General features: G+C 47.3%; 4 protein-coding genes and 2 long non-coding RNA genes across 22 annotated transcripts; 5 read left to right on the top strand and 1 right to left on the bottom strand.

Moving 5' to 3' along the window:
• The first annotated feature begins 9,056 nt into the window (after positions 1–9,056).
• SLC16A3 (solute carrier family 16 member 3) lies at positions 9,057–24,159 on the top strand. The gene is made up of 5 exons (XM_086762270.1): positions 9,057–9,171; positions 16,754–16,997; positions 17,484–17,627; positions 18,021–18,788; positions 20,079–24,159. Exons 2-5 carry the CDS (start codon positions 16,775–16,777, stop codon positions 20,360–20,362), a joined length of 1,419 nt encoding a protein of 472 aa, XP_086618396.1. The 5' UTR covers positions 9,057–9,171; positions 16,754–16,774; the 3' UTR covers positions 20,363–24,159.
• A 5,288-nt stretch (positions 24,160–29,447) lies between these two features.
• On the bottom strand, positions 29,448–49,819 carry CSNK1D (casein kinase 1 delta). Of its 7 annotated transcripts, none has more exons than XM_086762013.1 (11): positions 49,529–49,819; positions 43,962–44,072; positions 42,874–43,022; positions 42,152–42,380; positions 41,609–41,779; positions 39,965–40,113; positions 39,217–39,388; positions 38,705–38,844; positions 34,100–34,129; positions 33,499–33,565; positions 29,448–31,695 (listed from the first exon to the last, which is right to left on the bottom strand). In XM_086762013.1, exons 1-10 carry the CDS (start codon positions 49,602–49,604, stop codon positions 33,533–33,535), a joined length of 1,260 nt encoding a protein of 419 aa, XP_086618139.1. In that variant the 5' UTR covers positions 49,605–49,819; the 3' UTR covers positions 29,448–31,695; positions 33,499–33,532. The 7 variants fall into 7 exon arrangements, with proteins under 7 accessions (XP_086618139.1, XP_086618142.1, XP_086618144.1 ...); XM_086762014.1 differs by lacking the exon at positions 29,448–31,695 and adding an exon at positions 32,631–33,190; XM_086762016.1 differs by lacking the exon at positions 34,100–34,129.
• Positions 49,820–54,290: 4,471 nt separating this feature from the next.
• Positions 54,291–66,762, top strand: LOC147598400 (uncharacterized). Its single transcript, XM_086762625.1, has 15 exons — positions 54,291–54,325; positions 54,746–54,782; positions 56,379–56,478; positions 56,613–56,680; positions 56,718–56,902; positions 57,714–57,755; positions 59,098–59,289; positions 59,403–59,431; positions 59,546–59,647; positions 60,793–60,852; positions 60,976–61,918; positions 63,431–63,498; positions 63,595–63,875; positions 63,988–64,088; positions 66,528–66,762. The coding sequence occupies exons 1-11, from the start codon at positions 54,291–54,293 to the stop codon at positions 61,035–61,037; spliced, it is 912 nt and encodes a 303-aa protein (XP_086618751.1). The 3' UTR covers positions 61,038–61,918; positions 63,431–63,498; positions 63,595–63,875; positions 63,988–64,088; positions 66,528–66,762.
• Positions 66,763–67,712: 950 nt separating this feature from the next.
• LOC147598399 (uncharacterized) lies at positions 67,713–73,327 on the top strand. Of its 3 annotated transcripts, XR_015260527.1 has the most exons (5): positions 67,713–67,795; positions 68,496–68,674; positions 69,596–69,828; positions 71,686–72,982; positions 73,088–73,327. It is a non-coding gene; the product is annotated as an uncharacterized LOC147598399 (long non-coding RNA). The 3 variants fall into 3 exon arrangements; XR_015260529.1 differs by lacking the exons at positions 68,496–68,674; positions 69,596–69,828; XR_015260528.1 differs by lacking the exons at positions 67,713–67,795; positions 68,496–68,674; positions 69,596–69,828 and adding an exon at positions 71,516–71,592.
• A 562-nt stretch (positions 73,328–73,889) lies between these two features.
• Positions 73,890–78,785, top strand: LOC147598398 (uncharacterized). Of its 9 annotated transcripts, XM_086762069.1 has the most exons (14): positions 73,890–73,981; positions 75,116–75,180; positions 75,938–75,982; positions 76,090–76,135; positions 76,221–76,269; positions 76,347–76,427; positions 76,550–76,654; positions 77,816–77,880; positions 77,969–78,020; positions 78,116–78,178; positions 78,269–78,324; positions 78,412–78,456; positions 78,538–78,612; positions 78,695–78,785. In XM_086762069.1, the coding sequence occupies exons 1-6, from the start codon at positions 73,949–73,951 to the stop codon at positions 76,424–76,426; spliced, it is 318 nt and encodes a 105-aa protein (XP_086618195.1). In that variant the 5' UTR covers positions 73,890–73,948; the 3' UTR covers position 76,427; positions 76,550–76,654; positions 77,816–77,880; positions 77,969–78,020; positions 78,116–78,178; positions 78,269–78,324; positions 78,412–78,456; positions 78,538–78,612; positions 78,695–78,785. The 9 variants fall into 9 exon arrangements, 7 of the variants coding, with proteins under 7 accessions (XP_086618195.1, XP_086618199.1, XP_086618196.1 ...); XR_015260525.1 differs by lacking the exon at positions 78,695–78,785 and having other exon boundaries at positions 75,938–75,999; positions 78,538–78,624; XM_086762073.1 differs by lacking the exon at positions 78,695–78,785 and having other exon boundaries at positions 77,816–77,858; positions 78,538–78,624.
• Positions 78,786–79,247: 462 nt separating this feature from the next.
• LOC147598397 (uncharacterized) lies at positions 79,248–82,530 on the top strand. Its single transcript, XR_015260553.1, has 3 exons — positions 79,248–79,999; positions 80,268–80,502; positions 82,310–82,530. It is a non-coding gene; the product is annotated as an uncharacterized LOC147598397 (long non-coding RNA).
• The last annotated feature ends 39,366 nt before the right edge of the window (positions 82,531–121,896 follow it).

The raw sequence follows: 121,896 nt of genomic DNA, 5'->3' as shown, positions 1-121,896 counted from the left end.
TGGTTGGTGAAGATTTTGCAACTGTTACTACTAAAGTGGTACTTCAACAACAAGAAGTTAGATGCCATATTTGAAGTAGTCACTTTTCAACCAAATAAGGAGAACAAAGTGATGTTGAAGAACATCTCAGAGTAATACTAGAGAACCTTCAGACTTCCATACAACCCCTACTTGTCAAAGAGGTGTAAAGCTTTAAAATCTTGTTCAAAGTATAAAGAAGCTGCACTTGCTTCTTTCTTCCTTTCTATCCTTATAACATATCCTTATTGCACCAAGAATAACATGTGCATAACAGACCAGCAGAGCTAATAAACTGGGATTGCTTCTCTTCCTTTTGAAACTACAGAAAATATGATGAAAAAGAAAATGCTACAGTCAGTATCAATTAGATATCTCTAGCCACAACTGTCTTAATTGATGAAGCAGTAACAGACAGAATCAAGACCACCTGATTACTAGCACAGCTGTTTTGCTATGTGCTGCAAGTCATGATGTGACAAACAATCAGCATAGGCCACAGCTACACTGTTGTGCCACACCATTGTTGAAAATAAAAAAATAATAATAAAAAAGGAAATCCTGTCAACATATCCACACAGTTCCAAGAAAGAAAAAAAAAAAAAAGACAATTGGTGATACAAGATAGCATGACTAAAACAGCAAATACATATTTGCATTATACAATCTGATCAGAACAGATAAAATATAGCAGAAGCTGGGGGATAGGATAAGGACCATTAACATCCAAGAGAAAACAGGGATATTAGGTACTGAGCAGAGACACATCTCTGGCAAAGTATGGAGTGGGCTATGCTGCAGGGTACCTGATATCCTGATGTCGGCTCTCCCACTATGCAGGACAGACAGAAGAGTATGTGGCATACGAGACCGCATAAGTAAAAGACAAGGAACAGTGGGAAGAAACAATTGCCCCTGGGACTGAGAAATAGGTACATATTCTAGAGAACATCCAGGAACATAAATAGGGAGCAATAAACCATGAAGAACACTGACACTGAGTCCCTAGAGCAAATATCCTCAGGGACAGTAGGAAGAGACAGCCACGTGGATGGAAGAAGGGAATGCTACTGGCAAGCCAGAGATCAAGTATCCCACAGGACTAGAGGTTTGTACAACTTGAATGCAAAGACGTAGAGAAAGACACAATCAAGCAGGAGTGAAAGAAAACACCGTCAGTGGAACAACCAGCAGGCATGAAGCGAATCCCAGGAGGAGGGGTGAGAAGTCCCATGGAGGGCCCAGACAGCCAGGTGCTTCGAGGCAGAAGAGCAGGCAGACTGCTGAGGCCAAGTCTCTTAGAGCAAGGCAACAGAGAGGAGCACATAACGCTTGGGATTCAGACGCAGCACACAGAGGACACTTAGCAGCAGGAAGAGTGCAGAAAGACAGTGGGTCCCCAGAGAGAGAAAAGGGCGCAAGATGCGCTGCATCTGGAGCTCTGAAGGACAAGCTGCGGCACAACGGGATGCTATGCGGCCGCTGTGCCTTCTGACGACGCCCGCGGAGTTGTCCAGCCGCAGCTCAGGTTCCTCCCGGCACGAATCTGCCCGTCCTTCCGCCCAGAGCTGTAGGCCGCGCCTCACAGGAACCGCGGCGCGCAACGCTCAGCCGACAGGCGGGCCTGTCTCCATGGGAACCGCGGCCCCTGCCGCCCGCCCCACCGTTCGCCCCAGGCGGGCCTCGCGGCGGGCACCGCTCGTGCCCAATCAGCGCTCTGCCGGCCAGCGCTCCGCCCCCAGGCACGTGTTCACCCTCCCCGGGCCCGCGCCCCGCCCAGCCCCAGCGCCGGGGCTCTCGGCTTGCAGCTGCTTCCTGCTCCGGCCCTAGCTCTGTGCGGGAGCGCTCGTTCGCCTCACTGCCCCTCTTCTTGCTCAGCAGAGCAGCGCTTCCCGGTTCCTCTCGCCGTACTCACTTCCAGGCATCTGGTATCATATTCTCGTATCTTCCCCATTTCATCCTTGCCGTTAACATACAGCGGCCCCTCCTTTGCATTGTGTGAGCATGTGCACCCTCCTTTGTAGCCCCGATCTCTTTTAGTAACACTCCCTCTTCCAAAACACAACTAACTTTTATTTCATACTCTCAAATCTCATTTTCTAGTTCTCCTGTCTTGCTATACATTTTGTTTACCAGACTGTTTAGTAGTAAACAATTTCTCCCTAGTGCAGATCAGGAAGGAGAGTCTCGGTCCCAGCTGTTAGGAATGGGAGCAAACACGGAACCAACTTCCTATTCTCTCCTAACTCCCACTGCATCATGTGAAAAACTTTAAAAAAGCCTGTAAAACAAACTTAGGCTAACAGCAACCTGAGGTCATGCAGCACAGATAAATAAGTTCTGCTAGCAAGGCATTTAATTATTTTAAAATATATCTATTAACTAAACCACAGTACATTGTCTACGTGAGACTGAGGAAGATGTAACACGTGAACTGGACGTAAAGTATGATTTTCCCTTAGTCACTCTAGATGACTTGCTTGTCTGGAAGTCATGAGACAAACTTCCTGTAATGCTCTCTCACTTTTTCATGTTTCTGGATTATATAAAGGGTTTTGCCAGATGAGAGACCTTTCAAAAACCCAAATGTTGCATGAATTATATCTGAAGTAGACTAAGTTAACGAAAATAAAATATTATCAGTAGTTCTTATATATCTTTCCTTAGGTCATCAGAAGAGAACTGTATTTCCTAACCCCAAGTGATCTAAAGAAAGAAGAGGCTTACTTCCATCAGTAACCATCACTGCAAATCAGAAGCAGAACTAATAATTTGACTTTTGAAATAAATCAAGTTTTATTTAGCTACATGAAGCATATCTACATATAATTTCAGAATACTACAATTACTAAAGGGATCCAGTTCACTTGTTTATACTAATTTCCTCTGGTTTAAAATAAAACAGTGAAATCTGGCCTCAAATGATTTTCCAAATCTGAGTACACAAAAATTATAGTGCAAGTCCCAGCATAATTTATACTCTCCAGTGGGCCTCTCAAAAGCACTCATCAGCATCAATACATCGTAGGTGAATATCTAAATACATATACCATGCTGACCAGTGACACATTCCTTTTCCTTACGTCTCACCCCAGAGTTGCCTAACCTATCAACCTTGTTATCTTCTGCAACCCTTCCTCGCCCTGCCCCCTGCTTTCAAATTAGTCATCATTTTAGAATCATAGAATCATAGAATGGTTAGGGTTGGAAGGGACCTTCAAAGGTCATCTAGTCCAACCCCCCTGCAAGGAACAGGGACATCCCTGACTAGATCAGGTTGCTCAGAGCCTCATCCAGCCTGGCCTTGAATGTTTCCAGGGATGGGGCACCCACCACCTTTCTGGGCAACCTGTTCCAGTGTTCTATAACTCTCATCGTAAAAAATTTTTTCCTAATTTCCAATCTAAATCTACCCCCCTCTATTTTAAAACCATTGCCCCTCGTCCTATTGCAACAGGCTCTACTGAACAGCCTCTCCCCATCTTTCTTGTAGGCCCCCTTGAGGTACTGGAAGACCACTATCAGGTCTCCCCGGAGCCTCCTCTTCTCCAGGCTGAACAGCCCCAACTCTCTCAGCCTGTCCTCATAAGAGAGGTGCTCCAGCCCTCTTATCATCTTCGTGGCCCTCCTCTGGACCTTCTCCAACTGGTCCATGTCCTTCTTGTGTTGGGGGCTCCAGAACTGGACACAGTGCTGCAGGTGGGGTCTCACCAGGGCAGAGTAGAGGGGGAGAATCACCTCCCTCGACCTGCTGGCCACGCTCCTCTTGATGCAGCCCAGGATGCGGCTGGCTTTCTGGGCCGCAAGGGCGCATTGCTGGCTCATGTTGAGCTTCTCATCCACCAGCACTCCCAAGTCCTTCTCCTCAGGGCTGCTCTCTCTCTCTTCTCCAAGGTACCTTCAGACAGTCCCTACTCATATAGTTAAATGCATGTCAGTTCCCCAAATGACTAACTGAAAGCTTCTAGCAATTTAATAGTGCCCAAAATGGGTAAATTTTAATCTTAACAATGAGTCAAAAAGATTACAGTCTACATAACATGGATTTGGGGATCAATGTAGAAACCTGTATACACCTAAAATAAATGCAGAAAATGTCCTGGTTTCATAGATGGAAATGAAGGGAAACGTTTTTCCCTTTTAGCAAAAATGAACAGGAATTTAGAAGAGAGAGAAAGATTATCTGTTCTTATCAAACACTAGTGAGTTCAGTAAGATTTAGGCTAAAGGTAGATTTCAGCCACCTTTAGAACCACCTTCAGAGTCACAATTTCTGAATGCAAGTCTTTGTCACCATCAGTGTACTGTGAAATAGCAACACTTACAACTAGCTTCACAAAGAAAGAAAACGGACCACCCTCTGAAAATGCTGCATTTTAGAAAGGAAAAGCAGAGTATATGCTAGCTACAATAGACTACTAGGCTCAAAAGGACTTTTAAGTTCTCAGTCCAAAGACTGTGTCTAATTCATCATGGCCCAACTCCGTAACAAGACAAGACCCAGGATCACACAAACTATCCTGCCACCATCATTCTTATTTCTATGGAAAAGTAGTTTCAAGACACAAGCCACACAAGAGCCATGGCACACACCAAAGATGCTTGCCTAGACAATCGGAGGAACTGATTTATGAGAAATATCATGCAGGGACTCAGTAAGTGAGTATGGACGTAGTCTACCTTGATGAAACATAAAAATTAAAATGTGATTCAGAAAGTCTTTCTTTCAGATGCAGCTTTCCTTCAGATGAATAAACTTATTTCCACAGAACCCTGAGGTTCTACCCTGTATATTTGGTATACAGTATACAAACAATAAATATAAAAAATTCAGAACTAACATTTCAAAGATGATCTTCTAAATAAAAGGGGCCTACTTTACAGCTTGAAAAGGACTCCAGAGGAATTTTTGATCTCCTCTGAAACCTGGGTGCTGATTTGAATTCCAGTTTAATCCAGGCTAGAATAATTTGATTTCCATGCCTATCTTTCCCGTGTCTATTTGTACAACAACTGTGGGTTCCTATTTTTGAAGGCTATATACATATCTATATATATATATATCTTTGTAGGTACAGTTCACGTTCCTCAATTGCATCTTGAGAGTTATATAAAAACCCCCTATTTTCATACTTGCTTTAGAAACAAACTAAAACTTACTGAAACCTCAAATCTGAATATTACTGGCCTTTCTGCAATAAAGACCTTACAAGGGCTCTTTGTACAACACGATCTGCTACATTTACCTTTTGAATCAAAGGCAGAGGTGTATGCATTGAAGGGTGCACAGTTAGCCCTGTATAAACCATTTGCAATGTTCAGTATTACTGTAAATGCTCTTAAAAAGACTTCAATGAAAATCTATAACTAATACAACAGACTCCATTCAAATTCAAATAAGAAAATATAGCCTTAAAACCCAAAATATCTGTAAAAGCTTAATAAGAATGAATGTTTACAGGCACTTTTAAGGTAATATTTCAGACTCACCTACAAACTGCAGGAACAGCTGGAATTTGTAACAGGAAGCAGCAACCACCCAAAACTGTTACTATACTCAGAAGCATGTCTACAGTTCAGGAGGTGCTACGCAAGACATTTGCCATCAGAAACCCTAAGTTCCAGTGCAATGAAGCTTTGTCCTAATGTCAGCTACTGTCTTCCTATTTATACTCCGTAACAACAATATTCCAGTCACTTCAGCCTTTTTGGAAGCCTGATCAGGTATACATTTCCATCATTCTCTGACTGTCTTTACTGATGCGAATGGCAAACAGTTATTGGATTCACTAAATCACTCTGGTTTTAATGGAAACAATCTAGTAATCTCATGAAGCTCAAGACAGAAAAATGTAAAGTCCTGCATCTGGTGAGGAATAACCCCATGCACCTATACAGCCTGGGGGCCAGCCAGTTGGAAAGCTGAGGGTTCTGCTGGACAATGAATTGACCATGAGCCAGCAATGATAGAACCATAGAATAGTTGGGGTTGGAAGGGACCTTTAAAGGTCAATGAGTCCAATTCCCCTGCAATGGATATCTCCAACCAGATCAGGTTGCTCAGAGCCCTGTCCAACCTGGACCTGAACATTTACAGGGATGGGGCACCCACCACCTCTCTGGGCAACCTGATCCAGTGTTTCACCACCCTCATTGTAAAAAATTTCTTCCTTCTATCTAGACTAAATCTACCTCTCTCTAGTTTAAAACCATTATCCCTTGTTCTATTATAACAGGTCCTTCTAAGAAGTTTCTCCCCATCTTTCCTAAAAGCCCCCTTCAGGTACTGAAAGGTCCTTCTGCTATAAGTATCGTGCCCTTCTATTCAGTACTCAGACTATCATTAGCCTTCCTTGCTGCAAAGGCATGAAATAAAAAATAACAGAGAGAGTCAAATGAAATATGTAAATAAAGAACACACCGGGATCCTTATTTGTTTGAAAACTAGTAAGGAATTATGAAGTGAAGGACTTTTTAGTGGAAGGTTGATGGAATCTAGCATCTATTAAGTATAACTCAATGATGTTATAGTTTCCTATTAAGAATCCCTTTTAGCAAGAAACTAAACGGAGACTTTGACAGTCTACTCTGGACAAAGAATTTGTCTATTTAACAATTCCTCATGAGTTCAACAACTCTTTGAGAATATCTGTAATAAATGGCACACTTCTAGATCAACAATACTAAGATGCAGAATTTTTTAAAAATGTAGTTAGGACAGTAAATAAGAATTTTTCAAAGCTCTTTTCATAGTTAGACACCTTAAGTCACTGTGTTCTGAGTTATCTTTACTGCACTTTAATATTCCCTCTACTCATAAGTATACTGCAGTGTATCTAATGCTTAAACACATGCAACATAACTCCACCCAACAGATAGGGGTTTTGTGCCTTCATCTCAGTTCCAAGTGTTTATGAGGTTATCCAGACTCTGTGCAGGCTCCCGCAAGCAAAGCAACCCTGTGTTCTGCTCACTTACACTACTGCCTTGTTGAATACTGAATCAAATTTAATGATCTGGGTGCTGATGTTGGGAGGGTGTCATTTACCCTGGCACGTCATCCTCTACAAACACATCTCTTTCAGAAAATGCATTCTTCAAAAACAATAGGAGCTGTCAGCTACAAAAGTGAGACCACAGACCACTGGCCAGTTTTCTCAGTAGCTAGTGTATGCCTACGGATGTTCCCTTCTGAAAAACAGACCGACTGCAGTGACACTCTTCTGTCTCTAGAAAAAAAAATTACTGGCTGTATGCTATCTACCCAAAACAACCACCCCGTCTTGCTCATCTTTGCACATTATTGCAATGAATCCCTAAGCGGGTACAAATGGGTATGTCCTGGTTCTGGCCAGGATAGAGTTAATATTTACCTGAGCTGGGTGGAGAACTGAAGCTGGTAGCCCCTATGGCTGGGATAGTTAACTAATTAGCAGCAGAACTGAATCAAAAGACAAAGCAAACATAATGTGCAGGGAAAAGAAAAACTACGGTGTCAAGAGTTTCAGATTCTCCCTCTGTATTACCTGATTTCAGCGAGTAGCTTCTAAAATATTGGAAGTTACTTATCTGTGCAACACCATGGCTCTCACAAGACAATACTGTATCCTACCTATCCTCTTCCAGTTAGAACCCTACTCCTGTGTATCTCCATACAGGCAGAAGGAATCATAGAATCGTTTAGGTTGGAAAAGACCTTTAAGATTGACTCCAACCATAAACCTAACATTTCCAAGTCCACCACTAAACCATATCTGTAAGTGCCACATCTACACCTCTTTTAAATATCTCCAGGGATGGTGACTCTGCCACCTCATTGGGCAGCCTGTTCCAATGCTTGACAGCCCTTTCAGGGAAGAATTTTTTCCTAATATCCAACCTAAACTTCCCATGACACAATTTGAAACAATTTCCTCTCACCCTATCCCTTGCTACTTGGGAGAAGAGACCTACACCCACCTCACTACAATCTCCTTTTTGGGAATTGTAGGATGTGATGTGGTCTCCCCTCAGCCTCCTTTTCTCCAGACTAAACGACTCCAGTTCCCTCAGCTGCTCCTCAGAAGTCTTGTGGTCTAGACCCTTCACCAACTTTGCTGCTCTTCTTTGGATGCACACCAGCACCTGAATGTCTTTCTTGTAGTGAGGGGCCCAAAACTGAACACAGTATTTGAGGTGTGGCCTTCACCAGTGCCAAGCACAGGCGCACGGTCACTCCCCTATACACTGGATTGTGTGCTGTAAGCACACAAGGGGGTGGAGCACCTACTCCTGAATTTCCTAAGTCCTGAGTAGTATAACAAGTGCTACTTTACGTACTGCACTTTAGAAGCCCATCACAACTTGCAGGGATGCTAAATAATAGCAATATCAACATATACTCAGTTTTATAATTCAACATTTGTATGAACAGCAGTAGAGCCACAGCCGACCAGTGCAGAAAGCTCACTCTATCTGGCTGTAAAAGGAAAGACATCTCAAGAAGGCATTTTTGCAGGCACTGCTGCCTTGGTAAAGCATGAGAAGGGAAGCCTGTAAGTTATCTGCAGAATGTACAATATCACAATCAAAACGACTAGGAAGAAGGAAGAAAAAAGCAAGGAAGCTCATAAAAGTCTTTCTTAGGTAAGGAGACAACGTGTGATCACTCCCTGGAAAACAGAAACGGCAGCACAGAACAAACCTCAACTACAGCAGCCAATTTCTCAGGTCCTGCTCCTCTCTGCAGCCGGGGCGGCATTCCACGCGGGCAGGATCCAGCTAGCGTGGCCCTCTGTGGAAGCAACGGAAAGCTCGTGTTGGTGCCTTGTGCGCTAGCCTGCACGGCCCTGGGCGCCCACGGGGCTCCGTTTCGGGCGGGCCGGACGCCGCCGCCCCTCCCGCGCCAGGGGAGCCAGACTGCACGCGGCCGGCCTGTCACTGCGCGGGCGAACCTGTAGCGGCGGGAAGGAGTCACGTGGCGGCGCTAGGCCCCGGGTGCCCCCGCTCTGGCGTGGGAGGGGCGAGCAGCCGCCGACCTACCGCGCCGAAGCGCTCCGCAGCTGGCGGGACGCGGGCGGGCTGCGGCCGGTCTGTCCGGGCGCACGGAGAAATCGGGCAGCGGTCCGGCGCGAGCACGGGCATCCTCACGCTGAGGCGCGGGACGTTACTCAGGTACCGAGGCGGAGCCGTCGTGCGTGATGCTGCGGAGAGCTTGGCTGGCGCCCGGGGGCGAACGCTTTGGGGAGCGCGGAGGGGTCCGGAGCCGAGTGAGCCGAGTCCGGAGCGCGAGGCAGGCCGAGGGCGCATCTGCTGCGTGGGGCTGCCCGCGCTGGCGGAAGCGCTCGAGCGCAACCGAAGCTTTGTGCGAGTGTGGCGCGGGCGTCGCGGCTTCAGCCCTCGCCCGGAGGCTCTGCCGGGCGTCGGTGGGGCGGTGGGCACGGCGCGGACTGTCCTCACTCCCCTGGGCGCCACCTCACGTGGGACGGCGGGATGCCCCCCCGCCGGCTGCCTTTCCCCCCCGCGGACGAGGCCGAGCAGGCACATTTTTTCCTCGGGAAACCCACGCTGCGCTACGAGTCGGCCAGCGCCCCCGCCGCCGTCGGCCTGACAGCGCTGTCCGGGCTCTGAGCGGTGCTGGCGACCGAGCCCCCCGCCGGCTGCTGCGAGAGCGCGCTGCCCTCAGCTTCCCCCTTTGAGGCCGGGTCCCGCCTAGGCGCGCGGTGCTGCCGGCCCCAGCGCACGTACAGCGCGGCACCGGTGGCTCGTGAGGCACCCGCGAGCTCGGGCTTTGTTCCCGCCGTCGCTGGTTTCAGACCGGTATCGGGCGACGAGGGTCTCCGCGTCCAGCCCCGCCTCCGCGATCCCTTCGCTGCTGCTCACCTTTCTTTTCAGTGCCGAGCCCCGGGGGGGTGAAATCCGGTGTTCCCTCTGTCGCCGCGGTGGCAGTTCAGATCCACCAAAGAGAGCGACGCGCAGTCTGAGGGAGCGTCCCCTCATTAGGACATCGCCGCAGCCCCGGGAGTGAGCGCCGTTACTCGGTGCTGCGAGCGTTCTGAGAACGGTCAGGCGCCCGGACGCGGAGTCGCGCAGCCGCCTCTCCAGGCAGAGTGAGCATCTGCGCCGGCGGCGGCGACCCGAGCGCGCCGCGGAAGCCGTCTCGGCTCCAGGCGGTGCGGGCTCCGTTCCCGCCCCGGAGCGCCGCGCGGGCAGCCGTGGCCGTTCCCGTTGGCGGCGCCGCGACCGCCACCATTGTTCTCCCGACCCTGCTCCCCCCCCCCCCACCGCGGCGGGCCGCTGCAGCCCCTCGCATCTGCTGGGAAGGAGCCCTTTGGTGCCGCGGCTCGTAATCCCTTTGAATGGGTCTTCGGCTTGTCTTATTCTAAACGGTTCTGTGGAGAAAGGAAAAGGCGCGCAAAGGTGAGGTTGAATTGTGGCAATACTACTTCACTCGCGCAGACCGTTGGCACCAGCTGTGGAAATGCACTCTTGGTCAGGGGGTTTGCATGCTTTTGGGGTAAAGCCGTTGGAAACCCATTTAGTTTAGGATGTCAGAGTGAAGTAATGTATGGTTTTGCAATGCTTATTTCAGAGGGAGCAGTAGTTTGTTAAGGCGTGGCAGTCGGCAGTTTAAAAATGTAAACCAGAATCCATTAGTACAATACACCTGTTGTGGCTCAGTTGGACGAATAATTCAAGGTAAATTGTAAAAATACTTAAGATGAGTTTTTAAATTGTGACTGAAGTGGGAATTTACGCATCTCGAGGCATGACACCATGTTATGCAGCTGCACGCTGATCAAAGTGATTGTGTAAAATTACACCTTTTAGCCAGGTTATCTTTTCCCACTATATTCAGCTACGTGTGCTAACCTAGCTTGAGATACAGTGCACGTGCATGCAAGCGCTTTATGTATCAGGATAGTTCCATGGTATTCTGCAAAAATAAGCAGTATGTCCAGCTGGTGACAGGACTGGACCCTTAGTTAGTATTTATCTAGCATTGTCACTTTTGGTTTTATACTAGACAAATAAGGACATTTCTCTGCTGTAAACAATTGGCAAGAATTTCTATTTTTCTAAAGCTCCACAACATTGCAAAGCCACCATAGCTGCAGGGCTGAAATTAATTTTCATGATACATGAAGAATGAATGGTAAGTATTTAAGTAAAGTTGGGATTCTGCAACTTCTGCCTTTGAAAGCATACGGAAAGTAGCCGGATAATTGAAGTCCAACTGAAGGCATGTTTGTCACTTTTTCTGTGCACACGGAATGGGCATATGCTGTCTGGTCTTACGATGCCACTATGATGCTGGCATTAATGCACATATGGTAATGGATGTGGTGTAAAAAACCCCATAGTCTTTAGAAAAATAAGTTCACTTCTCCCAAAACTGAGCATTTGATATAGAGACAATAACTGGTGAGGCTGGCAAGGCTATTGTTATAGAGGTAGTAGATTTGTTTCAAAGGTGGTATCTGAGAAGATTGAACTGTTAGTTCCTGTTGTATTTGTAATTAAAATATTAAGAAAAGAAAAGCCACATCTTCTTTAAATGTGGAGTTAGTATGCAGATCTGTGGCTTATTCTTTTGCTTATATCCCAGTGTAAGTTAGGGGTACTTGTTGGTAACATGCTTATTAAGGAAAAAAACAAAAACAAAAACCAAAACGATAATATAATCAGATTTTCCCAGATCATGTAAAGAACAGGGTTCTAACATTTTCATTATATATATATATATTTTGTTTTTTTAAAAAGCACAACTTTCCCTGTAGAGCACTCTACTCAGACAATAGAATCTACACAAGTTAGTAGTATTTGCTACACGTAAAATTGCAGTGTGAATTTACTGTGTCATTGCAGTCTGCTAGTGACTTGTGATGTACGTTACTTACTGTCCTGTAGCAGTGAATACTAAAATGGTTTGAGGCTAAGTGGGGACTGAAGATTGATTAATAGTAAGTGTTGGTATGGAACATCAGATACAGCTACTGACAGCACAGAATTACTCTATGCTTTATGCTAGGAGTTTTGAGAGAGAGATGAGAAAATGGTGAAAGTTGGCAAACCCTTAAGAAAGGCAGATGCAGCAGAACTGTGAAACTGTCTCTTATAAAACAGAGGAGGCCAAAATGGGAGAGTGGAAGTCACTGTGGGGCCTTGCGGGGAGGACAGGAGGTCATGTCAGGCAGCGGTAAATAGAGTAATGATTTTGCAGGGAACAGAAGCTTGCATCAGTCTTTGGAAATGAATGTATGATTTAATTGTCTGATATTTAAGCAGGTAAGCCACAAGAAATGCACTACTGTGTCATACCAGAGGCCCATCAAAATGGCTGGTATGACGTACCTAAGAATGAGTTGTAATAAATAAAATTCAAATTGAAGATACATGCCTTAGCGCTTTAGAGCATCAGGAAAGAGTCAAAGTCATGCTGCATAGGCAGATGTCAGTGATGTCAATGCAGAGGGTAGTTGTGTTATATGTAGAAGGCTATCACCAGAGTTTGGAGGATATTAAAATTATTTTTGCAGGGGTAATTTCCTGCAAAATTTCAGTACAGTTGGTTAGTCTTAGGATTCTTCACTCAAAACCAAGGATAACATAAATCTTTTGTTTTGTCTGCTTAGATAGATCAGCCTACATACTCACAGATGTCCTTCCTGCCCATACCTGCTGGCCATAAAGTACTGCTACGTGGCCAGTAAGGGTATTGGCTAAACACCAATATTAGATTCTTGCCATTTCTAGCTGCTCCTTTTTGTAGTACAAATGTTCTCCTTTTATATACACTGCATCAACACACCAAACACACCACCCACAATCACCTAATATTTCCTCTTAACTGATCCTGTATTGATTTCCATGGCAACAGGAGGATCATCTCAGGAGCATGAAACCCTACAGATTTAACTACATCTGCTCCCTTTGCTCTACACATTACCAAAGCAACAGCCCATTTCTGATAGGAGGAGTCTAGAATAAATACAGACAATACTGTCATGTCTGTTGTGGAGATACTGAAACTGAGCTTCAGCCAGTTAAATGTAATCCTTTGCCTCTAAACAGGGCTGAGCTAGCAAAAGCAGAAAGCAAAGTGAACTGTTGCAATAGTTATGCCGTAGCCTCCTGTCTTAGCGGCCTTTGGCAGTATCGAAGTACTGAAGCAAAATTACAAGTAACAATTTTGCCTGTGCAAATGAACCGTGAGCCCACCTCTTCTCATGCTAACTCTAGTCTGCACTTTCACACGGGAACCTCCCCGCTACTTCCTTATTAGGTCTTAAGGAGGTGAATAGAATCTAGCCTAGTAGGGCACACCGCAACAGGAAGGAGGAAACAAGATGAAGTGCATCTTTTGCTGTGTTTACAGAGACAGGCTTCGCTGAGTTCCGGTTAACGTTTTGTTTTTTAAATTTTGATGTGTTAGAATGAACTAGTGATGGACTAAACCAGACGAACAAGATTGATGTATGCATGTGCATATGTAGACCAGTTTTAAAAGGATGGCATTTGAAGGTCTGTTATGTTGGTTTATGATGATTTTTAGCCAAATGTGGTAATAGACGTGACATAAAGAAGAAAAATAAATGGATGTAATTGTTTCCCCATAGGCTTATTTTATGAAATGCTGGGAGCAGGCCAGGTTCCCCCACATCTGCAAGTCTAGCTCTTTCTTCATCACAGAACATAAAACCATTGTAGAGACCGTTGCTCTTAGGGCATACAAAGCTGGTAAATCCCGTAGGCCAGGTGGGACCAAATACGTCTCTTGCAGGTTGACCTGCTGTGCTGGGCAAGGAAGAGCGAACGAAAGGCCAGGGAGGAGGGTGCTTCCACCTCTTCTGGGCTCCGCGAAGTGCGTGCCGCAGTTGCGAGCGCTGCGCGGCAGCGCGGCCTTAGCCCCGCCCGCGCCGGGCGGAGAAACCGGGCTGCGCGGGGCGGGCGCGCCGCTTGCGGGAAGCGCGGCTTCTGCTGCAATTACGGTAGGCGCCCCGCCCGCCCGCCCGCCCAGTCACGTCCTGCACGTCTCGGTGCGGCGGCCGCCGGCGCGCGCGCTCTGCTGAGGTGGCCCGCGCCGCTGCACGTCACAGTGGCGGGGTCACGCCGGGCCGCAGCGAGCGGGCCCTGCCCCGGGCCATGGCCGCCGGGCCCCGGCCCGCGGAGCGCGGCGATCTGGCGTGGCTCGTGGGTCGGCAGCGGCTCCGTGCAGCCTCTGACCGGACGCTCGCAGCTCAGCGGCAGGCGGCGTGGCGGGTGGCCCGGCCTTCCTCCAGGCCGCGTTTGCAGGGGGCTCGGGGCGCCGGCTGCCGAGTTAACTTCCTGCCTTCCCTGGAGAACCTCGGTGAAGCTTGGACAGTTCTTTTCTGGAAGGAACAAGCGTGCTGCCAAGTACCTTTTAACGGCCATTCGTGTCAGAAGCCACCTGCCACCCGAGGTGGCCTGGATGTAGTTTACTGTCAGGGTCCAGCACCGTGGGTCTGCAGAGAGTGCCCTTACCACATCTGTGCTATAGACTCGGTAAGAGACCGCCCCGCCTGTCTGCAGGAAGAAGCACAGAGGTGAATGCCATGAGCCGTGTCTTCCCAGGGCTGAATACTTGTATCCAGCACTGTGTAAGCAGTCTGGAGAAACTGCCAATTGGTATTTTTCAACAAAACACACGTATTATTACTGACTTTGGGTTCCCACTGGACAGTTAATACAAAAGAACACACAACCCCTCCCTCAACATTTTTAACATTCACTCCAAATGAAATGTTCTGTCTGACAATTTGGAAGTAGTGGGAGTGATGATTCCTCCTGCTCCCTGGATTCCTTCAGTTTTACGTGTTTTTCCTGTTCTTTATACACTTGAGCTGAGATACTTGAATTAGCATTTTCCCTGTTAATAATATTACAGAGCTACCAGTGCCATGAAGAATTACACTTTGCGCATCTACTCTATGCTGTCTGGTTATTGCTTTAAAAAAATTAACAATTCTTTTTTTAAGAATTGCTTTATACCTTGTATCCTACAGAAGTTACTGTGTAAAACAGTTTTGAAGGGTGGACAGATCCCAGTGGCAGGGAGTTGGCAAAGATGCATCTTAAGCCTTAAATTTAGTGACCCAAAGTCTGGTGCAGAAATTGCCCAGTCTAACAAGCTATACATTTTGACATACCCTTATAGCAATCAGCAATCTGTAGTAGCAGGCACTTAGATGCCTAGTTTTACTGAGGTATTCTGTTTCACTTCTTGTTTAACCATTTTAGGTTCTAGTTGTATGGACATCAGACAAATTGTTTTCTATTTGATTTCCAGAAAACAAGAGGTGAAGCCAGTAGTATGAGGCTTACTGTCATTGCACAGCCCAGGGTAATAAAACACCTATAGTCATTGCCAGGTTTATTTCTGCATCGTGTATATAAAGTTTTTTCAAGTGGGACTGCTGATCTAAATGCCATAGCAAGTACGTTCATACAGGCCCTATTAACAATCGTGCATTTGGTGCTCAGTTGTCTAGACAAGTCTGCATCAACTAGACTGCTGTGCCATATATAGTCTGTTTCTGAAATGGAGCTGTAAGAACTACATAATTCCCAATGCACAACAATCACTATGATGATTAACATCATCTCTGATGTGCTTGTACTCTTTTAGGTACTATTGTAGAGAAACATTGACCCAATAAGAGTAATCAATTGCATTTTAAAGAAATGGCCATTTTTTGTACATGTAAGATTTAATGTATAACTTGTTTGAAGCTCACTTCAACATTTTCAAGACTTCTGCAATACATAAACCATACAAAAACCTAATTGCTGTGATGCAATAGCTCCCTACACTCTTCACATACAGGGACACTTCATCTGCCTTTTTAGTGTCTTTTTTTCCCCTTCCATCTCTCTCTCTATTTGCAGCATTACTGTCTACATAACATTCTCATAAGAAAAGATTTTTTTTTAGATGCAAAGGCACTTGTGGCTGCATATGGAAGATGTGAAAGAGTAATCAAATAAAATATTAAAAGATTTACCAATAATGTAATAACAACAATACAATGGAAAGTGTTTGCTTCAGGCAGACAGTGATACTGAGCACCGCTGCAGGTACTAACTCCCATCATCCACAAAAGCTGTCTGTGCAGATTTTCACTGCAGTTCAGCTTAGGTACTTGATGCATGAAAACTGATAGCTCATCAGAAGCTCAAAGGGATCTGTCAAGATATTGGTGCATCAGGGATGTACTGCTGTCCTCAGTAGTGAGCCTGGGTGATTTTTCCACTGTTGCACAGAATACTTGTGATGCACCAGGATTTTGCATACAGATCTCCTAAGTGAATAGTCCACGAACATCATATAACAAGGTCTTGTAATAAAAATCCCACAGACTTTAATGCAGTAGTTATTATGTATTTCTGAAAGTCAAATACTCTTGAACTGCTGTAGAGGCTTCAGTTTTTCTATGAAACAGTGATTTGGTTGAAATGCGGTTTTGACTTTGAGAGAACTCTGAGAAGAAGTTCATCTAAAACTCCACTGTGTGCATCTCATTTTTATGTATTTTTTGCAAGCTTTGTTAAGGACTAAACCCGAACAATGAATAGTTAAAATTGCACTGCATCTTCAAGATTTGTATTTAAAACAGTCCTATATCTTACTTGTAACTTTAAGTGTAGTGCAATAACTGCCTATTTTGGTTAAGATTATTTTGGTTAAATAATTGTCCCAATGTCTGTAGACTGTAATTGCTTTTTGTTTTTTTAGGGAACACTCTTGAGCTTCGTCATGGGAGCTGTAGTAGCTGATGATGGTCCATCTGGTGTTAAAGCCCCTGATGGAGGCTGGGGCTGGGCCGTCCTTTTTGGCTGTTTTATCATCACAGGATTCTCCTATGCCTTTCCTAAGGCAGTTAGTGTCTTCTTTAAAGAACTTATCCGGGAATTTGGTGTTGGATATAGTGACACTGCATGGATTTCCTCAATTCTGTTGGCCATGCTTTATGGAACAGGTAGGTAGTTCTCCTTTTTGAAACAGTATTGCATCATACAATGACGTCTGCAAATCATACAGCTATTTACAGCATGAATCATGATTGCATATTATTACTTGTGTGCAAGTAAGGCAGTTCAAAGAAGAATTTATATTAATCACATAAATCCAGAAGTTATAAAAGCACATTCAGCTTGCATATAAAATTAAACCTCTGCAAGTCAGTAGCTACTAAAGACAATTTTAAAAAATTGCATGGCACTCTGAAGACCAAAAAAACCTAAATATTTGACTATAGAGGAAAGAACACTCTTCCAGATTGGCATGACAGTATGAAGAAAGTACAGAAATAATCATTTAGTTTGGAAAAGACCTTCAAGATCATTGACTCCAATCGTAAACCTAACATTACCAAGTTCACCAAAGAAGAAATGCAAACTGAAATAAAATCAATTGCAAAAAAAATGGTTTATTTTAGCAACTGTAACTTGCTCTTCTTGCCTAGGTCCACTCTGTAGTGTATGTGTCAATCGCTTTGGCTGTCGCCCCGTCATGCTGGTGGGTGGCCTTTTTGCCTCAGTGGGGATGGTCATAGCCTCCTTCTGCACAAGCATCGTTCAGATCTATCTAACTGCAGGTGTGATTACTGGTAAGCAGTGTGCATGGCTGAAAATTAATTAGCTAATGTCTTAGCTTTAGGTTGAAGTTTTATATAAGTGCCATATCTAAATATCAGGATCATCCAAATGGGCTTTTATAAAGATGCCAGATAAATGTGGAATTAAACCATCATTTATTTTTTAATGAATGTTAAATTTTCTGCTGTGTTTAACAGCCACTGCTGTAATCAGTGAATTGCAGCCATAGAGTATAAGAATATTATGGTGGTGGAATGCTTTTAAAAATGCTATCTTCAAATTCTTTTGTCCATTTGAAATAAAACTATTTTCTCTTAAGTCATGAATGAGAAAAACTGCAATCAGAAATTTTTTAATAGTGATATTGTAGGCCAGTATTAATTTCTATGTACCCTCTGTTACAGGTTTGGGTCTGGCACTAAACTTTCAGCCTTCACTCATCATGTTAAATCGTTACTTTGACAAACGCCGACCCTTAGCCAATGGCCTGTCTGCTGCTGGGAGTCCAGTGTTTCTTTGTGCTCTCTCACCGTTGGGGCAGATACTACAACATGAGTACGGTTGGAGAGGAGGATTCCTTATACTGGGTGGGATGCTGCTCAACTGCTGTGTATGCGGAGCACTGATGAGACCTTTGGAGCCACCCAAAAAGTCTGAAGCTACCAAAGAACCAGCTGAGAAGAAAGTGAAGAAAAAACTTCTGGATTTCAGTGTATTTAAAGATGGTGGTTTTGTAATCTACACGCTAGCAGCATCTATCATGGTGCTTGGCCTCTTTGTTCCCCCAGTTTTCGTTGTGAGTTATGCCAAGGATTTAGGGTATCAAGACACCAAAGCAGCTTTTCTTCTGACTATTCTGGGATTCATTGATATCTTTGCTCGGCCTATTTGTGGAATGGTAGCTGGTCTAAAATGGGTTCGACCACGCTGTGTCTACCTCTTCAGCTTTGCTATGATTTTCAATGGCTTTACAGATCTCATGGGCTCTATGTCTGTTGATTATGGTGGCCTGGTGGTCTTTTGCATTTTCTTTGGCATTTCTTATGGAATGGTAGGTGCTCTTCAGTTTGAAGTTCTCATGGCTATTGTTGGAACTCAGAAGTTTTCCAGTGCTATCGGTTTAGTGCTGCTGGCAGAAGCTATGGCTGTTCTAATTGGTCCACCATCAGCGGGTAGGTATTCCATTTAGTTCAGAATTAAAAATAATTTGCATTGTATTCATTTATACAAATTGTATGACAAGGGAGCAGAGAAAAAGACAACATGAGTCACTTGAGAAGTGTTGCACATGCTTCGATGACTTTCTGCAGTTACAATTTGAGGCAGTCCAAGACAAGGTGGGATGAATCTTTTCCTTCTTGGATCTATTTTAGGATTGGTTGCATTGTGATCTGGAGATGCTGCTCTATCTCCACTGAAAGCCTACACTGGACCTCTTATTAGTAGATGGCTAATATTGTATGAGATAAGTTTTACACACAAAGTGAGTAACTTTTGTGAAGTTCAGCCCTCTTTGGAGTTTGGACTCAGAATATGAAACCTGCCAATTTTCTTTGGAAAATACTAGGATAGATGCTCTATACCCATGGTTGATTTGGAGGAGGAAAGAAAATGCCAGAAGGAGGAGGAAAAAAAAAATCTTACAAGGAGGACTATAAAACTGGACTTTTCTACTGGAAGGTAGACTGCTTCTGTTGCATGTCTCACAACCCAAGAATAAGGGGACATTACAAAATATTCAAATTCATTAATTTGCATTCAGAATTGTAAATGAAATAGTAATCAAAGAACATAAATTTTACAGATCCTGAACTGAAAAAAAACGCACCTAAACCCCACCACTTCACTGCCATAAAATGTTTACTGCTTATAGCAGACACCTAAAAGTTGTGACTACACAACTTCCTCTGATCTTCAGGTTTGGAGAGGCACTTCCTTCACATCCTCCGTCCTGTTCTTCCACCTCCACCAAGTCCTGTGAAAATTTAACTTGACTAAAGCATTAGTAGCAGTCAGTTACTCCAGACTGACTATTAAAGAAGATTTGCATTTTAAGCAGACAATGCACTGCCCGTGTAGGAAAGGAAATCAGATTGAGAGCGAGAGGAAGCTGATGATACAGATCTCGGCCATAGATACACACATATTGTGATCTGAAATACGTGGCACTTGTCTCTTACATATGAAGGCTAGGCTGGTTGTATTCCACTTGAATTGCACGACTGTGTGTGTGCAGGAGAGTATGTGTTTCGGGATGTGACGTAATGTCAGTGAATGTTAAAGTGAATTGAAGTAATTTAAAAATGTTTTATTATAAGCTTGTTAAAGGCTATTTCAAAAAACTTGCTTAGATAGTCGTAGTAATTCTAGACAGCAATGATTTAAATGTTTTTAAAAAGCATAAAAAAAATTATTGCAAGATAATAACTTTTGTTCATTACCTGGAATGTTGTCTTTTTCAGGAAAACTCTTGGATGCAACAGGGAGGTACATGTTTGTTTTTATTATTGCTGGAATTGAAGTTACCACCTCAGCACTCGTATTGGCCCTGGGAAATTTCTTCTGCATTAAGAAAAATTCAGAAGAACCACATACAAAAGAAGCAGCAGAAAGAGAGGAATTAAACAAATCTGAAGACAAAACTCCTGAAGATGCCAAGGTGGACTCTATTGAAGTGGAGCAGTTTCTGAAAGATGAGCCTGAAAAAAATGGCGAAGTTGTAACTAACCCAGAAACGTGTGTGTGAGCATGATAGGAAACCGACAAAGCATTTAGAAAAGCAAGACTTTCAACACTATTTATTTTAGAAATAGAACTAGTTTAGGGCTGGGCCATCTGCATTATTAACTGGAGGTCAGTCAGCTCATCCGGTGTCTCTGGAAGCGGATTAGCTAGACAACCTTTTATTGGAAAATTAGCTTTATCAGTAAAAGGTGAAGCATTGTGGTTATAATTTTTATGTAAACTAAAAAGCTTTTATAAACACAAGTAGAATCTTGCTATGCATCACCAGAAACTGCTCACTTGGAAGAGATATAGGAAGAATATATTTTAAGAAAAGTGGAATTATATGTATGTTTTCAGACAGTATTGGTGAAATCGCTGTGTTGTGTGGCTAAATATAATTTCCCTTTCTGTGTTCTTTGTGAAGGGGAAAGAGGTTTAGATGGAGAAAAATCTCAGGAACTTAAAGGTCTCCATTCAGTTTTTGAATTTCTTACTTTTTTAGATTTTTAAATTGGCTCAGCCCTAATTTAATTTTGATAGCATCTGTTACTTTGACTTACGTAAATGTATTTCTGAGTTTTGTCTAAACTTGTAATCTTTGTAATTATACTCTGGAAATACTGTACATGGAAAGGCATATTACAGATACTGTCCTCAGCAGATCACACAAGTGGTATGCCGAGGTAGTACTAAAAGAAAATAAAATGAGCAGAATCAATCCTGACAGACTGTAAGCAAACAAAGGTAGCCTACGTTTACATACATGGTTTTCAATACAGTTTCCCTGCAGCACTGAAAAATATTACCAGTAACATGACAAGACAGATAACTAGGTTTAGTATAATCTTCTGAAAGAGCATCCATTTTGTATATAAAAGAAACAGTGTAAGTTTCCAGGTGACCTGTAAATTGGAATGGGAAGAAACTGGACTATATTGAAAAACGTTAGCCATCTTTAAAATGCAATGTTAGCAGCATACGAAGGTCTTAACTCTTTTTTTTTTTTTTTCATTTATCCCACTTTTCTATGCTTTTTCTTTATCTATGGAAGTTCAAGGTGCCATTCTTGCAGGCTGAGGAAACATGATAGAACCATTGATCATATTTATGACAGCAATGCATAAGGACCAATCAAGAATGGAGTTGGCTCTGCTGCTCATTGCACAGAGCAGGGAGTATCTGGTCAGTCTTTAGATCTCCTCTGACATTGGTATGAGGGAAGGAGCAGAAACAGAAACAGATCAGACAAGGCAGTGACAGCACGTTGGAAGAAACACAGAAAGGGAAAAGATTCATTGTGAGGACGCTGAATAGAAAAGGAAGGTAAAGGAAAGCATTCTAGATGTATTTTTTTTTCACCCAATCACATTCAAGAAGTGTAATCTTTTAGACAAAATCATGGTACTGCAACTCACCTTTCAGACATGTTTATAAAAAGCTCTTAAGGCTTTGTGACTGCAGTAACAATCTTCAAAACGGACTCATTGTAACAGATTCAGTTTTCTTGTTGGAATATTCGCTTTCGGGTGCCAAAACTGTTCCATTTAATAACTGAAAGCTAACTAAAAGACCCTAATCCCTTAAAACTCTGTATCCCTTTTAAAAATAACATATCAGTTGTTCCATAGTCAACCATTTTAACAGACACATACAGTAAATCCAAGAAAGTGCCAAAGCCATGAACCATTCCCTAATGGAACTATTTCAGATACCAGCTTCCATTCTGGTAATTTTTTCCAAATGGTTTTTGCATTGTTAGGACAATCTTGCTCAGAAATTGAACAGTTGGCATCAGACTGGTCTTTGATTTTAAAAAGAAATGGATGCTGCACTGAATAAACTGTTTATTTTTGCATATAGTGCATTACTTTAAAACCTTTTATTAATTTAGTGGCAGGAATTGGACTTGCATGTCCTAGTTACAAGAACTTAGTCACCGAACTTAGCTCCAGTTTGCTAAAGACTAAATTAGTACTAGGAACATAACACTGCTAGCTGCAGAAGGCCACCACATGAAAGGGCAAGAGGAAAATGGAATCCACAGATCAGTTTATGATAACCCTGGAGGCTGCTTCAGATGATGCGTGAAGGCCTGATATAGCTTTCAGATCGGAGTTACCTGCTCTGTTTCAAAAAGCAAAAACTAGAAATCTTCCCAAAGGTGAATTCGGATTCTCAAATAGCCATTTTTGTCTTAGTGTAGATTTTGATCACCAGATTTCTTTGCTAGATAATGCTACACTGTTACCAAGGAACTAAATGGTTATTCCTTTGACCTCAGGTTTTGGCACAATTTTAAGTTTCTGTACCTTCTGCAAATTGTCTAGACTGTAACATCTCAAAAATTTGGATTTATCATACTGACTTTCCAAACAATAATTCATTGTGCATACATAACACCTTTATGGTTAAGCTAGAAACAATAAGTGTTACGTTACAATTTTATGTGATTGCAGCAGAAGAGGAAGTTAAGAGAAACACATTTCAACAAGACACCATAAATGTCTAAAGTAAATCTAGTGTTCACAGAAAGTGCCTCATTGGCCTATACAAGTTCTTTTCCTCAACTCAAAGATTAACGACTCTGAGTAGGACTGCCAGTGCTCTTGTGCTATTTTCAGCACAGACCTACCAATGGATTGCAGTAGTTGTGAGAGCAGGAGCTGCTTATTGCGTGAGAGAGGTCTTTTTATTGACTGTGAGAAGTGAGGGTTGGAATTTAATTTGCTAAGCAGTTTCAAAGAGACTATAAAATCTTTTCCCATTTTCATTATTTAAAAGAAGCATCAATACAGAGATGAGAAACTCCTAATGCAGATCTCTCAGCAACATCAAAACTGGCAGGCTTGAGAGTACTTCTGAGTTCTGGAGCCAGTTAAGCTCCCTGCTTCCATTCTGTGCCATTCAGGGGTGACATTCCTCCCAGGTGTGCGCTAGCCCTCCAGTCCTCTTTCCGTTCAGCTGCCTTTATTTCCTTGGAAAGAGACTGGCTATACTAATGGGAAGGAAACCTCCACGCATGCCAGATCCGTAGCCTGGACAACTGTGGGCCAGTAGGCTAGGCTGTGCTGAGGCATGTACCCAACTACTCCTATGGACATGGCCTCAAAGGCCTCTACATTGAGCTCCTGTTTTATAGACCTCCCTCCTTCCCACCCCAAGATGTTAAATAAAAAAGCAAGCGGTGAGTCCTTAGGTTTCCAGTGCTGTCTTAGAACAGCAGCTAGGAACTGTTACATATAGAAGGAGAAGATTGTATTGGACCCCCTTCTCTTGGCAGGACTAGACTGGCTCCTTAATAATTTAACTCTGCTTATTGTAAATTCATAAGGAATTGCTTTTAAACCCCTCAAGGTATTTTGGTACAGTATTTCTATAATCTCAATACCACTGGATCTCCGTAAGAGCAGTTTGTGAGATATGCTCTTTCATATATTTTGAGGATGTGCGTGGTCAGAGTCCTAAAGCATTGCTAAAGATGCCCACACTAGCTGCCCAGGAACACAAGCAGAACAGTTCCATGCAACATCTCTGTGGATGAACTTTTGTTCAACCTTCACCTGGTTAAAATCTTGTGATTTGAAAAAAGAAAAGGAAAGAAAACGGGAAAGGCAAGGGAAAGCAAGTAATTATACAACTGAATTGCCAAGCATCCCAAATACAACATTGTAATTTGCTCTTGCATCATATGCTATTGGAACAAATGTAATTTCTTTAGACACATAGTTCATTAATCTATTTTAAAAGTCTGTGAGGGAAACAATCGAAAAACTCAAGTGCAAAAAATCAAAGTATAATACAATAAAACAATTGAAAGATAGCTTTCATAGATTATTTCTCTGAAACTAATGAATGGTCTTTTAGTGTACAGGCTAGCGTAATTTTAAAAGCTTTTTAGATCTTTATTTTAAAAGCTTTTTAGATCTTTGTACATTCTATAAATTGGGTACTTTAAGACTTATGGTTAAAATATTGTTTGTTTGATCATGTAATGAATCTTAGGCCCTTAATTTCCTAATGCAAGGAGAGGGTGTGTATATAAATGCCTGTAACACACAGAGAACATATACAGAGGTGTGCATATATATACATTTATATATGTATGTATCAATCTATATATATCAAACATGCAAAATTCCCAGTAGAGCAGAATAGAGACAGTTTGCCTGTTTACTAGACAATGAGCAATGCAGAGTTAAAACTATTTTATTCTTCCCTCTACACAAAGATAAGTTTGCTTTTTAAAAATTTCTAAATAAATCATCTTGTGGTTACTTGGAGCCCAGAAGATCTCAGTGCACCAAAATCTTAAAGTGATGCAGCTGTTTAAAATCACATCTCAAGACTTTTAAAGCAAGTCTTCAGCAGTACATGCTGCTAAAGCAGCTAGTTCACTGAAGTTGAGACGTGAGATGGTATGAAGGCATGATGTGAAGGACTGGAGAGATCTTGTGCTTGATAGTATTAAATCCCATCCAAACAAACGTGTGTTAGACAATGTAACATCATTCTCTAAACCAAAATGAAAACATTCTTCTAACCGAGCAATCAAACTTGGAATCATAGAATGGTGAGGGCTGGAAGGGACCTTTGAAGGTCATCTAGTCCAACCCCCCTGCAAGGAGCAGGGACATCTCCAACCAGATCAGGTCGCTCAGAGCCCTGTCCAACCTGGTCTTGAACTTTTCCAGGGATGGGGCATCTACCCCTTCTCTGGGCAACCTGGGCCAGGGTTCCACCACCCTCATTGTAAAAAATTTTTTCCTAATAGCTAATCTGAATCTATCTGCCTCTATTTTGAAACCAAACCTGTCACAACAGGCCCTACTGAACAGTCTCTCCCCATCTTTCCTGTAGCCCCCTTTAGGTACTGGAAGGACACTATAAGTCTCCCCAGAGCCTCCTCTTCTCCAGGCTGAACAACCCCAACTCTCTCAGTCTGTCCTCACAGGAGAGGTGCTCCAGGCCTCTGATCATCAACCTCAAAATGAAAATAAAAAACAGAGTCTCGTATGCACCTTTGTTATGTCCCAAAGAAAAGCTTCATTTTGCTAGGCAATAATAAACAGAGGGCTTTCAGGAGAACGCAAACTCTTACAAGTTACAGTGGTGAGTACTGAGTTATGGATGTGCGTCTGTCTCTCTGCCAAACTTGTCTTTAGGATTATGGGAGTACACTTCAGTTTTGTGCAAGTGAGATGACTTTATGTTTCTTGTTAATGCACTTTAATGTAATGTGTACATTTATACTTAATTTTTTTTTTTATGTTTTTCTAGTAAACTGTTGCAAATGCAGTGAATAAATATTTATTTGGTTGTCAAAAACTGTGGGTGTGAGAAAATAAGCTTCAAAAAAAGAGCACCCAGATTTGGCAACTGGGCTTCATTTGCACATGCTCAAATAGCTACACAGAAGCAGAGTGCATATAGAGACAAAAATAAGAGGTGACAGGCAGCCAGAATTTAATATGGGCAAAAGGGCTGCTTTTGCCATGACTCATAGTTTGGCCAGTTCCAAAATGGGAATAGGCTCTGGCTGTTAATCATTCTGAAGACTATTTTATAACATCAGCTAATTTAAAACATCTATTAATTGTGTGGTGTTCAGTGTAGAAATGATTGTTCTTGTCCTCTGAAGAGTGCTCCAGATTTTGTTTGCAGGTGAAGTTTTATGAGCTGCTATGACTTAGAAAGCCTTAAATATTTTGAGTATTGACCTGCCAGGAAGCTGTCTGTATTGTCAAGTGATGCTCTTTAAAACTTGAAAGCTCCTAAGAAAACATAGTTTAACAGTACATTTATGGTGGGGTTTTTCTGGATCCTATGGTACCCCAGCTAAGACTGGCTCCTCAAGGTGTAATCTCAGTGCTACATTCAAGTGAAACAAAATTAGCATCTCTTCAATGTAACAAGAGCTACTTTTTGCTATATAGAAGCTATCAAGAATGCTCACACCTATTTGTGCATAATTCTAAGTATCTCTGCTGAGAATTTTTTGAGAAATCTAACATCAGCTGCAAAAGTTTCTCTGTATATTTACACTGAAAAGATCATAGGTTTAGTTTACATAAAACTCCATGTTTGAATAAACATATGATTGCCTTTTTTTAAGCTAGTTTAGTTAAATTGGTAAGACTTAAGGTGTAATCAGATGCTTTGCTACCATGCTGGCCAGATCAAGCCATATGCTGCTACAGGAATGAATGTTACTAGGTGGAGTGAAATGACAGAATTTATTATTATGCAGTCAGCACATCCTTGTGACAGAAAAATCAAATAATTAAACTTTGTCTCTGCTGCTCTTTTAATCTGAAAGAAAGGAGTCAGACCATTTGCTGTGGAGGAAAATGGGCCTGACATGAGTTGCACAGCTGTTGTTCCTTGCTGCCAGACCTGTTGAAGGAAGGTGACCCACCAAGATTTGAAGGGTAAACAACTGTGACAATAGCAGAGGCACTTCACAGGAAAAGCAATAACTCTGGAATATATTATTTTAGCAGCCTTTTCAACACTTCTGGAATAGAGCTCATAGAATCATTTCCTCATCTTTGTGCCAGGAGGAAAAAGGCGCATCTACTGCAGAAGTCAGGGCTCTTGCTAGTATCTTGCTAGTCACGCCATCTGTATGATAAGCAGTCCTGCATTTGTCTGAGAAAGTATGGAAAGTTAGAGGCAGACAGAGTAAAAAGCTACTTACTTCTGGTTACACGCTGTTTGTTCCTTGACTGATCTTAGTATCTGCTTCATCATCTCAGCAACATTCCAACTGGCAACTTTCCTCACTATCCCTAGATGAATGCTTCAGAGCAGTAAAAAATTAGGATAGCTCTTGCTCTTCTGACTCTTCATCTACTACTGTTTCAGCAGTGTAAAGCCCACTGGAAAACTCTGGATCCAATGAAGAAGCATATCTAGATTTTAATATTGAAAATTCTTAGATAGCAAAAGACTTTTCAGTCTTGCTGAAAAATGTGGCATAAGAACCAGTAGTTGCAATGTCAGATAAACTTAAAATACAATGTCTTAGCAGTAAGAGCAAAGAAACATTTGCTGTTTTGGGTGTTTTAAGAAAAAAATCTGCGCGTGACCTCAAAATACTGTTGAGTCACTGGTTTATCCTTTCCTTAAGGATTATGGGAAATAGGAGAAGCTCTGCATTGCCTTTCTGCCTGTAACACTTACAGTCCTCAGCTTGGTTCAGAGCTGCAATTAAAACTAAATGTTTTGTCTTTATGAGATCAGGACTAGACATTTTCTTCCTAGTGCATAAGGTACCAGATGAATTCCTGTTTTGTTCTACATCCCACCCCAAGTATCCTGGATTGGTCACAGCAAAGACATGGTAGACTAGGGCTTAATGCTTTAGGATGATACACACAATTTCCTATTTTCCCACATTACCATTTGCCCATGACACTTATATTTCTCAGACCTAGATCTTCTATATGCATTGAATAAAAAATTTTCCCAAAATGAGATTAACAAAAAACACTACCTTTTTTTTTTTGTACACTGCATATTTTTATAGATTCTGTATATACAGAGCTCATATATTTTTTCATTGTCCCTCTGCCTGCAGCATGCAATGGTTTCATCAAAAGAACTGAAGCATACTAGTCTTGATAAGATTAAGCAGGAAAAAAACACCAATGTCTGAGAAAAAGTCATAAAGTATTCCTCCTGTGCAAATAATTGCTGATAAAGTTAGCAGGATTTTGCTGTGAAACAGATTCTTACCAAAAGTCAGGCCTCTGAGCACTCTTCTGGTACAAAACTACTGAACACTGCAAACAGTCCATACAATTCAGGCCCATACAGTATTTTAAATCTAGACATATACATGTAATGCCAATAACTGTCACCTGAATGAACCAGTGGGAAGTGTACTGTTCTTAATAATGAAGTTCTGCATTCTTTAACAGAAAAACCTTTTTATTATTTACCTGTCTCATCTAGTGGATGTGACAAATCCTACTTTGCTGTAGGATTAAGTTCATGGTGGATTACACTTCCTCACAACTGGATTAAATCTAGACTTCTGACCAGATGGCTCAGCACTAGTAAACCAGCAGCCTTGTTTGTTTTCACTTAGTATTTTGCACACATGAAGTGCTGCTTTTGTAAGGCAAAAGTTAAACAACAAAATAAATACCTTTTAATTTTATTCTTTTACAAAGAGAAAATAAATATTCTTGAAACTAACACATATGCTCTAGCCAATGATCTGCTTAAAAAACCCCTGTAAATTCATGGCAAATATTCTTGTCAGGAAATTCAATATTTTAAAGTTCTACCTTTGACAGATTTTATGGAGGAGTTGCCACTCACAGGTCTATTTTGAGTACTTTCATGAAGTTAACATGCAATGTATGGACTCCTTAAATGATTTTACTTAATGTCTCTCTTATTAAAGCATATTATTTATTTTCAATTGTTTTCAAAGTACTTGTACCACAAAGAATTTAGGGACGCTGTAACCGTCACAATTACATAAAAGAGCAGCACAGGTGGTATTTTCCACATAACAGCATATAGTCAGTTCTAAATTAAAACTGTGAAAATAAATTAAATATCCTTCCAACTTTTAAAGGCCTGCTAATCAGAAACACAGAGCATTCTTGAAGGAGCATTTGCTCTCAGATTATGAATAGACTTTTGAGAACTACATAGCAAAAGCCAGGACTTTTATTATACATACCATTGTGGGTAGAGCTCTGTATTTTTCTTGCTTTTATCCTAGCTCCCATAACTGATCAAGTCTCAATAGCAATTCTCTTCCCATACAATGTATGTATCAATACAATGTATTACTTGGTAAGAGAAAGCGTTGTAAGGAAGACTTCTGGAAAAGAAGCAGTATCCAAACAAAAACAGTTACCTTTGAAGAGACAAAAGATATGCTTTCTGTGAGCAAAGCAATGAATGCCTTCTCCTTCCTGTATAACCTAACCGCTGTATTCTGACCATGACTACAAAAATCCTTCAGTGAAAGTTCTAGTACCACGTCTTCAAATGTTTGCAACTGACAATGCTCTTTGTAGGTAGAGAAACTCCTTATTTAAAACAAAACAAAACAAAAACGAAGAAAAAGAAGTTACACCAAGTAAAGAGTAAGGATTCATTGTAAGTAAGTTACACCAAAGAACAGAAGTTATTATGAATGTATTTACACAATTGTTAAAGTACACAAATACAATGGTGGTACAAATGAAGTGCTCTGAAATACTGGTTTCCAATACACAGGTTTATATAGACAGTCTAACTATTTTCTGCATGATGGAATTTAACTATTATGAAGAACAAAAATTGCCCACAAGTGAGTACAATTCTAGAAGTCTGCAGTCAACTTTTAAGGATAGTACAGAAATCTAATGTTCCAGATACAGAGAGAATAAAGAGGCTGCCTTTGTAAGTCCCTCTAACAGTACATTATTAACCACAGATATTTACAAGGAAAGCACAGAGAAGTGTAGAACTGTTCAAATGGTAGTGCACATGCCTAAAATACTGAAGTTTATAGTAACTGAGGAAATAATTCTCTTATAAAACTTATCTATGGATCAAACTCTTAAGCTTTTCCACTAGACTCTCCCCACACACAGGTTTCCCCAGTCAGACCCAGAGTACACACAAGCAAGTAGCTAATGTTCTGAAAACGTCCAAAGGAGAGTGACTAATACTTAATACGTGGACTTTTGAGAAGGGCAAAAAATAATTTGTAAGCACTGAAACAAGAAAAATTACTCTTCCTAAAACTTTGAAGACCAATAGGCCTTTAAAAAAAAATTGTTTTCAAGTAGGGAAGAATTTCTCAAAATACCTAAGTGTTCAAACAAAATCTGTATACATTTTCATTTCCAACATGGAACTTCCCATTACTTCAGTCACATCAGTATAAACAGTATTTCTGATACTGTTCCAAGTGCTATGAGGGCAGAATATCTACCTTTATTTTACGAGACTGTTTACTGTAACAAACAATATGAAGAATCTCCCATATTCCATAACTAACAGATGCTAACAACACCTGCAATAGTTTTTTGGACAACCTAAGCATGTTGAGTTACTCACTCCCAGTTACTGGGCATACACAGGTTGAATGCAGTTAAGAATTAAATATGGTATTCATCTGAATTGTAAAAATTCTCAGGATTTCACAGCAATAGTAGGTTGTTTTGCCTTTTTTTTTAATAATTCAATTTTTTGAGTCTTAGCATGAAACAGAAGGCCTGAATCAATTTATTTATTTATTTGTATACATGTAGATGCTGAATGAAACGTGCAAATTCACTGAAAACTCAGTAGCAATGTTATTTTCCACTTGCAATACCCTTCAAGCTAACCAGCCTCAGACTGCAGGAAACAAATTTTTACCAATAAAAACAATGTTTGAAACAATCAGTTTACCCAAACTAAGCAGAGAGACAGGACAAGCTTCCAAATTCTAAATCCCTCAAATGCCAGAGTCCTTCACTTCATTCTTCACATTCTTTACAAAAAAAAAAAAAAAAAAAAAAAAAAAAAAATCCATTACCACCTTCTCTACTATACTTACACTCTCCTGCAGGGTATTTAGTTCTCCTCTTTTATGAAAAAGAACAAGTATTAAAAATTCATTCGTGTTACACAGAAAGTTGAATGTTAAGTATGAATGAAGACAGCAAACAGCAAAGTAAAATTCTAACAGTTTTAAAAATTTCATGAGAAAACAGTCTCAGTCTGAATGGGACCACACAAGTAAGTAAACAGTTTAAATAAAGTCAGATGAGTTTTGATTCATTTTACATATTCCCTGCCAGACTAATTTTTTTTAAACAAGAAATTTCAAGTCACTGTCTTTAGTTTAGGTTTGTTTATATTCTACATTTTTAAATCAGACAAAAGCAAGAGTTCTTTACAGAGAATTAAGCCAATAATTTTAGCAAAATGATACAAAAAACTTTCTTAAACCAAGTAAAAGATTTATAGTTACAGTAGAATAATAAAAAGGGGGTAAAGTCTGCCGCCTGTGGAAGGAAAACTGAAATGGCCATCCGGTAACAGGCGGTCAACTCTGTAAACCATCTTTCTTTTCCAGCCCTGTTACCACAGGGTTCTCTTAAGGTCACTGGGTTTCTGGCAAAAGCGTCCTGTAATGGCAGCTGCTGGAGTCTGTCCATGTTCCCCCAAGTGCCTTTTAAGTCACATGGAGAACTCCAATTGTAATGTTTCCGCTCTAGTTTAGGGTATTTTTGCTAGTAAAGCCATTGGTAACATAGGAGATCAGCCATGCATTATCTGCCCTCCATGGCAAAATAATTTTCATCGGTGCACAGCAGACTGGAGAACACTGGTAGTTACCCGAGCAGGAATCTACCAAAGCCAAAAAACAGGACAACATCAGCACATACCCTTTCAGTTAACATACAAGTGGCTCTCAATGTAGTTTTAAATAATTAGTTGCCAAAAATAAGTGTGTGAATTTAAAATACAATGAGCAATATAACATTTCGCACCCACCTGTAGCTACACGAAGTTCCCTGTATTTTCCTCCTTTATTAGAAATTAACACAGAAAATTCACTTTTCCAGCCAGAGAAAAGCAAACAGAGCATAAACATGCACAGCAGAAAGAACAAACCAGATGATAACACTACCAATGTGTAGAAATAGACCCAATTAAGTTTGGGGGAAAAAAAAAAATCATCCCAATAAGAGGTTAAAAAAAAATTAATTCTTTTCAATGGCTTTTTGTTTTTCATGGGACATTGTGTTAAATGACACTTCATTAATTTCCATAGCTTGACCTATTTCAGTAACAGTGTAACATTATTTCAATAACACTTTCCCTGTAAGAGTGAAAAACAACTACACACCACTGCAATTCAAGAAGTGAGAAATGTCTAAGTAGCTGAATCAGTATTCAGTATTAATTTCAGCTGTAAACAGCTACAAATAGTAAGGCATACAGTAAAGGCCAACCAATGCAGACACAACCTTGAGCAGACCACAATCTGCATGTCTCCTGCACACAAGCTTTTCAACGCAAAGCTTTAGGTTTTCCTTTCAATTTTTTTTTTTTATTTTATTTTTGACTCAGGTCTGATAATTGGACTTGAAAGTGTTAAGCTGCCATTTACAGCTGGATCTGTTTAATGTTACAAACTGTTTAGGAAGCAGCTTGTGCACAGTCAGCCAAGCACACAAAGCAGGAGGAGAAAACAGAAGAGGAATAGCAGAATTCTTCACCAACTAGAGATTTAGGATTAGTGCAAGCTTAGGCGTTATAAAGAAAGTGAGGCAGCAGACTGAGTTATACAACAGAATTTATTAAGGAACAGAAAAATCTCACAGCCTTTTTTTAATAAGAAGCAAAGCAAAGAAGCTCCTGAAGTACTTAAGAAAGCATTCTTCAGCCATCAAGGTTCAGATTTCAACTGAAATTTGTTATTTCCCTGATGAAACCTGTTATTGCCAAAAGCAGAACAGACTAAAAAGCCAAAAGCTGCACACAGAAAGGCAGAAATTTCTACTGCACTGAACAGTGGAGAGGAGTTATAAAATATCCAAATCCAAGTCTGTCTACCTCCAAGATGCTTATGTTCAAACTATTCTTCTTAGTATGTGAGTATTTTTTAAACATAGATCTGAACAGATCTGAGTATTTTTAAAATGACAGCTCATAAGGAACGGAGAAGAATATAAAATGGTGAAAAATGGATACGGCTGTAGTAGAACATTCCATTCACGACAAGACAGAGCCTTATTTGTGTAACATTGTCAATTGAGTCTTCATACAAGTATTTTGGCTTTACGATTCTGAAGCAGATCTGGTTTTGAACAGATGACACACTGCTGCATGAACATCCCTGGAAAGACATGTAATTCTCAAACAGCTAAAATTTAGACTTACTTTATTGTTGATGCTTGAATGATTTTAGGGACTTTTAAAGTCACTATTTTTGTCAATTCTGCTTAAGAGTCCAAGCAATAATTCAACTTTCGGAAGGAGATTTACTTTCAAGTTAGAGAAAAAACAATGCTCCATCAAGCATCTGACCGGAAGGCACAGGTACAACTATGAGATAATGTGAGGAGAAGAAGCAAAGTGGGATGTTTCCAAAGACTTTTTTCCCCACCCCATCCAAAGTTTTGGTGTCTAATGAGAAGCACTCACCCAGTGCTGCCTTCCAACGAAAGGAGACGAGCAGCTACTTGCCATGGTGTTCGAAAGGAATGCTATTCTGAGGTAGGGGAAAAGACAGCAATTTGTAACAGTTCCACCGCCCCAATATATAAAGATGTCTAACAAATATCCAACCTAACTTGCAGTAGCAAATGTATCTTTTGAGGAGCTCTGATTTCAGACTTATTATAAGACATTTCTATCCTATTAAGAGATACGTTAAAAGGAACAAATGATTATTCCTCAGAGAAAGCTGACAGGGTCAGAAGAACAATGCAGAGTATGATGCCTATTAAGATGGATATGTGGAGAAAGATTTGCTCATGAGGAGATGGAAAATGCAGAGGCGTTGGAAGTATGTTGCTTTTTCGCCAGGGAAGCAGCACAACACTTAAGTTGTTCAATGCCAGTGTTGGCTACAGCCTTCTAAAAAACTTCTGTCAAAGAGACTTAATCAAATATTTATTTGTGCAGCATTCCAATCTTTTCTTCCAACTACGGAGAGAATATCTCTGTCACCAGCAGGAATTATGCACAGCTTTGTTGGGTGCTGAACATGCTACATTCAGGAAAAAAAAGTTAAACAACTTACTGTATACCATGAGCAGTCAGACCGAACCTCCTGTGAAAGGAAATGAAGGCTACTCACCCATAACTATACTCTTGAGATGACCACTGCTTTTGGGATGCAGACTGCGCAATGTGGACTGACAGAACCGATTCAAAGTAGTGTTTACTGGAATACTGATGACCTCTTTTACTACCTCCTTTACTACATTTCTTAATGTTTAAAGACTGATTATGTAAAGGAGACCTAGTGAACAATTTGCTCATAGAGCTTAAGAGCGGAAAGATCTTTTAACAGATGGTATGACTTTCTGTCCAGCACAGATCACAACTCTTCACTGCACAGAGACCTGTAATTTAGGCTTGCTTCACACCTGAATACACCACCTAGAAATTAATCCCGTTTTGATGCAAAGGCAAAGGAGACAGATGACCTACCTCTTTTAGAAGTTGTTTCAGTGACTAACTGCCTTCATTCAGACTGTTTCACTATTCTTTAAATGTGAGTGGCTTTAATTTTAAGCAATAGATTATTCACGTAAGTTTTCTGCATAAATGTCAGCTCCTGTAAAAATCATTGTCTCTAAAATACTACACCAACTCACTCAAGATGATCTCTTACCTTTCAGACAAATGGAAAGATGCTGATTTTAAACTCTTGCATTGTACAATCTGTTTTCCCAAGCTCAATTTGTATGGCTTTTCTCTGCGTTACTTAGTTTTCCAACAATTTAAGATACTGAGAACTGAACTAAGCATAATATTCCAGCATCCATCTCATCAATGACATGAAATAACCTTTCAATTTCTGTTCATTACTATATCATACACAGATTCAAGGATGAAATTATATCCTTTCATTATGACATCACACTAACTTTTCCAATACTACACCTAAAGCCTTCTCAGTCATTGCTTACCACATGTACAACAATGGACTCCACTCTTTAATCCTAACAAGTTTTGGAGTACTGCCATTTTATTGGAATACACTTTAACTGACTGCTCAACTCTCACTAATGTTTATCGCTGTCAAACATGTCACAACTTGCAAGTTTTTAGATGCTGCATTCACTTCCACATAATCGAGAAAAGTACTGAACAATGTGTGCCATAGAATTTACGTAATTTCATTAGAGACACTTAAGTTTCATGAACCGTTTCGTAGACACGGAAGCTAGTTACTTAGTGTTAAAAAGTGCTAGTCTTTCTAATGAGAATGATTTAGGTACTATATGGACAATGCCTTGGAGGTGGGGAATGTACATGACACCTATTTTGCTACCCTAACCAATTACCATTTTTTTTGTGAGTGTTAAATTTCTCCGAGAAGACCTATTTTCATAAGAGAATTTTGGTTCATATTATCTACATTCCCAAGTCTTGGTTTTCAGTTTCAGTCTGAACTGATCAGAACTCATTTTGGAAAAAAGAGAGATAAAAATGTGGAGTCATCTTTAAGAACTCTACCTAGAGGTAAGTAGCTTTCATTATTTCTTTGAGTAAGCTCTACACATTTCCACTGCTTACAGTTTAACAAGCAGTAGCCCTTCCTCTAGACAATGAGAGGTGGAGAATACAGATGCAGCATGGCCTTACCAAACCAGGGCATCCAAATAAAGTAAAATAAAAAAACTAAATTATCAACTTACAAATAACAACTCTGACAAATGTAGTTCTTAACATAAGACATCCATGTCTGTATAGTAATCTTTAAAAGCTGCTTTCTACCAGGAGTATGGTCTAAGCCCTTCCTGAAATAGGAACAGTGGTAGTATATTCACTTAAGACTTACGAAGGCAACTAACACACTTAGAACGGGCAGGGACAAACAGTTGCTGTTCTTTACTGCTCTCTTGATAAGAAACGGTATAGATGACTTTCTATATTCTTGCATCTAGTCAATCAAAATTCTCTTTGATAATCTTGCCATGAGATTTGGATATTTTATGTTTTCCTAACTAAGAACAAGGTATAAAGATAATGGGAAACTCATAGCTTTAATTGGTAACTTGGTTAATGTCTATTATGGAAGAAGTACTTTAACATTATGAAGATAGTAAGGGGCGTAAGCTTTGAAAACTTGCAACTTGAGCCATCTTGCCTGCTACGGAGTAAGCAAGAACTGGGAAAATGAAAAGTGAATTTTCTCTAACAAGCTCAAGGGGAAATGTTACAAGGTAAAGTCTAAGTAAATCTCTCTTGCCTTCCAAATATGAGAGGCCTATGGGAAGCTACTTAAATTATTCTACAGCCACAAACTGTTATTCAGTCACTATGAGTGGAGACCAGCAGTAGTCCACTGCCTTGATAAGAACTAAACAAAGACAACAGATGATGAATGATTAAAAAACTCAGAGAAGATCCTAACTAGACCGCTACTGGGATTGTAAAGAAGTCAAGTGAGTGATCCCATACTTGGAGCAGAGTGTTAAAAAGGGCAGGTACGGAAATGTGCCATTAAGTCTGTCTGTACTCTTGGCCCACACCACAAATTACAGATCCAGATATTCAAAGACTACTCAAAAACACCCACAGTCCTACACAATCTCAGAGTATTCTCATTTTACAAGTCAGGCAGAAACGAAATGTATCTGCAAACCCACTCAGATTACTTGTACCTTACAATGTTTAGAAAAGTTTCACGTGCATGCTGAGCTACATGTTAGTAATGTAGCAAAATAAATGAAAGATACACTCTCTCCTAACATAGTCAGGTAAGATCACTGCACTTATTTCTGTTACTGCCATTAATTATTTATCTGGCTGGAAACAGAAACAAAGCATGTGAGATTTGCTCAGAATGCCAGAGACAAATCTTGGCATACACACCTTACCAGGAAACCATCTTTACATTTGAGTAAATGTTCAGCAGGAACTCGGTGTCACAGCCTTTCAGAACAGCCAAGGTCAGAAGGGACCACTGGAGATCATCTAGTCCAATGCCACTACCCAAAGCGCAGTCACTGCCACTTAGAACGTCCAATTGGGTTCCAAGTAATTTGGAAGAGGGAGACTCTATAACCTCTTACGGCAACCTGCTCCTGATAGGAGCAGGTTTTTCCTCATAGGAAAAAAAAGTTTTTTTCTCATGTCTAAAAAGAATTTCTTATATTTCAATTTGTGCCCGCTGTCCGTTGTCCTTTCACTAGATATCACTGAGAAGAGTCTGGCTGCACCTTCTTTACGTGCTTCTATCAGGTATTTTTGCATATTTACAAAATTTGTAACTATGCACAGTTCTACCCTCCTTGTTTTCATACTCGTTACAAACTCAGTCATAAATTGCTGGTGGCAAGAATTGTAGTTCAGTGAACAATTTAAGCTGGCAAAAATTGCCAAAGCCAACACAGAAAACCTCACCTGCCTCCTGTTCTCATCATCTCTGCTCCTGAACTGTTCATCCCTTGTGCAAGCACAAACACTTGTGCAGCTACATGGTGAAACAATTCATTCAGCTGAAAACCAACCCAAAAAATCCCACTTCACTTTTGTTACAGAATTGTTTCTGCAATCCAGTTCACTCTCAGTCTTCATTAGAGATACCCACCTGGCCTCCATCTAAAAGAGCATTCCCTCTAGTAGTAAGATTTTATATATAAGAACATGTACTATCCAAAATAATTAATACTGCCAATTAAATTATGAAGCGAAAAGGAATTAAGTTCATTTTTATCAATATGCTCTGTCAACAAGGAATAAAATGAGTCCACAGCAAAAATTATGCAGTTAAAACTCCAGCACAGCATTGAGGTGTGACGGAAAAACCCCTAGGCGACCACACCAGTCTTCATAACAGACAGCTCTCCCAGTAACACTGCAGTACACCTACAGTACAGGGGATTCCCCATTCTTTGGATAAGACTAAAGGTAAGCTGCACAAAGCCAGGCCACACGCTACCTAGGACAAGTCTGTGTGAATACCCTGAAAAAGGAATGTTTCAGCTATAGTATATAGAGTTTAAAATATATTTAAACATTTTTTGTCAGTCTTAAAAAGCAGCATTCCTAAAATCTCTTTGCTAAGTCACTGTGACCAATGAGGATTATTTCAGTGTTACGGCTATGAATCACTGTATCATTCATCCTCCTGCCATCCTCTTCAAATGAGCCTTTTGTGACCTATCCTTCATCCATGTATGTGGCTTCTTATCTACTCTGAATTACAGTACCCTACTACAACATTTCTTAACTTTTGTACTTTTCTGTTCTTCACCAACTATTTCTTGTCTATTCTGCACCAAGATACTCTGCTCTGTTGATTTGGAAACACGACTCATAACTGCCTCTAACTCACTGCTTCCTCATTAATAAGAGATACGAGAAATTCAACAAGCAAAGGACCAAAACATCATAACTGTAGGTAAAAATGCTGTATCTCATATACCAATGACTCTGTATTACGTTGGGTATTTTACACTTATTGCTGCCAAAGTGGAAAAAAAAAAAAATTCTTTACAGTAGTCTGCAGCTACATCACAAACATTCAGTTAAAATGTCAAGCATTTATAGTAGTCAGCATCATGTGCAAAATCAGTATGAAATCACATCGCTTAGCTGGTATGTTCTTTTGGCAAATTAACTTTCTAAAACCACCCTCCTTTTTCCATTACACAGAAATGTTTTTTACCTGCGAAGTTGACATGCGAGAGGTATCTTGACGGCCTGTTAAGTCAGACGATGAGATATTGACTGGGGCACCACGATGCAATCTCATACTCACTTTCCTTTCTCGTTCCATACCAGACACTGGCCGAGGAGAGGTGTTGGCTGTGAGAAAACTGCATTAGATTCTCATAACAAGAAACAGGATTATAACATGCTCACCAGAAAAATTACACTCTCACTGTTCACATATAAAACTTCCACAGAGTCAAACAAGAGAAATCAAGGCCTTTGTTTTACATTCACAGAAATCTAAGTAGCAATTAGCAGGTAATGAGTGTATACAATTACCTTAAATCTACTGAAAAGTAAGGGAGAGAAAAAACAACAAAAAACCCAAACCCTGACCTGAATAAATAGCACTCAAGTATCCCAATTCTAATTTCTAATTTCCAATGACCAGGAACAAATTGCAAATTAGAGTAGTAAATTAGAGTAGTCATCAAGGTGCATCTATCCAGGTATTTGCTTACTTACCAGCATGTGAAGTTGGGGTAAGAGGAGTAGGAGGAGCTACATCTTGCGTTCCTCTCAGCCTGCCAGAAGCAGTGGAGGGTAATCCACGCACAGCTGGATTTCGTGCATGTCTCAATCTTTCCTCTCGTTCTCGCCTTTCACGTTCAGCATCTTCAGCCACTCTGCTTGCGCCCTAAGGGTCAAGACTTGTGAACAACTTGGGAGATTACTGAGCTTACAACTGTATATTTGGATAAAAATACTGAACATAAAGAACTGGACAACCTGTGAATTGAAGTTTGCTAATGCATTAATTATTTTGGTAAAATTTCCTGAGAACTGCCATAAATTTTGTTCATACAACTCCTGGGATAGTCTACAAAATGCTAACGTAAATACATGCTGTTATGGCACTTGCACACCTTCTCAACAGTTGTAAACAACCTGTGCTGAAGATCAAGATGGGAGAAAATAATTCTGCAACCTAGCTTGGTGACTGCCCTGAAGAAAGTATCTTAGAAGCCTTTCACATTTAACAGCCTGTAATTTCAACTTGGTTGTAATTTAACCTATCATGGCTCTTGTATCTCCTGCCTTTCCTCATTTCCTGATCTTTTTTTCCTAGATAACAGAACTTACAGGAGGAAAAAGGCAAGACAATCTTACAGTATCAGTTAAGACGCTGAAAACTGACAATGTAGTAAAAAAATACTATTCACACACACCAAAAAAAAAAAAAAAGTTTTAGAAAGCTACATCAGCTACTCACGAATTTCAGCATGTTCCAGTCAAACACATAGTCATAGGAGAACCCTTGTCGGTGGAAGAGGTTTCTGAATAATTGCCTTAGATATGAATAGTCTGGTTTGTCATCAAAACGCAAGGAACGGCAGAAATTCAAGTATGTGGCAAATTCAGCTGTAATAAAAGAAAGCCCGTTTTTTCCTTCAGCTTCACATTTGCTTTTTATAATTCTAAATCACAAAAAAAAACCAAAACAAAACCAAACCCAACCACTCCAAACTCAATAAATAGAGAATCTCCTAAACATAAGAAAAATAATAATGACCTAATTCTAGAAATATACTGAGGGCAACACTATAGCCGATTTATCAAGTCAACCTTGAAAACCAAATTGTGTGTCTATCACACAGTAGGCAAAGATCCCATTTGTCAACAGCAGAGAGGATACAGTGCTAGCATTCTTTAACTTAACAGCTGGGGGACAAGTTTAAAACTACAGTTGTGCAAATAAAAGATATTTTTGTTCCTTTCTTTGCTTTGAATATATTTAAATGCAGTTTCTTGCAGGACACTGAATAGCATGTCTTTGTTGGTAAGTCACATGAAGATTCATGTCTGCTGCCTCACAAAACATGCAAAAACTAGGGGACCCACAAATATTGCCCATGTAAGTCATGCTACAATTTCAGACTTGCAATAGTCTGAACATCTGACACACAAAGTACGACTTATACAGAAAAAAATGAACATTGTTGTGAGCTCAATGAACCAGACATAAAAGCAGTATCACAAAAATAGCTTTTGAGTTCAAGTCTTTCCAGCTGAAATAATATACTAATAATTTAGGTTAAGAAAGAAATTCCAACAAACAGCAGAAGAAAATTTGATTAGTCTTCCCTGCCTGTTAACACTAGAGAAAAAACATAGTTTAAAAAATGTAAAGTAACAGGTATGAAGCGACATTTGAAAAAGATTGAAGAGAGTAAGTTCTCATACAACCCTAACAAAAAACATAATTCTCATTATCATACCTAGCTGCCGAAGCCAAAAGCAGCTAATGTCAACAAGTTTTAAAATAGATTTAAGTATCATTTTGCAGGGTTCAAAAATGCCTACATATTATTGTGGTGTAAATACCAAATTGAGAAACAGAACAGCTTTGAGGCATGATGCTAGGATACAGCAGGGTTTCTTATGCCTCTCACAGATGCTGACCATCAACAGGCCAAACTAGATGAATCGGGAATTACAATTCCCAAGTGAAACAGCTGCAATAGGTAAGAGATGCATCTGACTATACAATTTGATTCACCAAAGAAACAGTACCCACACATATGACAAAATGGGTAGTTTCTCAAAAAGCTATTTGTTTGTTTGAGTTATCCAGCCAGTATAGATGCACACACACACATACACAATACAGCACAAATCAGACATACCAAACTACCCTTTGACTTGAGGGCATCACAATGACTGTTTATTAATAGTTAAGACAAGGAATAATTAGAAATGGTCTACAAACACAAAGATCTCGGTCTTGAAAGCACAGTAGTATCTTTGTCATGGATGTGGCCAGTCATGGGGGGTGGGGGAAAGGAAAAAAAATCCAAAAACCAAATACCACTAAAACATGAACACGTAGGCCTAGTGCCACAAAAGAGTAACTTACAAGGATATCCTTTACACAAAACCTCAATGGGTGTAGACATTTTCTTTTCACTGATACGTTCATATTTCTGCCTCTTTGTTGCTGCTTTCAGTCCCTGCCAGGGGAGGGAGCCCAGGTTAAAATACATCAGTACATAGCCCAAGGACTCCAAGTCATCTCTGCGAGATTGCTCTACAACAGCATAAAAAAGTGGACTCATTAGGTTTCTATTTCTACTGTAAAAACAAAAGACTGTGCAACAAGATTGTCATAAAAAGCCTTAGAAAAACAAGCAATAGCTGAGAGTGACTATGCCCATGATAAACTCATCCAGTACAAGAAAAAGCCTATTACCCTTGCAGTTATTAAAAAATGTGCTAATTCCAAAGAACTACAAACTGATCGAACCCCACCCAATCAAGAAATATGAGGCCAAGTATGCTGCACTGTTAGTGCCAGAAACAGGGACTGTCTTCTGTGCCTCCATAAAGCAATATCTACTTGCACTAAGATTATGTGCATTGACACTTTTAAAGTTTCTATTTATTGCTTTCCTCAGCTCACCAATTCCAAGATGAGTGTTGATGGATGCATAACGGGCAGTTCCTGTTAAGTTTTTATTTTCACGATACGGAATATGTTGGTGAGTTCGAGCATCTCGATACTTCTTTGCTAATCCAAAGTCTATTATGTAGACAAGATTGCCTTTCTTCCCCAGGCCCATTAAGAAGTTATCTGGCTTCACGTCTCGGTGAATGAAGTTCTTTGAGTGAATATATTCAATTCGACTAATCTAAATACAGAAGAAAAAACAACATTGTCAAGAGACTGGGCATATATCTTTTTTCTTACAAAAACACTAGCCATGCGATCTTAATGATAAAAAGATAAAAGAAACTTTTTATTGTAAAATGTAAGGTCATTAAAGAGAACATAATTTAGAAGACAATGGATAAACCTTCTCTTCAGCTCTCTCCCACATAAAACATTTTACATTTGTTTCCAAAAAAACTTTCTTGGAGGAATTTCTTTGTCTTTGAGCAGTGCAACACTTGGTTTGCAAACAGTGCATGTCCAGTGTTTAAAAATCAAATTAAGACTTTGTAATCACTTTTGATTGGACACTTTATATTTACAGAAACAAAACTAATTTTGAGTATTTTCTCTAATGAGACAGCCTATTCACCTCTAAATTACAGAAATAAAATGTAGTTGGTTATGATCTCTCAAGAAATTTTAATATCCCAATATACTGCACTATCAAGATCAACAAAGCAGTTTCCTACCATTTGGTCAGCAAGTAATAGAACTGTCTTGAGACTAAATTTCCTTGAACAAAAATTGAAGAGATCTTCAAGACTTGGTCCCAACAGCTCCATCACCATTACATTGTAGTCCCCTTCAGCTCCACACCACTTAATTGTGGGAATACCCACTAGAAAAAAAGGAAACAGTTTATTCAGTAGAACAACCCAATTTATACAGTTCATACACACAAATCTTCAAGGCTCTTAAGATGAATTCTAAGAGGGTCATTACTGTGAATGTTTGTATTTACAGTGAAGCTTAATATTTTATGCAGTCATTCCGAAATGAAAAGTTTGATAATTTCACAGCAGAACCAATACAAAATTATAGAAACAGAGGCGTAAAATGGCCTTTTTCCTCTTCCCCAGAAACCACCCACTCTTCGTGCTTAGCTTGTAACTTTGAACCTTAAGCATTTTACAAGTATTAATACTCATGTAGTCTCCTAGATGGCAATAATGAGCAAATTGGAAGTCTGAAAATAAAGACACTGACAAACCACTAAATATTATTACTGAAGAAGGCCTTAGAAATTAACTTATTAGCTTCAAAGCCTACAAGATCACCATAAAATGCCTCTCTCTTCCATTTTAATTTGCAATGAATCTTCACCCCTGCTTCACACTCTCATCTCTCCTCCAGTTCCGAGTTGGGCCCAGTCGGCTGCCCGGCAGGAGGCCAGAGGGTGAGGCCTGCGAGGCCTGCAAGGCCCACAAGGCTCGCGCCTCCCCCTCTCTGCCCCCTTCTCAGCTGCTTCACATCTCTCTCCCTTTTCCTGTTTTCCCCTACTTAAATACGTTATCACGGAACATTCTGCTACCAATCGGCTCGGCCTTGGCCAGCAGCGGGTCCGCCCTAGGCCCGGCCCAGTCCACTGAACAAAGGGGAGCAACTTCTAGCAGTTTCCTACAGAAGCCACCACCTTAGCCCCGCCCCCCCCCCCAACAAAACCAGAACATCCTTATATGTCAAAAGAAATCTTTAACCATTAAATATTTTCAGATGGCAGATACATCACAGACATAAAATCAGGTAAATCTCTGAAGAAGAAAAGTAATTTGCTTGCCTCCACCCTGCATCATTTTGTAGATTTTACTCTCGATGTGGAGCTGAGGATGTTTGGTTTTCACACATTCCAACTTAATTGCAACCTCCTCTCCCGCAGCAATATCAGTTCCTACAATGAGAAGAATTTAAAACATTGGTCAAAACACTTTTTAAAAATGCATTTCCTTTGTCAGACTGAAACAAAACACATATTGACAAACTGCTTCTCAGCAGCAAACATCCAGGGATTATTAAGTACTTTCAGCCACGATTACCTAAAAACTCTTCTGAAGTCTTCTGAGACTCTCTTCAACAGACTAGCAGTTTAAGAGACAACTATTAGATGCCGTAGCACAGAAAGTCAAAACTGCTGCTAGGCCGTTCCCCAAAAAATACAAGTACATCTTCTGAGGCGCGTTTTTCCACTTCCAGTTTGTGCTAGAAGTGCTCAGAATGAATGTTCACAGGTGTGGTGGCATGTATCCCTGCCAACCTAAGAAATGCTAGGAATTCTGATCACCTCCTCTTACACCTGGAAATAGAGACTACAACTTCCCTAAACCTCAGCATACTCCAGATGTATTCTGAGACTTTATGATTTTATCCAGTTGGGAAGCAGATTATCTAAAATCAAGAATTTGTCCTCTCAAAAAACTTTTAAAAAATCTCATTACATTCTTGTTTCAGGAATCAAGTGACTGAAAAATTGGCTTACCTGTTCACTTTCAAAGTTTAAACATATGCAGTGAAAAAGTGACATTCTTCAAAAGAAACACGAGTTAAGAAAATATATACTCTCACAGCCAAGCAACTTGGGAGCTACAGGGAAACACGAATTGACAAAAGATGTGTGACACTTTTTAAACATATCGCTGAGTCTCTACTTTCAGAACTTGGCCTTCTCTTTTCCGCATTACCTCATGGTTTAGGATCACGCGAAGTACATCACCTGATGTTTATTTTGATCCCCACTTTTAAGAGCTTAACTTGAGGTCCGCTAGTTTTTGTTTGGAAAGAAACAGTAAACAATCATTTTGTACTCCTTTTCTCCACAATGTTCAGGATTTCATAGGCTTCTACCCTACCTCACTTTCCCTTAACGCTTTTCAGAGTTCAAAAACCCTGGTCATTCTTTGTACAGAAGTAATTTTTAATTACCCCTAATTATTCCCCATTTCTCTTATCTGTACCTTTTCCAGTTCCGTAATGCCTTTTCGAGAGTCACACAAAGCAATAAAGGCACAGATGCACAATTATAATTTTTCTGCTTACCTATTTTTTCCCATACGCTTTTCTTTGACCACTTCAGAGTGCTGAGCTAATGTATTCACTTAACTTTTATAATAGCAAAATCTTGTTCCTGAGATTAAAGAGCTACTTCAGTGCTTCATAGTCTTTTGTCTATAGTCAGGCTAATCAAGGCTAACAAAGACAGGCTAACACCCCACACCTCAAAACAGGCACAACTCTTCACTCTGCAAGGAACTGATTGTGCATGGAATGATCTAAGAGTTCACACAAGAGTATGCTGCTTTTAAATTTTTTTAGGTTAATAAAATGTCTTTTTGTGTGTGCACACACATCAGTATTAAGGTGGTGTTTCTGGTACAGTCGGTTGTTCTGAGTGAACACCACTCAGGTCGTGTTACTAGGCATTTCACAATGCACCTTGAGAAAACAAACCAACTGAAGGTCACTCTAGGTACAATAAGTACAAGTCAAGGTGAACAACTGGAAGACACAAAAAAAAATAAGGCTGTACATATATCTGTGTCATAAGACTCCGTTGTAACTGGCATAATAGGTGGCAGGATCTCTGATTGCTACTTTGGTCACAGTGCAGTAGCAGCAACTGGAAGCTCTTCAATCTCTAATCTATGGTTTTCACATTTTAGAAATACATTATTTTGGTGAATTTATTAAATGAGTTATGGTGCACATCAATCCAGAAATGCGAAAGGACGGATCAACAATACAAGGAGGAAGGCATTCTCTTCTGATCCAATACTGACCTCCCCACCCCAAACAAATAAAAATCTTGATTTTGAACCACAGAACTCTGGATCTTTCTTGCTTATCCCTACATTCACTACGTGGTCTCCCCAGTTCCCCAGTAGCCAAGATCAGGGAAAGCGTGGACTGAAGACAGTATTATCTGCTGGGTGATCAGCAACCGACACGGTTGTTTTGGGGTTTTGGTTTGGTTTGTTTTTTTTAACTTTTCCAATCCAAAACAGACACAAATTGCTGTCGAAGAATACTGAAAGGCACATGTCTTTACAGACAGCTGCAGACTTCTGTGACTGATTAGGGCAAAAACTGCACAGGAAGATCAAGACCTGTATTACTGGTATCAAGTTCTGCTCAACACAGTATTAAACCATACTTGATAGACTATGCTCTTGACCTAGTAGGTAATTTCTTAGGATAGTTGGTCTTCCCAAGAGGTCTTTGTCATCTAAGACAGATCCTTAGCCTGAACTCAATTTCTGTACAAATCCTCTCCTTCAACACAAGATATTTTGTATTAAAATAATGAAATTAAACTATTTGAGTCCAGCAAGACAAGAAGGGGACAAAAATACAAACCATTCTTCCAAGCAGTCCAGTGCTTGTCCCTAAGTAGAGACTTTTGTTGCCACTTAAATCCTGGGACAAAATTTCTAGAATAACTCTGGAACCACCAGAAGCTTAGCTTCCTTTAAGAAAAGCATAATAACATTTGAGAAGTAGCAAGAAGCAGTATTATGAGAAGCATCAATAGTTAAAAAGTAATAACAAGCAGTACAATGAGAAGTCATCATTTCTAAGTGAAGAAGCCATCCAGAGTTGTGAAGATATTTTCTTTTAAACTGCACAATTCCATCTTACTTGGAATTGCAAAATCCTTTACCATAAGGAAAGCCTTGGAAATTATTTTCATTAGTTTACAACCCAAATCTCATTCTTAAGAAAAACATATACATAATGCAAAAACCATGAAAACACAGCAACTGCAATGCTTTCATAGACTCATACCTATTTGACCTCATGGACCGAGGAACAAAACAAATGCTTATTCTGATCCCCACCCCCCTCGCCCCTTGTCCATCTTTTATACTATTTAGAATATCTGGGAATCCATTTCTTTCATATCTTTCTCTGGAGCGTAACTTCAAAATATGCAGGTTGACAAAATTTCTAAATTTTATTTTCTTTAAGTATTCCACACTCCTTTATCTACAACAGTGCTTTACATGTCAAAATCCTGTCCCACTGACCCTGCCACTCTAAGCAAGCAAAGCTGGGGCCATTTCAAATTCCAGAAGATATATTTTGAGGTATGACGGAGAACAGGAAAGAACATGAAAAAACTAAGATAACAACAACAGAGTCGTTGGCTCCATATTTCAAAGAAGGGACTGAAAGAAAGAAACAAGGTCCCTCCCCTCTATTCCAGAAGGTCTTCAACACCCTTGTAGTTCCATTAAAACAAACACAGGGGGACTGGAAACAGGCAAAAATAATCAAATCTTCTCTTTCAAAGCACAAAATCAAGCTGGAAATCTACACCGAGGTAACCTCCAAATTCACCAAGGGCTATCAGAAGGCATATGTACTTTAAAAAAATCCATGAGTTCTGAAATAACTTTAGAAGTTATTTTAAGGCACTTGGGTCCTAATGTGCAGTCTGAGCAACCAAGCAGAAACTTGTTTTTTTTTAAAAAAAAAACCACACAACACTTCATTATCACAAAAAGCATAGATTTCAAACAACTCTGCTTTACCAGATAATGGTAGGCAAACCAAACGGGCCTCTACAAAAGGCTTCAGTTCTTGAGAGACACTAATTTCCCCTGGAAAAAGAAACCCACGCCATTAGCTGGATCCTCCAGGCATATAATTCTCTTTTAGTTACTGGCACAACGTTTGCAACAAGCCCTAAAAGTAAATCCATGCTGGCTACTTAGAAATAAAAAGAAGAGGTCAGAAACTGAGGATGAGGAGTTCTTGTGCAAAATGCAGCACAGCAGTACTAGAGAGAATTATTATTTCCTGTGCAACTTTACTGGTGTGACCTGTATGCATAAAGATAAAAGTGATGAATTAAAAAAAATGTTTATTTTACATGCACCTTACATTTATACCATAATATAAACTGATTTATGCAAGCAGGAGTCAAATGCTAAAATAGGAGTTTCTCAAATCACCTAAGATTTTTCAGATTTTAACTGCTGTCTTAATCTCCACCCAAACTTACAACAGTAGCTAATGACGATTTTTGCACAAGCGTCACCACCATCTTTCTCACAATAGATTTCAATCTTATATGCAAGCATTACAGAGAGAAAGAACCATGTTCTCTGCCTCTAGACAACCACATGCCTTCAGCTAGAAACATGGATTTTTAATCAGGCATATGATCTATGTTATGGATAACCATTATTTCATTATCTGTAAACAAGCAGCTTTAGCTAACAAATTATTTTTGAATGCCAGCTGTGCACTGCAACATGAAGCACTGCTGTCTAGGAAGAAAAAACACCTCTCATACTGCGTACACTGCCCAACATACCAGACACGTTAGCTAGTGACATTGTTTTTATCCTCCCTCCAGATGTATGCAGTTAACATAGCGCCCGAGCAACTTCCACCTCCTCCTCTTTTTGGCTTGCTTTTCTAAGTTTACACAATTTTAAAATGCACAGTGCTCGTTTCTATGTGTCAGAATATAAAATTTGTATTTCTCTGGATTTAACACACCTTTAATGGTTTGAGAGTTTGCAGAATATACTGACTATCTTAAAAATATTTGCTTTTAAAACTTCTTGTACTCACCACTGTTTGTCATAATCATAAGCAGTGAGCCATTATGATAGACAGCTGCATAAACGGACAGCCAAAGACAATGCCAATCCTGCAAATCTTACAATTGCATAGAAATCATGGTAGCAGAATAAGATACATGCAATAAGGCATTAGAGCAATATTCAAGCAACATGATAGCCAAACTACAATGATTCTTTGAAGGATTTGAGGGATTTTTAAAACGCAATCTAGTCACTCATAGTTGTGTAATGTTTTTTTAGGCCTCGGAGGAGTAACAAACATCCCTATGACAGCATTTTTTCCTAGTCCACTGCAGTGACATTTAACCCTGATGCAGTTTTCTTTCCCAAAACATTTAACTGAATGTGGTGGGTGTGGGTTTTTTTTTTCCCAAATGAAGAGATTTATACCCTTATGCCCATTTTACAGGTGAGAAGATTAATGGTGTTCAAGGTCATAAAACAACAAGGGCAAGAGGCCAGAAATAAGCCAGAATTCCCTATTTCCGCACTGTCCAAATTAGGACATGATGCCAACGAGAGATTAGCTGGCTACTACTGTGCCCCTAAGCAAGGTACTTCATATCAAAGGGCATTTCCTGGACAGCAGCGCAGCCTGAGCTCCAGCTGGGGTGAAATGAGGTCCCAGGACTTGCCCCCGGCCCAACCTCGCCGGGGGCTGGGGGCGGGCACGGCAGCGAGCAGCGCCCACCTCGACCCGGCCCCGACGTTCTCCACAGAGCCGCCAGGCACGGCCCCAGCGAGCCACACTCCTTACCCAGGTAGATGTCCCCGAAGGAGCCGCTCCCGATCTTCCGGCCCAGGCGGTACCGGTTTCCAACCCTCAGCTCCATGGCGGCAGCTCGGTTCTTCCGCGACCCGGTTCTGTTGCTCTGCCTGCCCTGCCGACTCGCGCTGTGCTGCCTCACAGCCCTGCGACTCCTGATGCCATCGCGGCTTTGGTCCTGCCGCTCGATACCAGCGAGACAGGCAGCGCCGTCGCCGCACCTCCCGGGAAGGATGGACGCGGATTTCCCGCAAGACCTACCCCTCAGCCGCTTCGGCTCCGAGCCGCCATACTGCGTGACCTCACTTCCCTAGCAACGGGGGCGGGGCGCGCTGGCCGTGGGGACGGGCGCGATGCGGTCGGTCCCGGGTCACGTGGCGCGCGGGTGCGGTCCTGCCTCGCGCGTGCTTTCCCGTGTCGTGCTCCGGCGTCGCTGACAGCGGCGCGGCGTCCGTGGCGAGGAGCCGTTTGCGGCGGTACCGGCTGCTGCCCCATCGCATCGCGCCGCCCCCCGGGCACACGGACCGGGCTTGCCCGGGCCGTCTAAGTCGTCTGCGCCGCGCCGCGCCGTGCCGTGAGCGGTCTGCCGGGCGGGGGATCTGGCCCGCGGTCTTGCAAGTGCGAGTGTCGTCGTCCCCTCGCCGTGGAAAGGTACTCTGGCTGCGCTGGATTCCGAGGAGTGCTCGTTTGACCGGGGGGCGTGAGGAACAATGAGCCATGACCCCGCAAATTTCAGAGGAAAAACGTGTTGTTCCGCTGGGGGGGGGGAGTTTTGGGATCTCCTCTGCAGCCTGCTGTGGGGTGGATAAGCCACCTACCTCTGCTAGGGTGGAAGAGGAGTGGTGAGAAAATATGTTTCTGTTTGCATGTTTTCTCTTTTTTTTTTGCAGCAACACCCTTTGAAAGCATGACCTTGACAGGGTAGTGGTCTTCTTCTATTGGACAATTCTATGGCAAGCAGGAGACTGCACTTGCAAGTACGGAGGTAGATTATGAAGCCAGCTTCTGGCATGAGCGTGATTGGGCTGCAGATGGCAGTGGGCTATGATGTAAAAGGGCTGGGAGTATTGAGAGAGGTGTGTGTGGCAGAGGTGTAGGATGGCAGAGGGATGGAAAGTAAAGTCACAATGGGTTTCTAGGCAGAGTTTCTGAGTACCCTTCCAGTTGTTTCATGTGCCATCCTGCAAGGGGGAATTTTTCTGTGTCGTGACAATGAACAAACTGTACACTTCCTTCCTACTGATGCTACTGAGGTGCAGCGTTTTCTGGGTCATTCTACCTGGGTGGTGTTGCAGACCCAACTGTGTGGGCAGTGATTGCTGTGTTGCATGCCAAGGCCTAAGCTACAGCTGCCTTTGAGCAGGAGCTGAAGTATGCTCCTCAGAGGTAAGAAGTAAGATCTGAGCAGGAGGACTAGGCTACATGGGTACCCTGTATTTTTCTGTGGAGGGTGGTTGATAAGAGCCTGCAGTGTAAATGCACAGAGAGGGGTGAGACAGAGAATGTGTGCATTGAGAATGGGGATGGGACCATCTCACCCCTTTTCAAATGGGTGGCACCTGTAGCATACCCAGCACCATCAAGGTCTGAGTCCTGTTGTGTAGAGAGGGATCAAATAGCAGCAAAACATTTTATGTGTCAGGATGTGGAATCGTAGAGTTTTCCTATGAGAAGTGGGTGTGAGTATGTGTCAATTTTGCATGGGAAGTGCTTGTAGAGCACTGCAGACTCAAAACTGGAAGGGATTTTTGTACTGAACATTGTGGGGCTTTGGCTGTTTTTGTCCCTGTCAATGCATGTGATCCCAGTGATTTGGCCTGCAGCACTACTGAGACAATCATGGTTCCCCGCAATCTCCTGTGCTTAGGGGAAGAGCTATGCTGTGGTATATGTACTAGAATGGAGAAAATGACAGTGGTGTCCTCTTTGCTGTATGTATTAGGGAGTGCGCTGTGCAGCCTTGGAGTTGGAGGTATCCTGATGGGCTGAGCAAAACTAGTAGCAGAAGTACACAAGAGCACTCAAACAAGGGCAGGCAGCCAGAGACAGGGGAGGAAGCAGTGCTCTATTAGTTGAAGTGTTGGACCACGTGTACAGATTGAGGTGTGGATTGTGTAGGCCATACTGAGTTACTTAAGGCAATGAAGGTTTAGGGCACAGTGGCAGAAGCAGTGGGTTCTACTTGTATTCGTAAGAGGGTAAGCTCTGTTGATTTCTGCTTAAGTACATAACCTTGTACATGTGGAGGAAGCTGCAGTGCTGGTACGGCAATGGAAACTTTTTTTTTTTTTCTACAATGTTGGCCTTTGCAGTAGGAGGCAGGCCGAACATAGGGCCAGAACTGTTCACAGCTGAGTAAGAGACTTTACATGCCCTTGATTTTCACCAAAAAGAGTAGGTGTGGGTACATAGAGGGAACAGTGTAGTGTCTTGGAATGTCATCTACCAAAGGCTGGCTGCGGGTCAGTGTTACTCCTTTCCATCAGTAGTTTGCAAATCATGGGTTATTACTCACAGCTCTGGCGAGGATGTTGCAAATCTGCCTGTCACTCAAGCTTTCTGATCAGGACTAATCAGACTAATTTGTCTTCTCTCTGGTCTTGCCTTGTGATGACCACTAAAGGTCTGAGCATAGTATCTTGTAATTCTTTATGGCAATGTGTGGCCATTACATGGTTTGTCAAATGCGTATAACTAACACAATTAATAAACCTAAGTCAATTTCCTTCCACACACCCAAGCCCAGCACGGTCTTCCAAAAGTTGATGGCAGCGCAGGTCTTTGAGGTCTTGGTTGTAACAGTTGAAATATAAAAACCTGTTCCTCTGCATGCTTCGGTACAGCCAAAGGCATTAATGAATCTACCAGTCCTTTTTGGTAGCCTTATGGATTGCAGAACTGGGGATTTGATTTGTTTGTTTTTTCTTTTATTTTGAAAGTAAAACCATATGAAGAATCTCTTCTCTCACTCATTTTTCTTTTGTAAATAAACTTAAAAAAAATTAAAATTGTGTAATTTACATATGGACTTGCATTGTTTAAACTGTAACTGCCAAGTAGCTGTAGCATACAATTTATTTGGTGTACTAAGCAGTTAGGTATTTGTTCTACGTGTTTAAAAAGAGGCAGCTGAATGTTACAGGGCACAGTAATTCCAGCTGAATGTTTCAGGGTTCTTTTCAAAATCTTTTGATGGAGCACTCTGAAGTACTTTAGTTCCGTCTCACTTTCAATTGCGAGTTTCCCTGGCGGTTCAGCAGCGACTCTCCTGGGCAGTGCAGCCGGCCAGATGCCCCTCCTAATTACGTAACACACACACAAAAAAACCCTAGTCAAGTGGTAGCTGTGTATTTCGGAGACAGATAATTTAATTATATCCGTTCACGGCTCTGTGAGTTAAACTCATGCAAAAGGAACATCACATACTTTTCTAGTACAAGCATTTAAATTGGATTTATGTAAATGTAAACACATCTTTTTAGCATAAAGTGAATTAATGAGATGTGTTCTTTATTTTTCATTTTACTCTAAAGAGGTTTATGCTTTACTTTCAGCTTTATTGTCCAAGCAAACAAGATGTGCAGCAGCAGCAGCACAAGGGCTGTTGCGGTGGATCCGTGAGTGTAGATGCTGCTGCCGGTACACCCTTGTCCTGCAGCCTGGCAGGGGTGAGGCTCCCTGCAGCAGCGCTGAGAGGAAGGGGGGAGACGTTTTCCAACACCAGCAAGAGTTGTTATTGTTATGCTGTGAATGTGTTCAAAATAATCTCAATTATTCTTAATATTGATTTTAAGTGTTCAGATCGCTCTAGCTTTTAAAGATATGTTGTATTTTGGGCTGACCTGTTTACCTAGAATCCTCCTTTAGCTCAACTGCTGTCCTATCCCTTGTTCTGACTGAATTCCTCTGCTTTCTTCTGTGCTATTTTTTTTTTAACCTGCTGAAGTACAGTTTGGGATTTTTGTTTTTCAGGTGTCTGGTTGTCGGCGTCTCCTGGTGCTCTGTAGATCCCCCAGCCCTGGTTTGCCTGCCAGTTGTTCAGCATACTGAGGGTGAGGGCCCAGCCCTGTGTCCGGAGGCTCCCAACTCTCTCTTCAGCGAGTGCCCCGCGGTGCAGCAGCAAGGGCTGGCCGCTGAGGAGAGCCCGGGGCCAACGGGGGCCAGGGACGGTTGGTGCCCCGGGGAGCCTGTCCCGGCACAGGGGTGGAGGAGGAAGGTGGCAGGGCAGAGCCTGAGCGAGAGACGTGGCACCTACAGGGCGAGCGGTCTGCGCTTACTGTGTCTGTCATAGTAAGTGTAAGCAGATATTATCTGCCATCTAAGTAGAGATGATGTGTAAGTGTCAACAGAAAACAGAGTCTAAATGGGTATCATTGTAAGTAGCCATCGAAGTCTAAATAGAAAAGTCTAAAAAGGTATTGGAGTGTCACAGTACAGAAGTCTAAATAACTAGCTAGCCTAAATAGATGCGTAAGTGTAAATGTATGGAAGTGTAAATATACAAGTCAAAATGGATATTGTATATGAAGTGTAAATAGATAATATATATGAAACGTGTGTAAATAGATATGTGTGAATGTCTGTGCTATGTAAGGTTGTTAAAATGGAAAGAAACCCTGATTGCAGAAAAGATTTAAAAACTTGCTCCCTCCCATCTCTACTGAAGAGAGAAAAGTGCTCTCAAAAGCTGCCCCTTCTCCTTTTCCCCCCTTTTCCTCCTTTTCCTATTTCAGTTTGGGGCCAATGCCCCAACATGGGGACTTTCACCTGCGGGGCCGTGCACGCAGAGTAGGAGCTGCCAATGCAGCACAAACGTACCCCAAAACTCTGAATCTGGGTCTGCAATGGGGTGGGGGGGGAACACAATTTAAATCCGTTTTTGGGAAAAAAAAAATATCCTAATTTGAGGCTCCCAGGGAAGCCAGATCAGCCTGGATTTGTGCAGCTGGAAAGCAACCCCTCACATTCCCCCACTTTCACGCACAAAACCAAAAGCAAAAATTGCCAATTTTTATGTTGTGGAAAAGTGCTGAAAAAAAACCCAAATTGAATATGTTGGCAAAATGCCGAAAATCCAGATTTTAATGTTATGGTAAAGCAAAAAAAGAAAAACGCCACCTCATTTTGGGGACAGTCTGGGGTGAAAGGCTGTCAGATGGAGGGACAGTCCTGGGGATTACCCTGTGTGGATTACCCGGTCTGAGTCAGTTACCTGGAGCGGATTATCCGTTGCGGGTCATCCCAGGTGAGTTGTGTCCGCTGTGGATTATTCCAAGCGGACCCCCGGTGTAGGTCATCCCCACACATGTCCCCTCATGCACCTTTCTACCCACACCCCCTTGTCCGTCCCCATCCATCCCCACCTCGTGTCCGTCTCTCCTGCCCCACTCTGTGTCTCTGCACCCTCCCAAATGCTTTCCACTGAAACATTCCCCTGTGACTGGCCCCCCCACACCCCTACCCTCCTGTCTCATGCCCTCACTCCCCCCTCCACCCCTGCTCTGCCTCCCCGTATTTGACCCTGCCCCTCCATAACCCCTCTGCCTGCAGACCCTGGGCCTGCCCCCCACACCCCCAAACTGACACCTTCCACCTGCTTCCCTGCACCTCACTCCCATCTCAGTTGTTTTAATTGATAATTTGCAATTGTTTTCAGTTTTATCACTTCTCTTTCTGGGGGTTTATTGTTCTGTCTTTGTTATTTTTTTACTCTTTTTCTCACAAGTGATGGTGGTGGTTTGTTTCTTTTTAATTATTAAACTGTTTTTATCTCAACCCATGAGTTTCCTCGCTTTCACCCTTCTCATTCTCTCCCCCTCCCACAAGGGTGGGGGCAGTGAGCGAGCAGCTGTGTGGTGTGTGTTTGCTTGCTGGGGTTAAACCACAACACAAGGTGAGTTGCCAGCCTTGCCTGGCTGGTGCTTTAGGCTGCCCATGTTATTCCCACCATCTTGATAGCCCCGCCTCGTTCTTCATTCCTGCTTTACAGCGCCTTTTGCTCCATAAGCAGCAGTACTTGTGCTGTGCAAACGTACTTGTCCCCCAGCTTCGGGGAAGTAATTTTGCCAAAGACAGAGCAACAGGCTCGGTACAATCCACAACAATTCTGCCTCTCAAGGCACCTGCAGGCCCCTTTCTCTCGCCTCTTACTCCAAAAGCCTTTTGCATCAAAGCGAGATGACAGCTGGATTTCTCCCAGCGCTGTATTTCAGCTGTGTTGCTGGCTGAACACGGCTTGTGGGCCAGCAGGTATTTAGAGGGGTCTGAAACAAGGAGACAGATCATTGAAGTGATTGTTTTAAGGAGGCAAATGAGGCAGCCAAAGGCACTGAGCTACTCGCTGTGCAGTGGCAGAACAGCCCCTCCAGCCCCGCGGTGCTGTGTGTGGCAGGCAGCACAGTGACGCTGCGACGCGTGCTGGCAGGAGCGGCAAGGAGCGCAGAGCTCCAGTGCGGAGCGGAGATGGAGCCTCCAGGGCTCTGCGGTCACTGGCTGAGGCCACCGGACACAGCAGCGCCTCTGCGCTGTCCGTGCTCCGCGTCAACTGCAGGCGCTGGAGGGGAGGGCGGTGCCATCACGCAGCGCTAGAGCCACGGGGACGCTTTTTGGTACAGAGGCCACAAATGTCACTGCCCAGGCTGCGCGGGGGGAAGGGGCAGCCGTGCCCCGGGAAGGGGTGACCGGCTGCGGACGGTGCGAACGGGAGGGAGGAACCGGCCGTGGCTCGTCCGGCTGAACACCCAGGACCGGAGCGGTAGGGGGCTGCTGCCACCTGGTGACGGAAAGCGGGTACTGCAGCTCGGAGTTGCGCATGCGGAGTGCTCTGCTCTTCTCCTGGCAGGAACGGTCGCCCGACTATGCATGCCCGGGTGCCCGGCCACAGCCGCGCATGCACATTGCTCTGTCCCTCTCCTGGCAGGCACAGACATTACAATGCACATGTGCGTGTGCCGGGCCCATAGAGCGCATACGCATTCCTCCGCCCTTCTCCTGGCATGCATAGACGCCGAAACGCGCATGTGCCGATGCCGGGACCTCAGAGAGCATGCGCAGTGCTCTGCCCTTCTCCTGGCAGCTTCAGCCGGCCGACTGCGCAAGCGCAAGTGCCGGTCCCGACTGCGCAAGCGCGAGTTCCGGAACCGCGTCGCGCATGCGCATTGCTCTGCCTTTCTCCTGGCAGCTTCAGCCGCCCGACTGCGCAGGCGCAAGTGCCCACACCGGGCCGCGCATGCGCATTGCTGTGCCCTTCTCCTGGCTGCTTCAGGCGCCAAACTGCGCAAGCGCCAGCCCCCTCCTTTTGTGCATGCGCTGCGCCCGGGAGCAGCATGGCGGTGTGCGGCGAGCGGGTCTCGGCGGCGGTGACGGGTGAGTACCGAGGGCACCCGTGAGGTGAACCAGCCCCTTTGGCGGTTGCAGCGCTGTCTCTTGCCCGCTGCCCGCCCGGGGTTGGCAGCCCGGGGAGCCTCAAGCCGCCCACTTGGAGGCGAGCCGGGCGAGGGCAGCCCCGGGAAGTGACCCAAGAGCAGAGAGAAGGGAAGAGGGGCAGGAGGGGGACCCCCCTTGACGCGTGGATCAAACTCTATGACTCGGAGAGAATTACAAAGCAGGCATGTTTATTCGGCGCCGGGTGCGTGGGGATCGCTCCTCCAACAGCACACACAGTGACGGCACATTTTACCAAAAATTTATATGCTGCAGGTATACATATCCATAGGATTGCACAATACAGACATACATGTGCATGAGTGAGGCGGGGTTATGAAGAAAACACTTGCGTTAGCATTTCAGATCTGTCTCTGGTGGTCGTTCGCTTCTTCAGGGGTCTTTTCTTCTCCTAAATGAGCTTTAGTCATTCACCCATGCTCTCCTTTCACTTGGTGATTTCAGCAGTTTTCCGACTTCTGACCGAATTTGTGGTGGAACTAACAATCCATCCTTTGCTAGACGTATTAGTCCTTGACAAATACCAGTTTCTTGACAAATACCAGTCCCTGATAAGCTTGAGTTTCAAGGCAAACAAGATTCCTAGGCATTGTCTAGCAGACAGTTAGTCTCCTAAATCAAGCAATATTTAGCAGACGGTTAATTCCCTGTATCAATTCCCCCCTTTTCTTTCCCCTAAGCAAATTCTTTTGCTGTTGAAAGTGGTTCATTATATTTCATTACTAATTTTCAGGCCCATATTTGTTCAGCAGGCTTCTTCAGTTTATGCCAAAAGGTAAGATTTATTACCGTTAATATTGCTGTGACTATCGGTAGTATCAATATCGGGTGGGTCAGTATGTTTAAGATCTCGGTCGCAGAAGGGGAATAACCCATGAACACATCCCACCAATAGTGCTCTCTGTCTGACTTCACTCGTTCCATTATTTGGTGTATTTTTTCTGCATCATGTTGGATAGTAATTAAAGTCTTTCAGCCACTTTCCTGGGCTTGCTTTATCAACCTCTCTAAATTTTCATGATGTGGTAGTTCCCTTACCAGAACAAGAGTCATTCCAATAGGGGTGGGCTGCAAATCTTGAATCAATTCATTACTAGATCATATCAATTGAGCAGTATAATTAAAATCACATCCTGTGAGACTAGCAAATTACAGATGCAAATATTTGAATGGTTACTCGTGTCTGCTATTAGGTCATCGACTTGTACAGAATCACAGAGAGTCCCTCAAACAAACACGTCCCATACCCTTGTAAGTTACAATAGTTTCTAGGGTCTCATTGGGGTGTATCTCAAAATGACAAACATTTTGTTCTGTATCCAGAAAAATATCCTGCCCTTTTATGGTATTACCTTCACAAATAAGTCCCTGCTGGTCTCACACAGCACAGGCCTCGACATCAATAATTTGCCATTTTTTCCCATTTTTCATAGCCCATACCCTATGTTCTACGGGATAAAGTACAGTTCCATGGTGATTTAATCCTAATGCAACAATCAGATATCTATTATACACCAAGGCTTTAGATAGAGTTAGTACAAAAGCTGTGGCTGTGTTGCTAGTAGGGTCAAAGGTAAAATTAACTAAGTGCCACCACGACTGGGATTTCCTTTCAAATTCAGTTGCATTATCCCAAATGACCTTTTGGATTTCTCTTTGGCAGGATTCCATCCTCTCCTTCCCTGATGGTTGCAGCTGCTATTGATTGCATCCATAATTGGGCCTGGATACAACAGAGTGCTTTAGAAACATTAGTTTGAACTAGGTTTAATGCATCTACAATTAATTCAGTATAACAATTTTTACAGTAGAATGTGGTCCTCTGTCTGAGAAGATTATTGTAGGAATCCTGAATCTCAGTACAATTTCTTCTAGTAATGCTTTAGTTACCTCCCCAGTTCGCCAGAGCTCCCCCCGAGCCTCCCCCAGCCCCGTGCAGCTGCCCGCCGCTCCAGCGCGTCCCCTGAAGCCTGTCCCGTAGCACCGGGCCACGCCCTGCCCTGAAGGCTGTGAGGGGGGACCTCAGTGTATCTGGAGAATCCCCTGCGGCAGCAGGCGCTCCGGCCAGGGGCCGCGTGCGGTAATAACGGTCGCTGCTTCTTCTTTCCCTCTCCCAGAGGCTGTGCCAAGGCTGTGGCTGTCCGTTCCTCCCATGGGAATGCCATTGATTGCGCTCGCCTCAGGCTTGTGTGGGCTTTCTCTGCCCGGCCTCGCTCTCCTGGCGGTGTGGGAGCAAAAATGAACAGATGGAGCACTTACTGCCTGTGGAGAGGAGCTGCTGCAGCTGAAGCTGGAGAGGCCACAGAAAGGTAAAGAAGAAGAAACCAAAGGCCAGCCAGCCAGCAGCTGCCTCCCACTGCAGGCCAGAGAGAGCCTAGCCTGCCTCTCCGGGTGAGGAAGGATCCCTCTTTGTACTCTTCAGCAGGCCAGACCGCCAGTGCGCACTGCACAGTCTGTACGTGGAACCTGAAGCACAGTATGGCCACGTAGTGCGTAAGCGAGCAAGCTTATGTGTCTAGAAAGCTTTTTGTACAAGAGCTGTAAGACACCCACGTATTCTCTTAGGTGGAGGACAGCTGAGTCGTCAGAGTTACAGAAGAGGAGAGAAGGGGAAAGCAGCATCTGACCTGTCAGATTCTCCCACCAGTGCTGGGAGTGAGAGCTGTGGTGAGTCCCCGGCCCCTGGGGCTCTGCCTCCTCTCTTGTGCGTCCCTGTCCTTCCCTGCCGCTCCCCTGGCCCCCTACCTTTCCCAAGCTGCTGTGATTTGTTGTTGTTATTGTTTCCCTCTACCTCTCCTCTTCTCTCTATTCTTCTATCCTGTTCCCCCTTTCTCTCTCCCTTTAAATCTCTTGTTCTACCGCTTCCTTTTGTTTTTATCCCTGCACTTTTGTTCTGCTCCCTCTCCTTCCTTTTTTCGTCCTCTATCTCCATCCTGCAGCCCATTGCTGTTTTTGCCTTTTCCATCTCTTTGTCCTGATCTGCATCCGTATTCTCCCCCTGACTAATTTCTCCAGCCTGTTTTCTGGCCTGCTTTTCTTTGTGCCTCTGCCTTCCTGCCCTGTGCCTCTGCCTTCCTATCTCTCTCTTCCCTTTATCTTTCTTTCTCTATCCCTTGCACACTGTCACTGTTTTTTTTTTCTGTTCTGTATCTCACTGTCCATGACCTCCTCTGTGCCCCTGGATGTGTTTTCAGCCCCTGAATGCAGAGCTGATGGCTGAGGACAGGCACAGGGAAGGGGGTGATGTGCTGTGGGGCTTTGGCAAGGGCCCCTGCTCCCGATGGGGCTGGATCTGGGGCAGCCCCAGGTGGGGCCAGTGAGGCTGAGGGTGGGGCTGGAGCTGAGGCAGCTGCAGCCAGTGAGGCTGAGGATGGGGCTGGCCCTGGCCCTGCTGTATGAGGGGCCTCCAGCTGTAAAGGGGGCTGCCTGGGCATGCCTGCCTGAGGGCACTGAGGAGTGAATCACAGGCAGGTGCCTCCAGCAAGGAGTGGCTGGTCCATCTGAGCCCTCCCTGACAGAGCAGACACCAGGATGCAGTGCCAGGAGCTCTGTGCCTCTGTCGGCCACGTGTGCGAGCCACCATGTTCTGCTGCAGAATGTAGCTCTGGTAGAAGTTAGGTAGCATGCATGGTCTTGCTAGAAATGAAGCGTAACCCTGGAGCATTTGTTTTCTTGTAGGAAGCTAAAGCAGGTAGCTTTTAATAATGTTGTTGTTGCACGTAATGACATACTTTCCTAGTTAGCTTGGTATGACACCTATTTTTTTTCTACCTACACCCCAGAAAAAGTAAGTTGAGCTTTGCGTGCCTCAGCATCTGAAGCACCACAAGTGGCAGTTGCAGCATCAGGTTTCTTGGGAATGAGTGGCGCAGGTGAGCAGAGCACTGCGGCGCTTTTGAGGAGGAGAGTGCCATAGAAGAGATTGGTGGTAAGTGGTGTGATGTTGAAGGGCAGTGCTGTTTGGTAGGTTTTATTTTTGGGGTTTTTTTTTGCAGATGGTGATGAGGAGCTGGGCGAGCACAGCACCATCTTAGTTAGTGTGGGGTTGTTCTTTTGAGGATGGAATCTGATTTCTGGCCCTTTGAGAGCTAAGTTGAGGGACCACAGCCGAGGAGGGAACAAGGTTGAAAACTGCAGGGAGGGTGTAGTAAATTGATGGGAGGAAGAGGGCTCCCTGGGAACAGTCTCTCTCAGGAAGGTGAAGGGGGAGACGTTACTGGTCAGTGTACGCTGGGCAAGAGTGTTGCAGCCTGTGGTGGTCTTTTACGCAGTCTCTATGCTGGATAATGTTTGTGGGCCTGTAGATGCGCTGGCAAGGGCCGGCGAGGAGCAGCACGAGCTTTCAGTGCTGGCGCTTTTGGTGTGGGAGCAATCATCCGGTGTTCGTTATTTTGAGGCCTTTTTTCTGGTGGGTGGCTGTGCAGAGTTGATGGTAAAAGTTGGAGTGCTGGTTGTCCAGGAAATCCCGGAACCCTCCTCTGCATGGAGGCAGGTCACGAGGACAGAAGGGTTGCTGTGCTCCTTAGCACAAATATTCAACTTGGCACGTATAGGGTGAGGAAATCTTGGCTGTACTGAGGGTTGAGAAAACATAGGTAGGCATCTGTGTCTGTCCCCTAGGACAGCGGTTCTAGTGAAACTAAAGCTGCCAATGAGTCAAAAAAAAGGCAGGGTTCTCTGAAAAATGCAAAAGCTCTAAAGGCTGGTATCAACAGTTGTACCAGAGGTGCTGCAAAATATTATTTCCTTCAAATGGTTTTAGTCCTGACAAATCTCGCCCAGAAACGAAGATTTAGATTCCTACCTAGCTTTAAACTAAGGGGTTTTTCCCTCTCTCTGCTGAATGTCTGCTGCCAGCATTTCACTGTGGTCGCTCTTTCTTCAGCCATGAAAGTATGAGACGGATGGAAGGGAGCCGTAGCGGTCTGCAAGTACAAGGTACGTCTGTGATGCGTGACTGCATTTTTCCTAAGGGACTTGCCGCATGGATTTTAGAGTGAATGTTAAGAATGGGGCGATTTTCCTTCTGTAGTCTTTTAACTAAATATTTAGACACAAATAAGAAAAAGCAAATGAGGTGTGTTCTGGAGCATGTTCTGCCCATGGAAAAGTAATTTGTATATTATGGACAAGGGAAAAAAAAAAGCCACTCCATTTGGGGAAAGTTGGTGTGACCCAGTGGGAGACAGAGGGGTTATCGCTGGGGATTATGCATTGTGGGTCCATTGTCCGGTGTGGGTCATCTCGTGCAGGTTATGCCAGGTGAGTTATCTGCTGTGCATTATCCTGCATGGACCCCCTGCTGTAGGTCATCCCTATGCATGTCTCTCCTATGCACCTTTCGTCCCACACATACCCATTGTCCTTGCGTGTCCGTCTCTCCCTCGTATCTGTCCCCCACTGTCTCTGTTTCTCAGCCCTCCTGACGCGTGGATCAAACTCTACAACTCGGAGAGAGTTATAAAGCAGGCATGTTTATTTGGCACCGGGTGCGTGGGGGATTGCTTCTCCAAAAGCACGCACACTGACAGCACATTTTACCAAAAATGTATCCGGTGCAGGTACACACATTCCTAGGATTGCACAATACAGACATACATGTGCATAAGCGAGGCGGGGTTATTAAAAAACCACTTGTGTTAGCATTTCAGATCTGTCTCTGGTGGTCGTTTACTTCTTCAGGGGTCTGATCTTCCCCTAGATGAACTTCAGTCATTCACCCATGCTCTCCTTTCACTTGGTGATTTCAGCAGTTTCTTAACGACTTCTGACCAAAGTTGCAGTTATCATGTCCTTTGCAGCTCCTGTTATCATGTCCTTGAGGAATACCAGTTTCTTGACAAGTACCAGTCCCTGATAAGCTTAAGTGAGTTTCAAGGCAAACAGGATTGTTAGGCATTGTAGACAGTTAGTCTCCTAAATCAAGCAGTATGCGGATAGTTAGTCTTCTAAATCAAGCAATATTTAGCAGACAGTTAATTCCCTGTATCACTTCCAAATGCTTTTCACTAAAACACCCCCCCCCCCCGAGATTTTCCTCCCTTGTGAGTTTTTTTTCCCCTGTGTTTTGCCCGTTGCGTGCCCTGCACTCTTGTTTTGTGTCCCTGTTCGATGCCCCCCTTTTTGGTGCTGCCTCCCCATAACCCCTCTGTCTCGGGATCCTTGGGGCACTGCCTGTGTTCCCCAACTTGCCCAGTGCTCCCCATCCCCAATTTTAATGCAGATTGTTTCCATTCTAAAATGAAAACACTCTAAATGTTTTCATTAGAAACTTACAAGTGTGTTCATTTGTATCAGTTGCATGTCTTGGGTTTTCTTTTGCTGTATTTTTTTTTTGTTCCACTTTTCCTTACCAGTGGTGGTTGTTTTCTTCCTTAATATTAAATTGTTTTTATCTCAAGTCACAAGAATTGTCACTTTGACCTTTCTGAGTCTCTCCCCATCCCACAGGGTCAGGGGCGGTGAGCAAGCAATTGTGTACTGCCTAGTTGCTGGCTGGGGTTAAACCATGGCACAAGGTCAGTTGCAAGCCCTGCCTGGCTGATGCTTTAGGCTGTCGATGTCATTCCTAGTGTCTTGACAGTTTGTCTTTGTTCTTTGTCGTTGCTTTTTAGTGCCTTTTCCTCTTCTGTTTTGGGCAGCAGTGGTTGTGGAGCCGCTCCAGGTAGCCACTCTCTCAAGGGCAAGGGGGTGGCAAAGCCGCAAGCTGGTGCGCAGTCCGGTTGGATGAAGGCAGCCACCTATCACTGTGGATCGGTATTCCGGAAGATGTAACTGAAGGCTGTCTGACTGGCAGTTGCCTCCCACTCTGTGCAAGAGACAGCCTGCCTCTCTGGGTGAGGAAGATCCCAATTTGACGGCTGCCGCAGTCTAGATTGCCAAAATGCACCGCAGGGTCTGTACACATAATTTAAAAAGGGGGCACGGTCAAGTACTGGGTGAGCGAGGCTACGTTTCTAGGAAGCTTTGTCTCATAAGAGCTGTAACGCATCCCCCTCTTTTCTTAGGTTGGGGACAGACAAGCAACTGGAGTGACAGAAGAGGAAGGGAAGAGAGGAGAAAGAAGGGTCTGAACTGGCAAACCCTCCCTAGAGCGCTGCAAGCTGCAGTGAGTCCTGGGCCCTTGGGGCCTCTTCTCCCCTCCTCTCCATCTCAGGGCCTCCTTGGCCCTTCCCCAGCTGCCTCTCTTTCCCTTTTTCTTTCTCATGCTGCTGTAATTTTCTTGGCTTTCCTGTATCTCTCTTCTTGTTCTATTTTTTTTTGTTTTCTCAGTCTTTCTCTTTCCCCTTCTCTCTCTTCTTGTACAGCACCCTTTCTTTTTCTATTTGGGCTCTTGTTTTCCCCTCTCTTCTTCCTTTTTTTCCACCCTCTGGCTCTGTCCTGCAGCCCATCACTGTTTTTTCCTTTTATTTCCCTTTATTCTGGCTCACATCCTTTTTTTTTTTTTTTTTTTTTTTCCTTTGCAATTTCCCTGGTCTGTTTTCTGGCTTTTGTGTCCTCTCTGTGCCTGTACATGCTGCTCTGAGTCCCTGCCTTCCTGTCTCTCTCCTCCCTTCCCTTTCTTGCTTTATCCCTTTGTCTTGCTTGGTGTTGCTGTTTTTCTTCCATTCTGCCTCTCACTGTCCTTTTTCTCCTTCCTGTTCATCTCTTGCTGTCTCTGGGCCTTCTTGCTGTTCCCTCGCCTGTTTTATTAAGTTGATGTGCCTTTGTAGCCCTTTCAAGATCTAAGTTTCTCCAACCCTTGTGCTTCTCACGAGTACACAGTCTCTCTCTTTTTGTTTTGTCTGTCAGCCTGTCTTGTGCCCTGTTGTGTCGTTTCTCACTATGTTCCTTTGTCCCGATCCTTGCTTGTATTCATGTTCTCTGTCCTCCTGACAATCTAAGGTTGATGTTTTTTTCCCATCTCCATCCTGCTGCTGCTGTTTCTTTTCTCTGCCGTCTCCATGTCCCTCTTTCTGTCTCTTTTCCTTGGTCAGTGCTTTTTTTCCCTTTTTTGTCCAGATCTCACTCCTATTTTTTCCTGGTTTTGTCCTGTTGCCCTGCTTCCTCCTACTTTATTTTCTGTTTTTCTCTCTCTGTCCTGTTTGCTCTCCTGTCTTTTCTAACTGTATTCCCCTGTTCAGCTGGATGTCTCTTCTTTCCTTTCTTTTTCCCTCACTATCTTTTTTATTTCTTGGTCTTTCTCTCTCAGTGCTCATGACAGTTGATTTTTCCTCCAGAGCTGTCCTGCTCTCTGTTCCTTTATTCTCTCTCTGTCATTCTGTGCTGCTCCCCATGGTTGTTTTTTAATTTCTCTGTCACGGTCCTGCAGGCCATCGTTATTTTGCTTTGCTTCCATTCCTGTGCCCTGCTTTCTGTCTTTGTTTCTCCTTGCCTTTGTTCAGCCTCCCAGCATTTTTTCCTTTCCCATTCCATCTCTCTGTCCTGCTCCCTATCCCTCTTGCTGTCCCAAATCTGGGTTTATTTACCCAGTGCGCAGTACGCCAGGCTTACGCACAGAGCAGAGGTATTTATTTCTGTAATTTCTGCACGGAGATGGGTGCTAGGGGCTAAATCCACAAAGCTAGCCCACCTGGTTATAATGCTCGGTTTTAATTCTACATTCTCTGTCTTGCAGCTGCACGCTATTTGTTTGTTTCCCCTCCATCTCTCTCTGCCTGCGGCTCCCTACCTGTCTTGTAAGCCGTCACTGTTATCTTTTTTGTTTCTCCATGTCACTCTGTCTAGCTTCCCAGTCCCCATTTTTTAATTCTTCCATCTTCCCTGTATGCCAGTCGTGTTCCTATTATTTCACATTGTGTTCTGCCTGGTTCTCTGTCCCTATTTATCCATTGCTCCCTCTCTGCCCTGTGGCCTGTCGCACTTGCCCATTTAATTTCTGCCTCTCTCTCTGTCCAGCTCCCAGTCTCTGGTTTTCCATTTCCTCCCTCTGTGCCCTCTAGCCTGCTGCATTTCTCCTTTATCCAGCTTGCTGTCTCTGGCTCGCCGATGACCCTGATTTTCAGTTTCGACCCTGTTCTTTCTGTATGCATTGCTATACTGTTTGTTTTCCAGCTCTCTTTTTTCCAGGCTCCTTGTCCCTATTTCTTAATTCTTCCCTCTCTGCCCTCTAGCATATAGCTGTATGGTTTGTTTTGTGTTGTCCCCTTGCTTTCACCTTTTTTGTCCAACATTTGATATCCTGGCTCCCTGTCCCTGTTGTTTCATTCCTCCCTCTCTGCCCTGTTCATCTTATATTTTTATCTTTCTCCATCACTCTCTTGCTTTGGCTTCCTGTGTCTAGCTGTCTTTACCTTCCTCCCTGTCATGTGCCCGGCTCAGGTTTTTCCTGCATCTCCATCCTGCTCCTCATCCTTCTTTGTTGGTCTCTGTCCTGCTCCCTCTCCCTCTTTCTGCTGCCTCTTTTCCTCTCTCTCTCTGCTGCTTCTTTGCCCACCTCTGTCAGGCTCCCTGTCCCCGTCCTTTTCTCACTATCCTGTTCCCTGCCTTGTTCTTTCTCGCTATACCCCCCTGTCTGGCAAGCTGCCTCTTTTCTTTTCTCTTGTAGTGTTCTGCGCCCTGCTCTTTGTTTTTGGCAGCCTCCAAGTCTGCCCGGCAGCCTGGTGCTCCAGGAGACAGCCGACCGACCATATGTTTCCCACTGATCTGACAAGCGTGGCTCCTGGAATGACTGCCAAGGTGTCCTGGGGACATGGAGCGGGGATCAGATGCTGCAAGCTCAGAGCAGACTCGCTGCTCGGACTTATGTGCGTGACTGAATAAACACTCGCTGTCTCCTTTGACTTCATGGCTGCGTTTCTGCTCCCTTTGCCCGGGGCCATGGGAGGTGAGGAGCCCAGGGGAGGAGGTGATGCAGTGTGGGGGTCAGGCGATGGCCCCCAGTTCCTGCCGGGCTCCAGCTGTGGGCCGGGGCTGGAGGAGCCCCAGGTGCGGGCAGTGAGGGTGATGGAGGCGGCCCCTCCCTGTAAAGGGGTGGGTGCTGCTGGAGGGGCTGGTGCTGCCCTGCCCCGGGTGGCCGTGGAGGGGCCAGTGCGAGCCATGGGAGGAGTGGAGCGGTCGCCGAGCGCCGCTGGGCTGCGGCTGCACCTGCAGCGATGGAGAAGGTGAGCGGGAGCTGGACCGGCGGGTCCCGGGAAAAGCCGGGAGGAGTGCGGCCGTGCCTGCGGGGAGGGGGGGGCGCCGACCCAGCCGGCGGGGTCTGTGTCGGGTGCAGCAAGTGTCGGGTGCAGCAAGTGGCGGGGAGTGGGGGTGCCGCGGCGCGCTGGAGTCAGCGGCGGGGGCTGCCTGCAGCTGCTTTGGGGAGCCTGAGGCTGCGGTGGGCGGAGGGGGAACGGTGTCCCCGCAAGGAAGGCTGCCTTCGGCGGCATGCTGGGAGGTGTAGTCCCGGGGTACAGGGCTTGCGGTCGGCCGTGACGGCTCCGCGGAGCATGCCGGGAGGCGTAGTCTTTCCGTACTCGGCTGCCGGGCGCACATGCTGTGTTTGCCAGTGCACGGCAGGGACATGTAATTTTTGCTGCCAAGCCACTGCATTGCTCTCGGCGTAGTCCTTGTAACTCCCGCGGGCCCCGGTGTATTTTTGTTCCCCGTTTCGTGTGGTTTTCTGCGGGCTTTCAGGCGCCCGAATAACGATAAACCAGCTCGGCCGCTGCGCATGCGGGGCGTGGCGCTCCGCCGTGCTCAGTGCTGCCGCCTGGCGAAGCAAACCCGGTACTGCAGGTGAGCCGCGCAGGCGCCGCCGTGCTGCTCGCTGCTGCCCACACGTACCGGCGATACGGTGCTGCGGTGCGGTGCCGCCGCGCTCGTTGCTGCCTCCCGGTAAGGAAACGCCGCTGCCGCCCCACGTGCGCGCTGCCGGCGGGCGCTCGGCGCGCAAAGCGCGGAACTGCAGCGCCGGCCCCGCACAGGGACAGAGCAGCGCCGCCGCCTCCTCTGCCGCGGCAGGGCGGTGTGCCGGGCGCACTTCCCGGGGGCGGGTGGGGTCCAGGACCAGCAGTGAGGTGAGGGAGCCCCTTTGGCCGGTGCGGGGCTGTCTCCTGCCCGCCCGCCGCCTGGGGCTGGCGGGATAGGGAGCTTCAAACTGCCCGGTGCAGCAGGGGCCCGGTCTGCTGGAGGCGAGCCGGGTGAAGGCAGCCCCGGGGAGTTACCCGAGAGCTGAGAGAAGGGAAGAGGGGAAGGAGGCGGACCCCGCTGCAGGCACAGATGCCAGGTGCTTCCCCCAACACAGCAGAGCTCCACCTGAGGCGCCCTGAGCGCCGCTGGTCCTGTGCAGCTGCCCCCAGCTCCAGCACCTCCCCTGAATTCTGTCCTGTAGCCCTGGGCTGCCCCCAAGCCCTGTCGTGCAGGCTGCAAGCTGGCCCTTGAATGTGTTTTATTCTCCAGAAACGCTGGTGCTGTTTGCATCGGTTTGGGGAAAGAGGGGCGTTTCTGGCAGCTCCTGCAGAAGGAGGGATTCCTGCCTGAGGAGAGCTACGGTCACCACTGTGGCTCACAGTTGCTTGTTCTTTCCTTCTCCCAGAGACAGCACTGAGGAGTCGATTGTCGGTTCCTCTCTGAGGATGATGTTGACTGCATCAGGCTCAGGTTTGCGGGAGTTGCCTTTGGCCTCATTCTCCTAGCAGCACGGGTGAAAAGGGCCACCCAGATGCTTACTGGCTGTGGACAGGAGCTGCCGCGGCTGAATCTGGAGAGAGACAGGTACAGCAGCTGAGGAATAAAATAAACAGCAGGTCTGTCCAGCTGCAGACAAGAGAGAGCCCACCTCTCTGGGTGAGGAGGGATCTTAGCGTAGTTCTTAGCAGATGCGATAGCTGATGTGCACGGCAGGGCCTGTGTGTTACCGAAAGCGCAGTACAGCCACGTAGCGTCTGCATGTGTGAGGCTAGGTATCTTTGAAGCCTCGTATTTTAAGAGCTTTCTTTATATCTCTTGGTCTGGTTCCCTCTCACTTCCTCTTCTCTGACCTGTTGGCCATAACTAGGTTGGTTTTGGTGTGTTGCTGGTTCCTTCTCCCTCTCCTTTATTTACTCCTGCATCCCTGTGTCCCTGTTTTTTTATGCCATCTCTCGGCCCTCTTCTCTATACACGCCTGTCCAGCTCAGCATCCCTCGCTTGATCACAGCATCCTGTTTTCCAGCTCCCTGTCCCCTGCCTCTTCTCTATGTCGCTCCTGTTTTTCTGTTCCCGTTTTCTTCGTCTGTCCTGCAGTGTTTGGTCAGGGAGCCTTGTAGCTAACTCACTGTTGGGATTTTTTAAATATGCATTCATGAATAGACTTTTCCTGCCTCCTCTGTGCCCCTGGACGTGTTTGTAGCCCCTGGGTGCAGAGCTTGTGGCTGAGGAGAGGCACGGGTGCGGGAGGGGGGGTGATGTGCTGTGGGGTCTTGGCAAGGGCCCCTGCTCCCGTTGGGCTCCAGCTGGGGCTGGAGGTGGGGGAGCCCCAGGCGCAGCCGGTGGGGCTGGCCCTGCTGTATGAGGGGGCTCCAGCTGTAAAGGGGGCTGCTGGGGCATGGCTGCCTGAGGGGGCTGAGGAGTGAATCCAGGGGAGTCCCAGAGGCAGTTGCCTCCAGCAAGTGGTCCCTATGGCGAGAAAGGATCTGTCTGAGCCCTCCCTGACAGAGCAGACAGCAGCACGCAGTGCCAGGAGCTCAGTGTCTCCCTAGGACATGTGCATGAGTCGCCAGGTGTCTGGGAAGCCTTGTAGATGAGGAGCATCGAGGCATCTATTGTGTGCTGCTGAACGAGTGAGGACTGGGCAGGTGACACTGCAGAGGATGAAGGGGCAGAGACGGAGAGAAGCTTCAGACAAGCTTTGGGGTGGTGAAGGTCTCCTGCCAGCATCTGGAGCTGCGGTGAGTCCCTCGTACTCTTCTCTGCATCCGGGCCCATCTCTGCCACCGTTTTCCAGATGTTTGCCTGCCTTCCTTCCTCTGTAGGGTACTTTGTCGAAGTCCCCTTCAGAGTTCCTCCTTGTTAACTCTGAGGCTTCTTTGGTCTCTCGGGCCCCCTCTGGCATCCTCTGCTCCCTTTGCCCAGCTCTGTCGAGACATCCTCTGTGCCCCAGAGCCATGTTCTAGCTCAGGAGGGTTCTGAGCATCACTCTTTTCCCCTCAGAACCCTTCCTGCATCCGCATCTGTTAGCCAGTTCGGTCTTTGTGTCCTCTTACCTGTTCAATGCGCCTCCGCTGGGTCCACTGCGGACGTCTGTCCTTTGTTGGATTTGCTTTTGAGCTCATTGCATTCCCAAGACTTCTTTGGTCTCTCCGGCCGCCCTTCAGGACCTCTCTGATCTGTGTGATGATGGCTCTCATTCCATCAGAAGCTTTTCCATCTTAGGGCTCCGCAGTGGTCTGTTTCCTGGCTTATAGTGTGTTTCTGTTTGGTATCTGGTACCCCAAAGATGTCCATGGTCGGCTCAGATCTCCTCCTGAGTTTTCCAGAGAAGGCGATAGCCTTCATCTCCTTTTATTGACACATCTCCCGTGGTGTTTTTTGTTGTGCTTTGCAATTTTTTTTTTCTAGCTATGTAGATGTTAATTAGGCTGCTTTATACAGCTTTTGATCCATTTATTCTATTTCCATCGGGTTTTGTGTGTTTACTGTCCTTTGGAACTTATAGAGTTCTGTTAAGGGAGTCAGTTGGAGAGATGGTCAAGGTGACTCTGAATCGTCAGGGATTTACAGTAAATGATTTTTTTAAAATTTTTTTTTTTTTGCAGCCAGAGATATTTTTGAGCAGGAATTCTTAGGGGATCTAATTCTGCTTTGTCACTCGGTCCTATGCAGAACGTAATTCTGGCAGAGGTTAGGTAGCATCTGTGGTGTTGCTAGAAATGAAGTGTAACCCCGTAGCATGTTTGTTTTCTTGGAGGAAATCAGAGCATGTAATTTTTAATAAGAATATTGTTATTGCATTTAATGACCCGGATTCCTAGGTAGGTTAGTACGACACATATCTTTGCAGGGCTGACCCAGAGGAAGACCGGGACGTGGGTCGATAGTGTGAGTATATATTTTGTGGGCGTGTACCGATGCCTTTCAGAGTGTGTCAGAGGGTAAGGTTTTTGTGCTGTTTCGTGTAATGTTGTTCTGTTTTGTGTGTGTGTAAATATACGAGTTTTGTGTGGGAGCTTCAACGCGGCAACTGGAACTGACGAGTGCTGGGTGGGTGAGCCGTCACAGTAAAGGAGCAGGAGATAGGCACAGGTGCCGGCAGGCTGAGGTTTCAAGCAGTATCTCTGCATGTGTCTTTTTGCTTGGCTTTGCGTAAGTGCCGCACACAGGCTTAGAGGGACAGTGACACGCACAGTGATGAGCGGTTTGAGAAGGTGAGGCGTTTGTGGGCCAGGTTGGCATTTCAGATCGAAGTTTTACGTGGCAGGTCAGTGTAGCGTTTCTCTTTGGTGTTGCAGGTTCTGTGCGGACTGCCTGTGGAGCTGTGTGAGCGATTGAAGTGAGCTGGGGAGCGGAGAGGAGTAGCGTGGGGTTGCCGATGTCTTGCAAGTGCAATGGTAGTTTTGTGTCTCTTGCATTCTTAGGGGCCACAAGCAAGGACAGCTACAGTGCCCGATTCTGGAATTGACACAGAGTAGGCGAGCAGAATACAGTGGATTGAGGTGGGGCATGTTGCTGGAAATGTCCATGTTGATGGAGGTGATGCAGACTAATGATTGTTGTGTGAAGACTGGTGCTGACTTTCTTTTTTGCAGATGATGAAGAAAGACCTGGCGACTGCAAGAGTAATCCAGTGGAGTGACTGTGTTTTTTCTTGTTCAGCAATGGAATCAGACTCCCGGACCTGTGAAAGCTAAGTTGAGGCACGGGTGCTGGCGAGGGATCAGGGAAAGGAGGGGATAAAGTTGGCAATTTCAGGAAGGGGTTTTAAACGTAGTGTAGCTTGGAAGGCCTGTCCAAGAGCAGTCCCTTTTCAGTAGGTAAAAGCAGGTGGGTTACCGTTCAGCGTAATGCTGGTGTGTGCCGGGCAGGGCAGTTCCAGCCTGCGTCTGTTGTTGTTTTGTTGTGGTCTGTCTTCTGTGTCCTAGACCTTCCTTGGGTGTCAATGTCCTCCTTTTGCTCAAGGAGCATGGCAGACGCCTCGGGCACCAGCTCTGAGGTCCGGAACGCCGGTGCTCATCATCACGGTCCCGATCGGGCCCTTCTTTTATGGAGTTACAGGCTTCAGGCATGGATCATTCTGTCGTCTTGGAAGTTTAGGGACGGTCCTCTTTTCTGGCATTATTCTTGGCTGCGTGAACAGCTCTGCTCTCTAGCCGTCCATTTTCATGGGCTGGGAATTCTTCCCTGCATCCTGACATTCTCTAGGTCTTGAAGCCAGGCTTCTTGTGCATACATCTTCTCAGTTCGGAGACTAAGGTCCTGTCCCGGGCCATGATGTTCTGTTCTTCCTTCGGCGCTGCCAGAGTGCCCTCTCTTATCGCTGTCATGGTCCCGCAGGTCTTTTCCGATGACGTTTTCTGTCCGGGCATCATCTTTCTGGCCAAGAGTTTTTTCTGATCTTTGAGGCTCATAGTTTGCAGTGTTCTTTGTCGTGTCTGTGTGCATGTATGTGTTTGGCTTGGAGTTGCCCTGCCTGCAACCCTGGAGTTAGGGTTAGGTGGATTGGTGACAAGAGTCTGTAGTTATTATGGTGATATGCCTAGACTGTTGAGGCAAAGGTCATACAGTCATCTGGGACAGAGCAGTTGTCATCAGTACGTTAGTGAGGAGAGTCATTTCAGGGGTATTTTGTGGGTGCCGAGGGGATGACCAGAGTCGTGTGGGAGAGGCAGCTAGCATACCAGTTCAGAGGATGGGATATCGAAGGTGTGAAGGCTTGTATGTGTAGAGCTTAATGTTTGAATTCTGTATTTCTTTTAACAGCAGGCTGTCCAAACGAGACACCTGGAATTCTTAAGCTCTCACTCTGCTAGCGGTTGACTTGTGTGACATTAATGTTTCTACAGATGCAGAGGCCTGAGCCGTGCACCAAAGGACGATGGAAGAGAGGTGAGCAGTTAAGATCGTGCGTGGGCACGTGGTGTTAGAGGGAATGCGTGATGCGTGGCTGTAGGGCTACACTGATACATTGCTATTTTTCCTTTGAATTTGAAGGTCTGTATCGACGAGAGACAGGCACCGTAGCGGACTCGGGCAAGGCGAGCGGTGATCGGCAAGCTGAAGTAGCAGTTCTTTTTCGGGTGTTGTATTGTTGGTGAATGGTTTAAGCAACCCACGTTGTTCGGGGTTTGCAGGTGGCGCACCAGCGTGTGTTAACTCAAACTGAGGGATCCTGGATGGGTGAGCTGTCGAGATAAAGGAGCAGGAGATGGACACTGGTGCGGGCAGGCTGAGGTTTGGGGCTGTATCTCAGCATGTGTTGTTTTGCTAGGGTTTTCATAGGTGCCACTTGGAGCGACAGTGAAGTGCACTGAAGAGTGATCTGAGAAGGTGAGGTGGTTGCAAGCCAGGCTGGCATTTAAGAGCAATGTTTTACATGACAACTCAGTGTAGTGTGGTGGGCGGGTTTTTTTTGTTTGTTTTTTTTGTTTGTTTGTTTGTTTTGCAGGTTTTGCACAGGCTGACTTTGTAACTGTGTGAGTGTGCGAGGTGAGCCAGGTAGCAGAGAGGAGGAGCGTGGGGTCGCTGATGTCTTGTAAGCGTAATGGTAATTTTGTGCCTCTTGCTATCTTAGGCGCCACAAGGAAGGACAGCTACAGAGTCCAACTCTGGAACTGTCACAGACCAGGGGAGCGGAATACAGCGGTTTGTCCAAGGTGGGGCAGGTTGCCGGAAATGTCTGTTTTGATTAAGTGATGCTGAATAATGGTGCTGTTGTGAGAGGGCTTTCTTTTTTTTTTTTTTTTTTTTTTTTTTTTTTTTTTTTTTTTTTTTTTTTTTTTTTTGACAATGAAAAGAGACCTCGTGACTGCAGGAATAATCCAGTGGGGTGACTGTGGTGTTTTCTTGTCATGCATGGAATCGGACTCCTGTCCTGCGAAAGCTAAGGTGAGGCACGGGTGCTGGCGAGGGGTCAGGGGAGGGAGGGGATGAGATTAGGAATTGTAGGGAAGACTTCTAAAGATCATGTGGAGTGGAAGGCCTGTACAGGAACAATCCCCTTTCAGCAGGGAAAAGGGGGTGCGTTACTGTTCAGCATGATGCTGGCGTGTGCTGGGCAGGGCAGTTTCAGCCTGTGTCTCTTGTTGTTTTGTTGGTTCTATGTCTTAGACCTTCCTTGGGTCTCGGTGTCCTCCTTTTGCTCAAGGAGCACGGCAAGCACCAGCTCTGAGGTCCAGAACGCTGGTGCTCATCATCACGGTCCCGATCGGGCCCTTCTTTTGTGGAGTTACAAGCTTAATGCTTGGATCGTTCTATCGTCTTGGAAGTTTAGGGACAGTCCTCTTTTCTGGCGTCATTCTTGGCTGTGTGAGCAGCTCTGCTCTCTAACCGTCCATGTTCACGGACTGGGAATTCTTCCCTGCATCCTGATGTTCTTTAGGTGTTGAAGCAAGGCTTCTTGCTCATACTTCTCAGTTTGGAGGACATGATGTTCTATTCTTTCTCAGGCGTTGGCAGAAAGCCTCTTCTTATCGCTGTCACGGTCCAACTGGTCAATGTTCTCTGATGATGTTTTCCGTCTGGGCTTCATCCTTCTGGCTGAGAGTGTTTTTTTGATCTTAGAGGCCTGTAGTTTGTAGCGTTCTGTGTAGTGTCTGTATGCGTGTCTGTTTGGCTTTGAGCTGCCCTGCCGGGGTTGTAGAACCAGAGTTAGGTAGAATAATGGTAAGTGTCTGTGGTTAATACGGTGAATATGCCTAGACTGTTGAGGCGAAGGTTGTCTGGTCATCTGGGGATCGAGCAGTTGTTGTCAGCAGGTGAGCGAGGAGAGTAATTTCTGCAGTATTTTGTGAGCAGTGAGGGAATGACCGGAGCCGTGTGGGAGAGACCGCTAGCGTGCCAGTTTTGAGGGTGTATTTTAGAAAGTGTGAAGGCTTGTGTGTGTAGGGCTTAATGTTTGAATTCTGTATTTCTTTTAATGGCAGGCTCCAGTTGGTACTCCTAAATCAAAAGGAGATCCCTGGAATTTTTAAGCTCTCGCTCTGCTAGCGGTTGACTTGCGTGACGTTAATGTTTGTACAGATGCAGAGGCCTGAGCTGTGCACCGAAGGGCAACGGGGGAGAGGCGAGTGGAGCGCAGTAAAGAGGTGGGTGAGTGTGTGGCATTGGAGGGAACAAGTGATGGGTGGCTACAGGACTCAATTATAGTATTTCTTTTATTGTAAAATTTGAAAGTGAGAAGCGACAAGTGCCATGAGAGTCGGGCAGTGGGGTGGACTCAGGCAAGGTACTGTGTCCAGTTCTGGAGCCCCCAACACAAGAAGGACATGGACCAGTTGGAGAAGGTCCAGAGGAGGGCCACGAAGATGATAAAAGGGCTGGAGCACCTCTCTTATGAGGACAGGCTGAGAGAGTTGGGGCTGTTCAGCCTGGAGAAGAGGAGGCTCCAGGGAGACCTTATAGCGGTCTTCCAGTACCTCAAGGGGGCCTACAAGAAAGATGGGGAAAGGCTGTTTAGCAGGGCCTGTTGCAATAGGACGAGAGGTAATGGTTTTAAAATAGAGGGGGGTAGATTTAGATTGGAAATTAGGAAAAAATTTTTTACGATGCGAGTTATAGAACACTGGAACAGGTTGCCCAGAAAGGTGGTGGGTGCCCCATCCCTGGAAACATTCAAGGCCAGGCTGGATGAGGCTCTGAGCAACCTGATCTAGTCAGGGATGTCCCTGTTCCTTGCAGGGGGGTTGGACTAGATGACCTTTGAAGGTCCCTTCCAACCCTAACCATTCTATGATTCTATGATTCTAAGGTGAATGGTGCTTGGTGGGCTGAAGTTGCGGTTACTTTTCAGGTCTTGCATGGCTGGTGAAGTTTTAATCAACTCATATTGTTTGGTGTTTGCAGGTGCTCCGCCAGCCTCAATATGACAACTGGAACTGACATACCTAGGTGGGCGAGCTGTCAAGGTAAAGGAGACGGAGAACAGGCATAGGTGCGCGGAGGCTGAGGTTTCAGGCAGTATCTCACCACGTACCCTTTTGCTTGGGTTTTTGTAGGTGCCACTCAGGGACGGTGACGTGCGCTGATGAGCAGTTAGAGAAGGTGAGGCAGTTGTGGGCCAGGCTGGCATTTAAGAGCCAAGCATTACAGGGCAACTTGGAGTAGCAAGTTTTTTTTTGTTTTGCAGGTTCTGTGCGGGCTGTCTGTGGAACTCTGTGAGCCACTGAAGTGCGCTGGTCAGTGGAGAGGAGAAGAGTGGGACTGGTGATTTCTTGCAAGTGCCACGGTAATTTTCTGTCTTTTGCATTCTTAGGTGCCTCAAGCAAGGACAGCCACAATGTCCGACTCTGGAATTGGTGTGGAACAGGGACTGGAACGCTAGGATGTCTCTGAGGTGGGGCATGTTTTGGGCAATATCTGTGGTGTGATGCTAAGTGATGGCACTGTTGGGTGAGGTTTTTGGTGTGGTTTTTTTTGTTTTGGTTCTTTATTTTTTTTTTTTCTTCTGTTTTGCAGATGAGGAAGAGGGACCTGGCAACTGCAGGAGTGGGGTGCCTGTGTTTTTTCTTGTCAAGGATGGATTGAGACTCGCAGCCCACTCAAAGCTAAGTTGAGGCACAGGTGCTGGTGAGGGGTCGGGGGAGGGAGGGGACGAGGTTAGGAACTGTAGGGAAGACTTAAAGATAGTGTTGAGCGGAAGGCCTGTTCCCTTTCAGCAGGTAAAAGGGGGTGGGTTACTGTTCAGCATGATGCTGGCATGTGCCGGGCAGAGCAGTTCCAGCCTGCGTCTGTTGTTGTTTTGTTTGTGTGGTCTGTCTTCTGTGTCTTAGACCTTCCTCGAGTCTCGGTGTCCTCCTTTTGCTCAAGGAGCACAGGAGATGCCTCGGGCGCCAGCTCTGAGGTCCGGAACGCCGGTGCTCATCATCACGGTCCCGATCGGGCCCTTCTTTTATGGAGTTACAGGCTTCAGGCATGGATCGTTCTATCGTCTTGGAAGTTTAGGGACGGTCCTCTTTTCTGGCATTATTCTTGGCTGCGTGAACAGCTCTGCTCTCTAGCCGTCCATTTTCATGGGCTGGGAATTCTTCCCTGCATCTTGACGTTCTCTAGGTCTTGAAGCCAGGCTTCTTGTGCATACAACATCTCAGTTTCTAAACTAATGTCTTGTCCCAGGCCATGATGTTCTGTTCTTTCTCTGGCGCTGCCACAGAGCCTTCTCTTATCACTGTCCTGGTCCCGTAGGTCTTCTTTCTCAGTGAGATTTTTCCATCCAGGCTTCATCTTTCTTGGCCAAGAGTTTTCTCTGATCTTAGAGGCCTGTAGTTTGTAGTGTTCTGTGTAGTGATGGTCTATGCATGCGTGTGTTTGACTTGGATCTGCCCTGCCCACAGGTGTAGAAGCAGGGTTAGGTGGAAGAGCGATGAGAGTCTGCAGTTAATATGGTTATATGTCTAGACTGTAGACGCAAAAGTTGTATGGTCATCTGGGATCAAGCAAGTGTTGTCACTAGGTGAGGAGAGTCATTTCTGCAATATTTTGGGGGTGCTGAGGCCATGATGGTAGCCATCTGGGAGAGGCAACCAGAGTGCCAGTCGTGGGGATGGCATTTGAAAAGTGTGAAGGTTTGTACATGTAGAGCTTAATGTTTGAATTCTGTATTTCTTTTAACGGCAGGCTGTAGTTGGGCTCCGTTTAGTACTGGTGAACCACAAGGAGCCCTCTGGAATTCTTAAGTTATTGCTTTGCATGAGGTTGACTTGTTTGATATTAATGTTTCTACAGATGCAGAGGGACGAGTCGTGTGCTAAAGGGTGACGGGGGAGAGGTGAGCAGAGCGCAGTAAAGAGGTGGGTTGGTGTGTGGTATTAGAGGGAATGAGTGATGGGTGGCTATAGGACTAAATTATAGTATTTCTATTATTTTAAAATTTGACAGTGTGAAACGATGAGCACCATGAGAGATGGGTACCGGAGTTGAGTTGGGCAAGGTGAGCGGTGACTGGTGGGCTGAAATAGTGGTTATTTTTCAGGTGTTGCGTGGTTGGTGAAGTTTTAATCAACCCGTGTTGTTTGGGATTTGCAGGTGCTGTGCCAGCCTCAATGTGACAACTCAAAGTGATGGATCCTAGGTGGGCAAGCTGTCAAGGTAAAGGAGCCGGAGAGTGGGCATAGGTGCGCGGAGGCTGAGGTTTTGGGTGGTATCTCAGCATGTCTCGTTTTGCTTGGGTTTTCATAGGTGCAACTCTCAGGCTCGGAGGGGCGATGAAGTGCGCGGATGAGCAGTCCCAGAAGGTGAGGCGGTTGCAAGCCAGGTTGGTGTTTAAGAGCCAAGTGTTACATGGCAACTCAGTAATGTTTTGTTTCTTTTTTGTTTTGCAGGTTGCGTGCGGGATGCCTGTAGAAGTCCGTGAGCCGCTGAAGCAGGTCGGGTAGCAGAGAGGAGGAGCGTCGGGTTGCTGATATCTTGCAAGTGCAATGGTAATTTTGCGTGTCTTGCGTTCTTAGGTGCCACGAGCAAGGACAGGCGCCGCATCTGACTCTGGAATTGATGCAGAGCAGGCACTTGGAATGCTGTGACGTGTCTGAGGGGAGGCTGGTTTTGGACGATGTCTGTGTTGTGATGCTGACTGGTGTGAGGGTTTTTTTTTGTTCTGTTTTACAGATGATGAAGTGGGACCTGGCGACTGCAGGAATAATCCAGTGGATTGACTGGAGTTGGTTTTGTCGAGGATTGAATTAGGCTCCTGGCCCTCTCAAAGTTAAGTTGAGGCAGGGTGCTGGAGAGGTGTTGGGGGAGGGAGATGTCGAGGTTAGGAATTGCAGGAAGGGGTTTTATAGCTGGTGTGGAGCGGAAGGCCTGTCCAGGAACAGTCCCTTTCAGCAGGTAAAGGAGACGGGTTACTGTTCAGCGGGATGCTACTATGTACTGGGCAGGGCAGTTCCAGCCTGTGTTTGTGTCTGTGTCATTCATGTGGTTATTCTTCTGTCTTTTAGACCTTCCTTGAGTCTCAATGTCCTCCTTTTGCTCAAGGAGCACGGCAGGCGCCTCAGGCACCATCACTGGCACCTCAAATGGCAGTACTCATCGGTGCGGTCCCGATCGGGCCCTTCTTCTCTTGTAACACAAAGCATAATACGTGGATCATTCTTGCGTCTTGGAAGTTTAGGGCAATCCTCCTTTCTGGTGTCCTTCTTAACTCTGTGAGCAACTCTGCTCTCTAGCCATCCGTTTTTATGGACTGGGAATTCTTCCCTGCATTCTTTTGTTTTTAGGTCTTGAAGCCAGGCTTCTTGCGCATGCATGCACCCTCTCAGGTTTGAGAATAATGTCTTGTACCGGGCCACGACATTCTGTTCTTTTTCTAGCGCTGCAAGACAGCCTCCTCTCATATCGCCATCCCAGTCCCGCAGGTCTTATTCTCTAACGGCATCTTCTGTCTGGGCGTCATCTTTCGGGCCCAGAGTTTTCTCTAATCTTTGAGGCCCCTAATTCACAGTGTTCCGTGTAGTGTCGCTCTGTCCATGTGTGTGTTTGGCTTGGAGCCGCCCTGCCCGGAGGTATAGAGTCAGGGTGAGGTGGAAGAGCGATAAGAGTCTGTGGTTAATATGGTGATATGCCTAGACGGTTGAGGCAAAGATGGTACGGTCATGTCGGATGAAGTGAGTGTCGTCAGCAGGTGAGGAGAGTGGTTTCTTTAGCATTTTGCAGGAACCGAGGGGATGATAGGAGCCCTCTGGGAGAGGCAGCTAGAGTGCTAATTGAGAGGATGGAATCTCAGAGTTTTTCAAGTTTGTATGTGTAGGGCTTAATATCTGGATTCTCTATGGTGTTTAATGGCAGTCTGTTGTTAGGCTGTAGATGATATTCCTAAATTGAAACAAGGCGTCTGGAATTTTTAATCCTTTTTTTGATATTAATGTTTCTACAGATGCAGAGGGATGAGCCGTGCAGGGCGATGGAGGAAAGGTAAGCAGAGGGAGGTAAGAAGCTAGGCTCGTGTGTGTTATTAGAGGGAAGTTGTGCCTTGTGGCTATATGACTAAATTATGGTGGTCTGTGGTTTTGGTTTTGTGGTGGGTTTTTTTTTGTTGGTTTTTTGGTTTTTTTTGTTGTTGTTGGTTTTTTTTTTTTAATTTTAAGGGCTGAACCTATGAGTGATGTGAGATAGCACCTTGTCATAGCGCCCATTGGGCCCTTTCTTTAGTGGTTGTTTTTTTTTTTTTGTCGTTCCCAAGCACTCCCAAAGCTGCATGTCAGGCCCTGGGGCTCAGGGCTCTGCGATGGCTGCACCCTTCCCCGCTCCTCAGCATCGCAGATGGGGACTGCAGAGGGAGTCAGAAGACAGCCAGGGCGTGTGGGGCCCTGCAAGGCAGCAACAAGGCTACGAGCGGGGCTGCACGTACACAGGAAGAGTGGACCACAATGATTTGTGCGCTTGCTGACCCAATGCCTCGTGCTAGGCACGGATAGGTATGTGGGCATAGGGGGCGGGTGCGTTCGTGTGCGTAGCGGGTGTACGGGCTTGCGTAGCAGGCGTACGGGTATATATTGCGATGCGACGCAGCAGTAAATTGAGAGCTGACTCCACGACATCCGTGTCTGTGTCTCTCTCCCCGGGATGGGATCCCGGTAGAGGGGGTCAGTTTGTTGTCGCGTGGCAACAAGGGTGAGCTGGTTTGGGGCCTGAAAGTGGAGACTGAGATTTCTGTTCCTGAGGCTTGAAAACTAGTTTGTGTGGCGCATCTTGGGGCTCAGAAAGAGATTGGGTTGTCTGGCTTTGGGCTTAGAAACACAAGGTCCATTCCTGCACTTCTGGTGCTTGAGAACAGGCTCAGAAGCTGGGTTTTTGGGCTCAGAAACAGGCACTAAGTGAGCTGGCATGGGGCCCAAAAGCAGCAGCCAGGGTGGCTGTTTGTGCAGGGAAGTGGGAGAGCACTGGGGGCTACAGGGGACAGCAGGGAGTGGGCAGGGTCTGCAGCCCCTCTCTGGAGGTGGGAACCTGGTCATATCGGACCTCACAGGTCAGGAGGCCGGCACATGCCAGACCGAGCTTGATGTCTGAGGTGGTTTCTGGGTGGAAGGGTGCTTTTCAGGTCCCCCATGTCCTCCTTTGAGTCCAGCTCTTTCTTCTATGCTGCTTAGAATAGTTATTAGGTAATTAATCATACAAACTATTTAATACTTATGCAATGTACAGCTATGACCTTTAATAGTAGTACTGAAGTTATGACAGCAATTCGCTTATGACCTTGTCAAAAGCCCAGGCTGTTGCAAATAGCTGGAGCTGGTAAGGAGCAGGAGCTGAAATCAACCGGAGCTTCAGTGCAGAGCCGGGGCTTCCGTTAGCCAGAACTGCGGCAAGCGGGAGCTGGACCCAGACAGGTGATCTGCTGTTTGAAGCATGCATGAGCCACAGCCAAAATTACCAGCAGTCTTAATGAGCAGGAGCTGCAATTAGCTGGAGTGTCTGTTGGCCGGACCATGCTCCCAGAGGCCAGGCGCAGACAGGGCTGTCCCCAACGAGCACCTGCGAGCAGCAGGGAGGTGACTCATCCTTCTGTCTGTGTGTGTAGGGTGTCTTCCATTCCTGTTCCCAAGGGCAGAAAGTGAGGTGGGGGTCCCCTGGGTCTCGTGGGGGAGCCCCGCTTCAAGGGGACACGGGCGAGGCAGCAGCACAGGACGTCAGTGTTCCCCTGGTAGGTGGTAAAGGGGAGAGAAACCGGCTGGTCAGAGCTCCCGGGATACAAGGCCAGGATGGCCCCGCTGGCACAATCCTCCATTGTCTTTTCCCCACTGGCTGCGTGTGACAAGCAGTTTAGGTGTTTGCCTTCTCTTTCTCCATTGTCACTTTCTGTGTCACATGCAGAAAATTCTGCATGGTTGATTCCCTTTGCTGCCAGCGTGGAAAAGCTGGTGAAAATTGCAGTTAAGAGAGCATCCCTCATTCCCAAGTTGGTCTATTGATAGTTATGAATGTTTTCCTTTCAGGTAAAAGAATGAACTTTCATGTCCTATAAATTAAGAGCTGCCCGTTACCTTCTTTAGGGTCAAGTGCCTCTCTCCTGTTGCTTCATACTAATGTTATGGGCAAGCTGGAAACAGCCTTTTATTTTTATATGCATATCTCAATTTTTGGCAATATGTCGTGTCAGTATAGGTAATGTTTTCAGACCTAGGTGCCAGTAGCAATGTAATGAATGAAACAGGATGGAAACTGATGTTTATATTTTATTCTTTTTCCTTTTTTTTTATTTTTTTTATTTTTTTTTTTTATTAGAGTGGTGATGATGGGTTGTCCTGTGGCTCAATCCACCTTCTGTTTCGTGCAGCTTTCAATCTAGAACTTTTGGGTAAGAAAGTTTGTCCTTTGGAAAAAGGAATAGTCATTCATAGGATTGAGGTGTAGATTTGCAGAGTTCCTTAAGTTCATAAATGGACATAAAGCCAAATTTCACTACTCAATGTTGTTGCTGTTGGTCTTTGCTGTCATTAATTTTGCCACAACTCCGGGAGCTCTGATTTTTTTTTTTTTTTTTTTTTGAGTCTCTAACACCTCTTTTGTGTGGTTGGTTTTTGTTTTTTTGGTTACCCCCCCCCACGACATTACGTTTAAATGTTAGCTTCCTCACAAATGTGTTGGTCAATATAATTGAGTTGTGATGATTAAAACCACATAGGCGACACCCATTTTGCAGGTCTGAGCATTAGTTGTTGACATGTTGTCGTAGTTCAGCCCCGATCGGGACCAGACTACGCAGGCTAGGAAAGATCGTAGAAGGCACGGTTGTTGCCGCACGAGAAGTGCCTGCTCCGGAGGCTTCTTGCGAGCAGCGCTAAAGGCACGCGAACATCGCGTCTCTGTGCTTTCCTGAACAGCTTGCGCTGGGACAGTTACAGCCGTGTTTTGCAAGCTGTCCGGGGTGCTGAGGCACTAAAAGTGCGGATGTGTGGCGACTGTCCAAGAGGAGAACCGGCTGCTCTGAAAGCCCTTCCTGCTCTTCACGTACGCTTTCTAGCAGCTCTACGGACACACACACGTCAGCCTCTTCACTGTCCTACACAGCTAGCATGCTGGCAGTTACCGTCAACTTGGAACCAGCCGCGCAGAAGGCAGTCGCCCTCCAACGGACGAACAGCGGATCATCGCGGCCACACGCGAGCTGGCCGCACTCGGAGCTTTCGCGGCTCTTCTCTCGCTCTTTCCCGCAGAGCTCCGGCGATGCACAACTCGAACCGCGAAAGCCGCAATGAGCTTTGTGCAAGCTGCGCAGAAGAAACAAGGCACTAAACCGGCAAATGTCTAGCTAATCTCCCACGTGAAAAGTGTGTAACCATGTAACAAAAGGTTCAGGATTTTTAAGATTTTTTCCCACTGAGCAGTAGGGACTGTTTCTCACTCCTTACAAATGAGTCCTTCGTCAGGAAAAGAAAAAAAAAACGGACTTCCTCTTCCATTAATTGTTTCTCTAAGCTATATGGGTACGTGACTATGTTTTATAACTGTATTCTTGTCCTGGTTCTGGCTAGGATAGAGTTAATATTTACCTGAGCTGGGTGGAGTACTGAAGCTGGTAGCCCCTATGGCTGGGATAGTTAACTAATTAGCTAACTGCTGGGGCTCAGTATGTAAGTGAGGAGGGTGGTGAAGGGAGCCTCCTGCTACGTGGAAGAAACTAGGTGTGGAGATTTGTTGTAAGCCATTATACTATATTTGTATTGCATCACTGTTTTGTTTTCTTCTGTCATTACTGTTAAATTTACTTTTTGTTCAATCTCAACCCACGGGTTTGGTTTTTTTCCTGGTTTTCTTTTGTTTACCAAATCTCCCCCTGTTCTCTTGGAGGGTGGGGGGGAGTGAGAGAGAGACTGCGTAGTCTGGTCCCGATCAGGGCTGAACTACAACAATTCTTTAAGTGCATACATATATAGTTGTGATTAACTTATTGTCCCCTATATCAATCCCCCCTTTTTATCACACTAAGTAAATTCTTTTACTTAAACAGTTTCCCTGAATGATATGAAGCATCGTACATGGTTTTGTTTAGTGACGGGGGGGCCTAAGGTGGCAGCTTCTGTAGGAAACTGCTAGAAGTCGCTCCCCTTTGTTCAGTGGACTCGGCCGGGCCTAGAGCGGACCCGCTGCTGGCCAAGGCCAAGCCAATTGGTAGCAGAATGTCTCGTGATAACGCCTCTGTGATAACGTGTTAAAATAGGGGAAAACAGAAAAAAAAAAAGGGAGAGATGTGAAACAGCTGAGCGGGGGGCAGAGGCACAGAGGGGGAGGCGCAGGCCTTATGGGCCTTGCAGGCCTCACCCTCTGGCCTCTCGCCAAGCGGCTGACTGGGCCCGAATTGGTCCGGCCCGGCTGCAGGAAGTGGAGAGGAGAGGAGAAGTGAATAAGATGTAAAAAGGATCCTGAGAGACATCTGCCAGCCTGTTGTGAGGAACGGCTGCAGATGCCAAGGTCAGTTCAGAAGGAGTGGGAGGAGTAATGTGGCTCCTGGCCAAGATTCCCCTGCAGCCTGTGGTGACGACCATGGTGGAGCAGGTTGTCCCCCTGCAGCCCATGGAGGTCCACGGAGGAGCAGAGATCCACTTGGAGCCCATGAAGGATCCCGTACTGGGGGAGGCGGATGCCTGAAGGCAGCTGTGGCCCATGGAGGGCCCGCTGGGACAGCCGTTCTGGAGAGACTGCACCCCGTGGAAGAGATGACCCATGCCGGAGCAGTTTCAGGAAGGACTGTGGCGTACGGGTGGGACCCCACAACAGAGCAGGGGAGGAATGTGAGGAGTTCTTCCCCCAACCATGAAGCAGCGGTGTAAAACAACGCGTGATGAACTGACCGCAATCCCCATTCCCTCTTCCCCTTCCTGTGCCACTCGGGGGGGGGAAGGTAGTAGAGATAATGTTAAGCTTGGGAAGAGGGAGGGGTGGAGGGAGGTTATCTTGTTCTCTGTCTCATTATCTTGCTGTTTGCAGTAATAAATGAATAGTTTTCCCCAAGAGGAGTCTGTTTTGCCCGTGATGGTAACTTTAAGGATTTCTCCCTGTCCTTATCTCAAACCTCGAGCCGTTTTTCCTTACATTATCTCCCCCTGTTCTCTCGGAGGGTGGGAGGAGTGAGAGAGAGACTGCATAGTCTGGTCCTGATCGGGGCTGAACTATGACAGTGTTACTTTCTTAAACATTCTCCAAACCCATAGGTACAGCACAATAGTTAATATTAATAAAATTCCTAAGCTAATCAAGAAGATCACAACGGGGCGCACCATAGTATTAAGGATCCCTGTTGCCTCTGTCCCAGCCCCACTCATGCCCTGAGTACATTTCCATTTTGTGCATAACCACAGTGGCCAAGTTTAAGCCCGACCGTTTAAAAGGTGGTCCCATGCTTCCTGTAAACCCAAGGGAGGTGTGAGACCACGGCCATTTGGTGTCCTTTTGATTACAAGTTAGTGGTAAGATGCAGGAAAATATTGTAAGCCCAATCACAATTCCAATTAAACAATTGGTCATTTTAGGATTTAGTTGGTCTAGTGGATTAGTACAGCTACTTCTGTAGATAATGTACTGCCTTCGGTGACCTGCTAAAATGGGTTTTATATTTCCTATAATAAAATGACAAATAAGATATAAACTGTACCGATGACAGATTTGGGCGAGATTAGTTGCTGGCCGGTCCCGGTTTCTTTGTCCGGTATCGTTTGCTGTGGTGTCCCTCTGGTTCACTACTGCACTGCTCCCGCCCTTATCCGTTCGAACGAGTTTAAGTCTCAAGTCTTCATTGTTGTCTGGAGTTACTTTCCACAAGGTTGCAGAGGCTCTCTTGATCCGAGTATGGTGTATCCAGGAGTTCTGTCCCTTTACCTTAATTGCTGTGTAGGTGGTGAGGAGGACTTGAAAAGGTCCGGCCCACTGTGGTTCCAGAGTTTTTTCTGTAAGAGACTTAACATATACATAGTCCCCTGGTTGTATATCGTGAACAGGCCCATCCAGACCCCTACGACGTGTTCCCATTGCATGTTTTTCAATTCTTTTTAATTGTTTGTTTAGTGCCACCATATAGGAGGTCATTATTTCTTCACCAATTTGTGAAGACGTTCCCTTTTGTACCCCATAGGGTCGTCCATATAGAATTTCGAATGGACTAAGCCCTTCTCTTGCTCTTGGTCTGGTTCGTATTCGTATAAGAGCTAATGGTAAAGTTAGATTAGTTTCCTGACCCAACTTGACAATCTGTTGTTTGATTGGGTGATTCATTTTCTCCACCTGGCCACTTGATTGTGGTCGGTAAGAGGTATGTAATTGCCACTCTATCCCTAGATGGTGGCTAATTGCTTGTACTATTCTGGACACAAAATGTGGTCCTCTATCCGAGGACATTACTGCTGGGACTCCAAACCTAGGTACTATTTCCTGGAGCAGTATTTTGGTTACTTCCCAGGCTTTAGCAGTTCCGCACGGGAAAGCTTCTGGCCAGCCTGAAAAGGTATCCTTAAGTACTAATAAGTATCGATACCCCCCTTTTCTAGGGAGTTCTGAGAAATCAATCTGCCAACGTTGTCCCGGACCATTCCCCTTTCCGATTTTTTCAAGTTTCGGCCCTTTTACAACTTCAGGATTAGTCTGGAGACAAAGATCACATTGTTGAGTTACTTGTCTAACGGTAGTGTCTAAGTTTCACGCTATTATGTTCCTGATGAGCTCTTTATATAGGGCTTCTGCCCCCCCCTCCCCCCAGTGTCTTTTTCTATGTTCTTCTCGGACTACTGACCATATCATGTAGGAGGGAATTACTACCCTCCCGTGTGAGGGGTAGTAATTGGCCCACCCTTCCTCATTATATGACCCCTTTAGATCATTAATAAGTTTGCCGACTTCCTTTGTGTATTCTGGTTTACCTTCTAGAAATACCTGTCCATCAGGTATTAGCGCACCCTCTACCTTGATTGTTTCTCTAGCTGCTTGTTTTGCTTCCCTATCTGCCAGCTCATTTCCTCTTTCCAATTCTGTGCTCACTTTCTGGTGTGCTTTAATATGCATAATTGCCACCTTTTTGGGAAGCTGGACTGCATTCAGGATTTTCAAAATCCCTTCTGCGTGTTTGATGGTTTTTCCATGAGAATTTAACAGTCCTCTTGCCTTCCATATTGCTCCATGGGCATGTACCACCCCAAAGGCATATTTAGGGTCAGTCCAAATGTTTACAGTCCTTCCCTGGGCTCTCTCCAGGGCTCAGGTAAGGGCTATGATCTCGGCCTTTTGGGCTGAGACGTCGGCTGATAGTGGCCTGGACTCTATCACCTTTTCAAAAGTGGTAACAGCATATCCGGAATGTCGCCTTCCATTTAACATATAGCTGCTTCCATCGGTGAACCAATGTTCGGCTCCATCGACAGGGACATCTTTAAGATCCGTTCGACTAGAATACATGGTTTCAATTGTTTCCACGCAGTCATGACTCACCGGCTCCCCGATGTTCCCATCAAGGAATGAGGCCGGATTGATGATGTTTGTGGTCACGATTTCAACATCATCCTGTTCAACCATTATAGCTTGATATTTCAGGAACCTTTGTGGGGAAAGCCAATGCCCTCCTTTTGCTTCAAGGACCGCAGATACAGTCTGGGAAACTAGGACAGTCATTTTCTGGCCTAGAGTGAACTTTCAGGCTTCTTGAATGTTTAGAATGACAGCTGCTACTGCTCTCAGACAGCTGCTCTCAGACACTGTCGTAGTTCAGCCCCGATCGGGACCAGACTACACAGTCTCTCTCTCGCTCCCCCCACCCTCCGAGAGAATAGGGGGAGATGATATAAGAAAAACGGCTCGAGGTTTGAGATAAGGACGGGAAGAAATTTGTAAAGTTACCGTTACAGGCAAAACAGACTCGACTTGGGGAAAAACACTCATTTATTTCTAAAACTAGCAGGAGAATGAGACAGGGAACAAGATAACCTCCCCCCACCCCTCCCTCTTCCCGGGCTTAACATTATCTCTACTACCTTCCCCTCCCGAGCAGCATGGAGGGGGGGGTCGGTGGCGGAAGGGGGGGAATGGGGGTCGCAGTCAGTTCATCACGCGTTGTGTTACGCCTCTGTGTCATCGTCGGGGGAAGAACTCCTTGCATTCCTCCTCTGCTCCAGCGTGGGGTCCCTCCCACGGGCCACAGTCCTCCGGCATGGGTCATCTCTTCCACGGGGTGCAGTCCCTCTAGAACAGCTGTCCCAGCGGGGCCTCCATGGGCCACAGTCTCCTTCAGGCCTCTACCTGTTCCAGCGTGGGGTCCTCCACGGGCTGCAGGTGGATCTCTGCCCCTCCGTGGACCTCCATGGGCTGCAGGGGGACAACCTGCTCCACCATGGTCGTCACCACGAGTTGCAGAGGAATCTTGGCCAGGAGCCGCATTACTCTTCCTCCTCCCCCTCCTCCTTCACTGACCTTGGCGTCTGCAGCCGTTCCTCACAACAGGCTGGCAGACGCCTCTCAGGATCCTTTTTACATCTTATTCACTTCAACTGCTCAACTCCTCTCCACTTCTTGCAGCCGGGCCGGGCCGAGTTGGGCCCAGTCGGCTGCCCGGCGGGAGGCCAGAGGGTGAGGCCTGCAAGGCCCACAAGGCTCGTGCCTCCCCGTCTCTGCCCCCCGCTCAGCTGCTTCACATCTCTCCCTTTTTTTTTCTGTTTCCCCCTTCTTAAATATGTTATCACAGAGGCCTTATCACAGAACATTCTGCTACCAATCGGCTCGGCCTTGGCCAGCAGTGGGTCCGCCCTAGGCCCGGCCGAGTCCACTGAACAAAGGGGAGCGACTTCTAGCAGTTTCCTACAGAAGCTACCACCTTAGCCCCCCCCGCCCCCCCCACTAACAAAACCAGAACAGCCACCCTTTCGCAGCGGCATCCAGCTGTTTGGAGAAGTATGCTACCGCCCATCTGTATGGTCCCAAATCTTGTGCCAATATTCCTAGTGCCATTCCTTGTTTTTCGTGGGAAAATAGAAAAAATGGCTTACTCACATCAGGAAGTCCCAATGCTGATGCCGACATCAGGGCTTTCTTCAGCTGATGGAAGGCTCGATCTGACTCAGCATCCCACTGGAGACACTTTTGGTTAGCTGCTATCAGGGAATAGAGTGGCTTAACAAGCAGACCATAATCACATATCCAAAGTTGGCACCACCCTGTCATTCCTAAGAATGTCCGTAGTTCCTTTATAGTTTGTGGTCGGGGGGTTTGGCATATGGCCTCTTTCCGGGCTTGTCCTAGGATCCGTTGTCCGGCACTGATCTCGTACCCCAGGTACGTGACCTGGGGTTGTAACAACGCCTGTGCCTTTTTCTTAGAAACCCGATATCCCTGTAGTCCCAGGAAATTTAACAGACTCACGGTCCAAATGACACAGGATTCTTTGGTTCTGGTTGCAATAAGAAGGTCGTCTACATATTGTAACACCTTCCCTTCTTCTGATGGTGGTTCCCATGATTCCACGTCCTTTGCTAGCTGATTCCTCAAAACTGTGGGGCACGAGAAGTGCCTGCTCCGGAGGCTTCTTGCGAGCAGCGCTAAAAGCACGCGAATATCGCATTTCTGTGCTTTCCTGAACAGCTTGCGCTGGGACAGTTACAGCCGTGTTTTGCAAGCTGTCCGGGGTTCTGAGGCACTAAAAGTGCGGATGTGTGGCGACTGTCCAAGACGAGAACCGGCTGCTCTGAAAGCCCTTCACGTACGCTTTCTAGCAGCTCTACGGACACACACACGTCAGCCTCTTCACTGTCCTACACAGCTAGCACGCTGGCACTTACCGTCAACTTGGAAGCAGCCGCGCAGAAGGCAGTCGCCCTCCAACCGGCCAACAGCGCATCATCGCGGTTACACGCGAGCTGGCCGCACTCGGAGCTTTCGCGGCTCTTCTCTCGCTCTTTCCCGCAGAGCTCCGGCGATGCACAACTCGAACCGCGAAAGCCGCAATAAGCTTTGTGCAAGCTGCGCAGAAGAAACAAGGCACTAAACCGGCAAATGTCCAGCTACTCTCCCACGTGAAAAGGGTCAGCAAGGAAAGCTCTTGCTGCTCTTCACTCGCTCTTGCTAACAGCCCAGAAGCATTGCGACTCTTCTCTGGATGATTTGCCCACCAACACTTCACATCAGCTCAAGCCGGCTGCCCGGAGGAAAAGAGGCTAGGAAAGATCGTAGCAGGCACGGTTGTTGCCGCACGAGAAGTGCCTGCTCCGGAGGCTTCTTGCGAGCAGCGCTAAAAGCACGCGAACATCGCATTTCTGTGCTTTCCTGAACAGCTTGCGCTGGGACAGTTACAGCCGTGTTTTGCAAGCTGTCCGGGGTTCTGAGGCACTAAAAGTGCGGATGTGTGGCGACTGTCCAAGACGAGAACCGGCTGCTCTGAAAGCCCTTCCTGCTCTTCACGTACGCTTTCTAGCAGCTCTACGGACACACACACGTCAGCCTCTTCACTGTCCTACACAGCTAGCACGCTGGCAGTTACCGTCAACTTGGAAGCAGCCGCGCAGAAGGCAGTCGCCCTCCAACCGGCGAACAGCGCATCATCGCGGCTACACGCGAGCTGGCCGCACTCGGAGCTTTCGCGGCTCTTCTCTCGCTCTTTCCCGCAGAGCTCCGGCGATGCACAACTCGAACCGCGAAAGCCGCAATGAGCTTTGTGCAAGCTGCGCAGAAGAAACAAGGCACTAAACCGGCAAATGTCCAGCTACTCTCCCACATGAAAAGGGTCAGCAAGGAAAGCTCTTGCTGCTCTTCACTAGCTCTTGCTAACAACCCAGAAGCATTGCGACTCTTCTCTGGATGATTTGCCCACCAACACTTCACATCAGCTAAAGCCGGCTGCCCGGAGGAAAAGAGGCTAGGAAAGATCGTAGAAGGCACGGTTGTTGCCGCACGAGAAGTGCCTGCTCCGGAGGCTTCTTGCGAGCAGCGCTAAAAGCACGCGAACATCGCATTTCTGTGCTTTCCTGAACAGCTTGCGCTGGGACAGTTACAGCCGTGTTTTGCAAGCTGTCCGGGGTTCTGAGGCACTAAAAGTGCGGATGTGTGGCGACTGTCCAAGACGAGAACCGGCTGCTCTGAAAGCCCTTCCTGCTCTTCACGTACGCTTTCTAGCAGCTCTACGGACACACACACGTCAGCCTCTTCACTGTCCTACACAGCTAGCACGCTGGCACTTACCGTCAACTTGGAAGCAGCCGCGCAGAAGGCAGTCGCCCTGCAACCGGCGAACAGCGCATCATCGCGGCTACACGCGAGCTGGCCGCACTCGGAGCTTTCGCGGCTCTTCTCTCGCTCTTTCCCGCAGAGCTCCGGCGATGCACAACTCGAACCGCGAAAGCCGCAATGAGCTTTGTGCAAGCTGCGCAGAAGAAACAAGGCACTAAACCGGCAAATGTCCAGCTACTCTCCCACGTGAAAAGGGTCAGCAAGGAAAGCTCTTGCTGCTCTTCACTCGCTCTTGCTAACAGCCCAGAAGCATTGCGACTCTTCTCTGGATGATTTGCCCACCAACACTTCACATCAGCTAAAGCCGGCTGCCCGGAGGAAAAGAGGCTAGGAAAGATCGTAGAAGGCACGGTTGTTGCCGCACGAGAAGTGCCTGCTCCGGAGGCTTCTTGCGAGCAGCGCTAAAAGCACGCGAACATCGCATTTCTGTGCTTTCCTGAACAGCTTGCGCTGGGACAGTTACAGCCGTGTTTTGCAAGCTGTCCGGGGTTCTGAGGCACTAAAAGTGCGGATGTGTGGCGACTGTCCAAGACGAGAACCGGCTGCTCTGAAAGCCCTTCCTGCTCTTCACGTACGCTTTCTAGCAGCTCTACGGACACACACACGTCAGCCTCTTCACTGTCCTACACAGCTAGCACGCTGGCACTTACCGTCAACTTGGAAGCAGCCGCGCAGAAGGCAGTCGCCCTCCAACCGGCGAACAGCGCATCATCGCGGTTACACGCGAGCTGGCCGCACTCGGAGCTTTCGCGGCTCTTCTCTCGCTCTTTCCCGCAGAGCTCCGGCGATGCACAACTCGAACCGCGAAAGCCGCAATAAGCTTTGTGCAAGCTGCGCAGAAGAAACAAGGCACTAAACCGGCAAATGTCCAGCTACTCTCCCACGTGAAAAGGGTCAGCAAGGAAAGCTCTTGCTGCTCTTCACTCGCTCTTGCTAACAGCCCAGAAGCATTGCGACTCTTCTCTGGATGATTTGCCCACCAACACTTCACATCAGCTCAAGCCGGCTGCCCGGAGGAAAAGAGGCTAGGAAAGATCGTAGCAGGCACGGTTGTTGCCGCACGAGAAGTGCCTGCTCCGGAGGCTTCTTGCGAGCAGCGCTAAAAGCACGCGAACATCGCGTTTCTGTGCTTTCCTGAACAGCTTGCGCTGGGACAGTTACAGCCGTGTTTTGCAAGCTGTCCGGGGTTCTGAGGCACTAAAAGTGCGGATGTGTGGCGACTGTCCAAGACGAGAACCGGCTGCTCTGAAAGCCCTTCCTGCTCTTCACGTACGCTTTCTAGCAGCTCTACGGACACACACACGTCAGCCTCTTCACTGTCCTACACAGCTAGCACGCTGGCAGTTACCGTCAACTTGGAAGCAGCCGCGCAGAAGGCAGTCGCCCTCCAACCGGCCAACAGCGCATCATCGCGGCCACACGCGAGCTGGCCGCACTCGGAGCTTTCGCGGCTCTTCTCTCGCTCTTTCCCGCAGAGCTCCGGCGATGCACAACTCGAACCGCGAAAGCCGCAATAAGCTTTGTGCAAGCTGCGCAGAAGAAACAAGGCACTAAACCGGCAAATGTCCAGCTACTCTCCCACGTGAAAAGGGTCAGCAAGGAAAGCTCTTGCTGCTCTTCACTCGCTCTTGCTAACAGCCCAGAAGCATTGCGACTCTTCTCTGGATGATTTGCCCACCAACACTTCACATCAGCTAAAGCCGGCTGCCCGGAGGAAAAGAGGCTAGGAAAGATCGTAGCAGGCACGGTTGTTGCTGCACGAGAAGTGCCTGCTCCGGAGGCTTCTTGCGAGCAGCGCTAAAAGCACGCGAACATCGCATTTCTGTGCTTTCCTGAACAGCTTGCGCTGGGACAGTTACAGCCGTGTTTTGCAAGCTGTCCGGGGTTCTGAGGCACTAAAAGTGCGGATGTGTGGCGACTGTCCAAGACGAGAACCGGCTGCTCTGAAAGCCCTTCCTGCTCTTCACGTACGCTTTCTAGCAGCTCTACGGACACACACACGTCAGCCTCTTCACTGTCCTACACAGCTAGCACGCTGGCACTTACCGTCAACTTGGAAGCAGCCGCGCAGAAGGCAGTCGCCCTCCAACCGGCGAACAGCGCATCATCGCGGCTACACGCGAGCTGGCCGCACTCGGAGCTTTCGCGGCTCTTCTCTCGCTCTTTCCCGCAGAGCTCCGGCGATGCACAACTCGAACCGCGAAAGCCGCAATGAGCTTTGTGCAAGCTGCGCAGAAGAAACAAGGCACTAAACTGGCAAATGTCCAGCTACTCTCCCACGTGAAAAGGGTCAGCAAGGAAAGCTCTTGCTGCTCTTCACTAGCTCTTGCTAACAACCCAGAAGCATTGCGACTCTTCTCTGGATGATTTGCCCACCAACACTTCACATCAGCTAAAGCCGGCTGCCCGGAGGAAAAGAGGCTAGGAAAGATCGTAGCAGGCATGGTTGTTGCCGCACGAGAAGTGCCTGCTCCGGAGGCTTCTTGCGAGCAGCGCTAAAAGCACGCGAACATCGCATTTCTGTGCTTTCCTGAACAGCTTGCGCTGGGACAGTTACAGCCGTGTTTTGCAAGCTGTCCGGGGTTCTGAGGCACTAAAAGTGCGGATGTGTGGCGACTGTGCAAGACGAGAACCGGCTGCTCTGAAAGCCCTTCCTGCTCTTCACGTACGCTTTCTAGCAGCTCTACGGACACACACGCGTCAGCCTCTTCACTGTCCTACACAGCTAGCACGCTGGCAGTTACCGTCAACTTGGAAGCACCCGCGCAGAAGGCAGTCGCCCTGCAACCGGCGAACAGCGCATCATCGCGGCTACACGCGAGCTGGCCGCACTCGGAGCTTTCGCGGCTCTTCTCTCGCTCTTTCCCGCAGAGCTCCGGCGATGCACAACTCGAACCGCAAAAGCCGCAATGAGCTTTGTGCAAGCTGCGCAGAAGAAACAAGGCACTAAACCGGCAAATGTCCAGCTACTCTCCCACATGAAAAGGGTCAGCAAGGAAAGCTCTTGCTGCTCTTCACTCGCTCTTGCTAACAGCCCAGAAGCATTGCGACTCTTCTCTGGATGATTTGCCCACCAACACTTCACATCAGCTAAAGCCGGCTGCCCGGAGGAAAAGAGGCTAGGAAAGATCGTAGAAGGCACGGTTGTTGCCGCACGAGAAGTGCCTGCTCCGGAGGCTTCTTGCGAGCAGCGCTAAAAGCACGCGAACATCGCATTTCTGTGCTTTCCTGAACAGCTTGCGCTGGGACAGTTACAGCCGTGTTTTGCAAGCTGTCCGGGGTTCTGAGGCACTAAAAGTGCGGATGTGTGGCGACTGTCCAAGACGAGAACCGGCTGCTCTGAAAGCCCTTCCTGCTCTTCACGTACGCTTTCTAGCAGCTCTACGGACACACACGCGTCAGCCTCTTCACTGTCCTACACAGCTAGCACGCTGGCAGTTACCGTCAACTTGGAACCAGCCGCGCAGAAGGCAGTCGCCCTCCAACCGGCGAACAGCGCATCATCGCGGCTACACGCGAGCTGGCCGCACTCGGAGCTTTCGCGGCTCTTCTCTCGCTCTTTCCCGCAGAGCTCCGGCGATGCACAACTCGAACCGCGAAAGCCGCAATGAGCTTTGTGCAAGCTGCGCAGAAGAAACAAGGCACTAAACCGGCAAATGTCCAGCTACTCTCCCACGTGAAAAGGGTCAGCAAGGAAAGCTCTTGCTGCTCTTCACTCGCTCTTGCTAACAGCCCAGAAGCATTGCGACTCTTCTCTGGATGATTTGCCCACCAACACGTCACATCAGCTAAAGCCGGCTGCCCGGAGGAAAAGAGGCTAGGAAAGATCGTAGCAGGCACGGTTGTTGCCGCACGAGAAGTGCCTGCTCCGGAGGCTTCTTGCGAGCAGCGCTAAAAGCACGCGAACATCGCATTTCTGTGCTTTCCTGAACAGCTTGCGCTGGGACAGTTACAGCCGTGTTTTGCAAGCTGTCCGGGGTTCTGAGGCACTAAAAGTGCGGATGTGTGGCGACTGTCCAAGACGAGAACCGGCTGCTCTGAAAGCCCTTCCTGCTCTTCACGTACGCTTTCTAGCAGCTCTACGGACACACACACGTCAGCCTCTTCACTGTCCTACACAGCTAGCACGCTGGCACTTACCGTCAACTTGGAACCAGCCGCGCAGAAGGCAGTCGCCCTGCAACCGGCGAACAGCGCATCATCGCGGCTACACGCGAGCTGGCCGCACTCGGAGCTTTCGCGGCTCTTCTCTCGCTCTTTCCCGCAGAGCTCCGGCGATGCACAACTCGAACCGCGAAAGCCGCAATGAGCTTTGTGCAAGCTGCGCAGAAGAAACAAGGCACTAAACCGGCAAATGTCCAGCTAATCTCCCACGTGAAAAGGGTCAGCAAGGAAAGCTCTTGCTGCTCTTCACTCGCTCTTGCTAACAGCCCAGAAGCATTGCGACTCTTCTCTGGATGATTTGCACACCAACACTTCACATCAGCTCAAGCCGGCTGCCCGGAGGAAAAGAGGCTAGGAAAGATCGTAGAAGGCACGGTTGTTGCTGCACGAGAAGTGCCTGCTCCGGAGGCTTCTTGCGAGCAGCGCTAAAAGCACGCGAACATCGCGTTTCTGTGCTTTCCTGAACAGCTTGCGCTGGGACAGTTACAGCCGTGTTTTGCAAGCTGTCCGGGGTTCTGAGGCACTAAAAGTGTGGATGTGTGGCGACTGTCCAAGACGAGAACCGGCTGATCTGAAAGCCCTTCCTGCTCTTCACGTACGCTTTCTAGCAGCTCTACGGACACACACACGTCAGCCTCTTCACTGTCCTACACAGCTAGCACGCTGGCAGTTACCGTCAACTTGGAAGCAGCCGCACAGAAGGAAGTCAGACAATTACTCCAACACCGGAAGTGCCTGCTCTAAAAGTTCTTGCTGCTCCTCACCGACTCTTCCCACCACATCTACAGGCTCACAAACATTGAGTCTCTGGGCTTTCCTCCACCAGCAGGACTCTGACACTTACCATCACCTAGAGCTGCTGCACAGTGAGAAATAAATCTTAAAAATCACGAACTCAGACGATTGCTTTAACACCAAAGGTGCCACCTCTGAAAGTTTACTGGTGTACATGGTGGCAAAAGTCAGAGTCCTGATTGTCTAGGAAAGAACGGAGCCCCAGTGTTGCTGGGCTTGTAGATGCGGTGGCAAGAGCCACTGAGGGATTTTCAGAGCTGGCACTTCTGGTGTGGGATCTATCATCCAACGTTCATGATATATAAGAGTGTTTTCACTGGGCGGCCATAAGTACACCGTGGTAAATGTTGGAGTGCTGGTGTTCTAGGAAATCTCGCAGTCCCAATATTTGTGAGCCTGTAGATGCGGTGGCAAGAGCCGGGCGGGAGAAGCAAGAGCTTTCAGAAATGTCACTTCTGGTGTGGGAGCAGTCTTCTGACGTTTGTGATTTTTAAGATTTTTTTCAAAAGGGACTGCTGAGTTGAGGTGATGGTAGACGTCGGAGTCCTGGTGTCCCAGGAAATGCCGGATCCCCAATGTTTGTGAGCCTGTAGATGTGGTGCCTAGAGCTGGTGAGAAGCAGCAAGACATTCCAGAGCTGACACTTCTGGTGTGGGAGCAGCTGTCTGACATTCACCATTTTTAAGCTGTGGTTTAACACTAGGCGGACAGCTCGAGCTGGTGTTAAACGTTGGAGTCCTGGTGGTCTAGGAAATCCCGGAGCCCCAATGTTTCCTGGCCTGTAGATTTTTTTTACGCCTGTAGATTTTTACCACCCTGTCCTGGTGGTCTAGGAAAGCCCGGAGCCCCAGAGTTTGGAGCCTGTATGTGTGGTAGCAAGAGCCGGTGAGGAGCAGCAAGGGTATTCAGAGCTGGTCACCATGTAACAAAAGGTTCAGGATTTTTAAGATTTTTTCCCACTGAGCAGTAGGGACTGTTTCTCACTCCTTACAAATGAGTCCTTCGTCAGGAAAAGAAAAGAAAAACAGACTTCCTCTTCCATTAATTGTTTCTCTAAGCTATATGGGTACGTGACTATGTTTTATAACTGTATTCTTGTCTGGTTCTGGCTATGATAGAGTTAATATTTACCTGAGCTGGGTGGAGTACTGAAGCTGGTAGCCCCTATGGCTGGGATAGTTAACTAATTAGCTAACTGCTGGGGCTCAGTATGTAAGTGAGGAGGGTGGTGAAAGGAGCCTCCTGCTACGTGGAAGAAACTAGGTGTGGAGATTTGTTGTAAGCCATTATACTATATTTGTATTGCATCACTGTTTTGTTTTCTTCTGTCATTACTGTTAAATTTACTTTTTGTTCAATCTCAACCCACGGGTTTGGTTTTTTTCCTGGTTTTCTTTTGTTTACCAAATCTCCCCCTGTTCTCTTGGAGGGTGGGGGGGGAGTGAGTGAGAGACTGCGTAGTCTGGTCCCGATCGGGGCTGAACTACAACAATTCTTTAAGAGCATACATATATAGTTGTGATTAACTTATTGTCCCCTATATCAATCCCCCCTTTTTATCACACTAAGTAAATTCTTTTACTTAAACAGTTTCCCTGAATGATATGAAGCATCATACGTGGTTTTGTTTAGTGACGGGGGGGCCTAAGGTGGTAGCTTCTGTAGGAAACTGCTAGAAGTCGCTCCCCTTTGTTCAGTGGACTCGGCAGGGCCTAGAGCGGACCCGCTGCTGGCCAAGGCCAAGCCAATTGGTAGCAGAATGTCCCGTGATAACGCCTCTGTGATAACGTATTTAAATAGGGGAAAACAGAAAAAAAAAAAAAAGGGAGAGATGTGAAGCAGCTGAGCGGGGGGCAGAGGCACAGAGAGGGAGGCGCAGGCCTTATGGGCCTTGCAGGCCTCACCCTCTGGCCTCTCGCCAAGCCGCTGACTGGGCCCGAATTGGTCCGGCCCGGCTGCAGGAAGTGGAGAGGAGAGGAGAAGTGAATAAGATGTAAAAAGGATCCTGAGAGACATCTACCAGCCTGTTGTGAGGAACGGCTGCAGATGCCCATGTCAGTTCAGAAGGAGTGGGAGGAGTAATGTGGCTCCTGGCCAAGATTCCCCTGCAGCCTGTGGTGACGACCATGGTGGAGCAGGTTGTCCCCCTGCAGCCCATGGAGGTCCACGGAGGGGCAGAGATCCACTTGGAGCCCGTGAAGGATCCCGTACTGGGGGAGGTGGATGCCTGAAGGCAGCTGTGGCCCATGGAGGGCCCGCTGGGACAGCTGTTCTGGAGAGACTGCACCCCGTGGAAGAGATGACCCATGCCGGAGCAGTTTCAGGAAGGACTGTGGCGTACGGGTGGGACCCCACAACAGAGCAGGGGAGGAATGTGAGGAGTTCTTCCCCCAACCATGAAGCAGCAGCGTAAAACAACGCGTGATGAACTGACCGCAATCCCCATTCCCTCTTCCCCCTCCTGTGCCACTCGGGGGGGGGAAGGTAGTAGAGATAATGTTAAGCTTGGGAAGAGGGAGGGGTGGAGGGAGGTTATCTTGTTCTCTGTCTCATTATCTTGCTGTTTGTAGTAATAAATGAATAGTTTTCCCCAAGAGGAGTCTGTTTTGCCCGTGATGGTAACTTTAAGGATTTCTCCCTGTCCTTATCTCAAACCTCGAGCCGTTTTTCCTTACGTTATCTCCCCCTGTTCTCTCGGAGGGTGGGAGGAGTGAGAGAGAGACTGCGTAGTCTGGTCCTGATCGGGGCTGAACTATGACAGTGTTACTTTCTTAAACATTCTCCAAACCCATAGGTACAGCACAATAGTTAATATTAATAAAATTCCTAAGCTAATCAATAAGATCACAACGGGGCGCACCATAGTATTAAGGATCCCTGTTGCCTCTGTCCCAGCCCCACTCATGCCCTGAGTACATTTCCATTTTGTGCATAACCACAGTGGCCAAGTTTAAGCCCGACCGTTTAAAAGGTGGTCCCATGCTTCCTGTAAACCCAAGGGAGGCGTGAGACCACGGCCATTTGGTGTCCTTTTGATTACAAGTTAGTGGTAAGATGCAGGAAAATATTGTAAGCCCAATCACAATTCCAATTAAACAATTGGTCATTTTAGGATTTAGTTGGTCTAGTGGATTAGTACAGCTACTTCTGTAGATAATGTACTGCCTTTGGTGACCTGCTAAAATGGGTTTTATATTTCCTATAATAAAATGACAAATAAGATATAAACTGCACCGATGACAGATTTGGGCGAGATTAGTTACTGGCCGGTCCCGGTTTCTTTGTCCGGTATCGTTTGCTGTGGTGTCCCTCCGGTTCACTACTGCTTTTGGCTCACTTACTTGTTACCCACATTGTTCCCGCCCTTATCCGTTCGAACGAGTTTAAGTCTCAAGTCTTCGTTGTTGTCTGGAGTTACTTTCCACAAGGTTGCAGAGGCTCTCTTGATCCGAGTATGGTGTATCCAGGAGTTCTGTCCCTTTACCTTAATTGCCGTGTAGGTGGTGAGGAGGACTTGAAAAGGTCCGGCCCACTGTGGTTCCAGAGTTTTTTCTGTAAGAGATTTAACATATACATAGTCCCCTGGTTGTATATCGTGAACAGGCCCATCCAGACCCCTACGACGTGTTCCCATTGCATGTTTTTCAATTCTTTTTAATTGTTTGTTTAGTGCCACCATATAGGAGGTCATTATTTCTTCACCAATTTGTGAAGACGTTCCCTTTTGTACCCCATAGGGTCGTCCATATAGAATTTCGAATGGACTAAGCCCTTCTCTTGCTCTTGGTCTGGTTCGTATTCGTATAAGAGCTAATGGTAAAGTTAGATTAGTTTCCTGACCCAACTTGACAATCTGTTGTTTGATTGGGTGATTCATTTTCTCCACCTGGCCACTTGATTGTGGTCGGTAAGAGGTATGTAATTGCCACTCTATCCCTAGATGGTGGCTAATTGCTTGTACTATTCTGGACACAAAATGTGGTCCTCTATCCGATGACATTACTGCTGCGACTCCAAACCTAGGTACTATTTCCTGGAGCAGTATTTTGGTTACTTCCCAGGCTTTAGCAGTTCCGCACGGGAAAGCTTCTGGCCAGCCTGAAAAGGTATCCTTAAGTACTAATAAGTATCGATACCCCCCTTTTCTAGGGAGTTCTGAGAAATCAATCTGCCAACGTTGTCCCGGACCATTCCCCTTTCCGATTTTTTCAAGTTTCGGCCCTTTTACAACTTTAGGATTAGTCTGGAGACAAAGATCACATTGTTGAGTTACTTGTCTAACGGTAGTGGCTAAGTTTCGCACTATTATGTTCCTGATGAGATCTTTATATAGGGCTTCTGCCCCCCCCTCCCCCCAGTGTCTTTTTCTATGTTCTTCTCGGACTACTGACCATATCATGTAGGAGGGAATTACTACCCTCCCGTGTGAGGGGTAGTAATTGGCCCACCCTTCCTCATTATATGACCCCTTTAGATCATTAATAAGTTTGCCGACTTCCTTTGTGTATTCTGGTTTACCTTCTAGAAATACCTGTCCATCAGGTATTAGCGCACCCTCTACCTTGATTGTTTCTCTAGCTGCTTGTTTTGCTTCCCTATCTGCCAGCTCATTTCCTCTTTCCAATTCTGTGCTCACTTTCTGGTGTGCTTTAATATGCATAATTGCCACCTTTTTGGGAAGCTGGACTGCATTCAGGATTTTCAAAATCCCTTCTGCGTGTTTGATGGTTTTTCCATGAGAATTTAACAGTCCTCTTGCCTTCCATATTGCTCCATGGGCATGTACCACCCCAAAGGCATATTTAGGGTCAGTCCAAATGTTTACAGTCCTTCCCTGGGCTCTCTCCAGGGCTCAGGTAAGGGCTATGATCTCGGCCTTTTGGGCTGAGACGTCGGCTGATAGTGGCCTGGACTCTATCACCTTTTCAAAAGTGGTAACAGCATATCCGGAATGTCGCCTTCCATTTAACATATAGCTGCTTCCATCGGTGAACCAATGTTCGGCTCCATCGACAGGGACATCTTTAAGATCCGTTCGACTAGAATACATGGTTTCAATTGTTTCCAAGCAGTCATGACTCACCGGCTCCCCGATGTTCCCATCAAGGAATGAGGCCGGATTGATGATGTTTGTGGTCACGATTTCAACATCATCCTGTTCAACCATTATAGCTTGATATTTCAGGAACCTTTGTGGGGAAAGCCAATGCCCTCCTTTTGCTTCAAGGACCGCAGATACAGTCTGGGAAACTAGGACAGTCATTTTCTGGCCTAGAGTGAACTTTCAGGCTTCTTGAATGTTTAGAATGACAGCTGCTACTGCTCTCAGACAGCTGGGCCACTGTCGTAGTTCAGCCCCGATCGGGACCAGACTACACAGTCTCTCTCTCGCTCCCCCCACCCTCCGAGAGAATAGGAGGAGATGATATAAGAAAAACGGCTCGAGGTTTGAGATAAGGACGGGAAGAAATTTGTAAAGTTACCGTTACAGGCAAAACAGACTCGACTTGGGGAAAAACACTCATTTATTTCTAAAACTAGCAGGAGAATGAGACAGGGAACAAGATAACCTCCCCCCACCCCTCCCTCTTCCCGGGCTTAACATTATCTCTACTACCTTCCCCTCCCGAGCGGCATGGAGGGGGGGTCGGGGGCGGGGGAATGGGGGTCGCAGTCAGTTCATCACGCGTTGTTTTACGCCTCTGTGTCATCGTCGGGGGAAGAACTCCCTGCATTCCTCCTCTGCTCCAGCGTGGGGTCCCTCCCACGTCCACAGTCCTCCGTGAAACTGCTCCGGCGTGGGTCATCTCTTCCACGGGGTGCAGTCCTGCGAGCGACGGAGGAACGTACGACAAAAGACTCAATATGAGTAATAAGCGTAGTTCGATTTATTAGTCCCGGGTGCACATATTTATATTGCTAAGATAAAATATGCCTACTAGTCATTGCGTGATTGGCTTAAGCTCTAATAGTTACATTTGCATATCCTTCCTACTTGCAGTTAGCTGATCTGGAAAGTCCCGTTAACCTGAAAGTCCCGTACTTTTCATGTTTTCACTTTCTCAGAGTTGTTTACGATCTTCTTCAAGGTTGCTTCGTTTACTTTCTCACAGGAAGCTTCATTACTTTCTCACAGGCGGCCTCATTATTTTCTCACAGGTGGCTTCAGTACTTTCTTACAGGCGGCTTCATTACTTTCTCACAAGCGGCTTCAGTGATGTCCTTGAGGCCTGCTGCTCACAAACATAACAATTCCATTCGGTCTGGATTGTTCACTAAGTGTCCCTGATACTCCAGGTATCCAACAAATCCCCCTTTTTGTTTTGAACAATCCAGACCCACTTATGCGCTAATAACAAAAAATCAATGGCTGCTAGATTCTGCAAAAATATCATGACGCATACTATCCATGTCTTCTAATAATCCTGATAACATGCTAGAGGTTAAATTCATTTGCTTTTGTGCCCAACAAGCTAATTTATTTAAGTTAGCTAAAGCTTTTGCAGTTGCTGCCCAAGGAACAAATAAAGATAATGCTATCCGCTCAGCTGTACCCAACAGGGTTAAATTGCCGTCACAATGGGGAGTCAATACTTTTAGCGATCTTCTTGCTCGAGTGTGATTCCGTAATGTTCTCATAGGTGGAGCAAACATTATCAATTTTCCAAAATAACATGGTCCTCCTATGGCTCTTTTTGGTACTCCTGACCTTATTTTACTACAATATCAACTAGGTTCATGTAGGCCTCTACTGAATCTCCCTTTTCTTCTTTTTTTTTTTTTTTTTTTTTTTATGAGCCAGATTGTCTGTATTGAGTTGTTAATCATTTTTTGCAAGCATGGTATGTTATGCCTAGTATGATGCCTAGTATCATAATTCCGATTTTAACCAAGGACAGCAACCACCCAGTTATGCCACACACAAGCTTAGTTAATAAAATTACTGATCACATGTTTATGCATATTCATGATTACAAAGCAAAGCTAAGTTTCAGTACCTTCTAGTAATTTTCTACTATAACATTTTTCTACTATTATGGATATAACAACTCCAGTAACTTTCTTATCTACAAGAGCAATGACTAGTTTTCTGCAGGCCTCTGTTGAAACAAGCCATAAATTCTGCTAACAATGTTTTGTATCTTAAAGCTTCCCTTCTCATTCCATGGCTTTCTTCCTGAGAGCATGATTGCATTCCTCCCCCAAGGTCAGTGTGCTTTCACTGATACCATACTGGCTCAGCGAAATACCACATCTCCCCCTTCTTTGTTTAGGAGAAGAGGCTTGTTTCAACGCTTTATCTATTAAAGTTTGCACACATTTTAAGACACAGAATTATAGATCAAAATACATATATAAAAGGAATGAATAAGCATCCTACAGCTATTAGTAACAAGCTTATATCAAGTCACCAAAAGATGTCTGAATATATCAAAACCATCACTTTGTTGCTGTTTTTGTACTCCTTTTTGCAAGTTTTGAATACTTTTGTGAATAGATTCCGAATGATCAGACAGATTCATGCAGCAAAGCCCATCAAAATCCTGACAACCATGATTTTGTGCTAATAATAAAAAAAATCTATTGCTGATCTATTCTGTTACTAACCCAACTATGCCAAAGACACCGCTGAGCAAGAGGATGTTTATCAGCCGGGTCAGAGCAGAGAAGGGAGGCAGGCGCAGCACCTTCAGGGCAGCACCTTCAGGGCAGCACCGCGCTCCATCCCCCCAAATCCCCCCCCACCCCCCATCCGGGACCCCCCCTAAAATCCCGCACCCAGGACCCCTAGACCCCCTAAGCACCCCCCCCGGCATGCCCCGAAATGGTTTGAGGCCCCCCCCCCAAATTCCCCCCCCCCGGGACCCCCAACTGCCCCCCGGGATCCCCCTAGAACGGTTTGGGACCCCCCCCCACCCTCTCAAAGCCCCCCCACCCCCCCAAAATCCCCCACCCCGGACCCCAAACCCCCCACCCTCCCTCCAAGAACCCCTCTGACCCCCCCCCAAACCCATTGGGACTCCGCCCCCCAAGCCCCCCCCCCCATACCCCCGACCCCCCCATCCCGGGACCCCCAACCCCCCCCCCCGGGATCCCCCTAGAACGGTTTGGGACCCCCCCCCACCCTCTCAAAGCCCCCCCACCCCCCCAAAATCCCCCACCCCGGACCCCAAACCCCCCACCCTCCCCCCAAGAACCCCTCTGACCCCCCCCCCAAACCCTTTGGGACTCCGCCCCCCAAGCCCCCCCCCCCATACCCCCGACCCCCCCATCCCGGGACCCCCAACCCCCCCCCCCCGGGATCCCTCTAGAATGGTTTGGGACCCCCCCCCCACCCTCTCAAAGCCCCCCCTCCCACCCAAAATCCCCCACCCCGGACCCCAAACCCCCCACCCTCCCCCCAAGAACCCCTCTGACCCCCCCCCCAAACCCTTTGGGACTCCGCCCCCCAAGCCCCCCCCCCCATACCCCCGACCCCCCCATCCCGGGACCCCCAACCCCCCCCCCCCGGATCCCCCTAGAACGGTTTGGGACCCCCCCCCCAAAATCCCCCGTCCCCCCCCCACCCCGGGCGCCCCCCGCCCCCGCGGTGCCGGTACCGGAGCCGGGCCTCGCCCCCGCCGCTCTCCCCGCCAATAAAAACGCCGCGGCGCTGCCGCTTCCTGCTTCCTGCTTCCTGCTTCCTGCTTCCTGCTTCCTGCCTTCTCTCCGCCACCGGCGCGCCCGCCGCCCCTCAGCGCGCATGCGCCCACGCCCCCCGCAACCGGCTCCGCGCCGGTCTCCCGCCCCTCACGGTCCAGCTGTGCGCGCATGCGCGGGAGCTCGGCGACCCCCCCCCGCAAGTTGGGGGGCAGGAGACCACTTTGGGGTGAGAGCGCATTTTGGGGGGCACGGCGCCATTTTGGGGGGGTAGAAGGCCCAGTTGTGGGGCAGGAGGCCACTTTCGGGGGCGAGAGCACATTTTGGGGGGCACGACGCCATTTTGGGGGGGTAGAAGGCCCAGTTGTGGGGCAGGAGGCCCCTTTGGGGGTGAGAGAGCATTTTGGGGGGCAGGACGCCATTTTGAGGGGGTAAGAGGCCCAGTTGTGGGGCAGGAGGCCACTTTTGGGGGTGAGAGAGCATTTTGGGGGGCAGGACGCCATTTTGGGGGGGTAGAAGGCCCAGTTGTGGGGCAGGAGGCCACTTTCGGGGGCAAGAGCACATTTTGGGGGGCAGTGTAATAAACTGTGAGCTGTTTGTTCATCAAACCTTGTCAGAACAATGGAGAGTTATATGAAATACACAAAGTCGGCCACAAGAAAGTTACATTAAATACACAAGGTCAGCCACAGGCACCTGGCTATGTAAAAACGGCATGCAGGACTGCGAAAGGAGGGAGCGGGGGGGGGCTCATAAAGATGAAGGGTATAAAACCAGTAACTTTCTAACCATATAGTTTGAAGAAGCAATTAGTGGGAGGGGGAAGTCTGGTTTGGAGCAAGAAACAGTCTCACATTATCTCGAGGGAGGGAGGGAGTGATTAAAAGGAGCAAGGATTCGAGAACAGGATGGCACCCATCACATAAATCTCCTTGTTCAAGAAGGACACGAATCGGCTCAGCCGGAGCCGCGATGTCTGTGGTGCTGTAGATGCCCTGCCAATGGCCGGGGAGGAGCAGCAAGAGCTTGACTGGCTGGCAGTTTCGGTGTGGGAGCAATCGTCCGACGTTCGTGATTTTTCGGGGTTCTTTTCAGTGGGAGCACAGGTTCAGCGAGTGGTAAACGTCGAAGCCCTGTTGGTCAGGGAAAGCCCGGAGCCCCGATGTCTGTGGTGCTGTAGATGCACTGCCAAAGGCCGGTGAGTAGCTGCAAGAGCTTGACTGGCTGGCACTTTTGGTGTGGGAGTAATCGTCCGACGTTTGTGATTTTTCGGGGTTTTATTTCAGTGGGCGCCCAGGTTCAGCTGGTGGTAAACGTCGAAGCCCTGTTGGTCAGGGAAAGCCCAGAGCCCCGATGTCTGTGGTGCTGTAGATGCGCTGGGAATGGGCGGTGAGGAGCAGCAAGAGCTTGAGTTGCTGGCACTTTGGGTGTGGGAGCAATCGTCCGACGTTTGTGATATTTGGGGATTTTTTTTCCAGTGGGCGCCCAGGTTCAGCTGGTAGTAAACTTCTAAGCCCTGTTGGTCAGGGAAAGCCCGGAGCCCCGATGTCTGTGGTGCTGTAGATGCGCTGGGAATGGCCGGTGAGGAGCAGCAAGAGCTTGACAGGCTGGCATTTAAGGTGTGGCAGGAATCGTCCGACGTTCGTGATTTTTGGGTTTTTTTTTTTCAGGGGGCACCCAGGTGCAGCTGGTGGTAAATGTCGAAGCCCGGTTCGTCAGGGAAAGCCCGGAGCCCCGATGTCTGTGGTGCTGTAGATGCGCTGGGAATGGCCGGTGAGGAGCAGCAAGAGCTTGACAGGCTGGCACTTTTGGTGTGGGAGGAATCGTCGGACGTTCGTGATTTTTCGGAGTTCTTTTCAGTGGGAGCCCAGCTGCAGCGAGTGGTAAACGTCGAAGCCCTGTTCATCAGGGAAAGCCCGGAGCCCCGATGTCTGTGGTGCTGTAGATGCACTGCCACTGTCCGGTGAGGAACAGCAAGAGCTTTAGTTGCTGGCACTTTCGGTGTGGGAGCAATCGTCCGTCGTTTTTGATTTTTCGGGGTTTTTTTTCAGTGGGCGCCCATGTGCAGCTGGTGGTAAACGTCGAAGCCCTGTTGGTCAGGGAAAGCCCAGAGCCCCGATGTCTGTGGTGTTGTAGATTCGCTGCCAATGGCCGGTGAGTAGCAGCAAGAGCTTGAGTTGCTGGCACTTTCGGTGTGGGAGGAATCGTCCGTCGTTTTTGATTTTTCAGGGTTTTTTTTCAGTGGGCGCCCATGTGCAGCTGGTGGTAAACGTCGAAGCCCTGTTGGTCAGGGAAAGCCCAGAGCCCCGATGTCTGTGGTGTTGTAGATTCGCTGCCAATGGCCGGTGAGTAGCAGCAAGAGCTTGAGTTGCTGGCACTTTCGGTGTGGGAGGAATCGTCCGACGTTCGTGATTTTTCGGGGTTTTATTTCAGTGGGCGCCCAGGTGCAGCTGGTGGTAAACATCGAAGCCCTGTTGGTCAGGGAAAGCCCGGAGCCCCGATGTCTGTGGTGCTGTAGATGCGCTGGGAATGGGCGGTGAGGAGCAGCAAGAGCTTGACAGGCTGGCATTTAAGGTGTGGCAGAAATCGTCCGACATTTGTGATTTTTGGGGTTTTTTTTTCAGGGGGCACCCAGGTGCAGCTGGTGGTAAACGTCGAAGCCCTGTTGGTCAGGGAAAGCGCAGAACACCGATGTCTGTGGTGCTGTAGATGCACTGCCACTGTCCGGTGAGGAACAGCAAGAGCTTGACTGGCTGGCACTTTCGGTGTGGGAGCAATCGTCCGTCGTTTTTGATTTTTCGGGGTTTTTTTTCAGTGGGCGCCCAGGTGCAGCTGATGGTAAATGTCGAAGGCCTGTTCATCAGGGAAAGCCCGGAGCCCCGATGTCTGTGGTGCTGTAGATGCGCTGGGAATGGCTGGTGAGAAGCAGCATGAGCTTGAGTTGCTGGCACTTTCGGTGTGAGAGCAATCGTCTGATGTTCGTGATATTTCGTTTATTTTTTTCAGTGGGCGCCCAGGTGCAGCTGATGGTAAATGTCGAAGCCCTGTTGGTCAGGGAAAGCCCGGACTCCCTATGTCTGTGGTGCTGTAGATGAGCTGGGAATGGCCGGTGAGGAGCAGCAAGAGCTTGAGTTGCTGGCACTTTCGGTGTGGGAGCAATCGTCCGACGTTCGTGATTTTTCGGGGTTTTATTTCAGTGGGCGCCCAGGTGCAGCTGGTGGTAAACGTCGAAGCCCTGTTGGTCAGGGAAAGCCTGGAGCCCCGATGTCTGTGGTGCTGTAGATGCACTGCCAATGTCCGGTGAGGAACAGCAAGAGATTGACTGGCTGGCACTTTCGGTGCGGGATCAATCGTCCGACGTTTTTGATTTTTCAGGGTTTTTTTTCAGTGGGCAACCAGGTGCAGCTGGTGGTAAACGTCGAAGCCCTGTTGGTCAGGGAAAGCGCAGAACGCCGATGTCTGTGGTGCTGTAGATGCACTGGGAATTGCTGGTGAGAAGCAGCATGAGCTTGAGTTGCTGGCACTTTCGGTGTGGGAGCAATCGTCTGATGTTCGTGATATTTCGTTTATTTTTTTCAGTTGGCGCCCACGTGCAGCTGATGGTAAATGTCGAAGCCCTGTTGGTCAGGGAAAGCCCGGAGCCCCGATGTCTGTGGTGCTGTAGATTCGCTACCAGTGGCCGGTGAGGAGCAGCAAGAGCTTGACTGTCTGGCACTTTGGGTGTGGGAGCAATCGTCCGATGTTCGTTATTCTTCGGGGTTTTACTTTCAGTGGGCGCCCAGGTTCAGCTGGTGGTAAACGTCGAAGCCCTGTTGGTCAGGGAAAGCTCGGAGCCCCGATATCTGTGGTGCTGTAGATGCGCTGGGAAAGGCCGGTGAGGAGCAGCAAGAGCTTGACTGGCTGGCAATTCAGGTGTGGGAGCAATCGTCCGACGTTCGTGATTTTTCGGGGTTTTTTTTCAGTGGGAGCGCAGGTGCAGCTGGTGGTAAACGTCGAAGCCCTGTTGGTCAGGGAAAGCCCGGAGCCGTGATGTCTGTGGTGCTGTAGATGCGCTGGGAATGGCTGGTGAGAAGCAGCATGAGCTTGACTGGCTGGCACTTTGGGTGTGGGAGCAATCGTCTGATGTTCGTGATATTTCGTTTATTTTTTTCAGTGGGCGCCCAGGTGCAGCTGATGGTAAATGTCGAAGCTCTGTTCGTCAGGGAAAGCCCGGAGCCCCGATGTCTGTGGTGCTGTAGATGCGCTGCCAATGGCCGGTGAGTAGCAGCATGAGCTTGACTGGCTGGCACTTTTGGTGTGGGAGCAATCGTCCGACGTTCGTGATTTTTCGGGGTTTTACTTTCAGTGGGTCCCCAGGTTCAGCGAGTGGTAAACGTTGAAGCCCTGTTCGTCAGGGAAAGCCGGGAGCCCCGATGTCTGTGGTGCTGTAGATGCGCTGCCAATGGCCGGTGAGGAGCAGCAAGAGCTTGACAGGCTGGCATTTAAGGTGTGGCAGGAATCGTCCGACGTTCGTGATTTTTGGGTTTTTTTTTTTCAGGGGGCACCCAGGTGCAGCTGGTGGTAAATGTCGAAGCCCGGTTCGTCAGGGAAAGCCCGGAGCCCCGATGTCTGTGGTGCTGTAGATGCGCTGCCAATGGCCGGGGAGGAGCAGCAAGAGCTTGACAGGCTGGCACTTTTGGTGTGGGAGGAATCGTCGGACGTTCGTGATTTTTCGGGGTTCTTTTCAGTGGGAGCCCAGCTGCAGCGAGTGGTAAACGTCGAAGCCCTGTTCGTCAGGGAAAGTCCGGAGCCCCGATGTCTGTGGTGCTGTAGATGCGCTGGGAATGGGCGGTGAGGAGCAGCTAGAGCTTGACAGGCTGGCACTTTGGGTGTGGGAGCAATCGTCCGACGTTTGTGATTTTTTGTGTTTTTTTTCAGTGGGCGCCCAGGTGCAGTGGGTGGTAAACGTTGAAGCCCTGTTGGTCAGGGAAAGCCCGGAGCCCCGATGTCTGTGGTGCTGTAGATGCGCTGCCTATGGCCGAGGAGGAGCAGCAAGAGCTTGACTGGCTGGCACTTTTGGTGTGGGAGCAATCGTTCGACGTTCGTGATTTTTCGGGGTTTTACTTTCAGTGGGCGCCCAGGTTCAGCTGGTGGTAAACGGCGAAGCCCTGTTCGTCAGGGAAAGCCCGGAGCCCCGATGTCTGTGGTGCTGTAGATGCGCTGGGAATGGCCGGTGAGGAGCAGCAAGAGCTTGTGTTGCTGGCACTTTCGGTGTGGGTGCAATCGTCCGACTTTCGTGATTTTTCGGGGTTCTTTTCAGTGGGAGCCCAGGTGCAGCGAGTGGTAAACGTCGAAGCCCTGTTGGTCAGGGAAAGCCCGGAGCCCCGATGTCTGTGGTGCTGTAGATGCGCTGCCATTGGCCGGTGAGGAGCAGCAAGAGCTTGACTGGCTGGCACTTTTGGTGTGGGAGCAATCGTCCGACGTTTGTGATTATTCGGGGTTTCTTTTCAGTGGGAGCCCAGGTGCAGCTGGTGGTAAATGTCGAAGCCCTGTTGGTCAGGGAAAGCCCGGAGCCCCGATGTCTGTGGTGCTGTAGATGCGCTGCCAGTGGGCGGTGAGTAGCAGCAAGAGCTTGAGTTGCTGGCACTTTCAGTGTTGGAGCAATCGTCTGATGTTCGTGATTTTTCGTTTATTTTTTTCAGTGGGCGCCCAGGTTTAGCTGGTGGTAAACGTCGAAGCCCTGTTGGTCAGGGAAAGCCCGGAGCCCCGATGTCTGTGGTGCTGTAGATGCGCTGCCAATGGCCGGTGAGGAGCAGCAAGAGCTTGAGTTGCTGGCACTTTTGGTGTGGGAGCAATCGTCCGATGTTCGTGATTTTTCGTTTATTTTTTTCAGTGGGCGCCCAGGTTTAGCTGGTAGTAAACATCGAAGCCCTGTTGGTCAGGGAAAGCCCAGAGCCCCGATGTCTGTGGTGCTATAGATGCACTGCCAAAGTCCGGTGAGTAGCAGCAAGAGCTTGACTGGCTGGCACTTTCGGTGTGGGAGCAATCGTCCGTCGTTTTTGATTTTTCGGGGTTTTATTTCAGTGGGCGCCCAGGTGCAGCTGATGGTAAATGTCGAAGGCCTGTTCATCAGGGAAAGCCCGGAGCCCCGATGTCTGTGGTGCTGTAGATGCGCTGGGAATGGCTGGTGAGAATCAGCATGAGCTTGAGTTGCTGGCACTTTCGGTGTGGGAGCAATCGTCTGATGTTCGTGATATTTCGTTTATTTTTTTCAGTGGGCGCCCAGGTGCAGCTGATGGTAAACGTCGAAGCCCTGTTGGTCAGGGAAAGCCCGGACTCCCTATGTCTGTGGTGCTGTAGATGAGCTGGGAATGGCCGGTGAGGAGCAGCAAGAGCTTGAGTTGCTGGCACTTTCGGTGCGGGAGCAATCGTCCGACGTTCGTGATTTTTCGGGGTTTTATTTCAGTGGGCGCCCAGGTGCAGCTGGTGGTAAATGTCGAAGCCGTGTTGGTCAGGGAAAGCCTGGAGCCCCGATGTCTGTGGTGCTGTAGATGCACTGCCAATGTCCGGTGAGGAACAGCAAGAGCTTGACTGGCTGGCACTTTGGGTGTGGGATCAATCGTCCGACGTTTTTGATTTTTCAGGGTTTTTTTTCAGTGGGCAACCAGGTGCAGCTGGTGGTAAACATCGAAGCCCTGTTGGTCAGGAAAAGCGCAGAACCCCGATGTCTGTGGTGCTGTAGATGCGCTGCCAATGGCCGGTGAGGAGCAGCAAGAGCTTGAGTTGCTGGCACTTTTGGTGTGGGAGTAATCGTCCGACGTTCGTGATATTTCGGGGTTTTTTTTCAGTGGGCGCCCAGGTGCAGCTGGTGGTAAACGTCGAAGCCCCGTTGGTCAGGGAAAGCCCGGAGCCCCGATGTCTGTGGTGCTGTAGATGCACTGGGAATTGCTGGTGAGAAGCAGCATGAGCTTGAGTTGCTGGCACTTTCGGTGTGGGAGCAATCGTCTGATGTTCGTGATATTTCGTTTATTATTTTCAGTGGGCGCCCAGGTGCAGCTGGTGGTAAATGTCGAAGCCCTGTTGGTCAGGGAAAGCCCGGAGCCCCGATGTCTGTGGTGCTGTAGATTCGCTACCAGTGGCCGGTGAGGAGCAGCAAGAGCTTGACTGTCTGGCACTTTGGGTGTGGGAGCAATCGTCCGATGTTCGTTATTCTTCGGGGTTTTACTTTCAGTGGGCGCCCAGGTTCAGCTGGTGGTAAACGTCGAAGCCCTGTTGGTCAGGGAAAGCTCGGAGCCCCGATATCTGTGGTGCTGTAGATGCGCTGGGAAAGGCCGGTGAGGAGCAGCAAGAGCTTGACTGGCTGGCAATTCAGGTGTGGGAGCAATCGTCCGACGTTCGTGATTTTTCGGGGTTTTTTTTCAGTGGGAGCGCAGGTGCTGCTGGTGGTAAACGTCAAAGCCCTGTTGGTCAGGGAAAGCCCGGAGCCGTGATGTCTGTGGTGCTGTAGATGCGCTGGGAATGGCTGGTGAGAAGCAGCATGAGCTTGACTGGCTGGCACTTTCGGTGTGGGAGCAATCGTCTGATGTTCGTGATATTTCGTTTATTTTTTTCAGTGGGCGCCCAGGTGCAGCTGATGGTAAATGTCGAAGCTCTGTTCGTCAGGGAAAGCCCGGAGCCCCGATGTCTGTGGTGCTGTAGATGTGCTGGGAACGGCCGGTGAGGAGCAGCAAGAGCTTGTGTTGCTGGCACTTTCGGTGTGGGAGCAATCGTCCGATGATCGTGATATTTCGGGGGTTCTTTTCAGTGGGAGCCCAGGTGCAGCGGGTGGTAAACGTCGAAGCCCTGTTCGTCAGGGAAAGTCCGGAGCCCCGATGTCTGTGGTGCTGTAGATGCGTTGGGAATGGGCGGTGAGGAGCAGCTAGAGCTTGACAGGCTGGCACTTTGGGTGTGGGAGCAATCGTCCGACGTTTGTGATTTTTTGTGTTTTTTTTCAGTGGGCGCCCAGGTGCAGTGGGTGGTAAACGTTGAAGCCCTGTTGGTCAGGGAAAGCCCGGAGCCCCGATGTCTGTGGTGCTGTAGATGCGCTGCCTATGGCCGAGGAGGAGCAGCAAGAGCTTGACTGGCTGGCACTTTCAATGTGGGAACAATCGTCCGACCTTCGTGATTTTTCGGGGTTTTACTTTCAGTGGGCGCCCAGGTTCAGCTGGTGGTAAACGGCGAAGCCCTGTTGTTCAGGGAAAGCCCGGAGCCCCGATATCTGTGGTGCTGTAGATGCGCTGCCAATGGCCGGTGAGGAGCAGCAAGAGCTTGACTGGCTGGCACTTTCAATGTGGGAACAATCGTCCGACGTTCGTGATTTTTTGGGTTTTTTTTCCAGTGGGCGCCCAGGTTCACCTGGTGGTAAACGTCGAAGCCCTGTTCGTCAGGGAAAGCCCGGAGCCCCGATGTCTGTGGTGCTGTAGATGCGCTGGGAATGGCCGGTGAGGAGCAGCAAGAGCTTGTGTTGCTGGCACTTTCGGTGTGGGTGCAATCGTCCGACTTTCGTGATTTTTCGGGGTTCTTTTCAGTGGGAGCCCAGGTTCAGCTGGTGGTAAACGTCGAAGCCCTGTTGGTCAGGGAAAGCCCGGAGCCCCGATGTCTGTGGTGCTGTAGATGCGCTGCCAATGGCCGGTGAGGAGCAGCAAGAGCTTGTGTGCTGGCTGGCACTTTTGGTGTGGGAGCAATCGTCCGACGTTTGTGATTATTTGGGGTTTCTTTTCAGTGGCAGCCCAGGTGCAGCTGGTGGTAAACGTCGAAGCCCTGTTGGTCAGGGAAAGCCCGGAGCCGTGATGTCTGTGGTGCTGTAGATGCGCTGGGAATGGCTGGTGAGAAGCAGCATGAGCTTGACTGGCTGGCACTTTCGGTGTGGGAGCAATCGTCTGATGTTCGTGATATTTCGTTTATTTTTTTCAGTGGGCGCCCAGGTGCAGCTGATGGTAAATGTCGAAGCTCTGTTCGTCAGGGAAAGCCCGGAGCCCCGATGTCTGTGGTGCTGTAGATGTGCTGGGAACGGCCGGTGAGGAGCAGCAAGAGCTTGTGTTGCTGGCACTTTCGGTGTGGGAGCAATCGTCCGATGATCGTGATATTTCGGGGGTTCTTTTCAGTGGGAGCCCAGGTGCAGCGGGTGGTAAACGTCGAAGCCCTGTTCGTCAGGGAAAGTCCGGAGCCCCGATGTCTGTGGTGCTGTAGATGCGCTGGGAATGGGCGGTGAGGAGCAGCTAGAGCTTGACAGGCTGGCACTTTGGGTGTGGGAGTAATCGTCCGACGTTTGTGATTTTTTGTGTTTTTTTTCAGTGGGCGCCCAGGTGCAGTGGGTGGTAAACGTTGAAGCCCTGTTGGTCAGGGAAAGCCCGGAGCCCCGATGTCTGTGGTGCTGTAGATGCGCTGCCAATGGCCGGTGAGGAGCAGCAAGAGCTTGACTGGCTGGCACTTTCAATGTGGGAACAATCGTCCGACCTTCGTGATTTTTCGGGGTTTTACTTTCAGTGGGCGCCCAGGTTCAGCTGGTGGTAAACGGCGAAGCCCTGTTGTTCAGGGAAAGCCCGGAGCCCCGATATCTGTGGTGCTGTAGATGCGCTGCCAATGGCCGGTGAGGAGCAGCAAGAGCTTGACTGGCTGGCACTTTCAATGTGGGATCAATCGTCTGATCTTCGTGATTTTTCGTTTATTTTTTTCAGTGGTCACCCAGGTTCAGCTGGTGGTAAACGTCGAAGCCCTGTTGTTCAGGGAAAGCGCAGAACCCCGATGTCTGTGGTGCTGTAGATGCGCTGCCAATGGCCGGTGAGGAGCAGGAAGAGGCTAACATGCTGTCACTTTCGTTGTGGGAGGAAACGTCCGACGTTTGTGATTTTTGGGGATTTTTATTCACTGGGCGCCCAGGTTCAGCTGGTGGTAAACGTCGAAGCCCTGTTCGTCAGGGAAAGCCCAGAGCCCCGATGTCTGTGGTGCTGTAGATGCGCTGCCAATGGCCGGTGAGGAGCAGCAAGAGCTTGACTGGCTGGCACTTTCGGTGTGGGAGCAATCGTCCGATGTTCGTGATTTTTCGTTTATTTTTTTCAGTTGGCACGCAGGTGCAGCTGGTGGTAAATGTCGAAGCCCTGTTGGTCAGGGAAAGCCCGGAGCCCCGATGTCTGTGGTGCTGTAGATGCACTGCCAAAGTCCGGTGAGTACCAGCAAGAGCTTGAGTTGCTGGCACTTTCGGTGTGGGAGGAATCGTCCGACGTTCGTGATTTTTTGGGGTTTTATTTCAGGGGGCGCCAAGGATCAGCTGGTGGTAAACTTCTAAGGCCCGTTCGTCAGGGAAAGCCCGGAGCCGCGATGTCTGTGGTGCTGTAGATGCGCCTCCAATGGCTGGTGAGGAGCAGCAAGAGCTTGACTGGCTGGCACTTTGGGTGTGGGAGCAATCGTCGGACGTTTGTGATTTTTGGGGATTTTTATTCACTGGGCGCCCAGGTTCAGCTGGTGGTAAACGTCGAAACCCTGTTGGTCAGGGAAAGCTGGGAGCCCCGATGTCTGTGGTGCTGTAGATGCGCTGCCAAAGGCCGGGGAGGAGCAGCAAGAGCTTGACTGGCTGGCACTTTCGGTGTGGGAGCAATCGTTCGACATTTTTGATTTTTCGGGCTTTTACTTTCAGTGGGCGCCCAGGTTCAGCTGGTGGTAAATGTCGAAGCCCTGTTGGTCAGGGAAAGCCCGGAGCTCCGATGTCTGTGGTGCTGTAGATGCGCTGGGAATGGCCGGTGAGGAGCAGCAAGAGCTTGACTGGCTGGCACTTTCGGTGTGAGAGCAATCGTCTGATGTTCGTGATATTTCGTTTATTTTTTTCACTGGACGCCCAGGTGCAGCTGATGGTAAATGTCGAAGCCCTGTTGGTCAGGGAAAGCTGGGAGCCCTGATGTCTGTGGTGTTGTAGATGCGCTAGGAATGGCCGGTGAGGAGCAGCAAGAGCTTGAGTTGCTGGCACTTTCGGTGTGGGAGCAATCGTCCGACGTTCGTGATTTTTCGGGGTTTTATTTCAGTGGGCGCCCAGGTGCAGCTGGTGGTAAACTTCGAAGCCCTGTTGGTCAGGGAAAGCCCGGAGCCCCGATGTCTGTGGCGCTGTAGATGCGCTGGGAATGGCTGGTGAGAAGCAGCATGAGCTTGACTGGCTGGCACTTTTGGTGTGGGAGCAATCGTCTGATGTTCGTGATATTTCGTTTATTTTTTTCAGTGGGCGCCCAGGTGCAGCGGGTGGTAAACGTCGAAGCCCTGTTGGTCAGGGAAAGCCCGGAGCCCCGATGTCTGTGGTGCTGTAGATGCGCTGCCAATGGCCGGTGAGGAGCAGCAAGAGCTTGATTTGCTGGCACTTTCGGTGTGGGAGCAATCGTCCGACGTTTGTGATTTTTCGGGGTTCTTTTCAGTGGGAACCCAGGTTCAGCGAGTGGTAAACGTCGAAGCCCTGTTGGTCAGGGAAAGCCCGGAGCCCCGATGTCTGTGGTGTTGTAGATGCACTGCCACTGTCCGGTGAGGAGCAGCAAGAGCTTGACTGGCTGGCATTTTTGGTGTGGGAGCAATCGTCCGACGTTCGTGATTCTTCGGGGTTTTACTTTCAGTGGGCGCCCAGGTGCAGCTGGTGGTAAACGTTGAAGCCCTGTTGGTCAGGGAAAGCTGGGAGCCCCGATGTCTGTGGTGCTGTAGATGCGCTGCCAATGGCTGGTGAGGAGCAGCAAGAGCTTGACTGGCTGGCACTTTGGGTGTGGGAGCAATCGTCGGACGTTCGTGATTTTTCGGGGTTTTATTTCAGTGGGCGCCCAGGTTCAGCTGGTGGTAAACTTCTAAGCCCTGTTGGTCAGGGAAAGCCCGGAGCCCCGATGTCTGTGGTGCTGTAGATGCGCTGCCAATGGCCGGTGTTCAGCAGCTAGAGCTTGACTGTCTGGCACTTTTGGTGTGGGAGCAATCGTCCGACGTTCGTGATTTTTCGGTGTTCTTTTCAGTGGGAGCCCAGGTTCAGCGAGTGGTAAACGTCGAAGCCCTGTTGGTCAGGGAAAGCCCGGAGCCCCGATGTCTGTGGTGTTGTAGATGCACTGCCACTGTCCGATGAGGAGCAGCAAGAGCTTGACTGGCTGGCACTTTCGGTGTGGGAGCAATCGTCCGACGTTCGTCATTTTTCAGGGTTTTTTTTCAGTGGGCAACCAGGTGCAGCTGGTGGTAAACGTCGAAGGCTTGTTGGTCAGGGAAAGCCCGGAGCCCCGATGTCTGTGGTGCTGTAGATGCGCTGCCAATGGCCGGTGAGGAGCAGCAAGAGCTTGACTGGTTGGCACTTTCTGTGTGGGAGCAATCGTCTGATGTTCCTGATTTTTCGGGGTTTTACTTTCAGTGGGCGCACAGGTGCAGCTGGTGGTAAATGTCGAAGCCCTGTTTGTCAGGGAAAGCCCAGAGCCCCGATGTCTGTGGTACTGTAGATGCGCTGGGAATGGGCGGTGAGGAGCAGCAAGAGCTTGAGTTGCTGGCACTTTCACTGTGGGAGCAATCGTCCGATGTTCGTGATATTTCGGGGTTCTTTTCAGTGGGAGCCCAGGTTCAGCGAGTGGTAAACGTCGAAGCCCTGTTGGTCAGGGAAAGCCCGGAGCCCCGATGTCTGTGGTGTTGTAGATGCGCTGGGAATGGGCGGTGAGGAGCAGCAAGAGGTTGACAGGCTGGCATTTAAGGTGTGGCAGGAATCGTCCGACATTTGTGATTTTTGGGGTTTTTTTTTCAGGGGGCACCCATGTGCAGCTGGTGGTAAATGTCGAAGACCTGTTGGTCAGGGAAAGCCCGGAGCCCCGATGTCTGTGGTGCTGTAGATGCGCTGGGAATGGGCGGTGAGGAGCAGCAAGAGTTTGACAGGCTGGCATTTAAGGTGTTGCAGGAATCGTCCGACGTTTGTGATTTTTTGGGTTTTTTTTTCAGGGGGCACCCAGGTGCAGCTGGTGGTAAATGTCGAAGCCCGGTTCGTCAGGGAAAGCCCGGAGTCCCGATGTCTGTGGTGCTGTAGATTCGCTGCCAGTGGCCGGTGAGGAGCAGCAAGAGCTTGAGTTGCTGGCACTTTCGGTGTGGGAGTAATCGTCCGACGTTTTTGATTTTTCAGGGTTTTTTTTCAGTGGGCAACCAGGTGCAGCGGGTGGTAAACGTCGAAGCCCTGTTGGTCAGGGAAAGCCCGGAGCCCCGATGTCTGTGGTGCTGTAGATGCGCTGGGAATGGCCGGTGAGGAGCAGCAAGAGCTTGACTGGCTGGCACTTTCGGTGTGAGAGCAATCGTCTGATGTTCGTGATATTTCGTTAATTTTTTTCACTGGACGCCCAGGTGCAGCTGATGGTAAATGTCGAAGCCCTGTTGGTCAGGGAAAGCTGGGAGCCCTGATGTCTGTGGTGTTGTAGATGCGCTAGGAATGGCCGGTGAGGAGCAGCAAGAGCTTGAGTTGCTGGCACTTTCGGTGTGGGAGCAATCGTCCGACGTTCGTGATTTTTCGGGGTTTTATTTCAGTGGGCGCCCAGGTGCAGCTGGTGGTAAACTTCGAAGCCCTGTTGGTCAGGGAAAGCCCGGAGCCCCGATGTCTGTGGCGCTGTAGATGCGCTGGGAATGGCTGGTGAGAAGCAGCATGAGCTTGACTGGCTGGCACTTTTGGTGTGGGAGCAATCGTCTGATGTTCGTGATATTTCGTTTATTTTTTTCAGTGGGCGCCCAGGTGCAGCGGGTGGTAAACGTCGAAGCCCTGTTGGTCAGGGAAAGCCCGGAGCCCCGATGTCTGTGGTGCTGTAGATGCGCTGCCAATGGCCGGTGAGGAGCAGCAAGAGCTTGATTTGCTGGCACTTTCGGTGTGGGAGCAATCGTCCGACGTTTGTGATTTTTCGGGGTTCTTTTCAGTGGGAGCCCAGGTTCAGCGAGTGGTAAACGTCGAAGCCCTGTTGGTCAGGGAAAGCCCGGAGCCCCGATGTCTGTGGTGTTGTAGATGCACTGCCACTGTCTGGTGAGGAGCAGCAAGAGCTTGACTGGCTGGCATTTTTGGTGTGGGAGCAATCGTCCGACGTTCGTGATTCTTCGGGGTTTTACTTTCAGTGGCGCCCAGGTGCAGCTGGTGGTAAATGTTGAAGCCCTGTTGGTCAGGGAAAGCTGGGAGCCCCGATGTCTGTGGTGCTGTAGATGCGCTGCCAATGGCTGGTGAGGAGCAGCAAGAGCTTGACTGGCTGGCACTTTGGGTGTGGGAGCAATCGTCGGACGTTCGTGATTTTTCGGGGTTTTATTTCAGTGGGCGCCCAGGTTCAGCTGGTGGTAAACTTCTAAGCCTTGTTGGTCAGGGAAAGCCCGGAGCCCCGATGTCTGTGGTGCTGTAGATGCGCTGCCAATGGCCGGTGTTCAGCAGCTAGAGCTTGACTGTCTGGCACTTTTGGTGTGGGAGCAATCGTCCGACGTTCGTGATTTTTCGGTGTTCTTTTCAGTGGGAGCCCAGGTTCAGCGAGTGGTAAACGTCGAAGCCCTGTTGGTCAGGGAAAGCCCGGAGCCCCGATGTCTGTGGTGTTGTAGATGCACTGCCACTGTCCGGTGAGGAGCAGCAAGAGCTTGACTGGCTGGCACTTTCGGTGTGGGAGCAATCGTCCGACGTTCGTCATTTTTCAGGGTTTTTTTTCAGTGGGCAACCAGGTGCAGCTGGTGGTAAACGTCGAAGGCTTGTTGGTCAGGGAAAGCCCGGAGCCCCGATGTCTGTGGCGCTGTAGATGCGCTGCCAATGGCCGGTGAGTAGCAGCAAGAGCTTGACTGGTTGGCACTTTCTGTGTGGGAGCAATCGTCTGATGTTCCTGATTTTTCGGGGTTTTACTTTCAGTGGGCGCACAGGTGCAGCTGGTGGTAAATGTCGAAGCCCTGTTTGTCAGGGAAAGCCCAGAGCCCCGATGTCTGTGGTGCTGTAGATGCGCTGGGAATGGGCGGTGAGGAGCAGCAAGAGCTTGAGTTGCTGGCACTTTCAGTGTGGGAGCAATCGTCCGATGTTCGTGATATTTCGGGGTTCTTTTCAGTGGGAGCCCAGGTTCAGCGAGTGGTAAACGTCGAAGCCCTGTTGGTCAGGGAAAGCCCGGAGCCCCGATGTCTGTGGTGTTGTAGATGCGCTGGGAATGGGCGGTGAGGAGCAGCAAGAGGTTGACAGGCTGGCATTTAAGGTGTGGCAGGAATCGTCCGACATTTGTGATTTTTGGGGTTTTTTTTTCAGGGGGCACCCATGTGCAGCTGGTGGTAAATGTCGAAGACCTGTTGGTCAGGGAAAGCCCGGAGCCGCGATGTCTGTGGTGCTGTAGATGCGCTGGGAATGGGCGGTGAGGAGCAGCAAGAGTTTGACAGGCTGGCATTTAAGGTGTTGCAGGAATCGTCCGACGTTTGTGATTTTTTGGGTTTTTTTTTCAGGGGGCACCCAGGTGCAGCTGGTGGTAAATGTCGAAGCCCGGTTCGTCAGGGAAAGCCCGGAGTCCCGATGTCTGTGGTGCTGTAGATTCCCTGCCAGTGGCCGGTGAGGAGCAGCAAGAGCTTGAGTTGCTGGCACTTTCGGTGTGGGAGCAATCGTCCGACGTTTTTGATTTTTCAGGGTTTTTTTTCAGTGGGCAACCAGGTGCAGCGGGTGGTAAACGTCGAAGCCCTGTTGGTCAGGGAAAGCCCGGAGCCGCGATGTCTGTGGTGCTGTAGATGCGCTGGGAATGGCCGGTGAGGAGCAGCAAGAGCTTCACTGGCTGGCACTTTTGCTGTGGGAGCAATCGTCCGACGTTCGTGATTTTTCTTTAATTTTTTTCAGTGGGCGCCCAGGTTCAGCGAGTGGTAAACGTCGAAGCCCTGTTGGTCAGGGAATGCCCGGAGCCCCGATGTCTGTGGTGTTGTAGATGGGCTGGGAATGGCCGGTGAGGAGCAGCAAGAGCTTGACTGGCTGGCATTTTTGGTGTGGGAGCAATCGTCGGACGTTCGTGATTTTTCGGGGTTTTATTTCAGTGGGCGCCCAGGTTCAGCTGGTGGTAAACTTCTAAGCCTTGTTGGTCAGGGAAAGCCCGGAGCCGAGATGTCTGTGGTGCTGTAGATGGGCTGGGAATGGCCGGTGAGGAGCAGCAAGAGCTTGACTGGCTGGCACTTTTGCTGTGGGAGCAATCGTCCGATGTTCGTGATTTTTCTTTTATTTTTCTCAGCGGGTGCCCAGGTTCAGCTGGTGGTAAACGTCGAAGCCCTGTTGGTCAAAGAAAGCGCAGAACCCCGATGTCTGTGGTGCTGTAGATGCACTGCCAAAGTCCGGTGAGTAGCAGCAAGAGCTTGAGTTGCTGGCACTTTCGGTGTGGGAGGAATCGTCCGACGTTTGTTATTTTTCGGGGTTTTATTTCAGTGGGCGCCCAGGTTCAGCTGGTGGTAAACGTCGAAGCCCTGTTGGTCAGGGAAAGCTCGGAGCACCGATATCTGTGGTGCTGTAGATGCGCTGGGAATGGCCGGTGAGGAGCAGCAAGAGCTTGAGTTGCTGGCACTTTCGGTGTGGGATGAATCGTCCGACGTTCGTGATTTTTCGGGGTTTTATTTCAGTGGGCGCCCAGGTGCAGCTGATGGTAAATGTCGAAGGCCTGTTCATCAGGGAAAGCCCGGAGCCCCGATGTCTGTGGTGCTGTAGATGCGCTGGGAATGGCTGGTGAGAAGCAGCAAGAGCTTGACTGGCTGGCACTTTCGTTGTGGGATCAATCGTCTGATCTTCGTGATTTTTCGTTTATTTTTTTCAGTGGTCGCCCAGGTTCAGCTGGTGGTAAACGTCGAAGCCTTGTTGTTCAGGGAAAGCGCAGAACCCCGATGTCTGTGGTGCTGTAGATGCGCTGCCAATGGCCGGTGAGGAGCAGGAAGAGGCTGACATGCTGGCACTTTCGTTGTGGGAGGAATCGTCCGACGTTTGTGATTTTTGGGGATTTTTATTCACTGGGCGCCCAGGTTCAGCTGGTGGTAAACGTCGAAGCCCTGTTGGTCAGGGAAAGCCCGGAGCCCCG

This window comes from Chlamydotis macqueenii, chromosome 18 (assembly GCF_036417535.1).
Source record: "Chlamydotis macqueenii isolate bChlMac1 chromosome 18, bChlMac1.mat, whole genome shotgun sequence".
Lineage (NCBI taxonomy): Eukaryota > Metazoa > Chordata > Aves > Otidiformes > Otididae > Chlamydotis > Chlamydotis macqueenii.
This window is presented reverse-complemented; position numbering and strand designations above follow the sequence as displayed.

Bases quoted from the DNA above. Each gene is read 5' to 3' on its own strand.
- LOC147598398 (XM_086762069.1), top strand. From the start codon at position 73,949: ATGGAATCGGACTCCTGTCCTGCGAAAGCTAAG. The intron at 75,181-75,937 runs GTGGGTGAGTGT...TGGTGTTTGCAG, and splicing joins GAGTGGAGCGCAGTAAAGAG to GTGCTCCGCCAGCCTCAATA. The intron at 75,983-76,089 runs GTGGGCGAGCTG...GGGTTTTTGTAG, and splicing joins ACTGGAACTGACATACCTAG to GTGCCACTCAGGGACGGTGA.
- LOC147598400 (XM_086762625.1), top strand. From the start codon at position 54,291: ATGGGGACTTTCACCTGCGGGGCCGTGCACGCAGA. The intron at 56,681-56,717 runs GTCGCGCATGCG...TTCTCCTGGCAG, and splicing joins AGCGCGAGTTCCGGAACCGC to CTTCAGCCGCCCGACTGCGC. The intron at 56,903-57,713 runs GTGAGTACCGAG...ACTAATTTTCAG, and splicing joins GGTCTCGGCGGCGGTGACGG to GCCCATATTTGTTCAGCAGG.
- CSNK1D (XM_086762013.1), bottom strand. From the start codon at position 49,604: ATGGAGCTGAGGGTTGGAAACCGGTACCGCCTGGGCCGGAAGATCGGG. The intron at 42,381-42,873 runs GTAGGAAACTGC...TTCTGTATTTAG, and splicing joins TATTACTTGCTGACCAAATG to ATTAGTCGAATTGAATATAT. The intron at 40,114-41,608 runs GTAAGTTACTCT...CTTTTATTACAG, and splicing joins TTTGTGTAAAGGATATCCTT to CTGAATTTGCCACATACTTG.
- SLC16A3 (XM_086762270.1), top strand. From the start codon at position 16,775: ATGGGAGCTGTAGTAGCTGATGATGGTCCATCTGGTGTTAAAGCCCCT. The intron at 16,998-17,483 runs GTAGGTAGTTCT...CTTCTTGCCTAG, and splicing joins GGCCATGCTTTATGGAACAG to GTCCACTCTGTAGTGTATGT. The intron at 17,628-18,020 runs GTAAGCAGTGTG...CCTCTGTTACAG, and splicing joins AACTGCAGGTGTGATTACTG to GTTTGGGTCTGGCACTAAAC.